Consider the following 144,179-nt stretch of genomic DNA (forward strand, 5'->3'; position numbering starts at 1 on the left):
TATTTCCTCAGTGTCATAGCGCCACCTACTGATTCGCCATGAAACAGGAAGTACTTTGTAAATCCACTCTGCATTATCCAACCGGCTCCGAACCGCTGACCTATGATCACAATCTTGACCTGAACACATCCATATATTAATATTAGTTCAGGGTCATAGCGCCACCTACTGATCAGTGTGAAAATTAAGTTGTTGTAACATTGTCCGATTGACACAAAATTGCTCACGCTACATCAGAGCCCCTACTTGAAGAGATATATCAGTCTGTAGGTAATAATAGTGATGGCGCCACCTACTGGCAACAGGAAGTAAGCTTTGTTTTACAACTATCATTCGATTTACATAAAATGTTCACAGTGTGTTGTGCAATTGACGGCGTGGATCGTAATGAGCAATTAGCAGGCAAGGATCGACGTCGCTCGACGGACGCAGGAAGCGAAGCGTTTGTCCTCGCCGCAGTGCGCAAAACGCGTGCAACGAGGCGTCGCGGCACTTGGTCGATCGCTCTCTCCACCGACCGCAACAGGCTTCAACGTGCGGGTGCTCGGGCCCGTCAGTGCTACAACGTAGCCCTAGTTGGCTTTTGTATTTGTTTTTGTTTGCTGTCAGATTCTCCTTATTTGTCGTTGTGCTTTGGGAGTTGTTGTGTTTTCTTATTTGTTGGTTTGTTTTCTTATTAGCTGGTTTGTTTTCTTATTTGTTGTCTTTTTAGTAGCTGTTGTGTTTTCTTATTCGATATTAGGTCTTGTGATTCGTTGCTGTGCTTTGTGACATTTGGCTGTGCACCTCAGGGCCACCGTACATCTGGTGTGTACCATAGCTCCTCTGTGGCTCTGTGGGTATCGATCAGTGTGGTTCAGTGTTTGCTGCTGACCAGGAGACGCGGGTAATCCAGAGGACATGAACACACGGGGACCAGTGGGACGTCTGCAGTCAAACAGTCCTCAGTGTTGATGATCACGGTGAGGGAAACACATCAGCACCTGCGCGTGCACCGCGAGTCCACGGCTCGCGCTCGAGCTCTCGGCCAATAGGAGAGCGTGTGGCCCCGCTGCTCCTTCACTTCACCGCGATTCCTTCAGTTCACGTTACTGTCAGTAAGGAAGAGGAGGAGGAGGAGGAGCACCGAGGAGCAGCCATCACTCTCCGGGTTATTGCCCTCATTCAGCGTCGTCTCCGCACCGAGTCCGGTCCACACGCCAGCGGAGACATGGAGGGAGTGAGCAGCAACAGGAGCATGTCTTACAGCAGATGGAGTTACGACAGGTAGGAGCTGCTCCCCTCACTGTGTGTGTGTGTGTGTGTGAGAGGCTACTTTACCTGTGTGTGTGTCTGTCTGTCTGTCTGTCTGTCTGTCTGTCTGTCTGTCTGTCTGTGTGTGTGTGTGTGTGTGTGTGTGTGTGTTAGGCCGATATATTTCAGGTGGAGTCCCCCAAACACCCAAACCCCCTGCGTTATTAAATGACAGGTGACGATTTGGACAGGAGAGATGTGATGTGAGTTCATCAAGTAGCCTGAGCATCATCCTGTGTCTGATGTGTTCGATTCCCTCTGTGTGTGGGTCCGTCATAAATCATCATGAATCTGTACATGCTGCCCACCATCACAAAAACATTCAGCATACATGACCCATAGTGTTTGATACTGTTGTTTGTCTCCTGCGGCATAAGACAACCAATCAATCAATCAATCAATCAATCAATCAACCAACCAACCAACCAACCAATCAACCAATCAACCAACCAATCAATCAACCATCTATCTATTGATCTATCTATCCATCCATCCATACATACATAAAAACATTTTTTGTGGTGGAGAAGTGACAATACTCTGCAGAGAAAAATCATCATTGTCATCATGTTCTTCATCTTGTTCCTCATCGTCACCTCTACTACCATCTTCATCAGAATCATCATCATCATCATCATCATGGACATTCTCATCATGTTCATTCTCATCATGTTCATTCTCATCTTCATCATGTTCATTGTTATCATCATCATCTTCTTTATCATCATCATCTTCTGCATCATCATAATCATTATCTTACTCTTCTTGTTCTTCTTCATCCTCATCCTTATCATCATCCTCGTCCTCGTCCTCACCATCATCTTCAGCCCTGAGGTTGGCAGGCTACATCTCTGTAAGTCTGATCAAGACCTTTATGATCAAACCTTAGTACAAATTCGAGCAGACACGAGGAGCATGAACACGGAGCATACATATTAAAACCATCCTTGGAGCCGTGGTGGTCCTCAGCCTGACGGGAGCGGAGAGTCTGACGAATTTCTAAGAAGAAATCACACTCATGAGCAAGTGGAGGTTGCTCTGTTTTACTAATGTCCATTTTGTGCGTTTGATGCCACCAAAACATAAACAGCAAGTGTGAATCAGTCACTGAACGCTCATGATTACTAAACAGGGCTCTGACATTGAGGAAGTACACTGTAGGTACATTCTCAGGAACAATAGCATTACATCAATAATATTCACAGTATATATGCGGTACACTTGCTACCACTGATCAAAGCAATCATGAATATCTCGATGAATACCTTTTATCTAGCACACCATTCACATTCCTCTTTAGTCATACTCCTCATTCTGGCGTACAATGGAGGGTTGGAGATGTATCTCCTGTAGCTGTTTGACCAGCGGCACAGAAGTTTTACCATGACAACACTGCATGTATTGGCTCAGACAGTATAATTGGTATTCTAGATCTGTTCATGGACATCCCAAGAGCCTGCTGTCAGAGCCAATGGTTCTGTAGCCCTCTGAAGATTTCTCCCAGTGTTGTGAAGTAATGTTCACTGTGTGCTGCCAGTTACAGACAGTAAGAGGCACAGTGGTCTGTGCATTTAAGTAGGGCTGTTGTGTCCTTTTATACCGATATCATATCATATTTTCCCTCAGTGGTTCTATCTCATGCACAGGTGAGCAGATGTGCGCATGAGCAGCCTCTCTGCTAATGAGCTGCTTCACCAGTCAAACAGGAGCAGATTGAGTTAGAACTGACAGTTCAGATAGATTGTTCGTGCTTTCCTTCAAATAAAACAAAAGACTAAACAGTGACGTTAATGTGGCGCTCTCTGTCAGGCATCAGGGGTCAAACTCAGGTCACACTAGTATGTACTGTATGTCTTCTCCTTATTGGAATGATATTAAGTCCTTACTAAAACCTATACAAAACAGTAACATGGGAAAAAAGTATCAATATCAGCTAGAATGGAACTTAGAGCTCATACCTCCACTCAGGCGCAACAGTCCCCTTAAATTTAGTCAAGCTGCACCAAATTGCACACACTCATAGATGTCAGTCCCCTTTATGCCTGAGTTTTATTCATCAAGATCCATAAATAATATTTGGGAAATTGGTGAAAATGTAAAAAAACAACAAATTAAATAACCCTATCTCGCAGGGTTCAGGAAGGGGTTAAAAAAATATCCTGGATCCGCCCCTTTTTTGGGATCAGATTCTTTCCTGGCTCATGTCCCATCCTTCAAGTTTCATAGAAATCCTTTCAGTAGTTTTTGCGTAATCCCTCTGACAAACAAACTGACACGGGTGAAAACATAACTTCTTTGAAATAATAATAATCAATTTAAAGTATCAATAAGGCTAGAAGCACAATAAACCTCTGGAAGATCTGTTGCTCGTTGTTGTCTCCAGCCTTCGGCCGACAATTTGAAATGAGGCATTCACATTTGCAGTTTCTTGTTAAAGAGAAGTTAAATCTCCAGTGGCATTGAAGCTTTCTATTGGAGGTAGGAGGGGAAATAACAAAATCTATATAGACACGCACATGTCTGTCTCACCTCTTACAGTTCTCCAAAATCAATATCCATGACAACTGTGTAGGATTGTATTTACCAGTGCTTCACAGGTGCTTCACATTTTGTTTGCTTACACCTCCCCTGAGGACTGTGGTGTGTGTGTGTGTGTGTGTGTGTGTGTGTGTGTGTGTGTGTGTGTGTGTGTGTGTGTATTATGCTTCATAGACTTCATAGTAGTTCTGTAGCACCTGTTAGTGAAAGAGAGGCCACACTTCGATCTTTTGTTTTTGTCCCTGATGTTTGTTTGAGGTTGGAAACTATTCAACTTCAATCTGAGCAGGGATTTCATTAGTCAGAATAAGTGAGAACATGTGTGGGACTGCTGGGCATAAAACAACCGCTTTATAACACCACTGGATGTCCAAAACTCCACAGTATATTCAACTTATCAATTTACATGTGAAGTTGTCGGCACTCAACTAAAAATGAGAAATATTGAAAATGTAGGCCTCCAAGAAATCTATATGAAAGTGACTCATTAAATCTAAAGTGTCAGATCATTGTGCAGACAATGAGAAAACTATTGCTTATGTATAACAACATGATCAAATGTACAAAAATAGTAATTACTAAATTGTAATCCATATAAACAGATCCTGGATTATGTTCATACTCTGTAACATGTCAAGATGATTATTTAAAGATATAATATATAACAATTCTTCATTGAAATGTCTAAAAACAACTCGACCTATGTTATATAGTTTGTTGACTTGGGTACTTGCATCATCCAAAATGTTTCCAACATTGTTCAAACCCAGAGAAATCCCCAATTTTATTCAAGGTAACGGGACATTTCCTTTTAATTGCCTTTATATTGATTACTCGTAATGGATCACAATTATTCGTGATCATTTTCATTTGCTGCGTACTTTGAATAAAACTTGAATACATTACCTCATCCATCAGGTAGATTCATTGAAGTTACATTTTGTACGTTCAATAGGATTAAGCTTATTTATGTTGACTTTGAGTACGTCCATATAATATTAATGTTACTTGCATGCATTGTTTTCCCTGGAGGAGCCTGTTTCCACTTTGACCGCCACTATCACACTGTGTCCTGGCTCCTGCTCAGTAAACACTGTCTCCTGGAGATGGAGGGGCAAGGTGGGCAGACGAGATACAATTCAAAACCTTTGGAGCTCAGGGCAGCATTCCCATGTTTTTTTAATATCCAGCACAAAGGTTAGTTTGAATTTCCTTGTGTACGTTGTATCCCTCTATTAAAAAAGCACATGATAAATGAGTTTAGAAAAAGAGGAAATGGTGGAGCTGATACACAGTAACCTTCTCCTTATTTTCCCAGCCTTTGTTATGCGACCGGATGATGTGTTGAAAAGAGCCAAGCTCCAGCAGCTGTGGTGACTGTAAAAACAGATAATTAAATAACCATTGATTAATTCATATGGACTTTTTTATTTGGCTGCCATGATATTAAAGATGGAAATTAAATGTAATCCATCTCCACGAGTCCTGCATAAAACAGAGGATCTGCTTTCCTTACCTGCAGTAAGAGAGACGTACTGTTCAGATGTTTTAGTGTCAGTGGTGATCTTTACAAAAAAAGGCCTGATAAATTATGGAGGATGAACATTGTTCACTGTGTGGATGTGATCTGGAGTTTCTTCTGTGTGGCCTTTCATTTCGGGAGCTCTATTTCTTCATTTCACATTGAGATCAATGCTTTGCCTCAAAACCCTGCCCTCTCTCCCACATGCTCTGCTCCTGCTCAAATCTGTTTGTCTGCACTTGGACATACTGTCGCTGCACCAAGCTCCTGTGCTGTGTTTAGGTTTAAGTCCTTCTCGTGCTCAGGCTGCTTGTGAATGCTCACGGAACTTCATCTCTCAGACAGGGCTGGACGATTATATCAAGATAATAATGTTCAAATCACGATCGCTATCACAATGAATGTCACATTATTATTTTTTTTTTAAGTTTAAAGACTGATTTTTTTCTCCTGAGTGAAGGTTGTGGTTTTAAACTCTACTTACACTTCATATAAAGTAGATTGATTGTGTGGTTTACCTCCTCACTGTGCACATTGCACAAACAGACCACAGCAAATCCCTTGCATGTGTAAACCTACTTGGCAATAAACCCTGATTCTGATGAACATGATTTGTGCCTGGGTCGGGTTGGGTAGATTTTCTAATATATTGAACCATTGCTATAATTATTAATATGATTTTCTTGCCCAGTCCTACTCTCTGATTTCTGCTCTCGCTCTTGGATTTTTGTGGAATTACCTCGTCAGGATTCCTTCTCGCCAATTAAATGCCAGATATTAAGTTATGCTCTCAAAATGAAAGGCCACTCACTTGAATCAAGACGAAAATTGGTTACATTATCAAGCCTGTATTATTCCTTGAATTTCATCTGTGCCCCTTCAGAGTCTGTGGAGCCGATGGAGTAGACTGAAATTACCTCTGGACAATGATGCATAGAGCTGATTAGAAAGCAGCAAGAAGATTTAATTTATCATGGTTGTGAGAAGCTTTCATGTGATATGCATTGTCGGAGGCCTCTAAATAACATCTCTACACGGATTTGGTTTCAGGTCAGATCAGATGGGTTTATCTGAGTTGTGCTCGTGTCTGTTCAGCTTGTGATGCAGGTGTGAATTGGCCCCAACAGGAGCTGTGGACAGTCAGTACTAACACTGTCTCTGTGTGTGTGTGTGCTCTCTTTTGCCTGGCAGAAGCTGCAACCGGCTCTAATGCAGGTTGTCATTTATTTGTTGTATATTAAGAATGATGCGTATTGCTTTCTAAAAATTAGACCTTTAATCCAATGTACCAGATTTCCAAGAAACTGTTTTCTATGATTATATTTCAAACACTTGTCAGCTACATACCAAGTGATACACCGAGTGCTGTGAGTTCATGAAATGGGAAATCTCTCAATGGGCCATTGCGGGTGGCTTAAAAAATGATTCACAAAAAAATCATGTGCGTCACTTAGAAATTGCAGACAACCACACAAATGGTGCGAGATTGATTCGTCAGTCGTTGTCATAACAGTCTTATCAGAATTAGTTTCGATATTTTACCATGAACCAAAGTATTAGAAACGACTCTGTATGACACAGGGCAGGAGAGCAGCTGGAGTGACAGCTGTGTCCAGTGCGTGTCCAGAACGTCCTCTCCACCTGCTCTGAGTATTATTGTTGAAACTTCTTACCAGGGCGAATACTGCAGTTTCCTTTACATTATCTCCGTTGTTGTGGTGATGCAGCCTTGTCATGTGTTATGCATCAAACCTCCTGACTCTTCAGCTCAAAAGCCTGATACTGCACTGCTGTCATTATGCAGTTCATAGCTTAGTCACTGTCCACCGGTTTCTGTAGTAACCACACATAGAAAGATGAAGGTAGACAAAGCGTTGCTGCTTTGGTCTATTCTGCTTCACTTATTCCTGTGGCTGTAACCACTGGGATACAACATATTGTGATGTTAAACCTGACAACACCTTACACGTGTCCCTCATTAGGATAAAGTGTAAGGTACTGATGCTGTAATTCCTGGTTAAGAAATGTGTCTTTGTAAGAATCTTTGTACTTTTCACATGCACACAAGCACAGGTGGATTTAATCAAAGCAAATAAAATCAGGAGAGCACATGCTTTTCGCCAAGGCCCATTTATCACCATATTGCATATTTGTATAGAGATCAGATACATATACCATCCATAGAAATGTTCTTCAAACTGTTTACATTAAACACAGGCCAAATATTGTCTGATAGAATTGTATATATGTTATTATATAGTACCTGAATTAAGATTACACCCTCTAAATATATTTGTCTTGATTCATAAAATCTGGATCCAGATCTGCACCAAATCCCCCATAAATATTATCACTCTACATATGCCTGATTTTTTTCATCAAAAAGGTCTGCATTATTTTTCACAAAAAAATATACATAATCCTACTAACAGACAAACGTGTATGAAAACACAACCTCCTCGCCGTGGTAATAAAGATGATGGCCAGACCTGCCACTGAATGCAGACTGTGTATTAGTACAGCAACTCAGTTGATTAGACTGATTTAGGATAACAACCTAAATGCCTCACAGGCACAGAAACACAGGCTGAGAAAACTTCACACATCATGTGTCTGATTATTTACATCCAATGCCTGATACCTAATATAATTTTCATTGTTGTTTTTTTTTTGTTTTGGCATAAATTACATGCAAATATATTTAACAAACTCATAAAGCTGCTGACAAGTTGGGACTGACATCAGGTGCAGAAGGTGGCGGAGCTTCCCCTCTGACTTCTCCCTCTGTCTGCCGCAGTGGAGATGCTTGGCAGGCCGGGAGCTATGATTAGTAATGGCCCCTTATGTGAAACAGAGGTAAGCTGGCAATTTTGGGCTTAGTGTGATTTGGAGAACAGGTGCTGATTCCAGGCAACCTGCTGGTGAATGAGCCGGAGGACACGGTTCTTTTCTTTTTTCTTTCTGCCAGAGCTGTGCTGTTGTTGTGCAATGAACCAGAACAAAACAAATGAGAATAAAAATAATAAATATTCCTTAAGTGATTTATCCTTTTGACCAGTAGCTGCCAAGGCCCCGCAAGAGGTTCTAAAATATAGATCTGAATACAACAACCCTCAAAGAGGCTATTTAATCTTCAATGACATTCAAGAAATCCTTAAAAACTGATTGAGTTTAGCAAATGATGTAACATAATACTCTTTATATGGCTGTATGGATGGATGGATAGATAGATAGATAGATAAGTCCCCTTATGAAACCACATTTAAATACATTCAAATTGCATCCACTCGTATTTATCCATGAAAGTTCAGGTGATTCAGTTGAGTAGTTTTTGCATTTTTCCTGCTTAAAAACTAACATAAGCCAACAAACAAGGGGTTTAAAACATGACCTTCTTGGTGGAGTAAATTATGCCAAATGTCTGTGTAGAAAAACAGTGGAATAGAAATGCTGTTGGAGCACCACACATACCCACAGAACACAGACTATTACTTTCCCTGTGACACAACAACTACCACAAATTAAATGCATAATGTGAAATGAAATATGTCTGGCTTTTCTTCAGCTATTTAAATGTGAGGGAAATGGTTCTCCCAGGAGGTACCAGTGGTATAAAGAGGTACTTCTCTGCAGTATCTTACATCACTTGTTTTTTTGGAGTACCCGTCTGTATAGGACCCAAGGGCACAGCTGGGATGTCGTGTGGTTTCAGGCTTCTGCTCTAAAGGCACACCTGCTGCCAAAAGCGTAATTCTACACAAATCCGCTTTGATCAGGGGACACCCAACAACCTCTGCTGTGTTAACAAGACAGCAAAGGCATCAAAGTGAGGGGGCTGCAAACGCTGTCCTGTCTCGTACAGTGTCAATGATTTATGAATGGAGGAGACGCTATTCCTTTGATGAGACTGCCTTAGTCTAAATATAGAATACCTGTTTTTGGTTAGAAATGCCAAGCTGACTAAGAGATTTCCTTTAGTGATGGCATTTGGTGACACTTCAAAAACAAATACTGATGGAGACCATGAAACGCTACAAACATCAATTCAAATGGATTCTAATGTTGCTCCATTATATTATATTCGTTCTGGAGCAAGATTTTACAGAGTCGCCTCGCAGTTCTCTGTTCTCTCTCTATTCTCTTCTCCGACAATGATTCATTGACGGAAAAAAACAGTCAATGATCTGAATATCTTTAATTTATTATCTAGGGCAGCAGGGCTCCATCTGATTGGCCAATTATATTGAAATGCAGAGCGTGAATGCACGGCACGTGGAACACCTTTTATCGCAGCTCAAGCTGTCTTTTGCGATACGTATATCGCGCGTGTTGATATTGTGATGCCGTGCAGCCCTAGTATATACAGTATATATATTCTATGTATTACAAATACATGTTCACTATAACTGCTTGTATTTATTGCTTTTAGGACCCTAAATGTCATTAAACCACTTAAACTAACAATATGTAACTTCTCAATCAGAACAGTACAAATTACCTAATGTGATGATGTCGTGAAGCAGCGTGGGATCATGGGAACTGTTGTCTTCACCACCAGGGCCAATGGAAATCTACCCAGCTCGACTCAGGCACAAATCATGTTCATCAGAATCAGTTTTTTTTTTTGCCAAGTAGGTTTGTTTGTCTGTTTGTGCAAGTATAAATCTAAAATCTAAAAAAATAAACTAATATTAAAATAGAAAACAAAATGTAATGCAAAAACATTAGAGGGCACCAGGGAAGGGATTGTGCAATATTCATGGATGGCATAATGTTTTAAAGTTATACTGTTACGTTAAGCAGCAAAAAACAATCAAGAATCATGATTGCAAATTTCCCTCATTTCCCAAATCTTATCTTATCTTATCTTATCTTATCTTATGATCCATTACAATTGACCAATACAAACAACAGAGGACAAAACAGCCGACTGGCCAACTGGCTAGTCTTGTTAAATATTACATCTGTAACTACACTCAAAAGCTTTCCTGTCTTAATAGCATAGGGCCTCCCTTCATTTTAGAGAAGAATATTGTAAAGTGAATGAGCAGACTCTGACATTTGATCTAAATGTGGGTGGATATGAGGAGAAATCACAGCGGAGGTGAAAGCCAGATAGAGGTCTGACACACTCCCTGTGGACAGCTGGTACCAAGAAAGGCGATAAAATTGATTATGATAACACCCCCTCCTCCTTCTCTTATTCCATGTGCTCTTGATTAACCCAGCTCCCTCTCTCATTAACCATCCTTTCTCCTCCATATCCAGTGTCTCCATAACTCAATTTATCTTCTAAACCCGCTGCATTAAGCATGGACCATACATTACACTGTGAGATCTTTAGGCCTTAAAGAGCAAACGCAAAGCCTCAGTTTGTGAAATGGAGGTAAAATTTAGGAAAATGTTAAAATCTGAATCTAACATCTTGAATGGAAAGTAAAAGGGCTCTCAGGGCCTGCAGGAGATTTTCACTCTGGTCTTCTAACACGTAATTCTCTAAGTTTAGCTTAGATAAAATGCCTTTAATCTTGTGGATTTAACTTTTTATTGAACTCATGTTTTATATTTTATTGGATTTTCTTTGGTGGATTTGGTTTTAAAATGAAAATTCTGCTCCTTTTTACTTTTCTTTTATTCAACTCCATCCTCTCCTCCATCGCTCTCCACCACTGGATGTGTATGTGTGTGAGATTTGCTTCTGGACCTGGTTGCTATAGTGATTAATCACAGCATAAAACTGAGAAGTGGTATTAAGTTATCGAGAAAAAAGGTGTGTGTGTGTGTGTGTGTGTGTGTGTGTGTGTGTGTGTGTGTGTGTGTGTGTGTGTGTGTGTGTGTGTGTGTGTGTGTGTGTGTGTGTGTGTGTGTGTGTGTGTGTGTGTGTGTGTGTGTGTGTGTGTGTGTGTGTGTGTGTGTGTGTGTGTGTGTGTAATCATCCATCCATTACAGATGCAAGGATGAACATGTGCAGTCTTGTGTGGCTCTCTCCCTTCAGCACACGGAACAGAATGAACGTCAGACATATTGAGCTGTTCTATACAACATATTGTTTCAAGATGAGAATATATTCATATTCTTATCCCCTCGATAATTGTAGGAAGAAAGAACAAAAAACACTGACCGAGATTTGATATTTGTTACCTTCACCAAATAGGTTATGATTTCTGTGGAATTTATTTGTCAGTTGTTGGTTGGCGGATTCAGGATATTTTTTTTATTTTCGTTAACATTGAGGTTTTTTGACTTGTTTGTGAATTATAAAGAAATATTTAATTTCTAAAGAAATAATTCATGTATCATTGAGGGAACTGATGAGTGTATAATTTGGTGCAGCTTGATTAAATGTAAAGTGACTGTTTGGCCTTGGCGGAGGTTTGCGCTTTACTGTACACTTGTTTGTCATTGAAACACATTTGATGACTGGAGGAGACCAAGGTTTAATGTTAAATTTGAAATAATGGATAATACATTATGCAAAAATCATATCAATTAAGACAAACCATGAATGTAAAATCTTCCAATGTAATTTTAAAATCTTCTTAGTATTATGAAATGTTGTTTTTTTTCAATTTTTATTTTATTACATCCTTATAACATGTCGGTCCTTATTTTGTCTTATTCCAGCAGGTTTTCATTTCAAAATGTCCTTTTTAAATTTCAACCACAGTCACAGTTTTCATAAAAAGTGTTTCTCTCTCAAGCAAGGCAAATCGTTACAGACCTTGAGAAACCTTTATTTGACTTGAGTCTGATTCATATTGTTTCATTGTACACTGGCCTCAAAAGCTTTTTGTTAGTAAACACAATATCAATCAATCAGTTAGTCTTTATTAAAGTAATAATACTAAATTGTCATTTCTACTACCTTTCAATAACCCTGATTTAGAGATCTATGAAAGGGGACTTCATTCCCAGCAGTCTGCTGATGGACTGGAGAGCAGGGACCATGTTGATTTGTGATGATGAATAGATAGTGGAGGATTACTTCGAGCAGCTGGGCCTCTTAAATACTCAAACAGGTGCTGAGCAGCTCCACAGTTTGGAATTCATCCAAATAACTTTTTGCTCTTTTATTATACGATCATGAATTGTATTCATTCGTATGCACCCACTGTCCCCACTGTGTTCATTATGTTTTATCCAGACTCTCTCTGAAGACGGAGGTGAGAGTGAAATTTCATTTGTCGTTCTTAGGGGACAAAATGTTTCTCCTCTCTCTCGTCTGTAAAAGTCAAATAAACTTAGAACTGAAAAAGGTCCATCCATCATCTATCCTGCTCATCCTTGTGAGGGTTGTGGTGGGGAGCTGGAGCCAATCCCAGCAGACATTGGGTTAGAGGCGGGGTACACCCTGGACAGGTCAAACCCATACAGACCATGGACTGCTTAAAATGATGGACGATGCGTCTCCACTTCCTCCCACCATCCAGAGATGAAGCTAGAATAACAGAATACGAAGGATGCCTTTAGCACATTTGGAGCTGGAGTCCGTTCTGTAGCGATTAGGAAGGAGTCACGGTAACGAGATCCCATCGATACACACGCTCAGCCAATCACAAGTTAGTCTCAGCTGTTAATCATTACGTTTCACCAAGTTTTTATAGCATCAAATAACTAATTACCTTGAAAACTTAGACATACATGATGAGAATTAAAATTACAGAAACCCTCTTTGCGAAAAATATATTTGAGTATGGATCCATGTCCCATCCATTAATATGGAGGAGATGGGATTTATGACCTATGCAGCCAGCCATCAGGTGGAGATTTTTGGGGAACTGTCATGTCGTTCATTTTTACATACAGTCTATGTTGCAGACACAGGGAGAAAATGCAAACTTCACACAGAAATTCTGAACTGGGATTCAAACCAACAACCTTCATTCTGAGTCAACAGTCCAAACCACTGCATCTCCTCTGTGCCTGAAGAGGGTGTCTTAACTAACAGCAGAGGAAAACAAACACAGTAAGATGTGCAGAGCCAGGGGTGTTGTTTGCGTCAGCGTTTCTTTTTCCTTCCAACAGTTTGTTGACTGTGTTGCCTGAGCATTTGATGAGTTTCTCGCTGTGTAAATTAAAAACCAAAGTGACAGAACAGCCTGTTCTGTTATAACGCAGTGATTCAAAGATTTGTCACTGCCATGAGAAGGTAGGAAAAGTTAAAAACATGTGGACACAGCAATACTCCAATACGTAGTATTCCATCTATCAGAACAGTTTTTATGACGATCGGTGTCAGTATTTAAAATTTTGCATGTTCGTGCTGCAAAGTGTGAGGAACCAGTAATTGTTGAGGATTGTTGTAAAGCCTGTTTACTTGTCTTGTCTTTTATTGTTTTCCATTTTTCCTGTGCCAGATGACGTTAGCATCACATAAAGTTTTCAAGTAATCAATCAATCAATCAATCAAATTTTATTTGTATAGCCCATATTGACAAGTCACAATTTGTCTTATAGGGCTTAACAAGGTGCGACATTCTCTATCCTTAACCCTCAACAAGAAAAAGGAAAAACTACCCCCCAAAAAACATTAACAGGGTAGAGAGAAAAAAGCAGCAACTGCAAATGACTGAGGAGTTATTGTAAGTAAAGGTAGAGTATGTGAGTAGGTGCCGCACTTTATTTAAATGTGGGTAAATGATTATTTAAAGTAGTCGCCATAATTAGCATGGGAAACACATTATTACACCTTGATTTCCATTCAGTGAAGCAGCTCCTGTCAGCCCGAGTGGAGCCTGAGTGCTGCTGACTGTGAGCCCCCCTCCCCTCGCTTAGAGTGAGAAGCGGAAAATGCAAAGCTTGACAGCACCTCCTTGTGTTCATGCCTTATCCCTACACAGCTCTGTCCGCGCTCTGTGAGTCCCCCTTCTGGTGAGGACACACAAACGCAGCCACTCCCTGCAGCAACACAGTGATGGTACATAGATCACCGGCGCTGCCAGATGTCACTTAATCACAGCTAGCAGAGGTGGTCGTCCATTTGCGTAAGACGCGCCTACGAGTCTCTTTCTTGGAGCAGATATTGCTAAGTGCCCCCCCCCCCCAGCCAGCTTGTAAATGATAATTAGTTTCCACTGTTGCCATGGCGATGGCACTGAACCAGCAGAGAGAGCGTGTGTGTCAGAGGAGGCGGCTTGACACGCAGCGAGGGACATCAGCCGCTGGCTCCTCGCAAAGCTGCTGAGTTAGGATTCAAGTGTTGCTCGTATTCATGCCGCAGAGCTCCCTCCACACCGGCCTGCTCCTGTCCGTTGAATTAAAAAACCTTCATTAGCCCGGCTCCCTCGTCCACAAGATCACCCGAGAGTCACAACGACACGGTCAGCTTCGTTTTACATGGAAAGGTTCATCCACGTGCTCATGACTTTATGGTGAACGTGCTGTTTGGGAGGAACCACGAGGCCCCAAAGAGGGAAAAAAAACCCCAGTGTCACTTTCCACTTGATGTTCACTGTCCTCATGCACGGTTTCATTTGCTCCTTGTCATTACTGGGAGGTTTTTCCAAACTGGAGGTGATGGCCGTGAGTGTTCGGCTCTGCAACAACTAACCGGAGAGCAAAAAAGATGAGACAGAAAAGAAGAGAGATAAAGTATAAGCACGAGCATAAAGCTCTTAGAAACAGTGAGTCACATGCACATAATCCTCTAAAGATAGATACAGGGCTCACACACTGTGCAGCCACTGACAAGACGACACTCTTGTTCAACATCTCTGTCTCTCTCCGGCCATTCTGTCAGCAGGGTGTGAGATACGTGTGTGTGTGTCAGTGTGTGCGGGGCATGAACTTCTAACGAGACACATTAGGCTTTTGATGCTTTATTTATTCATGGTCTGTTAATGCCTACGTGACTTCATGAAAATTCATTGTGAAGGGAAAGACACATGTTGCATTCCTTGTCTCTTAAGAATAAACTATAGACTTATAAATTATAAAAGAGCATGAAAGCCCACTGCCTTAAACAGACTGTCTGGGGAATTAGAAACTGAGATCTATAATGTTCAAACATCTTTGTTTGCTGTAGAAAAAAATATCAATTCTACCGCTTGTGAGCTGCCAGTGTTGTAGAGGGAGGAAAACCTCAACTTCTTTTGATGAATAATACAGATAAAAATATACAACTTCAAATGTTAGATAAAACGTGATTGCAAAGACTAACTACATGATTTCGGTGCAGTTCACAGCCAAGGAAACTTTGATTCAAAGGCACTATAACACTCTAACAAAACCATGGATGGCTCTCAAGTGCATATACTGCTGCCAAGGCCCTAAAGTACCCTTCAAGTCAATTAAGCTGCACCAAATGTCACACACTTATAGAAAGTAGTATCCCATATGTGCCAGAATTTTTTTCATGATGACCCATGAATTATTCCCTGGGAAAATGCTGAACAAGTGAAAAAGATTCCTGGATCTGCCTCCTGATCCGGATTCTGCACCACATCAGATCCTTCCATCAAGTTTCATGGTAAACAAATGGACAGGGTGAAATCATACAATGTTTTAACAACTAAACTAAAACATCAACTACGACTTCAACAGCTGGAAGTTACAGTGCGAGCTGGAGGCCTGATTTTTATCTTTAGAAATCTAAACATCGGCACATATACTGTGATGACCCGTACGGACTGAACGTCCAGGTTTTTTTTGTTTTTCACTCACTGTCCATAGACTCCAGGTTCACTTCCTCCCATTGTTCAGCATTTACACATTCACGTTGTCACCCACTATATAAATATATTTACCTGCTCACACACTACATCCCTGCCTGTTGTGGTTTCCGAGACTGCCTAGGCCCTGTTCGTTTTGCTTCCTTTTTTGTCCATGTTTTTGGATTTTGTGATTTTTGCTTGTGGATTCCCTGTGACCTTTTCATCGCTGGCTGCTTTCCTGTGTTTGACCTCCTCCTTGATTTTGGAGTTTTGCCTGATTCCTGCATGTGAGTATGTGTTCTTGGTTCAGTCATCACACACACAGAGGGACAATCTGTCAGATGACTCATCATCGTGTTGGGTTCTGTGTCTCTCATTATACTGGGCTGTGCATCTTTGTCCGTTGCCCTTGGATACAAGTGGTTTCTAGTTTAGCTCAAGACATAATCTTTGGGTTGCTGTAACCCTGAGGGGTTCATTCAGATCTGAGTGTAATTGGGGCAGGCATTGTTTATGTAATGGTTGGCAAATGTCATATTTAATGTGTGTCTGTTTCTGTTGGTGAGCTTCAGCTGGCAAACATGTTATGATCCACGATTCACTGGATTCACGATTGTGTTTTAAACCAGGCATACATTTGATTTCTATAATTTAGGGTTAGGGTGGGTTTTATTTATATTCTTATTCAATAGAAATACAGATCATTGTGTATTTTGCACCTCCTGTACCTTTAGTCAGTATATAAGCCACAGACTGCATCTAAAGATGGAGGACATGACAGCCCCCCTCCAAAAGTGAAGCCAAAGCATCTTGGTTGCCACCTGGTGGCTGGCTGCTGTATAGGTAATAAATCTTGCCTTCTTCATTTTAACAGTTGGGACATGGACCAAAGTTAAGTTGAAGTGCACAAAGATGTTTTCAGTTATTTTAAGTAATTTATATCACACTGATGGCTCCACCCCTGATTTCTCCAGCGCAGACTCTTGCAAATCACATCATTGGTGCAAGATGGCAGTGTTGGTACCTGGAATATTTTTTGGCCTCGATCTGGATGGTGGGAGGAAGTGAAACCAATGAGTGTATCTTTGAAGCCGTTTAGGAGAAGGTGGATCGAATCTGAATTGCATTTGATTGTTAACTTTAGACTTCAGAGTAGATAAAGCCACTGTATATGATTCTAAGTGTTTTTTTTTCATCAGAATGAAACAGAATTGTGCAGAAATGTATCCAGAATGTGCAGATGTGTGTTATCAGCTCATCTAATGATCACGCTGTGTAAGCACAGGTGGCAGCAGCAGACTGTTCATACATAAACAGATCCAGCTTCGCTATGAGAGGGAGGATGCAGAGGAACTTTGGTGTACAGAAGCAGTCTATCTGCCGGCCTCACTGGGACACTGGGACACTGTTTCATTCCAATGTGACATTTTCTAATCAAACCATGTTTTATGCATGCCCTCTGTTGGCCTCTGAGAGATGAGGGATTTATGTTGATACAGGGACTGTGTGTGTGTGTGTGTGTGTGTGTGTGTGTTGCCCGTCCACCTGCTGATTTTTTAGCATAGCTTCATGCTGTGATGAAGCCTTGAAGACAGAAAAGAACACAAACACTCTTAGGTTCACGTGGCCCCTTGGGGGTAAAAAAAAGCCTAACAGAATTATACATTTAAATTCTCCACAATTTGTTGTGACCAGCAGAGATCACGTTGGCCACATTGGGGCGAATCAATAGAAGGCACACATTAGATTCAATCAATACTGGACACGAGCCAATGTGCTCTTTCACTTTTCATTCTTTCCATGCATAGGCTCACACACACTCTTTCACTCGGCCTCTGAAGCTGTGATTTACTTTACACACACACACACACACACACACACACACACACACACACACACACACACACACACACACACACACACACACACACACACACACACACACACACACACACACACACACAGTCCCTGTGTTTCTCTCCCTCTCTTTTCCTCTAAGATTTACAACTCGCCCTAAAATAAAGATGCCACTGTTCAAACAAAATCCCTCAAAGCAACCTTTGCATACTGGCTTTTTGCTTCTTTTTTTTGCCACCTACTACTGCTCTCAAATAGGTTTATCTGAATTGTTTCTATAATTGTTTGAAACCTTTTCAAGACCTTCATCTATAAATGACTGTGTCGTAGGCTGGATTGTATTTGGAACGTCGGCTGATTCACTGGAGGCCTCAGTGGGATGTTTCTGGCTGAAAAATTAGGATTTTAATTCACCATAGTCCAAATGTGTAATCAATTCTGCCTACTATACATTTTATAGGACAATTCAGTCTGGTTTCATCGTAAAATCATTCAGTGGCGTGCTAGCCTGGCACTATGGTGCGAATTGAACAATCAAATGTTATCTGATTATGACTGAGATTTCTCAAGTAGACTCTCAGCAGAAGTTTGAATATTGATTGTAATCACAGTTTTGAAAAAAGGCTCAAAAGCATCTGCAGCTCCCGGCTTCTGTTAAATTTGCATTTTTGGCCACATGCAGAGTAGACAATAGCTTGCTTCTCTTTTCAGGTGCACACTATTGTTGTAGAATATTTCCCTGTATGTGCACTTCTTAAAAATCAGTCTGTGTACTGCGGTGTTCCCATGTTGGTTAGGCCCTTATACTGTATGTGCAACCGCAGCAGTTGCCTGTTACACTCAAAGCGTTTGCAAAACAGAGGCTTTTAACCCGCAGAGCTTCCCTCTTCCCTATTAAACACTATATATTAATATAATTCTTCACTGTCATTGACTTATTTTTTTAACCAACACCAATTCTGATCATATATACCAAATATTCAGGAATTTTCAGTATTTTAATCCCTTATATTGCTTCCAACATCAAGTGTTGTGCCACCTGATATCAGTTGTGCTCATTCCTTCAACTGTTTTGCATATTCATGATTAAACAAGTGTTATTGAACACCATCCATCCTCTTAATCCTGATGCTGACACGGCTCTTTTAGCTTCCACCCACTAATTGCCCTCAGGATCCCCTGGCTCACCTCCAGGCTCTCTGTGAAGTGCAGCGTGCTCCCGTGTGTGAAGTGACGTAACGTTGATCAAGTCAGTGACTCACTCCTTAGCCGTGTGCTAATTGCCTCTTTGGAAGCATTTTTTAGAAGCGTCTATAAAAACAGCAGGAAAATCATCTTTTCAACGGTTCATCCGTCACAACTTGCTTCACAATGTCACCACACAGTGGTTATTGTTCATGGTGCATTCAGGTAGTTCTAATAAAGTTTGTAATTTCATGTGATGACACTGTATTTGTTCATCCAAAATCAGTAATTGCATCACACTAACTGGACAATGAAATTGCTACGACAAGATGTACTGTCAATCATAAAATCCAGACCCTAAACTCCACTTTCTGTTCCTGTTGGTATCGTCAGCATGTTGTGGCCATTACCACTTGAAGTAGAACAGGAATCCACAAAGTGAAACTTCTATACTGGTAGTTGCCACCTTGTTTGCTCTTACATGCCAAATTCTCAAAGATAAGTTTAAGTTTGCATAATTAAATAATAATTTTTTGATGTCTGTCAGACTGGCTGCAAATTATAAAAACACCTTATTTGAGCAGGACGACCAGCTTTTATTCTCAGAATGCTACAACTTTACAGACTGACTGAGAAAAGATAAAGTTTCTGTGAGTGCAGTGAATCAAAGCTGTCACGGAGTGTTAGTCAGTCCCCTCAGACGCTGGCTTCGATCCCTTTTCGACCATGTTTGGTTTCCCCGGACCTGCCGTTCTTCATCATTATATGTTCCAGCTTAGTTGCTGTTCATGTTTCAGACTTTTTTTCTCAGTGTTTCTGTCTGCCTACTTCAATCCGTCCGTCTGTTCGCCTATTTCTACTTCAATTACAGCATCTCCATGGCACCTACCTGTCTTCATGTGTCTGCATTTGGGTCCAGAAATGATTGAATTGTGACAGTACGCACTAACCACTGTGGAACCAGCAGATACTTCCTGCAAGGATGAGTTTATTGATTTGTTGCATACACCCGTCAGCGTGTAGGTGGAGGAACAAACGTGCTTTTACAGAGCAGCAAGGAGCTGATCTGAGTGTGGCATGTTGAGAGGCATCCTCAAAGCTGTGGCTGGAAAATGCTTTACCCGAGTGGCTTATGGACTTAATAAAAACACCCTTTTCTTTGACTCGCCAGCCTCCAGCACACTAATTTCCAGTCTTCACCTCAGTCAGAACTTCAACCGATACAACTCGAGTTTGTGAACCTGCCGTCCTGTCCTGAGCCGAATAGTTTCAAGGGAAGAACTTGAATTGTCTTGTGGACTCATCTGTCTATCATCCTGAGATACCTGTATCTAGGATTTGGAGCCCGTAAAAAGAAGCATGACTCTCAGAGACGTCGATACCAAGCTGCCCGGGACCAAAGAGACTCAGCTGCCTAGCAACCCTGAGCCTCTGCTGCCCAGTGCCACAACCTACGCCCGGTTGGGTCCCCAGCCGAACCCTGATTTGGCCGTCCACGCTGACTTCCTGTCTGTTCCTGCATCACGGGTCCCAGCAGGCATCATGTCTGTTCCTGCTTTATGGGTCCCTGCTGACGTTCTGTCTGTTCCTGTGTCAGAGGTCCCACCCCAAGTTTCGTCTGCTCCTGCTTTACAAATCCCAGCTGACACCTCCCCACCGCGCGCCTCCACCTGTCTGTCTAGACCCCGGGTCGTCCACTTGAGAGCTCCTGCTCCACTCTGTTCCTGAGTTTTATCCCTCCGAGCGTTCCTGCCTGCTTCTTCCCATCTGCCTGTTTTTCTTCAATTAAAGTGCCTTCACCTCACCCGTCTGTCTGCATGTGTCTCCATTTGGATCCAGAAATCACTGAACTGTGGCAAGAGGTGGAAGAATCCAAGCAGACACAATGGAAGCAGGAAACGATCATCCAAATGTACATGTAGTGCCAAAACCAAAATCGAATCGTTAGTGTTGAGCAGAAAGATTTGTACAGGGACTTTACTTTCTTCTGAAAAAGTCCAGGCTTGTGAAATTGTGAAATCTGTGCCATGATATTAGCTTTGGATGATTTTTTTTTTTTACCAAAACAACCCAAAATATTCTACGAACAGACTCCAACAAAGGTAAATGTCAGTCATCAGTAGCTTCTTCCCTCGTGACTGATCGAGCTGCTGTATTATTAAGGCTTTGTGCTCTGCAGCTGTGTTTCAGTCAGAAAGACTAAGGCAGGCAGACACAAGCCAGAGATCCATTTTCACATCACTGTTTGCCCCCTGTGCCAGAACCATTATTATAATTACTGATACTGCTGGCCTCCTGTTACCAGCGATGAAATGCCTCTGGGAAAATTCGGTACAAACTCTGGACTGGAAAAAAAATTCAATTTGTCAGGAGGATGTTATCGTTTGCTGTTTAATGCCGTAATGGCCACAAGGCCTGAGGGGGGGAAACAAAGAAGAAAGAAAACAGTCTGTTAACTCCAGTAGGAGGGAGAGTACTCTTCACTCTTAACGAAATTATATGAAAGTCGGCCTCCCTCTCACTTTCCAACTCTCGCATGACCAGAACTTCAAAGTCCTCCCTTCAGCATCAAATATTAAGCAGGAAGCTGCGCCTACACCTGTTCCTCAGCGGAGTGGCTTGTTCCATTTGCATCCACTTTCATCACAACAGCTGATATGTAGGCCACCGATCTCAGGGATTCAACAGTTACTGTTATTGACACGACCGGTGCTTTATAACTTCCCTCTGTGCCGGATCAGTGCCTTTAAGGGCACAGGCAGAGGTGATGCTTGTTGACATTTGGGATTTGGTTTGAGGAGATGTCTCCTTTTAGTGCTGTGCCATCCTGCTTCCAAAATACTGCGAAGATCGCAGCGAGGATGACTGATGCAGATTGTTATTCTTCAGCAAACAATCTTGCTTTTGTTACTCATCCCAGTGATTGTACGATAAATTACAGAACTGAAAAAGAGCCAGGGTCTCTCAGGTTGTGTTACAAATACGACTCTGTCTCTTTCTTTAGCTTGATGGGGGAAGACCGTGGGTTTTCTCAGAGGATGGATTACGGTTCTGTAATTTGCAGGATCAGTAGCCGAGGTGTGTAGGAGAGAGATCTGACTTTACTGCCTTCAGTAGAGCACAAACTATTAACATGCTCCCCAGTACAGTCAGATCTAACTCCTCTTTCTATACAGAGCAGAATACATTTTAAATTATCTATTAAACAAGGCATCGATACAAGAATTATATTTGCAGCCTTCTTGAAAAAAGCGGTCCACTTGATGGCCCAGGCCTTCATTTTGTGTAACTGGTTGTATATGTGACATGGTGGGTGACACTGTTTGTGTTTGTGTTGTTTTGTTAAAGCTGATTTATTTCACTCTCGTTCATTTTTTCAACACTTTCTCTGTGTTTCAGAGAAATTCAAACACCTTTGTGACCTGACATTTTTGAAAGGCCATTTCCACCTGAGAAGGAAATCAATGTTTTTCCTATGTTTTCAGTAAAGCTGTGAGGAATAGGTGCCGATGCTGGCCTTGATATAACGGAGAATAAAATCAAGGTCTTGATATTTGACTTTATAAAAACCTAAAGAAAAGATTTGCTATTGTCAACATCCCTCAACAGGAAATGTTGTCAATATTTGTAGAGCGCAATTTAAAAGTGACTTATTGTAAAACCCCTTCAAATATTTTTATAATCAATTATATTATAAAACAGGTTAATAGATATGAAATACAAAGGGAAAACATTTTTTAATTCGTGATTTGATTAGTGTTGCTGTTAGAGTTAATTACAAGCCCAGCACTGTGGATATTAAATGCCAATTATTAATTATCATTGATCATACAGGTAGATTCAGACAGCTTTTTATTTTTGTTTTAATATATAAAGAAATATCTTTATTTCTCTGTTGGCTTTTAGTGGTGTTTTATTTTCTTCCCGGTGTCATTTGGCAGTCTGTTTGTTTCAGGTGTTCAATAAATAATGAGGGACGATGTTTGAATGTCCTTATCGGACTGTTTCTTTACTTAACTGACATCCTGCACATTGCTGGATGCTGTATAACAGCTTCACTCTGGGACTCATCTGATCAGCACATTAGGAGGTCTGACCTTTGGAGGATGAACTTGACGCTATAGGCTTCAACATGTGTTTGTGTTTGGTTTGGTGCATTAAATGTCCTAAATCTCAGCAGTTGGTACAACACATGGTGGATAAAATCAAGCAAATACAAGCTTTTGCCTGAGGCTGAACCCGTTTTTTCCCCCAGAATGATTTCAGATGATGTGACTTTCTTGAAATCAGTGCATGCATGGATCACACACCTGAAACTGAAATATTTGCATGCTGAAATGACATGTTACGAGTATTGACATGAAATTGGCGTCTCGTAAAGCGGCGGTTTAACAAGGAAGGGCCTCTCGGTTGAACTGTCTAAAGATGGACTCCTGAATAACCCTGGGAACACAGTGAGTGATGTGTGTGTTAGTGCGGGGACAGTGCGGGGCGGCCGAGCGAGGGCGGAAGCAGATGTGCGTGAGAGAGGTTCAGAGCTGTGGCACGATCACAGGGTGCCTTTGTCTGGCCGTGGAGAGAGTGTTGAATTAAAGGCTGTTAACACTAGTCTGCGCAGTCATATGCTAATGCCTCGTACTCTTAGAATAAATAAATTATGGTCCAGAAAACACATCTGAGTCCCTGCTTGAAATTCCTCATGCAACACAGACAGTGCACAAGAAAGACGCAGAAAGTGTCGGAGAGAGAGAGAGAGAGAGAGAGAGAGAGAGAGGTTGCAGTAGAGAAAGGGGGGGTGGCAATGAACAGAAATAGCATAGAAGGAATATCAAAGAGGCAAGACAAAGGGGATTCTCTATAACCTTTTTCCTTTTTTTTTTGCTTGAAGCTTCGCTCTCACTGCCGCTGTATAGGTGATGCTGCAAGAGAGATAATGAGAGATAGATTGGACTAAGAGGTAGAGAGCGAGATTTGGACGGAGGAGACGGAGGGGAGGGGGGATTTAAAGGGCAAGAAACGGAGGGAGATTTAGATAGAGCCCCTACAGAGCCAGCGCAGAGCAGGAGCAGAGGCGGTGGATGGGAGAAGAGGAGAGGAGAGAGGAGCGTACACATGGAAGAGAGGAGAACGGCTGTTTCATGTGCTCGGCGTGCATGACGGAGGAGTGCGGCGGTCTGTCTGGATTGTTGGGCATCTCCGGCCCCACAGCTACAGAGGACATACACGAAGAAACACAGGCAGGCTGGGGGGGATTTAGGGCTGTGTGCAGAGGATGAGCAGGCGATGTGGGCTCTCTGGCTGTGATCGCTGTCCTCAGACCCCCGTATAGCTTCTCACACTGGTGCTGTTGCAGGCCATTAGCCTCGCAGTTAAGGCAACAGTGAGTGATTGATACAGAATGAGCTCCAAGCACTCCTCCGACTGGATTCCCTACAGGTACTGTACCACATTCCTGGGAACACACTAGGAAAGGGCACGGTGTTCATCTTTTGAAGCTGTGTGTGTGTGTGTGTGTGTGTGTGTGTGTGTGTGTGTGTGTGTGTGTGTGTGTGTGTGTGTGTGTGTGTGTGTGTGTGTGTGTGTGTGTGTGTGTGTGTGTGTGTGTGTGTGTGTGTGTGTGTGTGTCTGAGCGGGTGTTCAGTTGAGTGTGTGTCTGACGAGGAGATCAGACTGATAATTGGCACAATAAAAGCAAAAATGTGGAATTGTGGAATTTGGCATAGTGTTCTTGTTTCTTACTATGAAAAATGATTCTCGTGCATATATATTATATTAAAAATATCAAAAATGTATATGATGCAAACTGAATCACAGAATTTCAGCTGCAAATTGCAATCTGGTTTAAAATTTTATTTTCCCGACATAATTATTACACTGTTCAAATGTAAAAATGTCTACAATGTCATTTAGTGCTGTGTAATCAGATTCAAAAGTTGAATTGTCGTATAAGTGCATGTTTTCATTTGCTTCTCGGTAAGGTCTCGGAGGAAGTTCCTGCCTTCGAGGGCGAAGCTGTGTTTGATATGTGCATGTCTGCATCCATGTGACGTTTATTGGATCATGCTGAGAAAGTCCTCTTGCCATTATCGTCAACTGAGAGAAACATCCTTTTGTAAAGGACAGAAATCGCACGTTTAAAGCCTCTTGCTTTCAGACCTATATCTGCTCTCATCCATTCACTAACCCTGCTGCTCTTACCTCTAATTGAATACGGCATCGCCATGGTTTCCCCGCTTACTTTGATGCCATTGGCTCGTGGTTGCTACAAGTTACAGTTGCAATTCCAACATATTTCTGAATTAGTCTTCATCGAGACAGCGGCGTTTCAGTGACCTGTGCAGGAATTTATTTGAAACTTCTTGGAAACCACTGATCTTCAGGAGTCACCTTTAAAAGTGAACAGCACAATGATTCCTAACCGGTGCAGTCGAGGGGTGAACAAATAACGCTGGACAACACAAACGGGACATTTATCACTGTTAGTATCCGACATTATCCCTCGATGCCATGTTGGTGTGAAGGCTGTGGCAGAGAGAGTGGTGCTTTCTCAACGAGCAGTTTTTCTCATCCTGAGAAGCTGCCATGAAAAATGCATGGGCCTCTGTGCGGAGTTGGGAGAGTCAGCTGCACTGTGTAGCTCTCCTCTCTCATTAAGGATAAACAGAGCGTGCATTCACAGAGACGATCAAAATGAAGAAAACATTTCTCACAAGCACAGAGATCCACAAGGAAATAGCAGCTGTTGTGCAGCGGTTCTTCTCTGTGGGGAGCACATTTGCCGGATTATTATTTCAGTAGCTGAAGATCTCGAGTTCTGTATTTTTCCAGGACAGAACAGAAGTCGTAATTGACAAAAAGAAATTGTGAAAATAATACTTTTGCCAAAAATGCACCGACAATTAATTAACTTTTTCAGAAAAACGGATGAGGTCGACTAGCAGGACATTTATTTTCCATAATCTCTGAAAAGGTTCTTATAACCTAGGTGCCAATAACAGCTTTAATTAATATTACTTTACACACAAAGTCAGTGTCTGTCTGTGCTCATCAGTATAATTTTTCTCAAATTGCAGCACGCTCGTGAGAATTCATCATGTTTTTGGGTGTGTGTTGTTTGTTGCCTGCTATTTTCCAGCATTGCCAGAAACTGCTGCAAAATCCTCAGATCCTCAAATGATTGTCACACGTATAAAACCCTGTGATGCATATGAAACTATTTTAAACGTGTGAAGAGCAGTGTCAGTGGCTGATGACAGGCTCCACCCAGCTCTGCCAAATCCACTTGTGACTCGCTGAGTTGATGGACATTATTTTCTGTAGCCAATTTAACATTTTAATTCCTTTTAATTATTTTAGTTCCATTCATTCTTATAATACAATCTAAATCACTCCTGAATGTCACAGCATCATTGTGGGTAAAGTAGGAAATAGTATAGTTGCAATGAGGCAGCACAACTCAATTTATTCTTAAAATGTAATCAATACAAATGATTTCAAAATGTTAGGAATAGAAATTAAAAAAATATATCGTAAAATTGTAAATTCTTGCACCCCTGTCCGGGACAGGACACGATTTGACATAGACACATAATGTGGGCATGCAGATGAATCAGATTACAGATGCACCAATTCCAATTTTCTTTCTAAGAACCATAATTGACAGCATACACAAAAAAAAATTCTAACTTTTATTTAATGAATAAATAAATAATAAAAATGTAGTTCTTTAACTTGATACTGATTTTGTGTACTTTTTAAAAGAAACATAAACTTAAAGAGCTTTTGTTTGGGCACACAGCCATAGAGATCTGCTGCTTAAAGCTGCTCACTGTTCGTTGTACCGCCATTTCCACATGTTGTTGGGTCTGGATACGTCTAAATCTATGGTTGTGAAAATCGCATGTGCATGCGTACATCTAAGACTGTGGCTTGGTGCATGCGTACGTCTAAAACTGTGGCTTTGTGCCTGCGAATGTCTAAAACTGTGGGGGGGCAGGGGCTCTCCGTCTCGGCAGATTGATGATGTCATCAAGTGTAATTTGACTTGCACACAATCAGTTTACTGAAACAAATTGGCTGGTTACCGATCCTGACTTATCAGGCTGAAAAATGTCCAATTCCGGTCACCTTGATTGTTACTCAAACAAACGACCCAATAGGTCGTACGTGCAGTAAGCAATTACGAACCATTGTTATAATTTGTTGTAAGGTGACGTCTTGTGCCGTCAAAATCATGACGGGAGCAAAGGACGACATCAGGTGACGCAGTATGAAGAGCGGTAGAGTTCATGGTAGGAGGAGGTTGAGGTGGATGGGAGACAAGAGTTGGCACTTTCACAGAGAAGACCACTGCATAGAATGAAAAATGTATCTGCCAAACCCCGTGTCAAGCATTGTAACCATGACAACGAAGGTCCTCTAACATAAAGAATGACTTAATTTAGCCCCAAACACGCTCTTTTCCTAAACTTAACAAAGCAGCTTTTATGCATGAATCCAGGATTATTATCGTTACCAGGGCACTGAAGGTTGTGTCCACCTGCCACTGGCTCGCTCTTTGGTGCGGTGATCTTTGTGGTTGTTCAGGTCTGGAGATGAAGATCTAATGACCAGAATCATGGCTTTATGATTGACCCAGCAGAGCCTTTCTCTTTAATATTTAAGTACTTTGGCACTGTTGTTGTTTCATGACAGATGGGATCTTTTCCACCTCACATTTTCAATGGCACTCAGTAGAGCTCGTAACTCCAAGGTCCACCAATCCTCTTAAATTCAACAAAATTTCCCACACTCACAGATACCAGTCTCCTAAACATGCCTGATTATTTATCTTTTTCATCAAGATCCATGAATTATTCCCCCATCTGTCCCAAAATGTAGTATCTTCTCTCCTTCCCATTCTTCCCTCTGGTTTTGTGGAAATTCACATACAGGGGTGAAAAAGATCCATCTTGGCGAAGGTTATTTACGTTGAAGAGAGCTTCCTATAAACCTGATCATCAGTGTGTTGCAGGGCAAGTGTGACCAGAGACTCTCCTCAATAATGAGCTGTTTGACCTCCACTGAATCGGTCTCTGTTTGTGTCATTATCTTCCTGTGTGATGCCTATTCACGCACTCAGTTACTCTGATTGCAGACACTGAGTGCTTTGTTTGTCTGTGTGTCTGACAGAGAGGGGGAGGTAAATATGTTTTATTGCGTTGTGTGGGCCCAGGTCATCAAACGACAGTCAGGTTAATATCCATTGACTGCTTTTTACAGAACTGACTGTCCACTGTCACTGTTGACAAACAACCCGCTTAATTTATAACGCACTGTGTTAAATGAGCTGCTAGATTTTAAAAAATGACAAGCAACGCGATAATTCAAAAAATGCATTTTGCTTAGATTATATTTTAACTATCAGCCCTATTATCTTTAGACAAATGGTGCAATCAACCTGCATTTATTATTCATGAAAGGTTTAAATTGTTAATTGTTTATAAACTGTGACTCCAAATTCACAAGATGGCTGAGTTCGCATCCGGGATATTTTGGCTTCATGTCTGAAAGTGGGAGGAAGTGGAGACGCGTCGTCCGTCTTTATACTCGCACACATTTCTCAGAGGGAAACCTATGTAAAATACGACACCTGTACATTAAGAACACAGAAAATCCATCAAGCAGAACATTATTGTCCTTACAAAACAAATCAATTGCAGTCATAGTAAAGAGTGCGGGACAAAACAACAACCTCATTTTCTCGCTCGTCATCCAACAGCACAAACCTCTCATCTGGAGGAAAGCTCTCATTGGCCTCTAATTAGAAAACCGCTGCGGTCTCTGAGGGGTCTCTGAGAAGCCCGGCCACACGAGCTGAAAGAACAATCAGCGAGTGTATCCACAATGGTTTTCAGCTCCGGTGGATGCAGGAAACATCCAGACAAATGCTGGTGCTGTTGTTAATGAGTCGTGTATCTATCCACCTCTAGTAAAAGCTGTTTATGTAGAGAAAATGCTTGATCATCACAGGGACCTATGAGGTTCAATACCTGATGCTTAGAGTGAATCAAATCTGTGCGGTGTTGTAAACAGACTGAAAAACCTGACTCTGTTCTACAACCATGAAAATATCAGAATTGTACAGAAGCACAAGGAAAATGTGGAAAGTGCTGTTTCCGGCACGGAGACGTCATTTAACAATGTTACTGAGGAAAACCGGCATCTGTCAGAATTTAACTGTGTTTGTGGAATTCACGTCACAAATATATTCCTAATCTGATTGTTTTTATGACGTCTTGCTCGTCCTATATTCTCAATTGGTTGTTTTTTTGTAGCAAGATTACACAAAAACTACTTGATGGTTTACCACGAAACTTGATGAACAGGATCTTTCTGTTTTAGGGAAAAAAAAACATCAAAGTTTGGTGTGAATCCGGATCTGGGTGCAGACATTTCTTCAGAGGGTGATTTGGACATTTTCTCAGATTCTGCAGGGAATAATTCATGGATCTTGAAATGAGTGTGGGAAATTTGATGCAGCTTGAAATGAAGAATTTAAGGGGACTGTTGGGCCTTGGCAGAGGTGAGCTCTCTGAGTGCCATTCTAGTTTCATATTAGAAATAATTATCCCTGTATGGCATAATATGTTCTAATATTACTACATGCTCATACTCATAGCTTGAGTTTATCCAGTCCTGTGTAATTACTATAATGTTTGTCCCTTTTAAGTTAATGTTTGCTTATTTAGATGTTATAAATGCTGGACTGGACATATTTCTTGTATTTATTTCTGTAAATTTCTGCTTTACCGGTCACTTGAGGTATTTTCGTGTTGGAGAGGGAATCGGAGGTCAAGCTGAAACCCATTCCGACATTCATTGTGTGTGCTACACTGAACATTAGGCATCTGCTCGGGCCACGGACATCATGTCTGTGTGCAGGACGTGCACCACCAAATCAAATGATGTTCGAGTCAATACTTGTGTTCTTGTCAGGAAAGATATTAGCCAGTTACGTTTTCTCAGCGAAGCAACGTCAGAGAATCCTCTTTGAAGCCTGACATCCCCTGTGCATGATGTTGTGTAGTAAATTGTGTACGATGCTGCCGGGACACAGAGTTGTCTGCAATGTTTCCTTCCACTGTTTCCTTTTGTGACATATTAGATTTGCAGCAGAGGACACAGGGATGTATACATATGGATAGGAGCATGTGTCAACACTAACAGGATAACTGGTGGAAAACACACTTGTAGAGCTCACAGGATAAACACTGCAGCTCACAATGAAGTCGCATGATCTAGTTTGTGGTGATACGCAGCACACATCGAATCCCGTCTCTTAACACCAACAGTGGCACAGGCTCCAGTAGAGTTTTAACAATGAGCTACAGAACATAACTGGAACGATACTGAGCATACGGACTGCAGAGAGATGCGTGTGTGAGTTTGAGACGTTTCTGTGGATCTGTATGATCCTTTTTAAAAATCCAGGTGCTGTTCTCAGCGTAGGAAGAAAAGAGGTATAAAAAGAAACAGCTGCTTTTCTGGCAACAATGGCTGAGCACTTAATACTCTGAATGTCAAGTCAAGTTGTGAATTTTTGTTGATACAGCCCCAAATCCTAAATGTGTCTGCACAGTCTGTGCAGCATATGACACCCAGCGTCCTCACAGCCTCTGTCTCTGTGCTTTTGTTGTGCCAGACGCTGCTGCCCATATGTTCACTCATACACTTACTGGAGACTTCTCAAGAGTGTGAGCCATGAATTCAAATAAAAACTGTGACAGTGTTGTTCTCTGCGGTTTAACTTTATCCCTGCACACGCACCTCCAGTCACTCTTGGCTTATATGATGTCGACTTTTCACAGTCTGAGCTGCGACACTTTTTTTTAAAGCGAATGCAAATGAACTTCCAATGGACTGTCAAACATTTCATAACCCATAATCTACTGCTGGGAAAACCAAGATGAATCCTGGGGTATCGAGGACACACAGAGGCGTCTCAGTGTGAGGAGGAGTTTGTCTGTGTGCAGAGAGGGAGACAGAACTTTTTTAACTCACCAATGGAAACCAAGATTCCCTCAAACTGCTCCTCCTCTGTCTCTAATGTTTTTTTCCCCATGGACATGATTACATCAGTTGTACATTATGCTCAAGTAAGGTCTCTGATTAGTTAAGTGGCAGCTTTGTAAAAGTCCACCTGGTTCTTATTATAGAAGGAAAGTTATATCTATCAAAGTACATATGTTCTCATTAGACTGTTTCCCTGCCTGATGAGCTACCAGGAGAAATAAGAAGAACAAGAAGCTACGACGCTGTTATCTCAGTGTGTCTGTTCCCTTTTTTTAAATGGAGGGATGCATTTTTATTGTTGAGTCTGTCGCCTTGCTGTAAAGTGCGTATGTTCTTTTGTGTGTATTTAATTGATTTATATATGATTCTGTGTATTTGAATCAATATTTAATTAAAATTAATTTAATCAGAGTTGGAGCATGTGGACACGAGGTGAATGAGGGAACTGGATTAGTGACTGGCCGTCATATAATTACATCCGTACACAACTATAAGTGTCAAAATATGCAGCAGATAAACGCACGTGTCACATAAAACCTCTTTGGAATTTACCTCAAAATAACAAACAAGAGTATCTTTGCCAATACATTTCATCATTCTGTAGTTATAGTTAAAAATGATAAATAAGATAAAATAAGAATGCATGAAGCCCCAGAACACTTTGTAATATAGTTAAAATACTTGAATATATTATTTGGAAAAATGTATAGTAATTGTTTTCGTTGTATTATCCGATATTGATTTGAGTCAAAATATAAATATTTAAGACATTTAACGATTTATTGCTATTTGTATTTCTCATATATTTTCTCTAAATATTTATTCTTTTGTTTTCATATTTGAAGCCTGTTCCGCACTTTGGTGAACTGTGATTGTTTTAAACGTCCTTTATAAATAAACCTTGACTTGTTTTTGTTTGAAGTCAAAACGTGAAGTCTTGCAGCAGAAACAAATGTGTTGTTTCCTGCAGTGCACAACAATCTTCAGCACCATATATTTAATGGTAATTACTTTAAAATAGTGCTTAATTTTATGTTACAGTGTCAGAGTATAGGAGCTGAATTAACTAAAGCAGTTTGGAAAATCGTATTATTATAATATAATCATCATCAACATCTGAGGAGAACTTTCTTTGCTCTTTTCTTTGCAGCACTTTAGACGATGAGGGCACCAACCTCCGGCAGCAGAAACTGGACAGACAGGTACGTCTTTCTTTTTCTGTTCGTCTCGCATCAAGGATAACAGACAAAATCAATTATTATAAATTGTCCGTTTTGTCATGACGTCAACTTTCGCTTGCCTCATCGTGGGCCCACAAATGTAGAGTCATGAGCTGTTATCTTTCTGCGTAAAGACTCAAGTTCAGTAAATCAGTGCATAACATTCACAACAATGTACAGCAAATCAGTATGAACACACATTTTTAAGATGATATTTTAGATAATGAACAGTGCTTTACAGTGCTTTCCCTCCTTTGCATCCTGCAGTCATGTTTTTTTTTCTCACTGTATCTGCTTTATCAGCAGGATCAGCAGGAACTTATCAGCAGGAACTGGTACCTGGAAATTGTTGGTTGTATTATAAAAATGTTACACCTCATAGCAAATAAATAATGATGAATAAAGTAAATTAAAAAAATGTGAAATGACCTAAATAAATATGGGTGAACACAGTCTGCAGGTTGAACATTTCCAGTTGTTCTCTTAGCGCAGTGAAAACGGCTGTTTCTGGTGTAGCTGAATAATGTGAATGGAGTATTGTAGTCAACATACTTGATCAAATGCTCCTGCAGTCTTTTCCTAATTTGTCAATAATGCGACTTTCCAAGTCATCCGTCACATACAACTAAACTGTCATCCACACTTTAATGGATGAGGAATACTTTTTATAACCTAGTTACTCACTTGACCTATGGCTGCTATGGAAAGCAATATCTTTAGGCATGTAAACTCTATAAAACAAGCTATAATTGATGGATTGCCTTATTAATTACAATCAAGTCGATGAACGTTTGGATTAATGACTCGAGGCATGCTAATGTTATTACCCCTTAATTCTACTCTTCTGTCTTGATTGAAGACTCACACAGAGTTTAAATTACACTGTGATGCAAACAAAGAACATCTTTTATTGGTTGTTACTCATTTGTAAGTAATTAGAAAAAGAGAAAGAAAAGCTCGGCTGCAGCACAGAGATGTAGAATAAATCCATGCACTGTGTAAATGCACCTACACTGTGTTTTGTTAGCAGCCACTGGCCATCACCGTCCTGGCAAAGATGTGCGCTCTGGAGAACATACTCTGCAGCCTGACTTCTCCACTAATAGAAACCTTCAATATTTGATGAGCTCTGGTTTGAAGACATGCACAGTTAGACAGTTACTCCAAATGAATAGCTATATCCGGCCTCGGGACAAAGTGGTTTGGACAGCACGTCCGCCAACGTCTTCAGATTGGCTTAACGGCGTTGTCTGGGACTGTGTTATTGCCGCTGCTTTTAAAACCCAAACTCGGCGAGCGACTGCACCGTGAAGAAAATATGTAAAGCCTCATAAGAGATTATCACAAGACGAGTGTTTTGTATTACGCATCATGTTCGACGAGTTACATCTTTCACAAGGGGCCTCTCACAGCTGTTACATATTTTATTAAACATAATTGAGGTGATCTTAAACAATTAGCATCTACATTATTACATCACCATGAAGTGAGGTAATCATGTTTTCATTCCTTATGGCACTTTGTGGAGCACATTCCACCACCAAGGCCCAATTAAATCAAGCTGCACCAAATTGCGCACCCTCATAGATATGTCTGTTCTTTCAAATAAGATCCATTTCTATATTCCCTGTGAATATGTCTCAAAACGACTTAAATAAATCCTGGATCTGCGCGTTTGTCCTGATCTGAACCAAAATGGGTTCGTACAATAACAAGAGGATGTAACCTCTTTGGCACTGTGTCTTCATTATCTGTCTGTTCGTCTCTGACAGCGGGCGCTCCTGGAACAGAAGCAGAAGAAGAAGAGGCAGGAGCCTCTGATGGTCCAGTCCAACGTGGACGGGAGGTCTCGCGCTCGCCGCACCAAACAGAGCGAGGAGCAGGCTCCGCTGGTGGAGTCCTACCTCAGCAGCAACAGCAGCACCATCTACCATGGTAAGAAACCCCTGTGCTGCTCTGTGGAATCACAGAAAGATCAGACTGAGGGTTTATGGCTTGAACAAATAGCTGCTTGTTTGATCAGCCTGTTTGGAGGAGATGTTTGTTCTGTGCCCAAAGAGATAAGAGATTTTAATCTGATGCAGTTTTTCTTTTCCCACTTCACTCTAAACTACAAGAGCAACAGTTACCAAACAATGTGTAATAAAAAAAAGAACAACAACAATATTACTCTTTTAATTAAGCCCATGCAGAACCATAACAATATTCTGTACCAGCGGCAGATCATGGATTTTTCTAAATCTGGGTCATTCCTTGTTTACTGCTAGTTCTGCAGCTTTGATTCAAAGCCACACATCATTGAATATATTTAGAAAATTGTTCCTGCACATTTTTTCTGTTTTAAAAAAAAAAAGACAGTACAGGAGCACTTCAGGGGCCAATCAGAATTCAGCCGTCCCAGGGTTCCGCCCCTGTTGTACAGTCTATTGCAGTTAGGGTTATGTTGTTATGACTGGGATTGATGAGGTCGTCTTATCTTATTTTTTTAGTGAGCCAACATTTATGTTGCCATGTTGCTGCCATATGTTACACTCATGCACAATGTAATTCAAAATTTTCTCCGTTAGTGTAAATTTATTTGATCTCAACCTTGTTTTCCATATTTCTTTCCCTTTTTGTGTCCGTCCTCTGTGATGACCCTGCGTGTGCGCTGCTGGTCGTCTCCTTCCCTGTGTTCAGTGCAAGAGGCTGAACAGGAGGAGGTGAAGGTGATGGCAGACGCGCAGCCGCCTCGCTCGGCCAAAAAAGGCAAGGCATCGGCCAGCTCCACTCCGCAGACAGGCAGCGACAAGAAGGAGAGAAAGGGAAAGCACAAAGGTCAGTCCGTGGGTATTAAGACAAGTGGGCTGTCAGACAAAGTGAGAGAATAGATGGAGCTGACATGAACGGACAGGCGCGCTGCTAGAAGAGGAGACTGACAGGTTGAATTAGAGAGGAAGAGGTCAGAAAAGGTAAAAGATAATAAAAACTCAAAGGGCAGAAGATGTTTGAACTGTAAATCTATCGGTTCAATATTTATAGTAGAAACACACCAAAAGCATTTTGTATGCATTGCCGGCAATATTAGGATATTGAGAAGTTTTCAAACATATTGTTCTTGGTTTTTAATGCATTCATGTTAAACCACAGAATAAGCCGACTAAGTCATTGGAGGCGTCCACAGTGTGAAAGACAAGAGGCCAAATCTCTCTATAATCCAGCTGCTGCAACCGTCTGTTCAAGCCTTCTTTGCAGTCTGTAGATAACACATCTATTCAAGTCACATCTGGCAAACAAACCCAGCTGCTGAGACTGGCCTCTTAGCCACCGCTGGGGTGTCCCGCCTGTCAGAGCTCAACTGTCTGTAATGATGTACGACAGTCTGAGTGCTGTCGGCCTGCTGACACACCACAAGTGCACATATAAATCAGTCTGTAGATGGAAGAGGAAAAAACTTTCAACTAGATTTACAAAGATATGATTTGTTACCTTTCTACATTTTTGGTTTTACACTTTCAAAATTTTTATATGGAGTAATTCATGGATCTAGATGAAAACTAGCCTCAATAGAGTACAAACCTCCACCTAAGACCAACATTCCCCCAATGAAACCACATTTATATTCACAAGATCCAGATTTTTATTTGGATCAGCACCAAAATGCACACCTTCATTAATATCAGACCCCTAAATATTCCATTTTTCATCAAGATCCATGAATATTTCTCTTACAAAATCTACGAAAATGTTGAAAAATCTCCCCATCGAAATTGAAAGGGTTCTTTACCGACTGTCATTTGATCACATTAGAGTGCACGCTCCTCTTTGTAATTCATTTGTCCCAGACTAAAAGAATAAAAAAAGTAAATGGGATTCCTCTGGCGTAAAAGATTAATCAGGCCAATAGCATCAAACTCACTACTGATGGGCCCGTCTGCCTGCCTGACTCTTTCACTCTCTGATTCTCTTAAGCAAGAAAACACTGTTTCAGGAGATTGATTTTACTAAGCTACAGTCACACAACAAAACCCTCTAACTGCATTACAACTACAGAATAGATGAGTTTTACTCAAGGAATAATTCAAGCTGCTCCGTCTGAAATTAAATATCCAACACCAGACTGATTCAACTCTATTAATTCGAGATTAGAAAATAACAACCCAAATCTAAATGAAAAAGACAGACTGGCCTCTTCCCCCTTCCAACGGCTGTAGAATGTCATTCTGCAGTATTTCACTCCTCCATCTTTATTTTGTTTTTGCACAAATATAATTTATGTCTGGAGCAGCAGGGACATAATGTTCTATCCTCTTTATACATTAGAGGGTAATTAAATGGAAAAAGACAGAAAAAACAAGAACTTGAAACACAAAATCAGAGCACAGAACATGCACACTATTTATTTGATTTGTTGTTCTATCTTGATTTGGTTTGACCTAGCTGGGAATTATTTTGAGCATTAAGTGCACGTTAAAGTGAAGATACTGATCGTTGGACAATTGTGCAGATTCTATTGTGACGGAGTGTGTTCTTGTGGCTCTGCAGCAATCGATGGCCTGGCGTCCCAGATGGACGACGCTCAGGTCCAGATCCTGACAGTGGGTCACTCCGCTGCAGAGGACACTGACGGAGAGCCCGTCATGAGCTGCACTCAGTCGCAGAGTAAACAGGACCTGCGCGTCACGATGCTCAAGAAAGGTACCGTCGCTGTCTGTCCGTACGTCGCCAGCGAGGCAGGGCCATGATTCTGTATTCAAACCCACGGCACTCTGGTCCACTGTGGATGTTGTGTTGGCAGGATGGTGACTCGTGTTAGAACTTGAAACTACAAATAGAAATACCATTTTAAAACCCAGTGTTTGAATGATGCCGAAATATTTGTCTGGCGACATAATTTTTATCACTTAAGGAGTATTAGCGGCGCTGTAAACACAATATTACTACTACATTCATTTTTATGCCTCCACCTCCTCAGCCAGTGGACAGAGGCGATATGTTTATGGGTTGTTGGTTCGTCCCATCGTTCTGAATACGATATCTCACAAACAGCCTGAGAGAATCTTCCTAAAGGTAGTACAAACCTTTACTTAAACTCAAGGATCGTGTTATCTTATCTTATTGTCTAACGCAAGAGAATAATTAAAAATAGGGTAACATTTTTCAGTTAGACTCATGTATCAACTGATTGGCTTTGGCCAGTCAGAGGCCTTTTGAACATGATATCTCAAATTTGCCTCAAGGGAATTTCTTCAATGTTGACCAGGCATAGAACTACAGGGCAGTAATTCAAGAGTAAACACAACATAATAGACACTAAAGTTTACTCTAGACAATAGTAGTAAATTAAGATTTAGATGGACACTTATAAATCATAATTTTAGTGGATTCACTGACTGGTGTTGTGTGACTGTTATTTTATACAACCAGTATGCATCAAGTATTATATTTAGATTATTAGTGCACATGCTATTGACACCGCTTCTTTTGTCTCATTGTGAAAACCTTTGAGGACATCCTGTACCTTCAGTGCTTCACACAATCTATTCAAAGCCAGGACTCACTCACACTGGGAAACAGTCACTTTTACTGATTTACTAAAACTACTGCCACTTATACATTTACCCAGATGTCACGATACATGGGAAGTCAGATACGTAATGTCTTCATGCAAATGCTAACAAGTAAGAAATAGTACAAGTTTTCTGTGACACCAAAATTTACTAAGAAAGAAAGAATCTCCGGGGGTCTCAGTGAGTTCAGAAACCTGGTTTTACTTATTGTTTAATGGAAACATGGGAACCAGTAGCACACACAAACATGAGACATAAGTTATTTGATTCAAACCTCAAAGTGTAAAGATTTTTTTGTTCTAAAAAAATCAATGGTGCTGAAGTGGGAATGAGTTCCTGTAAACGCTGCATTTATTTATTGCAACATGTGATGTAACCAGTTGCAGCAATAAAAAATCCTTTCTTCCTGTCCTTCTTTTGTTCTTTCTCTCTTTCTCTGTCTCTCTCTTGCTCTGTCAAGGTATATCCAGCAGTATGAATTTCGATGAAGAGGAGGACGATGAAGATGAAATCAGCTCCAGTTCCTCGCAGCTCAACAGCAACACCAGACCAGGCTCTGCCACCAGCAGGAAGTCGTGCAAGGTGAAACTTCACCTCTATTCTTTGTGTGACGTGTTTTTGTTCTGTTCCTTTTATATCTGAATAACAAGAGAGAAAATGGAGGTTCCACTTTGTCACTCAGCTGGACAGTAAATTACCATTGTGATGCAAATAACTTGCAGTTCAGTCAGACAACTCACGTTCCAACGTTTATTGCAGCAGTAGAACAGGTTTAGTGTTTGGCGTCTAGGCTCCAACTTAATCACTCCCCCATACGATCACAGGAATGATGGGAGTGATGATAAAATACTTGTAACCCCCCCGTCGGAGCCTACAGGTGGATGCTGGGGTGGTGGAGGGGCTGAAGCAACTGGTAGCAATACTGCAGCAGCAGTGCGAGCAAAGGGGATGATGGGAAACTTCTCTCTGCTTAAATAGACCACCTGATGAGGTTGGTGTGTATTATAGATGGTTGTGGACAGTGAGGTATGTCACATGATTGGAGCAGCGCAGCTCCAGTTGGCTGCCTGAACTAGCTCGCAGGCGTCGCTCCATTTGTTTATCTACAGACAATTCTGGAAGTATTTTTGGGCTTTTGCTGTTCCTGGCCTGTCATTTATTAACCACGCAGATGACTAAAAGTAGTTTTGCTTGGTTTGTTATAGTGTGGGTGGTACAGTGTGCAGGTGGTGGAACAATAATCTCATACAGACACTGATTTTACCTCTAACAGTTTGAAAAAGAAAAATAGGTCATTTGGTTTGAGGATTCAAACATGAAGCAAAGAATTTTGCTAGAAACACTCCTGGTTCGGTTCGACCTGGGTCTTTCTGTGTGGACTTTGCATGTTCTCAGGGAATTAGGCTGATTGGGCAATAGGAATTACATTGGAAAATTGTATTCAGTTAGGTATTGTATGGTGTATTTTGACACTGTCAGTACTGATACATTTTGACGTCTGCCAAGGAGTTTTTATCGTCTGTCTGTTAATCAGCTGGATTATGCAAAGACACTGGGAGGGATAACCCCAAAACTTGTTGTAAGGATACGGTTTGATTCAGGAAAGAAGCGAATAAAATTTGGATCCAGGATTTGTTTTAAACTTTCTTAAACATTGCGAGATAGGGTGTTAGGTACTGATGCATTTTTATTGATCTAGCAAATCTATAATATAAATATAAATATTTAATCTCTGGTAGCAAGACTCGGTTCGGCCTGGGTCTTTCTGTGAGGAGTTTGCATGTTCTGTACGTGTCTGTGGGGGTTTTCTGCGACTTCCTCCCACAGTCTAAACACATGCAGATTGGAGACTCTAAATTGACTGGAGCTGTGAATGTGAATGGTTGATTGTCTGTGTATGTTGGCCTTGTGATTCACTGGCGACCTGTCCAGGGTGTAACTGACCTCTCAGCCCCCCAGATGACCCTCAGAGGATAAGCAGTGTAGATGGATGGATGTTTTCAGGTTTTCTTCCACACTGTCAGTGATCTGTTTTTTTGCTTTGTCTAATGTTTGAAGTTACAGACAGGATGTGTAGGTCTAGAGGTGTGATTATTTTGACCACTCGATAACCGTGTAGATTTCTTTAAAAACCCATCCTCTCTGCAGCTCGCCCCAGTACAAAATGTCGGCTGAAACACTACAGATAACAATCATTTTTCTTTGCTCCTCATTGCACTCCCATCAACTCCATCTCTGGTCCTTATTTTAGACAATGTGCGCTAATTCTCTCACTCCCGGTGGACGATTTGATCCTCAGACTCATTACTCTGCTCTAATGAAAGTCAACTCTGATGCATCACTCGCCACGAGGGGTCTTGAGCTGTGTCTGTGTATGTTCTCCTGCAGGAGGTGGCCTCAGCACCCACTCCTCCCGTCAACGAGCCCCCCATCGATGTCGACGACCTTGAGGAGTTTTCTCTGCGACCTGCACCCCAGGGAGTCCGAGTGAAGTGCAGAATCACCAGAGACAAGAAGGGCATGGACAGAGGCATGTATCCCACCTACTACCTGCATCTGGAGAGGGAGGACGGCAAGAAGGTGAGATGGGTCACTGAGCAGAAATATTGCTACTTTAAAGAACCTAATTTACCTAAACACATGTATGGTATGAGGTATTAAACTCAGATATTTAAATATTATCTCACATATATATTTTAATTAAAAAGAGACCTAAAATTCAGACGTGCAGTATCTGTTTTTTCATCTGTAGAACATTATTTTAAAGAGATTTTCTAGTTTAAAGCCGAGTGCATCAAAATGCACTGATGTGTGTAACGCAGAAGCTTGTTTGTTTCACCTGCAGCTCTTTTTGAAGTTTCTCTTGCTAAAAGGTTGTTTCTGGTTGTTTTTCCTCCCTTTTCCAGGGTTAAGAACAGAGGTTTTTACACCTTGTTAAGCCCTATGAGGCAAATTAGGATTTGTGAATATGTTCTATACAAATTAAATTTGATTGATTGATTGATTGATTGATTGATTGATTGATTCCTGGCTCGGCTCGTCACAGGTGTTCCTTTTAGCTGGCCGGAAGAGAAAAAAGAGTAAGACGTCTAATTACCTCATCTCCATCGACCCCACTGATCTGTCCAGAGGTGGAGAGAGCTTCATCGGTAAACTGAGGTACGTCCTCTGAGGCCTTGGCACATCACACTAGGAATTATGTGCACTGAGAAACTGTATATAAATCGGAAGTGCTGAACAGGAGTTCTTATCTGCGTCACCAGATCTACAATAATTATTGTATTTGTATGATAATTTCTCCCTCTGTAGGATCAGTAATGACACAATATCCGTACATACATATATTTTTTAACGTGACGTCTATCCAGCCAATCATAATTGGCACACTGGGCAGCGATTCAGAGGTGGACCTTGAACCATGTTTTTTTTTTCATGTGGCAGAATACATGTTCGTCTAAATGTTTTCTACGAATGTATTGTTTGTTTACAAACAATCTATTTGTTGTTTATAAATTGTCATTGTTTTCTTGGCTAGGATACGTTTTTCCCTAAAATACAATAAATACGATTTAAGTTACTGGTACGATGCTTCAATGTTTCCAATCTGGCAACGCTGTTTCTTATTTAACTATAGCAATGTCTTGTATTGATTATTAAAATCTAATGGATATTTAATCTGATTTCAATACATTTCCATTTGTAAATAACTAGAATACATTGTAAATCTAGACCAATTCCTTCATTTATAAACTCTTATGAGCCAGTAACGTTCACAAAAAGACTGTAGCTGCAGAGGAATGAGTCGAGAAACAAATCAGCATATAAGTGCTAATTTATAAACAGTCAACAAGCAGAACTTGCACAGCATTATATTAAAATTCACGTATGTAAGACACGATTTAGTAGAGGAGCGCAATGTCTAGCCCTCCTTTATCTTCAGGAATGAAAATGTTCTATTTTCATGATTGTATGAACCTTGTACTTTTATATCTCCCTCATAAATATATATTAGCTGTACATTTAATGTTTCAGATTGGGAGGAAGTGAGTGGCCACATAATCCTTGGAAACAGCCTCAGGGCTGTGTTAGTGGCTCCATGGAAACTCCTCAGAGTTTAATCAAATATGGCTCTGTGCAGCCTTTAATCTTCAGAGCCGGCCTGACAGTCGGTCGATGCGCTGCTCGAACCTTTGCAATCAAAATCCCACCTGAATGATGGAGATCTAAATTTAAATCAGCACTGACCTTTCATCCAGTGATTCTCAACTTCTTGAGGGTCCTGGTCTAATACAGGTACGGCCTAAAAAGAGCTATTCAGTCAACTGTTGGGATTTTCAAATTTCTGAAAACATATAGACCTATTTTGTATGTTTTGTTGACGCTCATACTTATTTTATCAAAAATGTTTCCGACAATGTTCAAACCCAGAGAAATCCTGAATTTTATTCAAGGTAACAAGACGTTTTAATTGCATCGATTTTACCCGTAGTTTCCTCTGATGCATGATGAAGCCAGTTCGCCAGTTGGCTGTTTTTTCCCTCTATTGTTTGTATTGATCTCTTAATGGATCACGCTTATTCTGTGTAACGTGAATACAACTTTCATACATGACCTCATCTGTGAACATGATGTGAGCCTGAATCGTGTCAGGGAGATTTTCTTCGGTAATGGTGGTGAAGACTACAATTCCCATGATCCTACGCTGCTTCATGTCATCAAACTAGGTCTTTTGTTATTGTTTTGACTGAGAGACCCCTTGTGGCCAAAGTTACATATTGTACGTTTAAAGCTGCATCTTTGAAAAACGACTCTGTGATATTACTATTTATTTGTAGTTGTTACGTAGCAGTTAATACTTCTACCTGGAACATGATAATGCTCTTTGTGTTCATGTGTCTGTCACCTATTACACACACACACACACACACACACACACACACACACACACACACACACACACACACACACACACACACACACACACACACACACTCTGCAGGTCTAACCTCATGGGAACCAAGTTCACCGTATATGACAGCGGTCTGAACCCGATGAAGAGCACCACCAGTCTGGAAGCGAGTAATCTGCGTCAAGAACTCGCAGCCATTTGCTATGTGAGTTGGTCAAAGCACTTCTCAACCCATGAGAACCTCATCAAGTTGGACAGATTGTTATATTGCTGAAGACACACGTTATCTAAGACAAATATAATACTGTATATCATATATATGTGATATTGCATTAATCCATTTCTTATAAATAATAAGAAAAAACTATTCAAACAAATCTATAACATTTTGCTGTATCATTCACTGGATAAACCCAATTATTTATTTTCTTTAATAAAACTGAACTCAGCCCAAAACTACCTTTACGAAACAGGATTTGACCCTAACTCACACATTTAATACATGTAGTCTTAACTATACAGATTATATGAGTCTGGATATGGATGCCAACTGCTTCTTAACAACAAGGCAATAATTTTAGTTTCTTCTTCTCCCTACTCTTTAAATTCTTAAATATGAAGATATAGATCTACAGCTATAAAGAGAAAGACAAAGTTGTCCCACTACAGTGTTTAATGTATGTATGTATTTTTGTCAAGTGAACTGTTGAATAAGGCCTCACCAATAATCAATGGAAATGTGTGTCATTTATTTCATGTGATGCATTTTCAGATGTGACACAAATGATATTTAATATAATAATAATACATCGAGTACGTTTTTACATTTGTTGAACACTCTCACAGTTTATGATTTCTTCGATCTAGGAAACCAATGTCTTAGGATTCAAAGGACCTCGCAAAATGAGCGTCATCATTCCTGGAATGAACATGGACCATGAGAGAGTTTCTATTCGCCCACGAAATGTACGTGTTTCCCAATTCCCACCAACTCAACCTCTTCTAATACATTAATAATTGATCGGATATGTATGACGTCCGTGTCCCAAGTTGTTCTCTCTGTCGTCGTCACAGGACCACGAGTCCCTGCTGGCCAGGTGGCAGAACAAGAACACGGAGAGCGTGATTGAACTCCACAACAAGACGCCCGTGTGGAACGACGACACACAATCCTACGTGCTCAACTTCCATGGCAGAGTCACTCAGGCCTCGGTCAAGAATTTCCAAATCATTCACGACAATGACCGTGAGTTCCAGACCGACAGTATATTCATTGATTTAATGTGCAATCCAGTACACAGGTTCATACATTCATTACTACTCTAGATCGGAGGGGGAAGTAGAAACTAAAAAGTATAAATATTATGAGAGAAAAGAAGACAAATGATGAGATGTGATACTGTTACATGAATGAAAAAGATGAATGCGTAATCCTATAATAAATACAATCAAAATGTAATATATGAAATTTATAAAAAAGCCAATACATTGAATATTTTTAGAAAATAAGCTAATTATAAACTTTTCTTTGACTTCTTCATATCTTCCCTGTTTTAATTCCTATGATTGTTTCATGATTACTCCTGTCCTCGTTTAATATTGAATACTTTTGTTCTTCATGATGAAAGGGGGCAACATTGTTTTAAAGAGGCATAAGGACATTTGTGTCCTTGTTCTCCTCTGCAGCCGACTATATTGTGATGCAGTTTGGCCGCGTGGCAGAAGACGTCTTCACCATGGACTATAACTACCCCATGTGTGCCCTGCAAGCCTTTGCCATCGCCCTCTCCAGCTTCGACAGCAAGTTAGCCTGTGAATAGATCCCCGCCTGACGTTCGGAGGAGAACTGCTCCATCTGTGCTCTAAACAAGGGCTGTTAATGTTTCCCTGGGCTGGGAGCGGATCCCTGAGATCTTCAGACCACCCCAGTCCGTTGGAAGTCCTGCATTTCCCAAAATGCTCCACGGGACTCAAGTTGTGTGTGTGTGTGTGTGTGTGTGTGTGTGTGTGTGTGTGTGTGTGTGTGTGTGTGTGTGTGTGTGTGTGTGTGTGTGTGTGTGTGTGTGTGTGTGTGTGTGTGTGTGTGTGTGTGTGTGTGTGGGGGTTGGTAGGGGGCTTCAGAATGGTCTCGGCCAGTGGAAGAAGACAAGCACAAAGAGAATTCCACTTGCAAAATCCAATCCAGTTGTTTTGATAACTATAGTCATTTTGTACTGTAACGGCATTATAAAAAAACAAACACTGTTCTTCATGTAGTAGTGAGAGAAACTTAACATCGTCATCTGTAAATTATCACTAACAGCTACACATCTGTACGTTTTAAAAGTTGACTGGGTTTTATGTTGTTTGCCACACGGGAAAAAAAAAAAACTTCCTCAAGCATGAATACTGATCACATAGTTACTCAATTAAAAAAGAACATGCATGTCACGATATTTATTTTGTTATTTATGTATTTATTACATGTTCATTTTAAGTTGTGTCGTCATTTGCATCTGCAGTATTGGCTCCGCGGAGCTGCAAGCACATAAATTAGCATCACACAAAGTAATATCTCTTGTATCCACACATAACAATTAGCGACTTTGGACATGAACAGGGCAAAGGTCACACTGTGCTGTGCATGTGATTGTATAGGACGACGGTGCACTTTACTTTGAGGTCTGTTGTGGATGAGATATAACTGTACATACATTATTGTGCCTTTGAAGACTAATTCCAGTGTTACGCTGCAGCCGTGAACTCAGCTGAGCTCGATGTGGTCTCTGCGATTCTTGCTTCTCCGAAACATGCATCGGAAAACATTTCTCTGTAGCTACTTTAAATCAACACTCCTCTTGCGAAAATCCATTCAGACTGATTAAATATCGTGGGGTTGAAAAACCTACAGAAGATGATAATCCTAAGTGCACGTCACATTTGTGATTGACCTTGAATCTTTAAATTATATTTTCCGCCCTCAGCACAGATTTAAGAAGTGATAAATCATTTTCATTGTGCACACACACATCTCAGCTGTTGCACTCTACATCTGTTATTTGTTTTATTTGCTCCCCTATAGTGGAGCGTGGTACATTCCTGGCAGTAATTTCCTATCACACGTTTATCGCTGTTCACATTTTTACTTCAGATATTATTCCTGTTTGCTCCTCACGGGGGCAGTATACTTTCTCAAATATATGATGGTATTTTGTATTCTATGACCGTTGGGGGGGTGAAAAAAAGAAGATGATGAATGAAGGCAAAGAACAATCTCTGATACCGCTCTTGTTACTGTGGTTTATGAGGAAATCTTTATCAAATGTGCTATTCTTGTACTCAGCTGTGTTCTAACTATTTTAAATTTCTATTTTAAAATCGTTAATACTCTTGCTGTAAAGTCTGCTTTTCATACATGTGTCCAGGAGCCAAAAGTTCGCTCATTTTTCTGTTTTTAGTGCTTTCGTTGTAATGTACAGTAAACGGTGTACAATCTACTGTGGTGGTATAGACACAGTAATTTGATCATGGCAAAAAAATTAAACTTGAGTAAGTCAAAACATGTGTTCTGTTCTTTCCGAGACAAACTAAAAGAAAGGAGGTAGTGATCAGGGGGGTTCATAACCTATACTGCAGCCAGCCACCAGGGGGCGATCGAGAAACTTAAGCCTCAATTTTATTTTCTTCTCTGTTTTCTGCTGTTCATTCTTGTCCAATCAGAGAGGCCTCTGACCATAGGGTTAATCAAGTCACAAGCAGAAGAGGTGACATTTAATTTGAAACATATTAATCAGCATTTAAAAAAACATAGCTCATGTTGAATAAAAGCTCTCCAGACACACTTCTATCATCCATATAACTATATATAAGCCATATATGGTTTACCTTCGAGGGCTGCAGGGGGGTCAGAGCCAATCCCAGCTGATCCTGGTTCCCAGGGTGTCTCACATGATGAGACAAACAACTACTCATGCCCACATTCAATTTAGAGTCGCCGGTCAACCTGACCTGCGTCTCATTGGCCTCCAGTTTCCTGCCAGCTGTCACGCTAACTTAAAATTATAAATGGCCATATTGTCTTGCAATATGATCTGGTTGTTTTGCACAAACTACCATTGGCTGGAGAAGAGGTCTCATCGGTCAAATAAGAAAAAAACACCTCTGTAGCAGTTGCAGGGTTTTAAAATAGGAACAGCATCTGTCCTTGACTTGTTCAAAATCAATTTTGGAAGGAAAGGGACGTATAAGGAGCCGTCTGCAACTTGTATTGTTGTATTCTCTATTCATTTTGTGCTTTTTCTGGTGAAACTGATACACAGCCTTCCATACTCCCTCCTCATTTCACATTTCTGCTGTCATGTTAACAAAATAAATAAATAAATAAAACATCTTTAAAATAAAAAATAAAAAACATCTTTAAATGAAACAAGTCAAACTGCTGCTTTGCCCTGAGTTGTGGATACTTTATTGAAACCATACTGGAATCAGAACAGAATGTAAATTATAATAAATGACACGTTAAAATCTTAAGAGCCTTTTATATGAATGCTGGGAGATGAGATTGTTATTGAGGTTGTGTTTTATGTTTTACACACAAAGGATAAGAAACACGGAACAATATGAGGAAGACTGATGTTTAAAATCCAGCTTTAGGTCGTGTCCTTTACGTCTCTCTCCTGTTCCTCATCCTCAGCCCGCTCACTCCTACTTCTTTGGGCACGTCTGCATGTGTTTGACCTTCATCATCCTCGGACGTTAACAAATACTCCTCTTTATCCTCCTCTGCTTCTTCCTCCGGGTTCGGGCAACCTTCACAACTGAACAGCAGACTCTCTGCCTCCATCACTGGATCATCTTCATCGGCCTCCTCCTCTTCTACCTCTGTCCCCTCGTCCTCCTTCTCGTCCTCTTCCTCCTCTTCCTCCTCTTCCTCCTCTTCCTCCTCTCCCTCTTTAGGGTAGTGGAACACATCCTCTTGGTTGCTGAAGCTTATTTGCTTCTTCCCTCCATTCTTACACTGCAGCTCTTTGCTCACCTCCAAACCGAGTCTCTCCTGCTTCCTCTCTGCAGCGGGCCTCGATAAACGAGAACTGAGCAGCTGCCTTTTCTCCTCCTCCTCCTCCTCCTCCTCCTCCTCCTCCTCTTCATCCTCCACTTCTTCCACCACCTCTACATCCTCCACTGCTTCCTCCACTTCTTCATCTTCATTCTCCTCTTCCTCCTCCTCCTCCTCTTCCTCTTCCTCTTCCTCTTCCTCTCCCTCCACCTCCTCTTGCTCTTCATCCTCCTCGTGCACTATGGACAGCTTCCTTGCCATCAACTCTTCCTCCTCCTGCTCCATCCTCTCAGCCAGGGCCTCGGCAGTGGGCTGGCAGCGGGGTACCTCCACTGTCACGGTGTCAAATCCCCGTCTGACACTGGGATTGTCATCGTATTCTGGGTAGGTCTCGTCTGGGTAGCCTGCATCGGTGCACAAATACAGACATCAATTTAAATGCAGTATGAATTCTTAACTAAAATGTGTTTGATTGCTTTGAGGCCAGGATCTGATCTAGATTGGAAACATTATGTAAGGAGCTTGAGGACTCAGATTTAGGCGTGCACCTTCCCAGTCTGCACTGTAGGGGACCTCCTCCGCCTCCATCTCTGGGGAGGCTCCCTCCAGGTCTTGCATCCGGTGGGAGATCTGTCGAAGTTGCCTGAGTAATTTCTCCTCCTTCTTTGATGTTGTAGTTTTACTCTTCCTCCTTCTGCCACTAGAAGGCAGCAGAGGTATGGAAGTCAGGTTATGAAGTTGGTCTTATATAAGATAAAATTCACACTTTGTCCATTTACTCATAGCCTACATCAATTCACTTCATTTAAAAATAATGCTAATGACCAAAGGATTTAAAAAAATCAAATAAAAGCAGCAGCATCTGTTCAGTGAAAATAAGTTCAGTGGGCATTTCTTTCATTTGTAGCTCTTTCATTTCCAAGCCAGGTCTGCACTCATTAAGCCCCATATGAAGCAGTTTCTCTGCTTCTCTTGACCTGTGGGCAAAGAGAAGTATTGTCTATAGAGGAGGAGAAAAATAAATCCTTTACCTCCCAGAAGCAGAGCTCTTTCGTGAGACAATCCTCTCCATCATCCTCTCGGTGTGCAGCAGTCTCTCCTGAAGACTGGCCAGCTCGGAATTTGTTGCTACAAGATCTACATGCGAAAATAATGTTTTAATTTCAAAATATAATGTGCAGATTAGTATATTTGAAAATGATATGGAGGTGTGGAAATTAATATGTACACATGGGTTAAGGGGTGTTGGCAAAAGTGTCCCATACTGATTTTGTTTTACTCTTCCTTTGGCCTCTGAGGGTCGTGGAGGGAGCTGGAGCTAATCCCAGCTAAATTTTGGCAAGAGGCCAAACCCAGCGTATCACAGGGTCAACACATTCAACCTAACCCCAATCTGCAACTAGACAAAACCCCCGCAGACACAGGGGGAACATTCAAACTCCACAGGAAGCTCCTGACCAAGCTGGGAGTCGAGCTGGGAACCTTCTCTCTGTAAGAGTGACACTGCTAAACACTGGAACTGAATGTTACTGGAATTATTTGTTGAGGAAAATAATCATAACGATGACATATTTCCCATTAACGGGTTAAATGATTTTGTTGAGACCCTACTGGGCTGTTCATATGTACAGATAAATTGGTGGCTATGGCACAGGAAGTCGAAACCAGAAGGTCTATGGTTCGATCCCTGTCAATTCTGTATGTCAAAGTGTCTTTGAGCAAGATACAGAACCCTAAATTTCCCCTGATGTAGAGACTGTGTGAGTGACTTGTGATAGAGAAAGAACTGCACATAAGCACTGCGACCATTCACGTAAAATTGCTCATGGTACTTACTCGTTGGGTTCTCCACGTGTGTCTCGGTAACTGTTGTGTCGTTTCCTGATTCCTTCGTCTTATTCTTACAAGTCAGCTGCAAACATGAAAATGATTAAGATTAGAATAACAATCATTGGTAATTTTAAAAAATCCATCCTGTACACAAAACTGCTCCAAATCACAGAAACAAGTTACAGCTGTCACAGAGATAACGATGGCATTTCTCTCTACATGACAACACAGAGTACAGGATGATGCATCTTTTAGTCAGTGTAAAGGTGTATGATAAAACTTCATATCAACGTACTGTCCTCTAAACAAAGTTTCACTCTATTGTTTTATATTCACACTCCCACCGAGCAGTTCCCTCATAGTCATCACCTTATAGATTATATAGATGATGTAGAGAAGGATCCCAAAGCCGTATATTGGAATCACCTGAGCTATCAGGTTGTATTTTTTGCCTTGACCGATGCCCTTTGCTTTGGCCATGGCCTCTGCACTGTGTTTTATGGAGTAGGAGGGGTCCACCCCCCACAGCTCCGGGTCGCTTGGCAGAGACAGCCGATGCATCACACGAGGGTAAAATCCAGGCCCAACTGGAAGAGACAAAAATCAACCAGTCAATCAATCATGATCAATAGGTCGAGCAAAAAAAAAGTCCAATAATGTTTCACATTGACTTCTTAATCAATCAGTGGTTTCTCTTTTTAGAAATCCAAAATGTAAATAGTGGGAGTATATACAGTAAGAATGTATATCCTTGATTGTTAAGGAATTGAATAGTTTGTCGTGCCAGCACAGCACGTTTCCCAAAATTTATGTGGGAAATTTGTTTGTTTTGTTTTTATCACAGACAAAAATGGCAAAAGAAAAGTGAGATCTGATAAAATTCTGTATTTTTGTACAATAACAATAACTGTTTCTGTAAGTCTACATATATATTAATTTTCTGCATTGCACTTTTTAAAACATGGTAGTCAGTGGTGGAAAGTAACAACTTGGATTTACACACATACATTCACTTGTACTTTATAATAATATGTCAGTCAAGGGTCCTTTTACAGCAAAACTAGTACTTTTACTTTGGATACTTTCGGTACATTTTGCTGATGATACTTTGTACTTTAATATAAGTATGATTTTTAATGCAGGGTTTATAATGCTTAAATCATCATGATGAATCGTGCATGCTGCAGTTCTTCATGTTAAATATTAAAATTTTCACTTTAGTGGGTTATTGCCTAATTTCACTTACTTTCCTGCATAGATTTAAATTAATGTCGGTGGTTGTGATGTTGTCTAAAAGCTTTTGAAGAGTTCACAATTTAATTCAGACTCAACTTGGTCCTTTAAAGTGAAAATTGAAGGAAATCCTAAAACGGAAACAGACAGTTCTCCTTCAAAATAAAAGTTTGGTTGTGAGGCACGTTAGGCTGCGGCTGTTTAATTTAAGATAAACTAGATAAATCCAACAAATAGACGTTAACAGCGTTTAGACAACATCGAACAATCGAACAATAACATCAACATTCATGAAACCAGTCAATACTCGGCTAAAAAAATCATTTTTTAATTGAATCCTACAACGTGAATTAACTCGATGCACGGACCTGCCTGCGCTGTTTAACTCACTGAATGGAGAAAACAATGTCATTCAGAAAACTTTTATCCAACAATGACAGTGGACAAGGAAACAGAGACTGCTCACCTGTGGAGAGAGAGGTGAGTTCAAAGCTTCTTACTGAACACAACAAACATGGCTGACCACATCTGTTTGGGCTCTGTAGAAATATACTGGTGGCTAATGTTTGCTCAGCTGTTTGTTTTATTTGTTTGTTTTCTTTATCGCAGACAAAAACAACAAGAGGAAACTGAGCTGATTAATGTCTCAATTTCTGTACAAGAAATTGTTGCACTTTTTTGTACTTTATGATAATCTGATAAATTAATTTGCTGCATGCAAATAATTTGTTGATTATTTGCATGCAGCCTTTTTCGATCTATACTTTCTCTATATGATTAGTACAAACTAATGAATTTTCAATGTCTACTATCTTCACTTCAGACTTATCAATAAACAAAGCAGCTTTGTCAGTGTCAGTCCATTGTGGACTTGATCAAACATAACAATGACACACAACTCTAAAGTAATATTCATTTAATTAAGTGTTTAATTCATAGAGAACCATAAATGTAGTGTGGATATCTATTAAAAATAGAAATAAATAGGCCCCAAGATATTTGAACATGTGCATGTATAAATGTCGTGGTAAAAATACACAACTTTATTTCTGTATTCTTCTTATCCATTGTGTAACATCATGATGAACATGTGTGCACTACTCACTGGGCCTAACGCACGGCACAGAGAGTAACAGCTGGAAACAACAACATCACGTACAAAAAAAGGAGATGGAGCAGGATGGAGATGGCTGAGATGGATGATGATCTGATAAGCCGCCTTACCCTCCGGCTGCTCCATCTCCTTCCTCCCTCTGGGTAAAAGCATTCTGGGCAGGAAAAGAGAAACACAGAGAACGGAGCATGATATGAGAGTAACCTTCTGGCAAGTTGTTATAGACATGTTGTCTCAGAGAGTGATTTCACTTGAACAGTAAAGCTAGTGTCCACAGATGTCATCTCTCATCTGGTGACGTTCCTGCCCAGATTAGAGCAGATTACAGCTGCTGCGTTCAAGTGCTGTTTGAAATATTAACTACAAATCCCCAGCGAGGCGACCAGCGTGCACATTTAGCATCATTATTCCCTAAAAGTGAGTGGATTGGGGTTTATTTTTACACAACAATCAGACTCCCTGATGCATCTTCTTTACAAATGCCATTACAAAAACAGTTGTACATCATCCTTCAATTTAGTTCGAGACACAAATTAAAACCACAGGCTTTAATTTTTGAGTAACTGCACAAGGTACAAATTTTGTTCACAAAGACAGATCTAGCAAAAATAATTGGTGTTAACACCCAGGAGGGATCAGTATATCAAAATGTTTAGCCCTCAAATAGGATTGACCTGTTTTTAATGTTTTGTTTTTCGTGATCTCCATGATTTAAGGTCGATGCAGCGAGAATCTGAAGCTGGAGAATGAGTCAGCCGTGGATGCTCTGGCTCAGACTGTGGTGTAAGGTAAGGCAGCTCCCTGTGTTACTCTGTGTTATGTCACGATGATTGAATGAGACGTGATTGTCAGGATAATCGGTGCTTTGCTGATTGACATGTGAGGCACTGTGGAACCTCAGTGTGCATCTTCGTGACAGCTCCCAGTCAGTTAATTATAATAGGATTGATAGAAATGGCAGATAGATGACTTGACTGCATCACGTTGGGATTGGTTCAAGGAGAAAAAAATGACAAAAGCAGCAAATGTGGTAGTGATTCTCAGATATACCTGCTCATGTGATATGAATCTGTCAAACTTTTAAAAATGTGGACAATATATTCAATTTTCCGTGTTCCCTACGAGAGAGAAATTATTTCTTCAACAGACCAAACCCAGGAACCATTAAATATTCTGCATCAAAGCCTTTGAATACACAACCTGCATTTCTAGGTTTAGTATTTACGATGAGCACTTGAATACAACACGCGACCTATTGACTCACAAAGTCTGTGGGATCTCTGGTGTGTGTTTCACACCAACCAGCAGCAGGTGGCAGTACAGGCTCAGTCACAGAGGAGTGGCACTCGGAAGACAGGAAATGATCTGTTCAGTCCAATGGTCAAGTAACTTGTGGTGTGAAGTAGATGTGTCTCATAATTTCAGAATCTAGTAATGAAAGATAGTTTCTTGATTGTTTATATTCTTATTTAATCACTAGAGAGAGATTATCACTTCGTGCTGCCTGTGTTGGCCTTAATATTAGGGACTTCATACTTTTATTATGAGTTAGTTGGTGACATTATAAATAAACTAGTTTCTAATGTTATGTTCTCCATTGAGGAAAATAGAAAAGTGTAAATGATTTATACAAATTAACAACAAATCACTGAGCACAAACATTGAATCAGAACATTAATGCATCACGTGACAAACATGAAGAAAAATAAGTATTTATGATGGAGAGGTTGTTATTTTCTAATTATGTATTGTGATATATCTCTTACTTCCTCTTGTGATATTATTGTCCGATATTGTTTACGTTGATGGTTGTGTGTGAGTCTCATGCTGAGATCAGTCTTTGATGTAAGAACGGATGGAAACTCAATGAGCTGCAGTGAGTTATAAGATGTTTATTTCCAACATTCATTTGAAGGTAGGTTAACTCTCCAGTTTAGCTCATTAGCTCAAACCAAAACCCACAAAGGTCACGTATAGGTGGGACATTGGGGACTTATTAGCAAAGACCATACGAGGGACGGCAACTAGCACATGTATCTTTCACAGAATTGTCAGGAGACTTGAGTTTTTTTTTTTTAAAAGGGGATCAATGTGTTAAAGCCTACAGGGGTCAGATGAGTAATTGATGCTATACTTGTGATCAAAGGTTGTTTAGGTGTCATGGTTGTTGTCGTTAAAAGAGAAGCTTATTCAGCTCCAATGTCCATCTGTGGGCATTTGCATAGATAGTCACTCCCTGTGATATCTGCCATTGTGCATTCACATGTGAATTACTTTAAAAATAGTTTACGGTTAGGCAAGGCATGCAAATGTTGTGAAGAGGTCTGTACAGTTTCCCAGGACTCATATTTACATCCAATTCTGTTCTTTCTGTATATTTCATCTTTAGCCCGGCCTTTTATTGCGTAGACAAACCATCAGTGTTCTGTATCGTGGTAATAGTATGCTGCTTCACCCATTATGCACTTCTGAAAAGCCACAGGGATTTTTCTGTCATCATAACCATCTCTGAAACACCCAAAAGTGGTCGATTAAATATTTTCTGCAGCTAGTTTGTAAATTCCTCACATCTTTACATCTCGACTAACTCGCACATGTAATCAAATCCTGCACAAACCTTCTTTTTTTTTTTTTTTACAGTAGCCCCCATATAGACAAACATCCTCACACCTTTGCTTGAACGCAGAACCTTTTATCATATTTCGTACCATAAAGCTTTGCACTCTAAAATTGGCACCCAAAAAAAAAAAGAAAATCCATTATTGCCACTTGCGTGTTCAGATGCATCAGCTTAACATTTATTTGGTACGAAGGGAACACTCATATTCTCGCATCCCTTCACGAGCTACCTTTGGAATTGATTTTAAGCTCTTAGTGCATTAGAGAGTCCATATAGCCAGCACACCTCTCGAGGAAGTGCTTTAGAAAGGGTGAGTTGCCCTATGTTAGATGTATTTGTGGCAGCATTTGCAGCCGACCACAAAGCCCATGAACACACAGTGAGGAGCCATGTGCTAATTAAATGGTTATTAAGTGCTGCTTCGGCGGCTGAGGCCTGCTGTCTAGTGCTCGGTGTCCCTGTGGAATTGTTACCTCTGAACCTCTGGAGTGAGCTGCCCTGGATAACCTGTGTGAATAGGACTTTTTGTGAAGTCATATCTAACGACTTTTGTTTTCCCAGTAGTTGGCCTGTAGCTTCAGTTTTGTACTGCGAGGTCAGAGAGGGGCTAACTCGGCCACCTCTGACGATTTTTATTTTAAGATGTTGTGGGTTGTAAAATCCTGTTGGCCGGTCCTCTACTGCTAAATATAATTTTCACTCGTGAACTTGGGCTGGGATTTGTGGTTGCATTGTGAGGCTCCGTTTTACAGTATACTTTCCTAACAGCCTTTGGTCTGCACCCATATAAAACAGTGTTACTCTGAGCTGCAGCCCTCTAATGTACCCAACTGCTCTGTTCTCCTCAACTCTACAAGTCAAGTGCAGCTCTTATGTGGGTCAACCCACTATAACTGAGTGGGTGGTGGGCACAACAAGTTAATTCATTACAGATCAAATCCACCGGTGTGTTTACTACCACTCCAGTGTTTGTACTATTCTAGTGTGCAGCTCACACAACAACACTTCACACAATCGCTGTGATTGACTGTACAAAGCAACAATCCAACAGGGTCTAATCATCTTTAAAGAGTATTGTTTTTCTCATAGAGGAAAACAAACTGCTTATAAAAACCTTTTAATGTGGGATGTGTTGGTGTGATGAGGCGGTCACTTCAGGATTACTGGGTTTCTTGAATGTAAGGAACGACAGAAGAAAATGGGTTTCTCACAATATGTAAGGACCAGTCCACTGAAAGAAGTACTAGATATTATAAAGTACATAATACTACTTCTACTAATAATAACAAACTTTATTTATACGGTGCAAAGTTACAAATTGCTTTAAAACAAGATAAAATATGACAGGCAACTGAAATCAGTCAATAAAATATCAAAAAAGACCAGCAACAATAATTTATGATCGACAGAAAAGGGAAATAGATGGGACATATTAAAAGAACAACGGTGAACAGGAATTGATAAAAAGCTTTCCTAAAAACCTGAATCCTGTATCACTGACTCTGCAAGCTTCAAATCCTCAGGCACCACCGAGGCCTTCCCAGCAGTGACCTGTAGGACAGCACATGGACAAGTCCCATTATATCCCTCTTAATATGGAAAATCTCATTCTTGTGGACACCATGGTGATGGAGGCTAAGTGAAGAATCTCAAGGCAAACAAGTCGTCATTCCAATGATTCTTTGAATGAAATACTTTTTTTTTTTTTTTTACCTCCCCAAAGGTTGGTATGTTTTCACCCCTGTTCATTTGTTTGTTGATTTGTAAGAAAGATTACTCTAAAAGTACTGAACAGGTTTCAGTGAAACTAGGTGGGTGGGTGTAATCTGGGTCAGGGAAGAATCCACACCATTTTTGGGCAGATCTGGATCTTTCACTTTCTATAACATTGTGAGATTTCATTTCGATTTTTCCAATCAAAAACTATCCGAATATTTAAGTCTTTGCTCGGGACACTGCCTCGTGACTTAAATAAAAAAAAACCTGCATCCACAATGCAGCTGAATATTCTGTCATAGCTGGCATGGATGAACATTATTGGCCATGCCATACTCCCGCTATAAGCTTTTAATCCTGGGAAACAAATATGCATTTGTGTACCTTCTCTGGATGAATGGATTATAGATTATCACTGCCAGGCAGCATATGATGCCAACACAGATTATGGCTGCTGTATGTCGAATAAAGCTGATACCACTATTTGGGAAATTCTGGCACCATGAACTGTTTCAAAGTAATATGGATGTGCTGCAGCGTTTGACACATAGAGGGTATTAGACATTTAGTTGTAAGGATTCTTTTCACAATAGGCTGCTATTTTAAAGACAGTTGAGTTTTGAAACGGCCACTTTCCGCCGTTTTTCTCCCTGTTTCTGTTTTCTATTCCTATTATTCCAGTCAACTCAACTGTGAACTGGCTCAAAATGTATTTCCATATTCCCCCATAATTGCAGCATTGTTGAAATAAGACTTTCATCGTTCTCATGGAAACCCCTGAGTACACATCAAGCTGTGCAATTACTCAAAAAATAAAACCCGCTAATGTCAGAGTGTTGAAAATATCAGAGTGCACTCCCCATTCCCAAAATCCAGCTGGGAAGTATTACATTTTAAATCTGACCACGTGCATATTCACAGCCACAAGCTCTTTTAAGAAATGACATTCAGACTGATGGCCCATTTTGACTGGTGCTTTTGATGCTTTGTCTTCTTTCTAGTGAAGCCGTAGTGCAGGTATATGTCCCGTTCCCTCTGCACCATACTGTTAATACCAGCTCTTGTCTTTTATCTGTTTACTGTGCCTCGCTCTTATCAAGCCTTTAATTACTTAATTATTCTTCAATTAAAACACAATGGACTCTGCTGCTGCAAAAGTCAACTCTTTCTGCTCCTGCACAGCCGTATACAAGGCAGGGGAGAGATAGGCTGTCGCAGTTGGCCTTCTATTATGTACTTGGAATAAATGAGATTCTGTTATTCTTTGGATGAAAGTCTGGCCTCTCTGATTATTATGCTAACAGCAAAATATAACATTGACTTTCATAAAAATGTTCATGCTCCTCGAGTCGAGTGAGGAATAGATTCACATACATGGCAATCAAAGCACCTTCCCCAAACAAAATTACTTTTTAGAAATAGAAATCGTTTTCTTTCTCTATTCATGCAAGTGATTTGTTGCGCAATGTCACCTTACTCAATAGTAGCGGACCAGGTTTACGTCAGGTTCCTTTTTTTTTTCTTCACTCCTCCCCATGCCTCTAAATCAGTCAATTTATTTCCAAATTGCATGTCGAGTGTAGGAGCAAGGGCTTATGGCAGTATATTAAATCAATGCACCGCTACAGTATATGTTTTGAGAAGGTTTAATTTTTTTCCTCTTTTTGCTGATATTGATGGGGGATGCAGCTGGCTTCGAGTGTCATGAAGGACACACTGTCACAAATTGCAATCCTATATTCATGGAAGACAGACAGTTGTGAAAAGTGAATGAGGTGGATTAATGGAGTTGAAACAGGCTTTATAATATAGGCTAGACCTTGACAGTGTTTTAGTTGTATGGCTGCCAGTCTGCACACTTTAGTTTATTAGTGTCAGAAGGACAGACACTATCACCAGGGATGCTATTTAAATCTGTGTTGCCTATCACAAACAAAAAGCCGCACACTTTACGCTGTGGAGAGCTAGAATACGATCTCTTCCTCACGTATGAACAGTTTTTTGTGTGTGTACAGACGGAGCTACGATATTATTTTCAAAAGTATGCAGTGTGCTGAAGGCCACTCGAGATCCTATACATTTAGAAAGTAGCAGGTATCCACATTTCGGCTGTGGCAAACTTCTCCAGTAGATGGCACTAGATCCTACACTCTGGTCCTTTAACTTCAGCAGTATACATGTTTGACAGCAAATGCATAAAAGGTAATGTTTTATTTTATTTTTTATTAAAAAAGGAAGTATGAATTCTTTCTGAATTTGCTAATCAATTGGCCAAATTATTTGTTATCCCTGTTTGAATAATTTATAATAATGGCTAGTTTCTGGTGTGATCATTTGGGCGACATATCGTACAAATTAGCTCGTTCCAAGCATGAATGTTATATAAGCTGTACTAAAACCTCTTTTTCCAGTTTTCTGGTTGTATTTTACTAAGTGGGTGCATGCATATATTTATTTACATAATTTTTTTTGCAATTTGGCATTTTTTGCACATCAGCATCTCTGCTCTGTTGGTAGGTTGCAACATGTCCAGGAAGTTTAGTGTTGGGAGTTTTCTGCTGAAGCAAACAAAGTTCATTGTGCTGCATGATGTGTGTGCTTCATTTTAAGTATTAAACAGAGGCATGTGTCCCCTGTGTGTCTGAGGCACCTTGAATGCCCTTAACCAGCACTAATAGGAGATAATGATTGGTGCTCAACAAAAAGAGAGATTCATTTTGAATTATTAACAAGTTAACTTTGTAGTGGAGGCACTTTATCCCCGGCGACAAACAGCCCAAATGTTTGCAAAATATAATTAAGCCGAGGCATCTTTAAATGTCATTGCTGCCTGTGCCATGTTTCAAATTGTTCTGCATCAACAGAATTTAACGAGATGGCTAAGGAATCCATTTCCTGCAAGCATGTGATAAGCCACACATACAGTGGAGCACTTTCATTGATTGCCAAAATAAAGCATTTTGTATGCAAATGTGGGAATGGAGTGGCTAAGCTGATTCAGCCTCATGGACACCAAATAATGGTCTTTACAATTAATACTTTTACATGCTATCCATTGAAAATTTCATCTTCCATTTAATGGCTCTAAAACATTTACACATGCCCGAAAAAGAGGGGGGGGGCACTGTTTTCCAATGGATTAATATGAAAGCCAACAAACAAATAAAGCCATGCATCCCTCCCTCCCCCCAGAGTATTGGTCCCTTTCCTGTCGTCTCATGCTCCTGCACATTTTGGATTAACAGATAATCTTTGAACATGAAGGAAGGTCTGCTAACCCCAAGGGGGTGGGATGTAGTGAGTGAAAGGGAGCACGGGATTGGAGGCAGTGCAGCATTGTCTGAAGGTAATGTGCTTGTCCTGTTCTTGTAAACACGCAGCTCTTTTTGTAGTGGTGATATGGCCTTAAATACCCCTCGTTCACTCCTGCAGGTTGTGCTACAGGAGACCCACAGGTCTGCATCGATAAAAAGGGGCAACATGGGTGCAAGCTAAAAAAAAACTAAAAAAAAGCAAGTCCAATGTACACCTTTAAAGTGTAGATTGAAATCACTTGTCGTCACTTAGTGTTTACATCCACAGAGCCTGCTGTTGACCCGCCTGGTCTCATCTTTTTAACAGGTTTGTTACAAACATGTGTACATGTGGATAGACTCTTACCGCAGCTCGGTCTGGAGGTTTTTAGACCAATTTGTGTCCTGTCCTGTTCTTTGTCCTGGGCATTTCAGTGTCTTATCCCGTATAAAGGAGGTTTAGTATTGAATGCCTGCTGTGTCCTTTCCTGCCCTCTGTTCTTTGTGTCTTGTCCTGTTCAATATCATGTTCCGTGAGCGGCCCCATCTGTTATTTATTTTTCCTTTAGAGTCTTTAAATTCATCCATTCTTTTACGCTGTCATTGTTTACACATTGAGAAAACGGAATAAATCTCCTCAGATTTGTAACAACTGACAAAGCTATAGACTTTATTTGTAATACATTGATGCTGTATTGGTACATTGATGTGAGGAGACGGAACATCTGGTCAATCTTGGTTTAATATTGATTTAGGATTATACATTAAATGGAGTTAATTTGAATCTCATGATTACTTCTGCAGAGGTTAGTTTTCATTGGCGTTTGTTTGTTTGTCTGTTAGTTGGCAGCATTACACAAAACCTACCGGACGGAAGGATGTGATGGTCAGAGAAAAACTCATTACATTTTTGATTATATTAAATTATTAAACCATAAAATCACTTTCTTGAACACTGAGGCAGGATGTTTTTCATCATTTTCACCATTTTCCCAGGGAAGAATTCATGGATCTTGATAAAAGGACGTCAGACACATTTAGAGAAATGATACTTATGACTGTGTACACTTTGGTGCACTCTCCACTCTTCTTGTTTCTTTTTCCTGTGCTGCCTTTGTTATGTTTGCTGTCATCTTTGTCCTGCAAAAAGCTACATCTCCATGCTGCAAACTACTATGCAAACGTAAACATGTAAATTATTGTGTCAGTGAAATTGATTTTCTGTGTTGGGTGTTAATGCAGACAAAGGTTTTGCATGAGAATGGCACAAAGCACACACATCGCACAGGGATGATGGCTTGTATCTGATGATGAAAAACACAAAAACAAACAAGATAATTCCTATAAGGGGGTTTCTCAGTGTTGCATGTATGTTTTACCAGAACATACATCTAGAATGTATAGCAGTATTTAGTTTTATCATATTTGAGGTATTCTAATGGGAATATCCTACTATAGCCTCTATTAATTAATGCTTTGTGTTATGGTAAAAGATCAAAGTGATTTCAAAACATGTAGCCTACTTCCCTTCAGCATGGCATAGCATAGCATAGCATAGCATAATATCCTGAACAATGATAAGAACAATTGCTGGGAGAAGTTTACAATAAATGATCTACAATCATAGATTTTCATTGTCGTAATTAACAGCAGTTAATATACAGTAGAAATAATTTCCTTGTTCAGTATCTGTGATATTGTTGAGCATATATTTGAGTGCAAGCATATTACCTTTACAGTCAAAGAGTGGTGGTTTAAGGACGTGTTTTACTTTTCTGTCATTTCAGTGCTTTATGGTTTTTGAATTGTTTTATTCTTTGTATACATTTTTTTGTGTCTTGCCCATCAAAATGTATTCCTTGTTCAACTGTACGACCTCATCCGCTGCCCTCCTTCGTCCCGTTTGCACTTTTGCCCTTCACCCCCTGCAGTGTGCCGTTCTCAAAAAGGTGAACCCTGTGTGGTTTTAGAGCAAAGGACAGCAACAGAAACTGTTGACAGCACTGTTTGAAGAATATGAGAAAGCTGAGCTCTTCCAGATCTTCTGAAAAAGCGGTGAGAGTGCAAGACGGGCAAGAAGGACGCTGATGATGGGACTGACCTTCTGATCAGGGGAGCGCGAGGAGGCCTGAGGACAGAATCCCCTCTCTGCTGCCCAGGCTGGAATTTTGTGCTTGAGAAGTGTTTAACTTTCTCAAATCCCGATTGCACTCAGTGGGGAGTGTCCTCTCTCTCTCTCCCTTTGCCCACAGGTTTAGTGACGGCCCCCTTAGCGCCTGGGCCTGGGGAGCGGGGGTGGGATCAATAGGATGGCAGCTCGCCTGTATGACAGAGGTGAAGTTAAGCTAGGAGAGAGAGAATGGGGTGAGATAGTGAGGGCTATAGATATCTGAGTAGGAATTATCCATGACACCTGGGCTCTCAAGCTGCAACCTTTAAGCACATGATTTAGGATCACCTCTATTTGTGGGATAGCCTGAGCACATTCAGCACATTCAGCCGCAGCCATTGTGCTCTGTTTGCTCTCACTGCTCCAAATCATTGTCAGTTATTTGTTTAGAAATGCTTTCATTGTTGAGTCCTCCTACCCACGCCGATGCAGCCAGGCAAATTCAATCTTTATTTTGCACCTTCTTTAGTCTCACTTAGTTGTCACGAAGATGTGGGGAAATCGTCTCTAAGTCATTCAGTCCATTCCTGTATTTTTCTGCACCACTGAATTGATCCGAAAATGTTCTTCTTTCAAGTGATAATATATCATTTCTAATAATCTCCCTTTGCTTGGAGAACGGAGTCAATACACTGACATGTTAAGAACAAATGGAACAGCCTTTATCTCTGGGAAAAATCCACAGCATCTGCTTTAGATGGAGACGAAAACAAACTCTGTTTTTTACTTTTTAAACTGGGATAAACGTGGATGTGACTAAAAACGTTGGCTTTCAGGAGGTTGACATTTAGCTATTGTAGATGTAACGATGGATACAAGAGATGGAGCATGTTAATGGAAAACGACGATGTCACGGTTCATCTTCCGAATTGAGGCGCATTAATCCACAGTGTAATGGAAAACGCTGATAAAAAAAAATGAATGCGCCGAATATTTGTAACAAGTGGCATCAATTTCCCCTTTGACTGTCAGTGAGTGAAGATTTCTGAGAAGATTACATTATTTACTCTGCTCAGAAAATCACAGAACTGTAAAATCCTTTGCTAGTGTTTATATTTCTTGGTCTTCTTGATTTTCGGGAGAGATTCCAAACAAAAGCAATGTAAATGTCACAGGTTTAAAATTCCCCAATAGTGACAAATTAGCTTTTTTTTTAATCATGCCTGCAATAATTAAATTTGGCTTGAACACAGACTTTGACACAGTAATTTCCCGGCCAATGGGGCTGATGGCGAACGCCGGTGAAAAATAGCTTGAAGTAATCTGAACGTTTGGAGAGAAGCGCCCAGGAGCAAGTTACAGATCGTCTGTGGCACCGCACATGGTGTGATGATGAAGGAGCATCCGATTGAATGGATTTAAGATGCACTGATACAACTGACTGATGAATGCATAAGGAACAATCATACAGACAATTTATTAGGATTTATATACTCATAGCACTTTTTTTTTTTGTGGTTGATACCAGTATTAGTAATTTAAAATAACAATATAATGTGTTGACTTTTTAAACTAAATACATGTTTTCGGTAATTATCCCTTTAATTTGTTGACATTGTACAGTTGGGAAATTCTTATTTATTTCTATGTTCAACGCTGAGACACGACCTACCCTAACATTGAGGCTTTGCTCGGACATCTCTCCATCCCATGTACTTGTTGAATAAAACATACGTGTCGTGCACAAGGTAACGATGACGAGAGGGCTTGTGTTTGCAGAGATGAAATCCCCCCCCTCCCTCCCCTCTATCCTCCACTGTGTTTGGGAGAGTTTAGCCTTGATGCATTTTACACCAGCCCAAAAAACCTGCGTTGACAAGTTATCTGTGACCTGCGTTGAGAGCGGGAATGGCTGCGGTGAAAATCAATCTTCGCCTCTCCTCTCGCCTTAAATACCAGCAGAGCAAACAAACAGGCCTAAACAATACGATATATACCACATATCAATTACACTAAATGCCTCAGTATCTATACTTCACTGTCCCAGGCACACACCAGTTACAAGGCACACATGCTGCTGTAAGACGATAATGGTGCTGCATTGTTCCTCACCATCTGGAGGACTGATAAGGCCTGCCTGTGCATAGTTGATAATGAGAACAGGCAGAGGAAAAACTGAGTGTTAAACATTTCCTTGGCCCATGAAAAAGGTTCCATTAAGTCCACTGACCCCAATTGAATATTAATGAGCTAATTAACGGATTTATTGTTATGCGCAATTTCTGGAGGGGCGATTTTTTTTCAAGTGCTATTATTTTTTCTAATTATTTTCTGTACTTTTTATAATTGAATCTTTGTAGCTGCCAGCATCCTGTTTGTGCCTTGGCAACAAGAAAAAAAAAGGAGAAAAAACCCGTCTGGCATCTGATTTTCCTTCTTTTAGCTCGCTGCGACTACAACAAAAACAAAACAATGTTTCCTCTACGATCCCGGTGTATTTGTCATCAGGACTGTTCCCTTCTCCCACGTCAACGCTACTCCAGCCCTAAAATGTTACTCTTTAAATGCAGCATCCTGCTTATCTGTTTCAGAAATGTACAGGGCAAGTGATGTTCAGGTGTTGGATTACAAAAGTGCAATTACTTGGTTTACTGCAGGCTGCATGGCATGGAGGACTTGACAAAGGTTTAAATGGGCAGTGGCAGCTGGGCTTGATAGATAGCATAATCAGCTGATTTAGAGGATGCACTGAAGCAGTCCTCAGTGGACAGCTGGAGAGTACAGCCAGCTGAAATGGTAACCTTGGGAGGAATGACTATACTTTGTTTAATGGATAAATAACATATGGACATCAGCAGCGTCGGAATCCACTCAAAAGTAGATTGTGCTCTTAATTGTGTGATTTTTGTTTACAAATTGTCCCCATGGTGTATTATATAGAATTGTATTAATATTTTCTGAAAAATTAACTTCAAAGCTTTGAATATGAAATAATCCCAGTTTGTAAGATCCTCCCAGTGGATGTGACCAGGAAACGATCAGGCAGGATAATGTCCCCAGAGAATAAGAGACCCTGGATGCCCTGGAGGGACTGTGCCTCCAAGCTTTCCCTGCACAGGGTTCATCTCGTTGGGGTAGGAACAAGCTGTGGGGGGGGAAATAGACGTGAGGTGCTCTGGTTCCAGACATGCACTGAACTCCGGGTAATCTCCTGATATTATGTGGAAGGGCTGTATGTGAGAACACAAATACCCAAGTGAGAGGCTCTGGACATTCCCCTAAGTTGTTCCTGCCATCTCCTCAAAAACCACAGATAATATGTGAGTAAGCCCATGTGAGAACACGGCAGATGATTCTCAAGAGGATTCATCGCTCACGAGTGTGCATGTCAATGACATTTCTGACACGTGATAGATGCAAAACTGAAAAAACAAAAAGAACAGAAATATCTCTGTGCCGTACAAGACACAAACGAAAATGCCAAGAGAGCTTTTGGTGATACAGGCCGACACTGGTGTGGATGTGCTGCAAGCAAAAAAAAATGTGAATCTCTGCATTGGAATTATTACGTTGCCTGAATCCTCCAGAGATTGTTGTGTTGTTGTGAACATGTCGAGAGTGAAAGGCAAAATCAGGAGAAAGTCCGGACCCCATTCTGTGAACATTCTATACTGATGGGCCACACCTCTCTTGTTAAAGCTTAAAACAAAAGACTGAAATTCAACCAGCTCTGAGTGTGAGATTCACCTGGGTTTTTATAGCAGTGTTAAGGCAACCGCACAATTTTTCAGTCCAGACATTAGAGCTATCCCAGGGCTGAAAACAGTACCTCTGTTTGAAAGCGATGAATAAGAAGCAGCAGGGGCCACTGTGATAACCTTTAAGATAACACCGACGCAATTATTATTACATTTCGCTGTCTGCATGTTTGCCTAATTCTGTTTATGACTGAAATTCAATTCCAGCTTAATAAAACCATCAATTTCTTTTGGTTACTTCACCAATATAACTTAGAGTAATGAACTCATTTTGCTGTTGTATGGAAATTTTGTCTCATTACAATAATTTTTGCCTGATCCACTCGGCGGCTGATATTAAGAGAAAGGCCCTACAGACATGGTCCGGATTATTATGCTATACATCACAAAGTGCATTAGGCTCATAAAACCTGTCAACAATAGGGTTGGAAAGTTTGTGCACGTGGCCCAGCAGGTTAATATATTTCCTCCAAACACTGACTTGAAGCGTCCAAGCTTATATTGCATCTGTACAGAGATTCAACCCCCCATGTCTTTGTGAAGTCGAAAAAATCTGCATTCAGATTCCCTCTGCAATTCGAGGTGATACAGCCCCCTGTAACTGGAGGCTTGTTTTCATAAACATACAGAGAAATTAAATCGGCTTGAGACGCAGCAATGTTTTGTTGTCGTAAGATGAAGCCTTCGTTTCGCTCAGACTCCCAAACTCGTTGTATCTTGCAGCCGGATGCTACATATGCAGCGACAACTTTCCGACCTTCATTATTGTTTTAACTATATAATTTTAGTTTCGATAGAAGCTTTAATTGAAACCATGATTGTCCATGTGGTTGGCAAGTGAGTTGCACTCGCACCAAAGAAGCAAGAGCGGGGACAAAGATCAAACGGCGGTGCGCAGTAATTGTTTTGCGAAGCGCCTGTCAGCGTGGATGCGTGGGGCCGAAGGAGCCCTCTTTGCACGGCCCTTTAAGGCGTCAAATGCGGTTCTGAAAGAGCCTGATGCTTTTTGAGAGGGTAATCTTTTGTAACAATCAATTACAATACATTTCCTCCCTCTGTCTAGGCAGTAATAGCTTCTGTCTGCGCACATGGTGATGCATGTCTAGTAAATATACACTGTTTTCCTTTTAAATGTCTTATAATATGCATGGGGAACACAGAAACACACTATGATAGAAGGGTTGAGCATCAAAGCTGGAGAAGCAATTCAGCTGAGTTTCTCAGTCAAAGAAATGAGAATGGAGCCGTTTGTGGCTTTCCTCCCATTAGCCAGATTGAATTACTGTGTTTTACTTTTAAGGGCCATCTGTTCTGGTTTAAGTCATATTTCTAAATCTGTCATGTTGTGTGTGTGTATATGTGTGTTGAGGCCGCTTCTTTGAAGGGTGGGAACACTTTTAAAATTTTTTGCTGAAAATAAAATGACATGTAAAGCCTGTTGTGACATCTGTGACTTGCATGGAAATGCTGTCACGGTTTGCAAACTTTTCAGGACAGAGGTGACTTGCATTAGCTGCTTTGTAATATGTCTGTATTGACAACCACGTGTAGTCAACATATGAATCTTCTGAAGGGAGTTGACTACAGAACACATTAAATGAATTTACCCATGTAAGATTCAGAAGGATAAAGACGCATACAGACTGCATAAAGACAGACAGAAAGAGACTGCTGCGTGATAAAAAGAGATGTGGTGCTGACTGATGTGGTTCACTTAAAGGCCGTCCTGTTAGAAGCCTCATATTGAATTGCAATATGAAAAGATTATTCAAATGCCAGGCAGTGTCAGAACGAGCTGAGAGATCTGCATCGTAGTCAATGACTAATTTTCTCAATTCATAAGGATTGCTTTGTATGTTTAAATAAGCCTCTCAGGGTTTTCACTGTCAACATGCTAGGGCACTACTGACTGTTAGATCGACCAATCACAGCGAAGCAGCTCGACATGTTGAAGAGGTAGATTCTGGTTAGGAAGATACTGTGGATTCTGGACCAGGGTCATTGTCATTGTTACATTGTTAACATTTGATCCACATTGTAATTCAGGGAGCAGACTTTTCTATGACATATATACGACCTTGCTTTTGTTGACATATCTTTGGAATCAAGGTTCCACTGTTTCAAAAATTGCCAAGAAATTGCAGTGGTAAACATGCCACCACTCACCGTCACTGGAAACTGCATCTGTGTGGCTATGGAAAGATTGACAGGTGTAGCAATAGCAAAGGGTAGTTTTTGTAGTGAATGGTCAAGTGCTTTTACAAGCAAATCCAAATGCCACAGAGCTCTGGTTGAAATAGTTTTTGTTCCCTCAAATATTTCCAGATACAAACACATTCATCAAAGCTCCTACAAGGAACTTTTCATTTTTGTTGATTTTGCCGCCTCTGTGGACAAAAGCGGTAGTGTTGCCACTGTCACCTGCCATAAAAACCTCGGTCCAGACAGAATGTGCACTTATTTTGGAGGTAGTGAAAAAAAGACACATAGTAGTGAGTTCAGGACACACACCAAGAAAACACTGCGACACCGCATCTCTCTTTAGATTGTTTTTACTGTCATGATATAACATGATACAAGGACTGCATCAGTTTACATCCATCCTGAGAGCGTAGGACACATAGCGATTGAGGTAATGTATCGTAATTCTTATTCCGATCTCATCCATCATGTTTGTAAGAGATGTGGAGTCGGCGAGGAACAGACTAGGAAGTGCTGGTCTGTAAGGGTTAGCCTTTAGCCTATCCTTTAGCCTAGCCTTTAGCCTAGCGCGTACCCTATCTCGCTTCCCCCGTTTCTGTTTCCTCTCCCTCTGCCTAAACATCGCCTTTTTTCAAGCCTGACTGTTGTAAATCGTTGCTCTGACCTTGTGGGTATCCGCCCCAACCACAGACATTGAGAATAGTTTATAGAAAAAGCAATTTTTTTCCCTGATAAAAAAACTCCTTGTAGGGGCTTTAATGCTGCTCTTTACGTCAGATGCATTTTACTATATGGAGTGGATAGGCGCTAAATTTAGGCTACCAAAAAAGCCTTTAATTTAATTTGTGCTCTGGGGCATACATTTCTGTCTTGTCATGTTCTTTCTTCTTTCGGGGATGAAACGCTGACAGGATCTTATACAATTTAGGCCTGGAAGAGCCTCTGAAATGTCAGTGATCCACTGTGCCGTTGCAAATGTGGAGGTGCATGGCTTTAGGGGACAAACCATTTCCCTGCCAGGAGAAAGACTCTCCAGAACAACCTCTTCTCAGCCCAGCAGGCCTTGCACTGTCACTGAGTCCCACGATTGAATTGAATGGTCCACAGATTACTCAATTATTTCTATATACCAGCCGTCCATGGCAGACTAAAGGCCTATTATTGGAGGGACTGAGACCATAGGAACTTATTACATGTGTGACCTTTTAAAGCCTTTCACCGTGATGGATCTCAGGTGAGAATTTACTGGAATCAATTTTTATCTGGAAGCTCTACGCTTGCTCACCGGCCCTGCCCTGTGTGAAACATTCACTTTATAAAAAAACAAAAGAGAGGGAGAGAGAAAGAGAGAGAGACCCTTGACTACTGGAAATGGGCAACATTTTAAAGCACCTCAAATGCCTTTGTGTCCTTTCCTCCCAAATTAAAGAGACTTTGAAATTGAGGGCTGGAGGAAGTGCCGGAGTATTGTGCTTAATCAAGGTAGAAATACAAAGACAGAGCCGGTTCCCCAAAGGTTCACATCAAAAGGTGCATCCCACTTTGTGAGCTATTTAATCAGTTAAAACACAGATGGCAGGCTGCCGCAATTAATTAATCATATATGAGGCATCCTGTACCTGCCTGCAGAAAGTATGTCAGTGCTACAGAGATCTCATTTGGATTTCATTGTAACTACGTGTCACCAGAATAATTGCTGAATATGAATAGGTTTAGCTTTGGAAGTAATGCTGGACATAATGTACTGAATTTTAACGACTGTCCTCCCTTTTCATATTTCACCATTGCTTCTTTGTAGGACAGTAAAGGTCAGTAATTCATGTCAGAGATTTTAGGAGCACTTCCTGTTTCCTGTGATGCTGCTTTATCTTATTTGACATTAATATAACACTCGACTGATATTATTGAGATAGGCTTTATTTCAAGTTACCGAAACTATTGAGCAATCAGATCTTTGTGGGCAGAAGTTATTGAGCTACATAGCTAACGAGCTACCTTGATAAATTCATGAAATTTTTTTTAAACAAGCCTGGAAGAGATTAATGAAATTGCAAAACACTACAAAATAGTCCCAAACAGGAAACCCGCGGCCATGAACTGAACCTGATATCATGAAGCCAGATGGTTTGTTACACAGAACCATCTGGGAGGGCTTTGTTTCAAAAGGGCTGGCCTTTTGTAAAAATACTTGGCAGATGATTGGATGAACCATCTGTCTATCACTGTCTATCACAGTTGCGCAATCAGGCGAAGAGTGGAAATATCTTTCCCATTGTTGCCTTTCTTTGCTTTTCTTTTGGTCAAAAATACTCTTCAGTCCTGATGTAACTGATGCTATAGCAGCATCTACGCTAACCTCCTCAGGCCGCCATTGTTGTTAACGAGCAGTAGCTTCTCACCAGTCGTCACACCTAAGATTCAAGATTCAAGACACTCACTGTTGCTGCCAGTAGTTCTTTCCACGTAGGGCGATGATTGGTGCATCCACTGTGGTTCGGCCACAAGCAAGTAACTTAGAACCTGGCAAGATGGATTCTCACTCACAAAGAAATCCAGCTGCCTCCCAATGATTACACAATGTCAGGCCAAATGAATGGAGTGGAACAAAATGTCTCTCGGTCGGCTATTCTCATTCATTCTTCATTCTTTCCAGTGTCTTCTTTCAGATTGCACTACATTAGAGTGAAAATATGTTGTAACCAATCAATTGTGGTTGAAATTGGCTAAAACACTTGATGCCAATCTGAAGGTATGAGTAATGTTAAACCATAATTGATAATAAATAATAAAATAACAATGCATCAACTAATCAATTATAGGCCCAGAATGTAGCATTGAGGTAGATAGCTTATAACAAGACATTATGGTCAACTGTATAAAATACAAGAGCCAAGATAATTAAATGTTAACAATGAAAGCCTTAATTTGACTGGAAATAAAAAATATTTTATAATCTTAGATGATGTCAATTTACATTTATTTAAAAAATGTAAACACACATATCTTGAAGGTCATGGTTGAGATGATTGTGTGTGGGGAAGAAAAATTGAAAACGTTCTTTTAAAATGTTATCTTTTGTGCGAATACTGTGAGGATTGGGAAGATTTGCAAGCTCTCGTGAAATATGCAATGGATGGTTGAATTTGAAATTGCTGTGATTTCTATCATTGCATAGTTGGATCTTCACAAATCTATGATAAGTGTGTGAAGTGAAAACTTCAACAAGGGGCTGAGTGTTTAAGGACATGAAAGAACCAGTGGTGAGGACAGATGTCTACCATTCTCCAAACCTAGCATGCAGTTTGTGAATTATGAAGTAAAGCTGAAGATAAATGAATAAATGATTTATATTTCTTCTGAGTAGTGAGTGAGTAGTTACTTTGTTCACTTGCAAACACCATTCAAAAAAATACAAACTACTCCCCACTTGGATTTTCCTCTGCCACTCATTCACGCTCTCGTACATCCAGATATATACACCAGAGTAGCTGGTGGACTTTTTGATTTCTCATCTTCTTTTTAAATTTTATACATGAAATGTTTCCACCCAACGCCATGGTGTGTATACTTAGAAGCATAAGGAGACTGCATCAAAACAAAGAGATCGTCAAAAATAATATACAGTATACATCCTCGCTGGATCATCCATACTCAACAAGGTGATGCGCTTTTGCTTTTCGCTCTCGCTCGCTGTCTCCCCATTCTTTACGAGAGAAGAAAATTGCACATGTAATAAAATCCAATTTTATATTTCATTCTGAGAACTACAATAAACACAAAACAAGCAGTAAATAAGCTTTTCAAAAAGCTGATTACCAAAGCAATTTATTGCCAACTCCAGGACTGTGTTAAGGCAGTGCTGGAAAGTGAAGGGGCCCACATTCCAAATCTTCTCTCCCTCAAGCTCTGTGCTCGCCATGTTATTAGCTGAGCTGCTTGGTGAGGAGCCAATCTGATCAACTTATTTTACTATATAACCGTCCAGCTCCCACTGAAAGCAGTTAAAAAGGATTGTGATTGAGGTCATCCTTGCATCCATCATGGTGGTAAACGCTGCAGCGTATGTTACCGAGGAGGGACTTATCTCATTGGTCAGATCTGGGGTCATGTGGTCTTTGGTCAAACTGTGGTTCGTCAGCTAGGTTTAGATGTTTAGATGTCACTGAACAGGGCTCGACAGAGTATTTCACTCATATTTGCCACTGAAAGTATTTGTTTGCAAACTGGATTTTTAGGAGCACATGTGCAAATAACATGATTACAACAGTCTAAATCAATTTAAGGTTGAGACTCTGCTCTACCACTGATGGATGTTTCTGAATCAGGGTCCACAATTTGCCCAGAGGGGCCAATTATATGTCCAACATCTATGTGCAATTGTTCCTTGTCTAAATAAATTGTGTAAAAAATGTAATAAAAATTGTTAACAAATTGTCTTTTCTTGTTAGTAAGTGACTAGTTTTTTTCAGATTACAGGGGAACTTCAGGGGCCAATCAGATTTCAGATGGGGCCACTGCCCCCTTGGCCCCTTCCCTGAATCCGCCCCTGCACCGTACCACTGTAGTCACTGTACCAAAAAAGTCCCATGATTTCACATGGACCACGGAGCTCGAAGCAGACGACCTGCTTACAAACGCTGCAGGAGCAGAAAACATTGTTTGTGCCTAAACAGACTGAGCAGACTATTTTGTCATTTAGAACTAAGACAAACTGCTGCATCATAGAGGTGTTTTAGAGAGGTCATCTTGTTTATTCTCTTCTGTGCAGCTTCCAGCTGCTTGAGCCAGTGGAAATTACAACGTGTGAATGTGAAATATTATTTTGCCACTGCGGTTCAGACATAGAGATAAACAGATTCACTAAGTTCCAAGGTTAAATGTGCTTTCTCAACACCACTGTCGGTATGATATTATAGTTAGAGTAGTTTGTCAGAAGAACCACCGCCTCTCTTTAACACCATTGTTCAACCACTTCCTACAAATCCACCAGAGTAAGACATCTGTTTTCTAGTGGATTGCGTCTCCTCTCTGTCAGAGGTGGATTTTTCCAAACTGAACTTTCTTTCATATCATATCGGCAGTTTATCAAGTTTATATTTTTGAACCATGACCTTTTGCAGTTGGATCAAGGAGCTCACCAAAAAACGAGGTGTTTGAGATTAAGTCGTCTACCTCTGTGATATTTCAGTGTGTCAGGTACACAGGCTATTTAATTAACCTCTAAATAATGTTAACATAAGTAATGGATATCAGCATAGGGCAAAAGCAGAAATAATTATTAACATAGTGTTTTTTCTGTTCAAATAAAATACCCTTATGCTTTAAATGCCTCCTTGTATCAACTTGGGTGATCAAGCCATGCTGAGGTGGATCTCTATGTATAAGTGAAGGTCTGCACTTTGTCTTCACCTGCAGAGAAATGGGCTAATGATAAATTATCCCTGTCATCAGGAATCAAGATACGTTACACTATTAAATAAAAGTACTTTGGTTACAGTTACTATGTTGTTTTTGTTTGCAAACTAATAAAACACAGCAATAATGAGAAAAATACAAGTTTTTGTTTGCAGCATTGTGTCGTAGGTATCTTAAATTAGCTCCGAAATTAGGTGGGGATTGAGGCAAAAAGTTAAAAGTCTGCATGATGTTTTTGAATATAAATTGAGGCAGTGATGGCACAGGAAAAAATGTTATGATGTGGGGGGGGGATTATTCACAGTTATATAATGTTAGGAAGAAAACCAGGCGCTTCTCATTTTGGTCACTTATCCCTCATTGTAAAGGTCTGTATATTTCATTGCTGGTGCAGCAGCTTAGGGGATACATTTCAAAGCAGCAAATAAAAACTGGCTAAACTTCCAAAATTAGCACTTCAAAGTCAAACATGATTTGCAGCGAGGGAAGGGGTGGAAGCAGTGTGACTGTGAAAGTGCGTTTGTGAAAGCCATTGCGTGTGTGTGTGTGTGTGTGTGTGTGTGTGTGTGTGTGTGTGTGTGTGTGTGTGTGTGTGTGTGTGTGTGTGTGTGTGTGTGTGTGTGTGTGTGTGTGTGTGTGTGTGTGTGTGTGTGTGCGATTGCTTGCCTGCCTATGTGTGTGTGTCTGTGTGGTGGAGCTGATGTTCAGAGTTCAGCATTAGGCCTTAGAACCAATTTCTAGGCAAATTGGTTTCATTTAAGAATGAGATCACAGAGTAAGCAAACCTCTTTCAGGGCAAGTTCATGCATCTGTAGCCATTTATTTCAGTTTTATATGCATTGCTCGGCACAGGCTGTTTGTAGGTAGAATATGCATAATCTTAGCCATGGGCACCATGCTATAGTTAACGCGTTCACATTTACCTGTTATTACCATGAAGTTAAATAGTTTCTTCCATTTTTATTGCATTCTGTCAAAAAAGAGCCTCAACGGTAACTTAGTGTCGTATTCTCTATACAGTTTCTCCTTCCAGCGCTGTTGTGGCTTCGGTGCTAATCAAAGCCACATGCGGCTAATTGCCCTCACCAGTCTCCTGCACACAGCACAAGCAGGCCTATTAGGCATCAATGGAACATATGTTGGAGCTTTTGATTGAGTGTGAAAATCTGTTTATTTTTAAGGCGGAATAATAGTCGCTTCGCCACAGCTAGCGTCCCTGCTCTTATTCTCCTTTGTTCAAGGTATTCACCACGTTTTCACACATGAGCTTTAGCTTTATCTCCGAGGCTGTGAGGTCGCAGGTTGCTGTCTGTTTGAAGGCCATGGTTAATAAGTGGAGGATGTAGATAATCCAGTCAAATTGTCTTATAATAAACATTACACATGCAGACACAAAAATATCTCATTGGCATCAATGTCACTTAATTGGGAACATATGAATTGGACCTTTACCACTTCAATGTTCATAAAGGCACCACACAGCTATGACTTGACATCCTTCGCCTTTTTTCTGTGGCAAGTTGATTCCTCTCTCACTCTCATGCCTCTCGCATAATTATTTTCTCTGACAGTTAACATTTTTCACACTTGAGTCTTTTTGAGCTCATCATCTGTGACAGATGTAATTCTTGGCCCTTTGACAGATTTTCTCCCTGGTTTATTTCTGCAGTAAAGACGTCGCGAGACGCTGAGGACTTGTTTTCGCCCGTCGTGAGTTTATTTCCTCTGTGGCAGCAGAACATGTCGCAGCAGCCGTCAGAGACTCAGGTTAAAGCAGACTCACCAAAGGCTGAATAACTGAGATGACTCACTGTCGACGGACTCAAACGCTTGTTAGCCTAGCACTACAATAACATTATATGGAACCCACAATGCAACTCTCTTGACACTGATTTGCTCAAAAAGATCAATTAAAATGTCTAGTCCTGAAAGATCTATTTTTTTTAAACTGACAATTGAAGAAATTGTGTATTACATGAGGTCTAATTAGGTTTCCTTTCTAGAAATAGCTCACTGCTCACTGAGAACTCTCAGTGTCGATTTTTTGGACATTTTCTTTTTTTCATTTAAATACTTGACTGTCTGATGATAGGTTTGTGTCATGGCAGTAAAAACGTACATCTCTAAATAAAGGTCCCAAAGAGACCAGGGGTGCCTTCATTATTGCAATACTGCAGTGTGATTGCTTTCCTGTCTCGACAGAATATGAACCTTCGGGATGAAGAGGCGTCTCCATTCTAGTCCTGTCAAGGAAGTAGCGTATTGAGGGATGGAGGTGATTGTCCAGAACTGTTATGCAGATAACATTTACAATTTCCCACATGGCAATAATGAGGTTGATTCCTCGCCAAGAGTTGGACACCACACTGATTCAGAAAATACACTGGCAGGAGGTTACTTTACCTGTAGCAATCAAAATGCCGGAACCTACTCTCAGCCCCTTCTCCCAAAAAAACTCTCATCCATAAAATTAAATTATAATTAGAGCTGTTGCAGTGTGGATGGATGCAGAGAGAAACACAGAATCACCAGTTTCACCTAGGAACTTGGCAGCCTTTCCTTAAATCTGCCCTCCTTGTGGTTTTTTATTCCACGTGCGCCCTTTATGACCACGCTCTGCTGACAGCTGTCCCTATGTCAATATGAATGTCTGTCAAGAGAGATTATACATCACATGAATCGAGGCAGATAATGAGCAATAGGGAAGGGCACTTTTTAACACCCCCTCGTGTGCAACATATGACACAAGCCAAGCTAATTACGCAGATGCCATAATGCAGTAATCAGGAACACAGAGGAGGTTGGAGAATTCACAAACTTGAGTCATAACGGCGCAACATTTGGTGCTTAAGAACTTCCCCACCAACACAAGCAGATGGGAGTGCCAAGCTGCAGTGAATGTATGTGTGTGTGTGTGAGTGTGTGAGTATGCCTGTGTGTGTCATGTGCTATAATTCATGGTGAGCATGTATCTGTGAGCGAGCCTTGTCTGTTTCATGTGCACATGTTTTATTATATGATCAGTATTAAGATGTGCTTTGTGGGCATGTGCTCTTGTATATGTATACATATAAAAGCCGGGATGTATCTCTGCACACAAGTCTGAATATGTGTGTGTGTGTGTGTGTGTGTGTGTGTGTGTGTGTGTGTATGTGTATGTACATTTACAGCTGGGGACAGTGTTACCTGGAGAGGTGTTTTCCTCATTATTTTTCCGGAAAATGAGCAATCAGCCATATTGCACGGCGCCTGATTGTTTCCCTCTGTAAATCAATCCAGGAATTGCAATTAAAATGTTCTCTTATGTGGTATAATTGATGTCTACCTAATCCTTTATTTGCACACCTGCCGGTGAGTCTGAATTTTTAATGAATTTCTAATTAATGCTCTTTGCACACTTGATTTATGTGTTAGCAAATTATATTGCTGTTCCGTGTCCTGCTGGTAGGAAAGTGCCTACGGAATGTCACACCTGGGTTGAAATCTGAAGTTCGCCTGCTGCCTCCAAAAATGAAGGAGGGCAATGTGTGAAATAATAATGTTGTAATGCAGCAGTGGAGCTTAGACAAACAAAATGCTAATAAGGATTCTGCAATTCTTGTTGGCCCTTTTGGTTTCCCTGAAACCAAAAGGGCCCTGTGTGTGTGTATAAAATGACTGGAACATTTTAAGCAGTGCTTTTGTCTTTGCATTACATGCCGCACTGTGCACCATGAGGGTGAGAGGGCATCATGCTCTTTTCCAGGGACATTAAAACATCCCACTAAATCAAAGCCTGTGACGTAATATGACGGACTGCATGTCTTTTTGGTTTTCAGGTTCCAACATGTCACGTATGAGGTCTGGCAACATGTGATGTCATTGTACTAGAGTGGAATTAGATATAGTGATATATGGGATATTACCCTGAACTTCAACTTGAATTAAATGGATGATATGATCTAAGTGCACTTACATTTTACGAGCTGTGGCCATTTGTATTCCGCTGATGTTCTTGTAGGAAAACACATTTTGTGATGATGATGTTTGTACTCTCTAATTAGCTGCCATTGTTTCACCATGTAAAAAGCGGCTGGTGAAAGTTGTGCTGATATAAATGGCAGCAGTGTCGAGGTTTTAATATTTTTGAATTAATTTAAATCGACCCAAAGTGGCCTGAAAATGCTAATTTAGAGCTTAAATGATAAATTGATTAGTCTGCCCTTATTTTTGCATAATTGTTATGAGAATATCTTTTATTTTTGGATCGCTGGTCAGACAAGAAAATCAATATGAAAATGTCATCTTGGGTGCTGTAAAATTCGACATATTCTACAGGGTCAATCGATTAATTGAGAATATTATCAGCAGATTAATCTGTAATTAAAATTAATTTCCTGTTCTGTTTAAATCTAAACCGAGCAATAGTTTAATATTTCAGGAAGAAATCAATATGGAGCTGTTCATTCCTTCCATGTTTGCGTGCACATATGTATGTACTGTATATATCTGTACACAGACACACAAATATATGTATATTTGTATATATGTGTGTGTATTAATAGATATGTATGTGTATATAGACTCACTACTTACCAGCATATTAGCAGTATAGTTTGTGTAATAAAGTCATTAACACTCGTTATCACTTAAGGAATTTGATGAATATTTGACAGCTCCAACAGACCTAGTATATTGTTTGTTTGTGTGTGTCTGTGTGTGTGTGTGTGTGTGTATATCAAACATGACCTCATCAGAAAAACAGACTGTATCACACAGCTACATTAACAGTCAGCCTCCTCTTCAGGATGAATTTAAATGACCTCAAACTCAAAGAGCCTTTATTTTGTCTCTAACTTATTTGCTGTTGAATTTCATTTCGAGGCCAATACACTGTCTCAGTCCCTCATAATCAGATGATAATTAGTGAAGCATGAATCACCGAGGGCAGGTCGGCTCGACTCTCCTTCATGACACCTGTACGCTCACAACAACACAGTTTGGAGAAGCATTCTTTTATTCCAAATAAAATCTTATTTAGTCCATTTTAAACAGCATTTCTAATACCATCAGAACTCTGCAAAATGTCACAAAACTGGTTTTGTTGCATCATGTTTTAAAGAAGGACGTCAAATATATTTTTTTTCTCCTGCAAGGTGTCTTGTACCGCTGCAAGTTTTGGAGACATAATTACATATCAATACATGGACCAACCTCCTCCAACAACTTTGGTTTTGGTACAAGAGAAAAAACCCACTATGCACATTTAAGAATCTTTAATTCACACTAGTAATAAAATTGCATTACATTTCATAAAATAAATGTTCCAGTTTATATATACAGAGAAAACAGACTGTACATACCCTCCAATGAACCATTTCTAAAAGGAGAAGAAAACAAAAACCTGAAATAAATTTCACAAAACATACAAGCAATACAGTGCTCAGCTAAGCAGGCACAACTGTACATCAACATTTGTAACTGCTCAGTGTTGGGGTGTGGGAGGGGCAAAAAGTTGAACATTTACAATAGAGTCCTTAGGGACTGATAAAGGGGTCTTAAAAAGTATTGCAGGCAAGCAGACAGACGCTTGTCTTTTTCCAAGTGCAGCAGAACATCCATCTCGTGTGTAAAGTGTGGAGCCGGTCGTTGCTGCCACCAGGTTCCAACTATTGGACCTGTGTCTCGAAGCTGCCGTTCAGCTGGCCCTCCTCATAGTCCATTTGACACAAAATCATGTTGTTCTTTAGGAAAAACTTGTCCCCCACGCAAAACCTGTGGGCAGAGAGAAACACACACAGGCAAAGCTGTTGTTAGAAACACACAAGCGCTGTTTTGCATCATTCATCACTCATGTTGTGGGGACTAATTTTGTTTACATAGTCATTTTATGCAGAGTTGTCGTCCTCATGGGGACAAAAAGCAAGTCCCCATCAGGTAAATCATTACATTTTAAGGTGAAGACGTGTTTTAAGCTACAGTTTAGGTTTAGAGGAAGGTTAAAGTCAGGTTAAGGTTAGGGTTAAGGTTTAGGGTTAGGCAAGTAGTAGCTATGGATAATGTTAGAATAGGTCTGCACGACTGTCTGCAGGTAATGATGATTAATCATTTGCACACATTTGGCTCAGGACGTTTCAGCTAACGCACGCCGTCAATGGGCCTCGTCAGATTCAAAGCTCGTTTTAATGCTCATCATAAATGTGTCTGCTCAAAGCGAGCAGACACCAGCTCTGGCACCCAGTGAAAGACGGGTCAACTCTCCTCGTCCTGGCAAACAGGCGCTGGCACCACAAGAGTTGCCAGTGGACCCTCTTTGCCACGGGGGTCAGCTTTCACACACCAGTCAGTGCTGGGGAATATTTTCCCTCTAAAATCGCGGGGAGCCGGTTGAAGAGGGGAAATGACACACGGCAGCCTGCCCTGCTGATGTTCTTCGTCTACACGCTGCTGTTTGCTAATGTGACTGAAGGGAAGGGGAGATAAGAATAGAGTGGAGCCGAGCCCGGGCTTCATTAATGTGCCAGGGTGGTAAAACAGTCAGAGCCGTGGCAGAGCTGTGCCAGATGAGGCCTGGCTTCATGTCTGCCAGCTGAGAAGAGCGACTGCGGTCATAATTCCCTTACAGCAGGTGTTCACTATGGTAACTGAATCTGGCCCGCAGAAGGTTAATGGGCTTGTGGTGTGTGGAAGAATAGGGTCACAGCACCCCTGACAAGCATGCAAAGGACGTTCTGCTCCCGGAGTGCCGCCATTACTGACAGTATAATAATGTGGAAAAGCAATATTTGGGCACGTCACATTATATGTACATCATACCATAGGCTTTGTGCTCGCCTCAATTTCATAATAGTTTCTATCACTGCGGCAACGCCTGTCTAGGTCCGTTCTCCTCTGCGCAGCAACAGACCTCTGGAGGACTTCATACCTCATAAGAGCTGATTCTACATCCCTCCTGCTTAAAATTTACATATGTACGTTGAGATTTAAAATTTGCCCGCACAAGGACAAACTGCCGGGAGTATGTAACAATAGGATATGATTAGCAGGGCGTTAACCTTTATTTTAAATAGACAGGAAGACGTGCACAATTTTACAGATAGAAAGTATTATATAAAAAAATTATCTAATATTTAAAACTATTGGCAATTTTAAAACTCTATTCATTTTTCTTTTCTTTTTTTTGACAAAATGCAATTTTGTTGTGCAGCTATGATCCCCATCCTTACCTCTGGTTACAAAGCTGACAGGCAAAACAGTCCAAATGGTAAACATTATCTCTGGCTCTCATCACCATTTCAAAGGCTGGGATCAGTTTACTGCAGGCTGCACAGTTCCCCGTTGTACCAAAGAGCCTGAAAGACAGAGAGCACAGGCAGAGATTAACCCACCTTCCCTTTACCTTGATGCAATAAAAGAGCAAACAAAAACGTACTGACAGCAGGAACAATGAGGAGGAAAAAATGCCGCAGCGGAAGGGGGAAGCAGAAACAACGGCAAACGCAATGCACAAATCTTTCTCTGGCACCCACTTGGTATTTTTGTTAATGAGAGTTACAAACATAGATCTTAATTCTCGACTAATGATCTAATTAAAATGATCACATGGTTTTAATCTCCTTCTTCAAAGAATTCCCCCCCTGCACATTGCGAAAGCAGTGAAAACAGGTCTGAGGCGAAGCATTTCAGCTGCTGAGAGTTTTCAGAAAAAAATAACAAAAAATAAACACCTAATGAGTCGACTTTATCTCCAACCGAAGTCGGCTGGATTTTGACACAAGAGGTTGTGTTCTGTGACATCGTCACAGGTTCAAAACGATTTCTGTTACAGGGATTCAGCCTCAATCTCTCCTTCTCCATCCTCCATTCAGAGAGGAGACAATGGCGTGAGATGTAACCTTGAAGAGTTAACTAAATGTTTGACGCTGAGCAGAATCCACCGCTCAAACCTCACCGCTGCTTGTTTAGGCTTATTAGATGAGAGCCGAATGATAAAGGTCACACACAGAGCAAAGAGGCGCTGGTGTAGATCTCCTCAAAGCAAAGCAACCTCAAATTCTTTTTTTCCCGCTCAGATTTACATTTTCATTTTCCAAGCGCCTGCGCCTATGTTTAATTTGAAGATTCCGGAGCACAGATAGATTTATATATTCCACGGCAGGAGAGGGAGCGTTTCACAGCTTCGCAAGAGGGGATAAGGCAACAGCAGAAGCTCCCATTCCAACAGTGTGTTAAACATCCTTCCCCAAACTTGTAGGGCTCAGACAGGGGAGTCACCGTGTTGATATTCTGCCTCGTTTAAGCTGGTCCCATTCAGTTGCTTTCACCTTGTTAAAGAAAACGTCTATCCAGCAGCCCTGCTTCTAATTAGAGGCCACTGCCCCAGAGGAGAGGCAGAGACAGAAACAGGGGGAGAAAGGCTGTTATGTTCCATGAGAGGGATTCACAGGGTGTTAAACACAGACATTGTTATAACTGGTTACTGTTTCAGGCAAAAAAACAACTGGGTTTTCTCACACAGTCGACATCTGCCACCCACAGAGTACACTGTAACACGAGGAAGTTATTTTTTTTCCATAGAGAGACACTTAAAAAGAAAGCTTTCCTCATCAAAAAATTCTCACGCAGTCAGTATTGATCCAAAAATGGACCAAATATCAGCGCTACAGAAACTGACCTTTTTATTCAAATCCCACATTTATATCATATTAAGTATGATATGACTTCCAATCAATATCACGATTATTCCAAACTTGTACGATTAATGAATGAATATTTTATGCTTCCCCCACCTGATCGTGATATGACACACACACACACACACACACACACACACACACACACACACACTCGCATGCATGAGGCACATTACTCAGTGCCAAGTATTTCTGCCCTTCTGCTCTTTTCTAATCACTCACACATAGAACTGAACTTTATAAAAAAATTATATTTATGTATTCATTGATAAAGGGGGTGTCGCTTTTTTTGCAACAATGAAATGAAAACACTGCTTTAAGTCAATCTGTGGGAAGAACTTCTCTCCTGTCTGCAGGAGTGTGTGTGTGTGTGTGTGTGTGTGTGTGTGTGTGTGTGTGTGTGTGTGTGTGTGTGTGTGTGTGTGTGTGTGTGTATATGTGTGTGTTCGTTCCCGTCGCTTTTCACACATTTATTTAGTTATTAATCAATAATGTTGGATCATGAATCGGGATCGTTTTGGTCACTTTAACCTTGATTTCCTGGCTGTGCGCGTCATGTTAGGTCTCATGTTGTTTGTAGCAGGTGAAATACGTGTGCACAAAATGTTGGAATTTTTTTTCCAATGTGTTTAAATACGTGTTTTATAAACTCTTGAGCGAATCAAACAGGCTCAAGTAAACTTCAAGTCCTGTACGTGTCCTAATGTTGTTTATTGTTAAAGTGTAAAGTGAGTGCAGCTCGGTGGGGGAGGGAGGACACGTGGAACCCGGCAGTTGGTGAACGCACGCATTTGGGAAAGTATTACAGAATCAACCGACATGATCAATATTAGGTTGTTTGGATAAATAGTTGGTTGGTTTCAATACATTTTCTGTTTGTGCACAAAACATGTTTTTTGCAGGAAGCATGTCCTAATTTCTTGTAAATACAACATATGAAATAAAGGTTAATTTCGTTCCGGCCATTTACTGTTGCCTCCTGTTAGATATAACAGCCTCACACCTCCTGTGTCATCATGACAGTGGAGTGGCAGGGACGGCTCCGGGTTTCAACACACCTGAGCTCCAGTGTTCTAAGGGTCACAGAGAGATGACTGTTTCTCTTCCTCCGGGAGCCGAGGCTTTAAATCAGCCCGTAGAGCCCTGGTCACTCTCAGCAGAGACTGACATGCACAAACCTATAACAGCTTGTCGGAGTATTCTAACCCATCTCCATTACACCCCGCCGGGCTGCGGACATGGTGCTTGACTTGATACAGGTTGTGAAAACGCCTGGTGAGGGAGCCCAGCTTGCTACCGACACTAAGTTGCACGTTTGTTCAAGGAGGTGTGACATCTTTTTATTTCTTTTTCTCTCTCAGTTATGTCCAGGTTCTCTACAAACCATAAATCCAAATAATGTTGGTTTTAACATCCCAGTGCTTTATTATGATACAAAGATTTCTTTTTTAAAAACCTGCAAATAAAGCAATACATTTCCTACATTCAATTTCCAGATTGCTTTTTGAAACAAATAGATATGTTGAAGGAGCGTGATACAAATTTTACTATTAAGTAAAACTAGAAATTGCACTCATACAAAATGATATACCTCTGCAAAGGCAAACAGTCTGTTTATGAAACCATATTTAAAAGATCCAGATTTTTTATTTGGATCTGCACCAAATTGCACACACTGATAAATATCAGTCCCGGGAACATGCCAGAATTTTTAGCATCATTAATATCCATGAATTATTCTCTGAAAATCAAAGGAAATTGTTGAAAAACGCCCTGTGTCGCAATGTTAAAGAAAGTGAAAGAAATTCCTGGACCCGTCCCCTGACCTGGATCCACACCAGAGAAACATTTCCTGGAAAATGGTTGAGTAGTTTTTGTGTGATCCTGCCAACTAACAAACCGATACACAGATAAAAATATAACCTCCTCGTTGGAAGTAATTTAGATAAAAACAGGTTCTAACTTCATCACAACATAAAGAATGGAAATATAAGTAAGCACATTGGATGTGGCTCTGTTACAGTCACACAGTTCTGCAGCCATCCCTTGATGGGTCTGGGCTATAACGTGGCATCAACACACAGCTTAATTGAGCTCCTTGTGCTAAGAGGAGATTAGAGTTTGAGAGAACTGTTAAAACACATTAGCATCTTCTCTTCCCGCTCCTGTGAAGCTATAAAGCAACCAGAGTTGCGCCGCTGTACTGCAGCAGCCTCACGAGCAACAGCTGAGCGGGCGTCGCATTTAGTAAACAAGGACAGTTTCACATGGGAAACATGATCGAGCGTCGAAGGGAATAGACGTCGGCTGAGAGACGTGTTCGCACGGGAATAGATTCATTTATGATTGTTTAAGGTTTTGAAAGTGGAACAGGAGTCAGCACATATGATGACGATAAATAGAGCAACTACTACTGTATAATAATAATAATAATAATAATATAAAACTTTATTTATTACTATATAAATCTGAACAACTGCTGAAGAATCACAACGATTCTATAAGAAACTATACACGGTATCTACAGTAATGCGCTATGTACATTATTATACGCACAAGAGAACTAGACGTTAATGGAGTTTCTTGAGTTCGTTTTTCTTGCCTTTAAACTCGACAGGCTTCACAGCTCTGAAACAGTGCCTGTGACGAACATAAGTCGTGGATTACCTTTGAGCACATTCATTCATTTCACTTACAATGGATTTTCTTTTAGAGTGAATAGACTCGTTTCTGCAGAATTCCCACGTATTGTTCTGACACATGTCCAGCATTGTGGATGTGCGGTGGCTCATGCACTTCAATTTCCCTGGTCATTTGGATTAAATAAATCAATATTCTCAAGAGGAAAGTGGAGAAAAAAAACTCAGCACTAACAGTTTTTTTTCTCTTCAGCATTTCTCTTTAAGTGGAGTGTGAACGGCGAGTCCGTGGAAAATATGAGAGTATTCTTCAGAGCTGCAGCCCATCGGGTTTTTGTCAATCAGTCGTCAGCATTGTGGCGAGATTTGAATCACAGAAAGTCTTATTTTAGAAAAGATTAAAGTTGAATTTGGTGTTGATAGAATTACTGATGAATTGAGTTGAACCTTTTCAGCATTAAGAGTTGGCAATAGTCTCCCTCCATTAATGGGCCTGTTCTGCTTTACCCTGAGAGGGTGGGGGACATTGGGCGAGAGGTGGGGTTCACCCTCGGCTACCAATGGTCTGCTGCTTTAAATGTTTATGGATTGCATTTTTAATTTAAATTCATGAACTTGCTGACCTCCGGTGATCAATCTTTCATACCTGTGTCTCAAATTATTGGCTTAAGCAAATTAATCAATATTTGTCGTAATTGTATTTTAGTTTATCTAATTAACTGCATATTATTTTTGCTGTCAGGTCAGTTTATTTCCATTCCAAGTATACATCATGAGGTTTTTTCACTGGGTCAGTGCCAATGTGAAAATGTTCAAACCGGTCTGATATGAGGCCAAACACCGGACTGGAACTACAAGTTACAGTCGTTGTCTGGTTTGACTCAACAGACGCTCCTGAGTGGAACATAATGACAGTGAGAGCTCATGAGTGGCTGTCATTTACCTCTAAGCTGGTGTACCGACCACCAATAATCACTAAAGAAGAAGAAAAGCGATGCAGTGCCACGATCGCCAGGGCAACGCAGTGAGTTGTATCTTACAAAAACAACTTTGTCGGGTTTCAAATCCAAAATGTTGCCATAAGGTTTTTTCCCTGTGAGTCAGCCATGTCTCCTCTCTTCGTCAATTTAGAAAAAACCATAAGATTTTATTTTAAAGACTCAATGTGCATCGTGTGCATCATCCCTCCCTTCCTCTACTGAAATTTGATCCGTCATGATGTTGCCGGCCTCGGCTCGACAGTAAACTGTGCTCGGCTCGTCGATTAGGAACTAATGGCTTAGTGACTCAATTTATAAACAAACATATTATTGCATTAACCACATTGTCATGTTCTTTATTACTGATGCAGTGCAAGTTAGATTTAGCCCAGTGACGTTGTGGGTTTCCCAGAACCTCATAAAGTCAAATGTCACTTCAGCCAGTTCACATAAGAACCAGTTTGGGCTCCCACACTGGACCAAATAGGCAAAACCAAAATTCTCAAAAAATGTTAGTAGCTCATTATAAATTCTATAAATAATATTCATGCCATCATGTGTCCCCGCCTAATCCCTGCTTCATGCAGTCTGCAACACATTGCCCAGTGCTTCTTAAAAGAGCTCTTATTTAGATGCTATTTAACTTTGTAGCAACACCAGTGAACTTTGTGTGCTGATGTGGGTTTCTGAGAGAAGCTCAGCTCTCCTTCCTCCGTCTGTGAGTTATTACAATGGGTCTTTAGAGAAAAGAGGGCCTTCTTTAGTTCTTTCAACTGGCTGCTTTGCTAACTTCAAACCCTTAAATCTCCTTCAGTGCATCATCTGCCGCTCTGTGTTGCTTCCCTCAGATTGCGTCGTTGCGCTCTTGAAGTTTTCTACCTGTTCTCTGAGCTCTTTGAGACGTCCCCGCCTGCACTGGGTTTGTCAGATTTCATAAAATGGAAAACTGTTAATGCATGCATCGCGTGTTATGACCTTCTCCAACGGTTGTGTCTTTTTGAAAGTGTAAACCTCTCCGTTTAGATCTATCTTGCCCAGAGAACTGTTACGGGAGGACAGATTTGAAAAACGGTCACATCCAGATGGAGCTATCATCTTCCCCCTGTTATTCCACTCATTTGTGGATAACTTATAATCTTCATTATCTTTAAGACAGTTTCCTCTTACAGTTAATTATACCCCATTTTGATAAGTAGACGACTATTATGTCCGCTCTATGAAATAGAAGATTAAATGATTTCAGCCTTCAAGTCCTGATGATCACACCATGACGAGATTGTCAACCCTCTGGTGTCGTATGATCCTGGGCCTTTGACATAAAGGAAATGCGTAATTAATCTATTATTCTACTTTGTAATGAAAGAGTGTGGCCAAGTTACAAAAAAAAAAAAAAGGTCTCTTGATATAGTGAACTGAACGTCGGAGAAATCAGACACTGAACTCTTTGTCGGTGCAATGCTTTAAAGGGCAGGGGAGGACACTGGCTGGGGTGTGTGCGCATTTTAGTGCTTGTGTGTGTTGAAGTGTAGGATTCAGGAAAGCGTGAGTGCATTCAATAAGTTGCTAATGCCACTGAAGGACAATCACAGATGGGGCTGCTATAATAATTAATATGAGCATGGCAGGGTTCCAAACCCTGGGAAATAACCAAAGTGTGTTTGATCCGCCCGCTTTTCTTTAATGAAGTGCACGAGGCTAATTCAGTGCACAGATTTAACTTCATTACTGCAGGTGAGTGGAGCCTTCTTCTTGCTCCACAGAAAATAAAGGAAGGAATGAAAAGGGAAGTGGCACTGGACGGAGACTGCATCGCCTGTACTACCAAACACTCTCTCTCTTTCAAACTGCCTCTTCTCTATTCGCACGGCAAGCTTTTTTTAATTTGTTCCATAATAGAATTCATCTCAAGCATCTTTCGCCATTAAGTGTTCTGCATTTGTCGCAGGCTGAAGAGCAGGCGAGGGGGATGGATTTCATTAGGAGATCGACATAGGGGCACAGAAAGCTCTCTCCCCCTCTACCCTTTTTAATTCTTATTTTAGTTTTCCTAACTTTATGATTTCTTATGTCATTCTACTTTTTTCCATCCCTTCTCTGACCTCTATATCTTACTGGTCTAATAATGTGCGAGAAAGTTTTCCCTCCTCCCTTGGCTGTGCTATGACTTGGGGTTCGGGGGTTGCTGTCCTTTCAGCAAATTTATTTTACCAAGTGAAAGTCTGAGCTTCATCATTTTTGCCTTCGCTCGGTCAATTGCCCGTTTATTATTACCTCATCCGCACCATCTGCCCCTTCTGAGGGCAACATCAGGTCTGAGTGGACCTCTCACTGCATCTTAAAAGCATTAACGGTGGGTGGGAGCTGATGAATGGTAATGGCCTATCTCATGGTAACATCCCTAAGCACCTCTCAAGTGGGCTGTGGGCTTCTTCCAGGTCACAGGAAGAGCAGCTGTGAGAGTGAAATGTCATGGAGATCCACGAGCGAGGAAGAATGAAATGTAGTAGATCATGGCTACAACTGTACTTTTACAATTTCGTTCAACTGGAGTGATCTCAGTGCACAAAGAGCGTATCCGTATCAGTTTTAATCCCATATCTATTCTAACACTACTGAAAAGGCATATCGCGTGACTACTTGCATTCACTGGGCATGCACGTGTACTCAGATTGCTTGAATAACAGCTTGTCTCCTATGTATGTTAGCAGTTGTAGCTTTGCACAATGTAGAATGTAACTGCACAACAGCTGTTAGCGGAGACAACAGTGTCTACAAGGCTTGTTAATTATTATCTGTGTTGCCTTCTACACTGGCCGCCGGTGTTTATGCTGGTTGTTTCCTGAAGGGGGTCATGTGATAAGAGCCTGACCAATCAGCCAAGGCTTCATCTTGCCTGAAAATACTTTTTGGTTGTCCAGACTAAAACGCTGTCCCGGAGTTTTTAAACTTAAACAGGACCAGCAGCCTTTCAAAATGCCAGGTGTATGTATCTGTATAGTAGTTTGGAAATATAGCATGAAGTCCTCTTTCCTTTGGATTTTTATCGTGGTTTGAAAGTATGCTGCTCCTCAATTTCTTCTCTCGAATTAGAATACTTTGATCCAAACCTAGGTGGATATCAGTGAGGGAGCTGAGAGACAAGAAGACAGGAGGGGAATGGAGAAAGGGAAAGGGGGAGGACAGAGCAGGACAGGGAGTATTGGCAGGGAGGGGCTTATAGGGCACCGGCATCCCTAAGTCGACCCCTGGGGGATTCCCTCTCAGATAAATGGTAAGACCTCAATGGGAATGTGACTTAAAGCCCAGGAAATGGTCATGTTTAATTTAACAAGCAGATGGCAGGGGCATCTGACAGGGTGGGGGGCAGAGACACTGGTGAAGCAACAAGCCTGCCTGGAGGTGTCTCCCAGCAAACAGCTCTGGAACGACGGAGAGCCTGTCTCCTCTGTGACTCAAGCCCCCTGTCCTCATGTAAACACATACACAGATGAAAATATGAACAAAGACTGAAAACAAACATGTGGTTTGAACGGTCACACATGCTGCCAGTATATATATCCCTGTAATATATCCCTATAAAGTAAAACAAATGTACCGACCACGAAAAAGAAAAGATATAACAGTGTAGAAATACTCCACTGACATAGTGGTGCATGTAACATCCAGAGAGCTTTTAATAAGATGAATCAATTATGGTGTTGGGAGCAGTGAGACTGTGTTTCTAATACATTGCACAACACTTATTACATTTGAATACTATTACATTTTATGCCAATTTTTTTGTAAAATGCTGTTGAGGAGGTAAATTGATAATTACCTCCACCGAGGAAGTCGTGTTTTTATCAGTGTTGATTTGTCTGTTAGTTGGATTGTGAAAAAACTACAGAACCGATTTCCATGAAACTTAAGGAGGTTGTATGGGTCAGAGAAGAGCCACAATCATTTTGGTGCAGGTACGGATCAGGGGGCGGATACAGGATTTAGTTTTTATCACTTTCTTTAACATAGTGACATTGGGCATTTTTTACCATAAAAATAATTCTTAAATCTCATAATGGCAACATGTGTCATTTAATACAGTAAAACTTATATGGACGATTGGTAGAAAACAATCAAAAGCAACAGTTTTTTGCATCTGGACATTAAAACCCAGATCTGGATTATGTATATTATTAAAATAAAGGATTATAAAGGACAACTACATGTTTGTACTGTGGATGCAGTGATCAAAAAATGTCATGGCAGCATAACTGATGATTTGATAGCTGAACTGGATTTTAAAAAATGGAAATTATACAGTATTTGTAATTAAAAAAGAAGATGTTTTGTTTTTTTTCGTCTGTGCAAAATGAGTCAAATCCTCCTAAAACAACATTACCTTCTGCTATACGCATGCTATAGAAGAACATAAAAGCAATACACGGTAGGTTTTACATTGACAACACGGAGGATTATTTGCATAATTCGAACTGACGTAGATTTCTGTCTTTGGGAGTCACAGGAAACAAACACAGAAAAAACCCCAAAGCAAACACCACTAGGAAGATAAAACAAACACCAAATACTTTGATGTCACAGCTCTTGGATTGGCATGGCTCTTGTGTTTGTTGTGAGTGGAGAAAGGTGATTGTGTGTGTGTGTGTGTCTTTCTTGCCTCAGGTAGTCCCTGCGACAGAGGATGAGGTTGGCTTTCGTATAGAGGGTGGAGCCCACCTCCCCCAGGCGGCAGTCACAGCAGGCACATTTGAGACAGTCCTCGTGCCAGTATTTGTCCAGGGCCTTGAGCAGGTAGCGGTCTTTAATCTTGCGATTGCAGCCAGCACACCCCTTCTGTTTCCCTTTGGGCTGGACGGAGAGCATCGGCACACCTGTAGTGATAAGGAGACAAACAGCCATGCGTGATTTACGGCCCGGGAACACGAGTGACTTTTCATGTTCTCTTTTTGATAAGCCGGCTGCTTCTCGAGGCGTCTAAGCCTGGCCTTGCGCGTGGCCACAGCACACTGCCTACCTGCTTCATATGCATTAAAGAAAACATTCTTCCATGTAGATAGGCACACAGGTCACATTGGTCTACAAAGCCCTGACTTCCTTGTTCCACTTAGAACATGGTGTTATACAAAAGTTACATGATCGCTTACAGCAGGCGGCGGAGGACGGGGCATGAAAGACACAATGCGCATTTTGCTTCCTGTGGTATTTACAGTGAGCTGTGTTGTACGTTAGTTACCTACCATTTCATCAGAGCCCATTTCACTCAACTGTCCACAGCTGTAAAAGCTCCTCATGGGCTTTGTTTGGTATAGATTAACATTAACCTTTTAAAAAGCCTCTGACCACAAAAACGTTGCTACCAGACCCCAGTGAGATATGTTATGGCCTAAGTGCCTTTTAGCATACACTCGCTCGCTGTGTTTCATACACACACACACACACACAGGGACACACACAGACTCACTCACACACACACACACACATGTGCGGACACAAACCACAAACGCACACACAAAGTGTTCCCTGCTCAGAGCATTACAGCCTTTCCTCCTTTTACACTTATCTGTACTCATGTGTCTGCAACGAGCGAGCCTAAGTTACCAAACTCGCAAATTGCCCTGCTGTCACGCAGGTCCCCTTTAAGTGTGCCTTTTAGCCTCCTAAAGGACAAATAAAGTCCATTTAATAACTGCACTAAACACTAATAGTCTATGTGTGGTTGACATTTGTGTTTGGACTAAAAGCCCCCCTCAGGCCACTGCTGGTACAGAGGCAGGGGTGCGCAGCTCCCCTCTGTAGCACTAACAGGTCTGCCACAGCTGAAAGCACAAGACAACAGCTCTTAAGACACTCTCTCACACACTGAGCTATTGATCCGTCTAAAAGAACACACAGTGGACGCCACTTGCCACTCTACTTTCAAAACACATTTCTGTTTCTAAAAAAAAAAGAGACTGGACACTGCATCATAGGGGGTTAGGCCATGGTTTTGTATGTGCGGTGGAGAAATAAAGGCCCATTTGAAACATGCCTTACACTGAGTTAAACACGAAATGTCACTGTTTGACTGTTGCACTTCAGAGATGTGCACGGGAACATTTTGTCCAGAACCAGAGCGAGTTTTTATTTTCATTTCTTCGGCGGTATTTGCGACAGCGTGACGATAAGTGTGAATGGGCTCATTCTGCAGTTAGATCTGCTGTTTGACTGTAACTTCTGTGGTTTGCTCGGTGATAAACACAACCTCAGCTGATAACAAGGGACCGCTTCACTCCGTGCACTGTTTTTCTCGGCTTAGCCTGTCAAGTTTGTTCTCTTTCACAAAAAACCTTACACCACTTTTCAAAAGACTTCCTTGGAATAGAATCGCATATGTTCTGTCCCTCTCTCTCTCGCATGAGCACACACACACACACACGCAAATGGACTCACAAAGTACCTTATTGGATCCAGATTTGCTCTGCAATTTTTGGCCATCCGCACATCAATAATGCTCTGAATGTAATATAATTAGCATTTCCCCTTTAACAAAAAAAAGAGGTGAAAGAAATAGGAGAGCTTGTTAGTCAAATTTATGGCTTTGGTTTATATGTCAGTAAGTGCTCCGGTGGTGTTGAGCTGTCTTATTTCTTTATCAGAAGTGGAAAGGAGAGGCTAATTGGTCCGGTGCCGGTGATGGGAGCCATCAATTAGTGTTCTGCCTGCCCTCCAGCTCCCTCACCTCCCTCCCCCTTCAAAACAGGCCCCTTGAAGCTGGCGCATTAGGATCACAAAACCTGCTATAAATACCAATGTTCAGTGTAAATGAAGCTAAAAAGCTTCAAATTCAAGCCACACTGGATAAGGGCGGACTCCTCTACCTGCATTTCATGGCTTGTTAGGGGAGCTCTCTGCAGGTATGCCAACAGTGCTCGCCTGACAGGTTTCTACAGAACTAAAAACAGTCTTAATGAGGAGAGGGAAAATGCCTGCGTGTGTGTGTGTACACGTGTGTGTGTGTACACGTGTGTGTGCGCCGCTGTACTTGCGCAAAGAAGAAGAAAGGAGTTGCTGCAAATTCCCTTGGGGATCACAAAAATCTTTAATTTGCCTTTTATGACACCTAATTAGTTATTCTACTCAAAATCTTTGCTTTAAATAAGAGAACTAATTATACAAAAAGGTCGTTCCTCCACCTCCTGAGAACTACTCCTAATTGGTTGAGACCACCACATGCCACACACTCCTTAAACATATCACGTGTGTGTGTTTTACATCACGTTCGAGAAGGCCAAAGCCTAACCCTATATCCTGGGATTACTTTCCGCTGCCCACCCCCTCTGTTGGATGCACACTTGGGTTAAAAACCATGTTCAGCATCATCAAAGTGACTCCTGCGTATCTCAGTATATATTAGTCTTCATGCACATAGGTCCTGGTCCTTCAGGCCAGAATGTAAGAGAGATGTCTTGATGAAGGAATGCTGAATGTCTGCCTGGGAACCAGTGCACACACTCAAATGCTGCCTCTCTCTTGAAGCCATCGCAGGGAACAAACATGGTTTTGATGTCTTCTACCAAAGCAGCCTGTGGAAAACAGCTTTAATAGTAGTGTAGCAAGCAGCAGCTCAAGTCCTACTAAACAAAGAGCAGTGACAGAAAGGAATGAGTGTGTAAACTAAATGTCTTTTCAATTCCCTTAATGCCACAAGACATTTTCTTGCACCTGTCACCACTCTCCCGGCGCTCTGGGAAACCGCGGTGTAGAACAGAACCTCCCGTGCTCGCCGCCTCCCCAAAAAGAGAAGCTGCATTATGAAAGGAAGCCGCAGCCTCCACTTAATCCAATCCATTTAACAGATACAAGTGCCACTGACCTTCCAGTGTCATTTGATGTCATCAAAAGTATGCCTCTCCACATCACGAATCATTCTCCAACAAGGGATGCATTTTACCCCTCAAAGTGGAGAGACAGCACTTGCCCTGCCAAATATCCTTCCTGAGAGGGAATTTAATTTGCCATTAGTACTGTGTGTAAAGGCCTGTCATCTCTCTCTTCTCCCGTCCATCTACTTTCTTTAAGATTGTATCTTTCAAGAATATGTACAGTTAGTTTTTCTCAGCCCAAGCAGTCTGTCAGAGCATGTATTTTCCATTATAAAGATAGCATCCGAATTCCATGTTACTCCATTTAGACTTCCGTTTTACAGCTATCAAAGGAATCACACCAGTCTGCTAACCTTTTTTGATATATTTGAGGTTTTAAAAGAAAATACACTGTTGGTAGAAGTCAAGGCGATGTTTGCAAGTAGGAAAATACAATTATCACATTTGCTCAGACCAGGCATGAGCGCGTGAAAAGAAAGATTTGGCCCCAAACCCCATTTTCAATCATTATCACTAAAATCTTTGATTAACAAAAAGGTGCTTGAGTATAATACAGCATTACAGCAAAGTTTACAGGTTTCATATGAATCCTGACGCCATCATAAACCACGTTGAGTCATTTCGTGCAGACTAAAAATAAATGTGTTGTTGCAATCAACTACTGCAAGTGCAAAACCAGGGAACATTAATAATCAGATGACTTTCTCATCTCGACACTATTTACATTTCTATTTCTGCTCTCTCTCTTCTCATACATCATTTTATTTAGGGACTTATTTTCATTATCGATTAATCTGATAATTAGTTTTTTTCATCTCTCTATTATTCTTTTTTCTCTAAATGCCTCCTGTATATTCCCCACAGGGTTAGTTCATCTATTAAGATTATTTGTTTTATCCAACTAACATTGCAAAATGCAAACATATTCAGTTTGATGTTATATATAACAAAGAAAAGCTTCAAATACTGATTTATTGAGAAGCTGGAACCAGCGAATCTTTGATATTTTGGTGAAAGTGACAAAATGATCGATACAGTTTCCAATTCTTTTCTATGGATAGACAAATTAATCGTTTACTGTTTTTGAACTACTTTCTAACCCAGAGTTATTTTTAAAAGTGTAAAGTTTAATGTTGATCGATAATGTTGATTAATCGACTCATCAGTTCAGTTCAAGCTTCATGTTCCAACAACAGAGTAAATGTACATTAAAGATTTCTGTCCTTCGCCTCCTGAAGACACACATGGTCTCAATGGAGCAGCTGCTCTCACAGGCACTCAGCCTTAATTGCAGAAGTGACAGTTACATCTGATTCTGTGTTCTGTTAAATGTCTTTTGATCAATTAAAAGCACTGGTGCCATGGGGTGTGAGGCAGTCTTTGCTGGTTCATGGGGAGGTAAAGGATCTGGATGAGAGTCACTTGTGTCTTCCTGACATATGGGGGGGAGGGAGGTGGGCTTCACTAGGAGGTGGAAGCTGGCCATGGGTGGGCCTCCTCTCGGGGGCCCCTATAATTCCAGCTCCCAGCTGCTACGAATAAGAGAGTGTCAGCACACACAGAGATACTACATCACCAAATGATTGTGTTTAGCTGGAACAAGTGCATATCATCATGACCATCATCAGCACCATCATTATCTCTAGTCAAAGCACCCTTACACATGACATTAATGACCTACGAGCAATCTACAAACTGAATCCACAAACCATATATTATATTATGTTATATTATACTATATATTCCGTAAAATAAACAGGAAATGTAGTATAAAATGATATAAAATCTAAAATGACTGTGTTGGTAGTGATAAATACAAACTCTCAGTGATTCTCCAGTTTAAGCAGGAGATGATTTTGACGTCATGTTCCTTTTATGTTTCAGCCACCACTGTAAATGCTGAGGCCATGGCGATCCCCAAATAAAGTTTGTCCCAGGTCCAGGGTGTCTGCCACCACGGTTAATGGGGATCTCATGCAGATGTCTTGCCATTGTGTGCATGAATCAGTCCCTTTCATTCAGCTTCCGTCACTGCTGTAATTGAGCCCATAGACACATTTTGCTTTTGCCAAGACAAAATACAAGACATCTGGTAATAATATCAGCTGGAATACACATGCCAGTTGAAAGACGGCTGATGAGCGTGTTCTGAACGATAAGCAAAATAGAGACCGCAGTCTCATTCATGTTCCTGTCCGTAGCTGGAGCATGTACAGGGAGTAAGAGCAAGAAAAACACAGACTCGCTCGCAAATTATGTTCTAAACAAGGCCCAAGTCAATATTACATTTCATACTGGCTGTTTTTTTCCCCTTTTAATTCGCTGAAAGAGGCTTCTACTGTTACTGTATGGCATGCTACATTTCCAGATGGTTGTGTATGAATGCCGGGGTCTGTGAGGTGATTTCTGGAACTGCATGCATGCTATGATTATGACATAATTAACACCCACAGTATTTGGGAGAGAAAGCAGACAGGGGCTGGTGCGTACGAGGAGGGGACTGTTCATTAACAAGATGCACTCTCTCAAACTTTGCAGCTTGCTGCGGCTAATAAGCCCCGGTGAAACGGAGCTCAGCCGTCCCTTGCATTGACCCTGGCACTGCCCGGGATAAGGGAGGGTTTTGTCTCCTGGAATAATTGCTCTTTTCACATGTTACAAGTGTCCTGACCCCCACGGTCGGCAGCCACTTTCCCTACCATAATTACTCCTGATCCGCTCCAAATGAGTCAGCCGCATTAGGGCTGCACTAACACTGGCCCGGCTTCAAGCGCGGCATGGGGAGTCTCAGCAGAGCAGCCTGGAACAGGACTGCCTTTTCTCTCAGCCCACGGTCATTTCCATCACGTCAGAGGTGCATTTCTTACACTTGAAGTCAGCACGAAGGCCCTGGGCCCTTTTCTGAGGCTTACAGAAGGCATTGTTAACTCCTGGTGCTTGCTGCTCACTGTGGTTTGGCTGCAGACTCCATCCCAATTAACGGAAAACTTCATTAGGGTGTTTTTTCCACACTTTTCAGCCCCCTATTATTTTTAATTTATTCACATGGGGTTAATTAAAAGAAATGTATCACAGCGATATGCAACAGCTTTCTAATTAAATTCATTGCTGCTTTTTTTTTTTCAAGACATGAAACTGGCAGAGTTTTCAAATTATTACAGAAGGCGACTTGTTCCGACACTTGGTTGCTCAGTACAAGGGTGAGATTAGAGCTCTGTAAGGTAAACTGTCAACAGCAGAAACGGAGTGAGAGATGGGAGCACGAGAAGGAGTTAGAATGAGGAGGAGGAGAAAAGACTCAAACGCTCATGGTTTTATCATGCAGGGTAACCCCAAATAAACCCTGAGAGCTCTTTAAGAGCGAGGACTCGCTGCCAGAGTGTCGACAGAGCATGGAGAGGATGTGGTGTTGCAACTAGCCAATCAGTGTTGGGCTTTGTTTGCTGTTAGTCTGAGGTTTCCAGTTCCTGAAACACGTCATTATATATTTTTTTTCACTTCGCTTGCAATGACATAGAGTCAACTTCATACATCTTCATACAGTAGTTGTGAGATCGACATCTGCAATTGAGATTGAATAAAGGAAATATCCGTCTATTCTCGTGCTCTGTACTTTTAGACTTTGATAAAAGAGAAAATCTTATCTGCCACTTCAGGATTCCTGGCAGGAAGGGAAAAAAAATATCAAACCATTAGACCTGTCGCGGACACTTTCCGCCATCCGGAACATAATAATGCACAAACACTTTTTAGTCCACATTAAAAATGCATTTGGAGAGGAATAACTGTAGCCTTCTAAAGTTTGTGTCACTCACGAGGTCAGGACGTGATGTTCAAAATCCTCCCCACTCCCCAGCAATTACCGCGCACTTATTATTTCAGGATATGCCAGGAGACAGGTGTGCCATTCAGGGTCCTCAGTGTGTCGAAAATGGAGGGGAAGAAGGAACACCATACTGCGGTGCACTGTGTGAGGCTCTTTAATCTTGAATAATGCAAATTCCCCACAGGGTGCAGTTATTTGGCAGCACGGGCCTCTAATGTCATTCAAGCACCTACTCCCGCACCTGATGGGGTAAATAATGAGGGAGGCTGGTCGGGTGCACACTCAGGGAAGAGGTCTTCATGAAGATTTGGGTGTGACGCCACGTGGGATGGTAAACTACGCAGTCTCATTGAGTGCAGCGTATCTCAAAGCGCGCAGGAGAGGAACAGTGGAGATAACGCCGGCTGATGTTTGATTAGAAGGATGGCTTTCTTTTAATGAAATCCTTTTAACACTTTTTATTACCTCATAATATTAACAGCGACCCTATTTCCTCAAGGAGTAATTCTTGCTTGGCTAAAATCAAATGGCAATTCAGCCGGAAACGATGGGTCAAATGAAATGAAATGTAAAGAGATGTGATTGGATTGGGGGGGTGGTGGTCTGAGAAACAAGGTTGAGTCAATGCTGCGTTTAGTGGGAGCGTGCGCGTGGTCGGAGGCGATCGTTTGCTTCTGAAGTTGTATTGCAAACGTCGTAGTTAAGCATTGATTTAATCAATAACTTCAATATCCAAAACTCAATTTACGAGCTTTAAGAGGCAAAGAACCCCCCCCCCAAAAAAACACCACCCTCTAAATCACAGACTTTAAATAGCTATTTAAGATTTGATTTGGTGAAGGTCATCCAATAAGAGATTAGTTCTCAGCCAGTTGGATCTTATTAAAGCGAGGGCACCCCAGGCTTTTTCTATTTACCAACAAGATAGCTGTAATATCTTAGGAAAGTGTGAAGCCTCCATCCTTGCACTAGAATGCAGCCATGAAGAGGCTTTTCTTTTTGTTCACGTGACATTTCGTTTTTGCCCAAAATAGCCAGGTAAAGGTCACATTAAGTTGGATTAGAAACTGTTGTTTAGTGCAGATGTGTTATTACTGTGATGGCAGAGAAGGTAAATTGGTCAATCATGAGAAAAAAACACAACATATCTGAAAGAAGACTTTGTGTTGGATTCAACAACAATAAGTAAGTTTCACTAAAGTACTTTTTAGACTAAATCTGCAGAAAACTGAGCACAACAATGGAAACACTAGAGAAGCCTCACTAGCAGCCCCTAGAGGCTGCCCTCCCCCCTACACTTCACAAGAACTAAGTGCTTCTCACTGTCCAACCAGAAAAACAAGTGAAAATACACCAAGAAGAATCAGGAATTTGGTCAATAGGAAATGTGGCATCAACAAGAATCCCTGTTGGTACCGTGATGTGTACACTACACAGAAAACACAACAGGCCAGTTCATGAGCTCCTGAAACTATATTATTACAATAACAACAGTGTTGTATTTCTGCAGGTGTTACTCAAACCAACCACCTGCTCTATAACTTAACAGCACATGTGAAAATTGTCACCTGCTGTTCCTTATGTGTGTTTCCACTTGGAGCAGTAACATCAGTCCACATGTTTCCACCAGGAGATGATCAAATGCTATAACTGTTATCTAACACACACACACACACACACACACACACACACACACACACACACACACACACACACACACACACACACACACACACTACATCATGCAGACATACACTCTGGAGCTACACCTATAAATTATACTGCATTGAATTGTATTTTAAAACCTTAAATATCAATATTGGTTCTGGCTTTTGCAAATCTAGCTAAATCACCATGCAAACATACTGTATGTAGAGCTTTGCATTGTATTTAAACAAATATGCATCAAGAGACTAAACAAGAACTGTTTAATACTAAAACCAAAATAGTGTATGTGTTTGTTTTGATTTGAGATATTTAGCTTACATAACAGTGAACTCTAGTCATCAGATAGACATAGGAACTAATGTTTATTCTGCGTCTGAAATACTTTTAAAATCTGTTTTGCCACTTTTATATTGCGATATAGAAACACAAGGGTTTTGTGTAGCATAGTATATGACTACATTTGTGACACAATTTCCTCCTCAAGTCATTATGTGCACACCGTGATGTATTTAGATTTTGAACACCTTAAGCACGACATGAGCTGTGCCGATGTTAAGTTTTGATTTCCACTGAGAATTAAATGGCTCATGTTGTCTTTACAGTTTAACAGGTGGCATGTTGTTTTATTGCTGCAGGCTCGATACTAAGGGTTTTCAGTAAAATGGGCGTTTGTGCATCTTGGCATTTCCTCTCAGCTGCTAGTCTGACTCACTGGATGTAGACTGGGTGTTAGCCTGCCATTGGCTGCACGTCTCAAGTGGCAATATCCTCCCCTTCTGTTCTCGGCCTGTTACCATCTTTTAAATCCCCTGAACTATGGGAAACGACAACAACGGGAGCTAGCAAGCTACACGCTGAAAATGGCAGGTTTTGACAAAGACTTGGATCGTCAACATACCTTTTTTTTACTGTTGGTTTTTGAGTTTCCTTTGCAGGGGAATTACCAATTTGAATGACAGGGATCGCCGCCCCACATGTAAACGTTACAAAACAAAATATTTTAGGGCACCGTTGCTGCATTCCAGGTTTAGCCCCTCTCATTGTGATTGGTTGAAAGAAATACAAACAAGCCAGAGTCCCCCCCCCTGGCAGAATGATGATGAGTGCAGCCAGGCCATTTTCCAGCGCTGCGGAGGTCTGACTGTGCAAGACTACTCAGCTGCTAATGAACCATAATTGGTGACATTGTAGTTTGGACATCTGCTCATCTCAAGAACTTTACCACATGTCATCCCACTTTCTTTTCCCTCCTGTATTTCCTTACTCGGCCTGTGATGACAGATTACAGGAAGCAGTGAAAGAATCAACTTTAAAGAGAGTGAACAAACATGTCATGCAAGTCAGAACAGGGTTCACAGTAGGTAAACATAATAGAATAAAAGTAGAATAAAAAAAACATCTTTTCCCATGAGCGTAGTCAACAGCAGCTACCCAGAGACGGTGACTAGTTGCAGTGGCAAATGACAGTGAGAGCTGCTTCCAACAGGTTCAAACATATAACTAATAATCTATGTGTTCCGTGCTGTATATGATTGAAGTGTAATTACACTGTTGAAGAATTCAGTCTTATTTTTACACCAACACAGCTCTGGATGAGGTTACCGTGGTTTATTTTTATGCAGTTTTGTGTCTGTGTGCAACATTAACATTTGTTGTGTACATGTCTACATTTGTCTCAGCGATCGCGATAAGACGTTCGGTTTCTCCAAGGTGCTTTGAGGTAACAATTCATCTCAACTTGTGAGCGTATTTTTGTGGGTTTTGTCTAAAGGTTTTTTTATTGTGAAGTTTGATCGGGTGTTTTTTTGCCCTTGTAGCTTTGAGTTTCTTGTTTGTTTGTAGAATTCTTGTTTTGTTCGTGCGGCACCTGCAGCAACCCTCACTCCTCCTGCACGCATCTCTGCAACGTACCATAAATTCTTCTTGATGATGAAAATTATTTGGAGTGAATAAAAAGACAGTGTAGATAACAGAGGAGGGGCCGTCCGTTCGCTGTGATGCAGGTGGGAGCCAGATCTTGTTGTGAAATATTCCTATGATAACATTGCTAGCATGTGGCCTCTGGCAATAATAAAAAGGGACGCTCGCGCAGCTCAAGAGTGCATAATTGAGTTTGTGTGTCACACTGATGAGTGCAGTCATCTACATTGAAGGCAGGTGGGTGCGCTTGCTAACACGTATCTCCCAAGTCTCAGTTCAGTCCCTTTGAATTCCGCTAAGATTATGGAAAACGATACACATCTCCCGCACTCATAGATCTGAAACGATCGGGACTGATACTGATCTCCAGGTTTAGTGGTGACAGATGAAAATTGCCTCCAATGAGAATTCTGCATTTGTAAGATCAGAAAGAGATTAGATGGAATTAATCACTCAGCTGAAAATGACATAAATATGATTTTTTTTTCCTTCCTCAGCTAAGCTAAAATGAAAAATCAGCTCTGGGATAATATGGATGGACAAAACACTGTGTGGTTATGTGTCAATGGAATAGATGTGGGTATCACACCTATATCAGGCAGATGTGAGCTCCTTGTTTTGATTCCATGAAAAATCACCTGTTTATGCATTAATTGTCCTCAGGTTACGAGTGTCTTCTAATAATGGTTTGAGACAAAATTGGAAATGTGCAGCCCAGGTAATGCAGGTGCCTGAAATAAAGCTTTATTAAAAAAAAAAAAGATTAGTGACTTAACAAATATCAAACGAGGCAATGTGTTTGTAATATTGTTCAGGGCCCAGAGCACAAGAAGCAGACGTAATTTCAATATTTGAAATAGGCAAGTTTAATTTTGAAGTAAGAGCAAACCAATAAGCTGAGAAAATAGCAAATACGGGGGCGCAAATTGCATTCCTTTGTGAAAGTGAAAAGACTTAAGGAACATATAAAAGTAATCTCCAACTGGAAATTAGAAATCAACCCTCAGAAACCAAATAACAGAAAAGAAATATTACTGTCCACTTTCTAAATCAATATAACATTGCTACAAGACAGTATTACCATGGTAACACCGGTAGAGAATGAAGCAATTCTTATTATTTCAAAATAAAAATCAGAGCCTGAAGCCCAAGTTTTATTACAGCAGCCGACAGATCACCAGTCTGTTTTCATCTGAAGCCTTGCTTTTCAATCACATGCTTTATGAATGTACAAATTTCACTGGACAGGACGATAACAGGGTCATAAATTAACAAGCAAAGGTAACCAGGAATTTATCAGGAGCTGGGGGATTTCTCTTCTGCTCAGGTCTGTAAAGAATATACACTGTTAATGTTCAGCAGAAATATTCCTTCAGTGTGGACCCACTTTCTTCTCCTGCACTTGCTGCGAAGAAGCAGAGAAAAAAATGGCTGAGTTGCTCTTTCCTCTCAAATTAGACGCAAATTGGAACCTACATATCGCGGATGAAATAAAATGTTGACACGGAATATTTTGGTACATGTGTTGCTGTTCATTACTGACTATGACCTGCGTATTAGGTCATTTGGCAGAGCAGTGCCTGTATTCTTATTACAGTCCTCCTCCGTGCTCTCAGACTCGGTGCCTTAACAGCACATTACGAGTAAATACAAGTGCTGCATCATCTGGTGATTAGTTTACAACGTGTATGTGACATCTGACGGACAAGGTAGCTAAAAAAACATTAAATACTTTAGGTTTATCTTCGTATGCTAAGATGAAATGTAAACTTTCTGACTCTTGATTGACTGATGTGGTGAGAGAAGATTGGTAACAGGCAGATTTTCTCAATGGAGCCAAGATAAGAAGGCACATAGTCTCATTTCTCGTTATTGCTTATGCAGCGCAAACTGTTTCAGGCTTTTCTAAAAGGAAGTCAGAGTTCAAAAACAGTCAAACAAGCAGCAGCTTCACTTTGTTGCCAACCAGGATCGCAGCCTTTGAACACGAGACGACTCGCATTGATGATCATGGGCCACAGAGGCACAGAAATATGGACACTTAAGCAGCACGCACAGGCACACACAGGCAGAGAATTAGTCGAGAGAAACCGACAAATAGGTGCACTCGTGTGGCCCCCCAAAACACCAACTCACACCTCCCTCTCCTCATGGGCACACGCATATTTTGTGCAGGCGCTAAGTAGCCACATTAGACAAGGAGGTATAGAATGGACAAGCCTATAACTTTAGAGCCAAAAAACACGAAGAATGCACCACAGCGAGAGACACCACATTCAAAGCATCTCTGTTGACAACCCGGCCAAAACTGCTGGAGCTGCTGGTCGGGCCCAGCAAATAAAGGGTGAAGCTTTTAGGCAATGAGCAGCAGGTGATCTCAGCTTTTCTGCAAGTCCTAATGTTCCTAAAAGCCACTCTCCCTGGTTCTGTAATTGGGCATCAGTAGTTAATGTAGTATTGACTGCATTACATGCTCCTGTGCATCCTCTCCCACTAATGCCATTTGCATCACCTTGTACATTTACCATATTGCTAAGCCAATAACTGTTAAAAGCAATCTGAATCATGAATCATATGGGAGGGGAACTTTTAGCTATAGACAGACATCCAAAGGAGACAATTTACAGTTGAGTTAATTTGGGTACATTAGCAGCACAACATGGATTCAGCCAGACAGACCAATTTATGTCTCCGTCCGCAATCCTTTTATTGGTTTTTAGACGTGTAAGTGAAAGGATGCTCCGCTAAGAGATATGAAATATCCATTTTCGAGCATAAATAATGGGTTACAAATGCATCCATCACTTTTAGAGGAGGAGGAGGAGCCCTGGATGAACTCAAAGGTGCAAAAAAAATTATAAATAACAAAAAAAAAACGTGTTTAATGGTTGTCAGCAGGTGGTCTGAACAATGTAGAAGACACATCAGAGAGTGATTTGTTTTCGGATAAAGCCTTTACAGTCTCCATTTGAATATTATGATCCTGTTGTATAAATGTATTTAAATGCATTTAGTCTGAGAGCCGAGTGTGATGAATGCACGGCACATCTCCACATCAGTTTAATCCAAAATGGGACTTCATTAGAGGCGAGTTTGATTCAAATTAAAATTAATTAGACTGCCTCACCCATTAACCCAAATACATTGAAATAGATAAGTAATGCAAGTAGGCCTGTTTGGATGGAGAAGTGGGTGAGTGAGCGTTGCGCGGCTGCTGCTGCTGCTATCCATAATTTGCAATCAACTTAAAAGCACTCTGCTGTCATCTCCCATCCCGTGGTGATGTCAAAGGCTGCCTCGCTAACTTCACAGGCGCAAAAAGCACTTAAGAGCTGGAGGAACGAGGAGAGAGAGAGGAGCCACATGCACTGCAGCGTCAGTGCGTGGAGGAGACTCCTCCAACTCCGGGATGCACATCCAAAACGCTGTGAGAAAAACAAAATACACATGCAACTCCTCCAGAACACCGAGCTGCATCCCTCTTTGGATATACGCGTGAGAGCATGTCAACTTCACGGCACAGAAAGTGCAGGAAACCTGGAGTCTGTTGTGACTGAATTGGGGTTAAAAACAAAAAAAAGCCAATACAAAGCGGAGGCTGCGGGTGCGCATGCAGGGTTCCTGGAAACACTTAACGCGTAAAATGAAGTCAATACTTCCTCCTTGTTCCTCCGCAGGTTGTTATTCTAGCATCCATGTGCCGGGGGGATGTTACTCACCCTCTTCCTTGTCCAACACCATCGTCCTGAGGAACGGGGAGTCCTTCCCCGGGCGATCCGTCCTCGGCTCCGGCAGCAGGCTGCACCGCTCGGTCTGCTTCTCCTGGAGGTGGCTCTGCTCAAACGCGCGGCTGGCCGGAGACTACACTAACCCCCCCCCAAAAAAATGTAACCAAAAAAAAAAAACAACAACCCTGGAAAGATGATTTACCGTGTGCACGTTTCCCCCACTGCTCCTATCAATAGGCTAATAATTCACACGCGCGGATTCGGTGCTGTACGCGGCGAGATCCCCCCCTCTCCGGAGCGAACTGTAATGCAAACAAATAGCGTCAAACAGCGGCGATCCCATGCGTAAAAACAACAGCGGGCAAAACAATGAAAAGCCTTAATAAATCTAGTGTCGCCTGCGTGTGTGTGTGAGTGCGCACACGGACGGATGAGGCGCGCAGACTGAACGGCTCAGCTCCCCTCGCTGGTTAATATCCTCTCTGTCCTCGCTCTCATTTGCTCCCGAGCAGCAACTATATTCAAACAAATCCAAATGCAAATCTGACAACTGCTAAGAGCAAACTCACACGCCGCCTCGCTCCCAGTGTATGCGCCGCGCTCCGTCTCTGCCCCTGATGCTGCTGCTGCTGCTGCTGCTGCCGCCGCTGCTACTGAATAAATGCGCGCAGTTTCCAGAGACCCTCGGATTCCCCTGTTAATTAAATCAATTCATTATGCTCAGATCTGATTAGCAGCCCTTCCCCCCTCTTTGAATCAATTATTCAATACACAAACATAATTGCTTGTGCCAGAGGTGTCTAAGTATTAGCTTATTTAACTCCAAGGACACTAATTACCCCTAGGGCAAGGGAACTTTTCTCATTAATTCTGACAAAACACAAAAGCACAGCTAAGGGAAAGTGTGTGCGTGCGTGCGTGCGTGCCTGCGTGCGTGCGTGTGACTGGTCCGCCTGCCAGTCTGAAGGTGCGCGATAGAGAGAGAGAGAGAGAGAGAGAGAGAGAGAGAGAGAGAGAGAGAGAGAGCGCATGCACGTACGGGTTGTATTGATGCACGTGCGCACGCATGCAGGAGAGAGTATAAGAGAGAGAGAGGGAGAGAGGGAGGGAGAGATAGAGTGAGAGTGATGCAGCTCCATTTGTGCCTGGTACAGTTGGAGTAAACATAAAAACGTATTCTATTGTGTTTCTTGAATGTAGAAATAACACGCACTTGTCCCCGTGCAGCAGTTAATTAGTGTCCAGACACAGTTATCATACAGGCTGCACTTTCAAAAGAGAGACTGCACAACAGATGGGCTGCGTTTTCTGATTAGTGGGCGAGATAGAGGGTTCAGTTTTGAATTAATATAATTGTTGCCTGTTATTGCCAAGATGAAAGTGTTGCTGTTTCATGGTGGAGCCTTAAATAGCACCACTTTCACTTGCCCTGCGGAGACTGTTAACCAATTAAGGGTGAGATCCAACAAAGATTAGCCATTTAGGAGAGAGTGTTGGGGTATAGCTGCAGTGATGCTGGCCCATCTGCAGGCCGGCAGGCTGTCTGTGGTGTGAGCCGGCTCAGTCTGTCCTTGCCTTCTGTTTAACATTTTGCACCCGAGATTACAAACCTACTCTATAAGCCCTTAATCATCAGCCTATAATTAAGTAATAATAATTAATAATTGCACTGATACTCAAACTTCTTCAGATCAAGGGCCTCTGTGTGATCTGCATTGGACCATGTTTTAGTAGGGAGCTCATCTTTGAAATTGTGTGGACGCGATTAAAATATGCAAGTTCAATTAAGTAAAAAAGGACTAAATCCACACAAAAGTGCATTTATTTTTAGTTGAAGCACATTTTTTTTACAGGCTGCTGCTAATGTGATCACGCACCAGCAATGTAAGGTGTAAAACTCACTGTACATAGCCCATAGGGGTAATTTCAGTTCTCAGGGCAGCGGGCTGTGGTGAGATTGGGTTGGCCCTGAAATCAATGGGCTGATCCCTCTCTGTCCAGCTTCCTGGCTGACATGCTTGACTTTTCATCTCCACGGTCACATAGATTGATGACTTATGACCGAGAATGTATGTTTGCTGACCTCTAGCGAAGTGAGTGACACATAATTAATCCAATCACACAGAAAACTGGAACAGAAAAGGGGGACAGAATGGTTCAGTATCATCAGGGCTCGCCTTCAAACAGCCATTTGACATTTGAATGTAGAAAGAAAGGGGAAAAAAAGCAATATAAAGACCATTCAGTGAGGGAATAAAAAATGGTGTGTGTGTGGGTGTGTGTGGGTGTGTGACTGGTGGGTAATAATGGAATGAATGTACAGCAATTACCTCATGACCATTCTAGGTCTACATGTTCAAGAAGTTGCATGTATATTAAAGTTTAGGATCTAATGATGTCAGAGCAGATGAAGTCGAGACCCCGAGTCTCCTGATTTAACAGTGATCCTGATGTTAATACATGGGCCGGTTGCACAGCGCCTCTCAATCAAGGCAGTTCTCATCAATATAAATTACCCACGATACCTCTGTGTAAAGACGCAACTTCCTGCGAATACGCGGCTCCTGTGGCGTGCTCTTCAGCCCCCGGCCACGGTGTCTTGGGTGCGGACCCTTCCCCACTCCACATCAACAGCGGGGTCAGCACACACTAGAAACAAGCCCCTGAGTGGGCCTCTCTGATACACAGTTAATTAAAATTCATTTCTGAGCATGCATTACCCATGCCCATCTATTTATGGGCAGCTCTCAAATGCAGCCACTACAAAACAGTGCTCTGTAATTAACCCCACCTAATCAGATAGCTCACTAGTGTTGTGTTCCTATTCGTCCTCAGGCACACAGCCATTGGACAGGGGTTTCAGAGAGAGGATGAGCCCATTCTATAGTTCAGAATGGCTAAGCAGATTAAAACCTCATATCGAACATGATATTTACAGGCGAGGCTCAGTGGAGAGTGCTCCTTTTATGTGGGATGGGGAGAGGCTTCAGGGCTGGGCTTTTAAAGCCATGTCCCTTAATTGTATTCTGGCTAAGTGGGATGAATGGTGCTTTTTAATCAGACCACTGACAGAGCTCAGTGTTGTAAACGTATAGAGATGGTGCCTGATAGATAAAAAGCTGAATGATATGCTTTTAGTCCAAGTTTCCCCGCTTCTAGCGATATTTAGATTCATTCCAGCATCAAGCTGACAACCTGTGAACATCAGTGTGATTTCCCCTGCTGTTTGTGCCACTGTAGCAAACACTGGCTATCGGTAAGTAATTGTACAAGATAATTCATAGTACTATCACCATCTTTGCATTGAGCTTAGGCCTGTAACTCACAGGCAGACATTTCAATGAATGTGTTTAATGTTTCATTCAATGTTGTAAGAGAGAAGTGTTGTCTACAGGAGTGAAGTTTGATCACCAGTGAGACCTACTTTACTTTGTTACTCTGAGATTCAACGCTCTGCTCCTCCTAGTGGCAGGTCTCGGCCATGTTTTTTTCCATAAGGCTTGTACACAAATGGGCTTGATAGCAGTGGATTAAACACATCACAGAATAAATTGTGTCCTGTTTTTTCTTCTCATCTTCGTGGAGCTTCTGGGTCAGAGGGGGGGGAAGCTAGGAATTATTGTTATCTCTTTGTTGTGACCTGACAGACTCGTCATATAGAAAGTAATAAGACGGGTTGAGGCCCTGCTGTTCACATAGTCAATTTGAAGTTCATGACCAATCAAATGCAGACAAGGTGTCATTTGGTGGGTAGGGAAGAGGGGAGAGTGAATCCCTTTCCCAAACAGTTAATCCAACTTTAATCCTAGTCATTAGGAATTAGACATGCAGAGCTGTCCGGCCGTGCCTCTAAATTACAATCAAACGGTTACCAATTACACAAATTATTGATGGTAGATTCTCTTTTCAACTGCAAATTAAGGCTATTAAGGAAGGCTCCTTTTTAATGCAAAAGTGACTAATTAACCAGGGGATGGGAAATCTGCTGCCCAGATATCAAAAAAGTTCTCAGCACACATTGCAGAAACACAAGGGAACCAATTAGTTTAATTATCAAAACAGCTAATTAAAATTGCACAGTTCCTAATTAGTTCTTTGCTTTCGCCTCTAATTGACAGCATGGAGATAAATGGGCTGCCGATGAAAATGGGGAGAGGAGAAAAACAGGAGAAACTTCGGCGGAATATTTATGCTGACTTTATCTCCGTCTGTGTGGCAGCCCTTGAAAGTGGAAAATTAATGACCTTAATTCCCAAACTGTTTTTCCTCTAACGGTGCTCCCCTCTGCGCTCCTGGTGCACGCTCCTTTGTATGGGCCTGCCACACTGCCAACTGCTGGAATGGGGGAAAAAAAGGGTACTTGGGGGTGGGAAGGAGCCACGATTCTCCTCCTAATGTGACAGCTCCCACCTAACAATGGAGAAAGATGAAAGAATGGAGCAGATGTAACCACTGGGAGCGTTGCATCATGGGACTGTGCACTTTTTTTATAGCACTTCTGTCATCTATGGGGCCACTAATTTGTCCCATGAAAAAGAAGCAACTCTGCCGGGGCAGAGATAAAAGACATTTGATGTCCTAGAAATACTTTTAATAGGTTTCTTAATTTGCATTTTAGATTGATTAATACGATGCCTGGCGAGTCAACTGCTACGAAAACTTTGCACTAACACACAAGTGTTGATGTTTCTAAGTGGTGTAAAGACTGCAAACACAACTGAGGTCCTTTTGTTACATCCTCCAGATTTATAGTAACAGGTCTTTGTCCTTATTGGTATGATGTGTTTAAAGGTCCTTGAAAATAAAAAAGAAAGATGGATCCTCTTAGACAGAATTGCCACACAAGCAAACCTGAACGACAACCATTTACCTCACAATTGTTGGCGTGTGTGTGTGTGTGTGTGTGTGTGTGTGTGTGTGTGTGTGTGTGTGTGTGTGTGTGTGTGTGTGTGTGTGTGTGTGTGTGTGTGTTTGTGTGTGTGTGTTTGGTACCTCTCTGGTGTCTATCCTTCTGGCAGACATTGTCTCTTTGTCTGTGTTCCTGCAAGGCCAACCTTGTTATGTGTAATCCTGTCCCCCTGCCTGCATGCAAGTGACATGTGGGTCCTCTTGGCACATTAGAAGATAACTATCAACTAATCAGTTTACTTTTGGGACTGTGTTAAAATGTAAATTGCATTAATGCTCAAATTATGCATCAAACTACGCAGATAGGCCAGGCCAGAGGCCGCATAATGCTTGGATCATTCAGTTAGTGCCTTCTACATGCAGTGTTAATGCACTCTGATTTCCCCAGCTCTGGTTCGAATCAAGTGTGATACGTCAGCCAGTTGGTGTCTGGGAAACTGGAGGAGCTGTGTATGAAGTGGAGGAGAAAGCCTTTTTGTAAAGCTCCATTAAAAGGCAGTGGGGTGATAGCTGCCTGTTGGATTTCTTTTGTCTAATTCAGTGGAAAGGACTTTCTGCTCCATGTGCATTTTCACATTTCACTCATTTCGGTGGAAACTGTGCCCGATATTAATTTACTTATAATCTGTATGAGCAGAAATAGACTGCCCGAAGAGCATTCTGTAACATTCAAAATGTGATCTATCTAAACTCACCCCATCCTGTTTGAAATTGCACCCTGAAGAGCCCGGAGGAACCTGCTGCCCATGACGAAAAACACACGTCTCACGCTAATTGATTGTCTTGTGTTTTATTTACGGTGCAGCCGTAATTAGTGGACAGCATAATGTAAGCCATTCATTAGCACCTGGCTACTACTATGGATTTCACTGCTGTGTCTCAGATGCACATATCATTAGGGAGAAACAAAGACTAGAATTTATTAGCGTGGCTTCTTATAAATATGCTTAAAGTCAGTGTGCCTTTAAGGTAGAACAGAGGCCTGTAAAACTTTTGTCAGCATTTGCTCACTGATTCCATTTGCTGCAGAATATGTTAAGGAAGAGCAGTATAAATTTAATTTTAATTGTTTTGTACACACGCCAGTGAAAAGGAACTGATTGGATACAGTTCAGAGACAGTATATTAATACGTTATTTTCATATGTTAATTGGTTTGCATAATCTCTCCCTTTGCTTGGTTTGGAAGTACCTGGCATTGAGATGGGGACTGAAGAGAATAGACGACTCCAATTTACATAAAACCAGCTCCTCTGAACATTAAATAATAATGCATCTGCAAGCTGAAGGTGTGTTCAGTTAGCAGAAAGCACATTTTTATAATTTATAGTCCAGCTGTTTCAGTGCTTTCTAGTCCATTTTCCTCCCTGCCCGCTTTTAATGAAATCTTGTTACCGGAGAATTGACTGGAGTGAATTGAGATTTTAATCCCATTGACGTTCCACCATGGAAATGCACACTGGTGGGAACTTTTAATGGTGGGCCCTGTAATCAGGAGACACTTGTATTCAGCCGCCTACAATAATGAATCTCATCAAATGTTAAAGCCTGGGCCGTGTGCGAGGGGCTCAAATTTCAAGGTTTTTGACCATCCCCATTTCAGAAATTCCTCAGGGAGTGTGTGATTACTCAAGTTTAGCAGTTTATTGCCTCATCTTTCAATGGCCACTGAAGCACAAAATTCTCATCTAGGTTGCTCTTTTTTTTCTCCACTTGAAGAACAGGCCAATATAGACTGCAGAACAGCTGCTCAGATCCCGAGGAACTGCTGTTGGCACTGCAATGTTATTAGCTGCCACCATCATTGTCCACTCACTGTGTCATTTAAAGAATGGAAACTAAATTCCATGACAAAGATCACTGGTGTGGTTTTAATTGTGTTTTTATACAGTGGTGTTTGTGTTTTTCACTGCAGCAGCACTCTGGAGAATATACACCTACCTTAATATGTGCATACGTATAACATGTTATGAAGAATAGACCATATGAAACAATATATTGTGCAATGTATAGAATGCAAAGGGGGAAAAATAAATAAATAAAAAGATATTTATACCTGTGTGATTGCAAGATATCATCTCCTTACCTCACTTCACCCCCAGTGGTGGAAATAGGATTTTTATAAATCAGGGGCCATAAAGGGGCCACAATTTACCCAGAGGGGCCAATTATATATCCACACATTTCATCCAATAAACCCACTCTGATTCAGGAAGCTGCACTAAGTAATTCCTTGTTTACTATTAGCTCTCTAGCTTTGAGCAAAGTCACACATCATCAAATGTATTTAAAAAATGGGTCCTTGTTCAAAAAAAGCTTAGAAAATAAACATTATTAATAAATGGTCATATTTATTGTTACTATTGTTAGTAAGTGACTAGGTTATATATATGATTAAAACAACTACTGACAGGACAGGGGCTATTCAGGGACCAATCAGAGTTCAGCTTGGGCCAGTGACCCCCTGGCCCCGCCCCTGAATCCACCACTGTTGACCCCTGACATTGGAGCTCTGTAGAATCAGCGTTTACTCAACATTTAGTTGCCACCAAGTGTTTGCACAATTCCGGGCCATTGTTTTCTGTAATTATGACACTATGCAAGGACAAAGCCGCATACGGGTGTGTTGATGGGGGGTATTATTTGTGTGGTTTGAGGCCTCAGGTTGTGAGTGTCGATTAAAAATCAACATGATCATCACCATCTTTTCGGGCACATTTGAGGCCAATTAATATCTTTTTTTATCCTACATATACACTAAGTTTCACATTCTTTTTGTCGGTTTCCTCTGAACCTTCGCTCTGCAGACGACTCCCGCAGGTCACATGGGTGCGTGGGTGAGGGATGCTGTTTTATATTTGAATGACTAAATGTGACCTTTGAGATAAGAGGAGGAGTTGGCTTCTCAGGGGGCTGAAGAGAGTTCCCGCTGCTATGAAGCTCATGTCCCCTTTGATCCCTCTGTAATGAGACTAACACCAGGCGTTGTGGTCACTGAACACATTGACACACCGCTGGAGAGCCGACAGCTCCTCACTCTGCTACTAGAAGTGGTTGTGTGTGTGCCTTTGTGTGTCCTCAGGTACAATAGTGCCTGGGGACATGCTGGGATTTGCTATTTGGCTATAATACGCCGCTTCATACGGCATTTTGCAGTTAACCTACTGTATGAATGATATATGCTAATACCCACAATTTGTCATGCCAATTAAAATGCCTCACAGGGCAATACCACAATGATCATACACCTAGAGACATTCAATATTCTCCCACAATGACTGTATAAAATAGATGTACAACATGTCAGCTCCCCTAAAATGAAGCCAAAACATCTTGATCACCCTCTGGTGGCTGGCTGCTGTATAGGTTATTGAATCTGTCCCCTCCATGTTAGTATTTGGGCCAAACTATTTAATAAAAGAACAACAAATGCCTTTTACACAAAGATGCTTTTTTTTTGCAGAGCTAAACAAAATATATCTATAACGGCCCCCAAAGATTGGCAATAAATCGTAAGATGTAGTTATCAAAATCTTGTGACAAAGAAATTCCATTTTTATTTGTAATGAATTAAATATAAAAATAAAAGAGAAAACTGATTTATAAGTTTAAATAAATTACTAAAAAGAAAACTAAAATACTACCATATATATAGAACTTCAAATAAGAAAATTTACTTTTACATTTATTTCTCCATTGTTTATCTTGTAAAATAAAAGCTTTGGTATCTGCAAACAAAAACAAATTTTGTGATGTCTGTGAAAAACTGTTATCAGACAATATTATCGGCCAACTGATAAATCTGTTTGGCTGTAGATATTTAATAGAATAAAAACAGGATGAAACCTCATGATTGAGACTGACTGGAATTTTGTCGGTCACTTATATCGACTGGAGCTCGACAGATACCTCAGCCCCACTTCCTGATCAACTGCGCTGACTCCAAATGACAACATTAGGGCAAAATGCAAACACATGTATTTAGAATATTTTTTGGCTTTTTAATACAGTGGGAGGAAGTTTAAACACATCGTCCATCTTTATTTTCCGTCTTTGTTCTCAGTCTGAGGTGAATAAAGTTTTTTTTTAAGGTCTCAGCTTTTTTTGTGTTGAGCTAAACTAAAGTTTTCAGTCGAGGCGATACCACACATTCAAGTTTAAGGGCACTCTCTCTGACCTGAACACAGCTCTGGTAAAACCCACTTCTCTGAGACATCTTCAGAGATCCACTGAAGATCAATCATGACCGACCACGTCCCCACGAGACCCTTAGTAACAGCCACTGATTGCTTTCTGCTGTGCAGGCCGTTAAGTGGAGGCTGGCAATGGGCTCCTGGACAACACTTAACAATCAATCAGAGGGCACAACCGCTTCTCATTGCGTGCTGGTTCTTCCCCTGCATTACACACAAACAATAATTCAGGTGGACACAAGTGACACTTAAGAATCACAGCCAGAGTATGCCCCATGATTTAGCTGGAGAGGGATCCGCTGGACTGTAGACAGAAACTTGAGATGTAGGATTTACATAAAACCAGTGATTGAAGACTGGTGAGTTTTCGCCCTTTGTCATCTGGACACTACTGTAAGGATATGACAGCAGGCATATGATGCTTGACATCAAAGAAAGATTACCCATTGTGTGACTTTGACACAACGAAACAACAAATTATCGGTCACCAATATTTCCCCATTATTACTGTCTCAAATGCTCATCACAGCACCAAGGTTATGAAGGAGATTAGTAAAATCATTTTTTCACCATTCCAAGTATCTCGTGACAAATAACATTTAGTCATATTGCTATTTTCTAAATACACAAAAGGTAGAAAATACAATATAAACATCATGAAATAAGCCTAAGGCTGTTTAGTGGTTTTTGTCTTACCAGTGCAACTGGAGATGCAGTAGATATTCTGCCATAAAAGCCTGGACTTAAAGTTTGCCTATTGATTAAGGATTCCATTGACTTAATGAACCTTCAACCCTCCATCAGATGACTAGCCAATATATGCTCTAATCTCTAAAACGCATGTCTGGCTGTGGTTCCTTTTAAATGAATTGATCTACTCAGCTCTCCCCAAATGGGGAAATGGGCAAGTATTGATATGATTCTTGACTCAGTGATGGATGTGTGTGATGGTAAAACACGAGCTACATGCGCCTGTGTGCTTTAGGGTAAGCAGAAATTCAGAGAACAGCTTTACCGGTGCTCTTCAAAGACAAAGCAATATCATTTGTGTCGCTGCCAATACTCAGCCCACCTGTTTGTTGCCTTGTTTTTGAAAGGAAATTAAGCTCCAACATACAAAGTAGAAAAAAAATCCTCTCCAAGTTTTTTGAATATTTTAATGTCAGGAAAAAGTATCTACATTTGTTCATCTATCCTGAGTATGAGAAATTATTCAAGATGGCTTGCCTTTATTTTTCATTGATTTTTAAATTGATTTTCATTCCACTTTCGGCCGCATATCATGCCTGGTTGTAGATATTTTAGCAAAGGAGGGCCATTTTAAGTGAAAGTCACTTGAAGGCTAAAATCCATCTTGGCGGTGGAGTAAAGCAATCACAGCAAGCTTCGCAGGAGCACCACAATGGTCTTGTGTGATGTTCAGACTGCACGGCAAATATTTGTCTTAGTCAGATTACACCCAAGGGAGACGGAGATGTCTGCATCCCCGCGGGCCGCCGTTGTCTCACTGCTCAGAGAAATGCGCAGGACGATTGTTTTGGCAGAGGTTAGAAGTTCTAACTGTTCACTTCCTGCAACAGAAATCCATTGCTGTGTCTCTCTAGGATAATAAGCATGAATGCCATGAATAATCACCAGTGTGTCAACCAGCTGTATTGTGATCCTCAGCACTGGTAGGCCTCAGATGACATCAAATAATTTTGTCTGTCTTGCGTCTGAAAGCTTTGCATCCACGAATGTTTGATGTCCCTGCAGTTCATTTCAAAATGCGCATTTCCCCCTCTGATCTTCTTCTACTGTACATGGTTGTCAGAAACGTTCAGCTTCTTTTGACACACAATTATGACTCATCTGTCCAGGTCAAAGGCCCTGATAATTTGAGCTCTTATTTTATAAGCTAATTTCTCGTCACTAACGTCTGTGATGAAGGCAGAAATAATAAATCAGAAGCACATTTCCAAAGATCTGAAGATTGCATTGTAAATGTCAGCCGAGAAGGAAATTGTAATTAGGGAGAGGAAATTATTTCAGTGAAGCACTTGAATTTTAATACGATTCAAAATGAACCATGATATTATGTAAACATTTAATTATAGACCAATTTTCCTCATCTGTCTCCTTTGCTGACCCTTGTTCGTCTCGTCACCGGAGCTGTTGAATGGTTCAGGTAGAAAACATGCAACAATTCTTTTGGTCACGACCGGGATAATTATCTAAAGCATCTCACTCCACCGTTGACTTGATGTGCACTTGACTGATCACTGAAAAGCATTACTTCACGCTATTATGCTGTTATTTTTATGAAGCCATCCATGAATACATTTTGAAGTTAATGCACCAGCACACAGCTAATTAGCTATCACCATTCAAGGTTATGTTCTGTTGATGATTGGTTCCTTGGTCACTTTCTCTTCCACATGTCAAGAACTCACAGAGTGCAAATGTATCCACACGTTAAAGGGAAGGTTGGCAATTTGTTTTTGAAATGCTGCTTATTTGTTTAAATCCTCTTCACATCCCAAAGCCATCAATAAATAAAGAAAAAAAGAAAACTCTCACTGCGCATGACCGGTGTCTTCACAAACCACAGAGGCACAGAGACATACACGGCTGAAGCAGAGACGATAGCTAGAAGTTAGCGAATGAGTCACGGAAATGTTGGCTGCTAGCAGTGCGTGGTCGTATGATTTGGGGGCATAGCTCTGAAAAGAGGGCCGATGGGAGGGGGGTGGGATGTATTGGTTGCATTTTCAAATTGTAGCCTGCTCTTGCTAGCTTTCCCAGGATTACTAACCCTAACTTTAACTGTCGTGGACACAGTGCACAGAGACACAGAAGAGAGGACCATGCTGAACAGGACCTTTTCTTTGTGGAACCTTGCCTTTAGTATGTATGCTAAATCGTGCTAGCTAAATCGAGACAAGCATAGCTTTTTCTCAGGCAATCTGTTATTGACCCTGTATAAGGGGTGGAGGGATCCCACTTGAAATGCTTCAAATCAACGATTTGTGCTGACAAGTCAAACATCCTGCCTGTCATCATTGAACTACAGTTGCAATGAGCAGGCTCTCTGTAGGCTTAAGGGGGTAAAACATGACCTTCTTGAACTGCTGTGACACCAGCATGACATAAAATCAAGATGCTGGTTACAGAGGAGCAGGGGCCTTTGTAGGCCCATGTTGTTGGACAGGAAAGCAAAGTATTAGTAGTACTATGCTCTTAGCTTAATTGAATCTAAACGTGTCAACAGAGGGAACAAAAATTAGAACGGTACAATCACGTAGGGACAGGCTAACGCCCCTAACGCCTGACTTCCAGAGTGTAAAGCTTAGCATGTTAAAGGGACGTGTCTAATGAGGGGTCACACTGATGACATTGATCTCATGCAACTGTCTCTCAACTCCACCACTCCTCACGCTGCCCACCGACTGAAGCCATCTTAATGTCACTGAGCAGAAAGGCATACATGCTTAGCAAACATTAATTGGATGCAAATTCAGATTGGATTGGCCCTTTGTTCATGGAAACCAGACTTCACACCCCTCTCCTCGTTTTTCACTGGAACTGCTGAAATAACTTTCTTGAGCAGCAGCACCTACTGTAAATTTCAGCGACAGGAGCATTAACTTCATGAGGAACTCCCTTTTAACACTGAAATGATGTGGAACTCACTGAAACAGAAGTGATTAGCCATGACAGCTCCGTTCATCGATCATGTTAGCGTGTAGCATTCCACCACTCCTGACAAAGACAGTTGTGGAACAGAGGAGTAATCAGATGTTCATTCAAAAGAAAAACCTATGAGTTTTTAAATTTGTTATCAATTTATGCATGTAAAAAATATCCAATTCTTGGTAAGGCAAAGTCTTAGAGGTATGGTTACTATTGGTCGTTAACAATTATCAGTAATACCAGTAATTGCTGGGAAACAACAACACTTAGACCTTCACCTAAAGGTCTATTTCCTCATTTCATTGATGTTTGCTGCCCTGTGCAGTGATGTCTACAGAAAATATGCTAGAAAAACTACCCCTGTTAGAATGATGCTGATGTGCTTGATGTTTATTTTGATGCGTGAAAACAAAATTAAAGCTTCCAGTTCTCCAACTCTGCTCTCTACTAATGTTATTGACACCTTAAACCAAGAATTGGCCTATTGCCTCTGAACAGAAGTATAGAGAGCGTCTCCAATCATGGCTAATGTCTTACAATACTCCATCATATCTATTATCTATTGTGTTTTAGTGAGCGCATTTCCAGAAACCATCCTTTAATAAATCAAATAATAATTATATTTATAAATGAAAATGTGCCATTAGAAGAAAGCAGTAGTAATAAGCTATACATGCATTATGGGATGTTGCAAGCAGTGTGTGTGTGTGTGTGTGTGTGTGTGTGTGTGTGTGTGTGTGTGTGTGTGTGTGTGTGTGTGTGTGTGTGTGTGTGTGTGTGTGTGTGTGTGTGTTTTCCAGTGAGGGCATGGGGAGTTACAAACCCTGTTCACAGTGATGTCACGCAGCCTCTCCGCAGACTGGCTGAGTAAGAGGAACAACAGAATTTCTACTGGAGAGATCAATTATAGATAGAAGAAAATGAATGGGAAAAGTAATTTAATAAATTATTGACTTGATGTCTTATATCATGTACAAAAGCAAATGAAAAATTAGATTGTGCATTTGGATGAAGTTGGGTTTAAAGAGCTTCAAAATTATATTTAATTAGACAAAAAAGAAATGTGTCATGGGTATATGAAGTTTTACTGGGGAGGCTGAATTAATGATCACATTTGCAGCAATAGCAAATGATGTGCCAACCAAGAGTGAGACTGTCTGGAAAGGATTGGGTGGGGGTTGTCTTTGAAAGAGTCAACACCACAGTGGTCTTCTGTCTTTCCATTTTCCTATTAGATAGACAGATTGGAGGGAGTGTTTCTCTTCTCTGTGTGCTCGCCACTGTTAGCACCTTACTATAGCTGCTAATGCATCAATACAACCACTGTAAAGGTTGCTAGCTTAGCATAGCACAAACCCACAGATTGGTGACAAATAAAGGACAAACCAACATAATCCATTGATGGACATGAACTCCGGAAAAATGGGTTCGTACGTAGAGTCTGAAGCAGATTGTTCTGATCAGACACATTCACACAACAGGAAAATGTCAGAACATCAACACTGGTGTTGGCTCTTATTACCAAAAGCTCTCACATCTCATTGTCTTTCCAAGTTGACATCTTTGTTGGTGTCTTCCATGTGTATGCCACATAGAAGACAAGATATTTGTATGATTTTTTTTTTCAGTTTTGCGTCTGTCGCGTGTTTGAAACATCATCAAAACACCCTTGCTGTAAATTTTAGAGTTGCAAAGATCACATGCATCTACAAATAGTCATGTATTCAACTAGCTAGGAAAACAGTAGAGTTATTCCGATCCCATTTTTCCCTTCCCGATACCGATTCCAATTCGACAATTTCGGTTATCTTTCCTGCTTTAGGAGCCGTCTATATTGAATTGATTGCGTCGTTCGAATGCGGTTTCCCAAGTTTGCTGCTGCAGTACATAATTTTCTCCCTTCGCCTTGGTGAAATCCTTGTGCTGTTTCTTGTGATGGTTTTTGAAACGCGGTTTGGGATTGCTAGCGTTGTAATTGGCAACACTAGTCCCATCACTCAAAACTTAAGTCCTCTTTATGGTACATGTCACTGTTTTGTTTGCCAAATTGCAGACATTTTAACTCGCTCTGACTCCCACTAGATAGACAGACAGATAGATAGATAGATAGATAGATAGATAGATAGATAGATAGATAGATAGATAGATAGATAGACATTGTCCGCAAATGGAAATTCCTACAGATGATGGCTAAATAAAATAAAAATCACTTCTCCTCTGTGAAACTAACTTTAAAGAAGTGCTATTGGTTATATTGAAAGTGCAATGAAAAACATTTGAAGGATAATTCACATCGTGCCATGTTCACATTTGAAACTCATATTTACTCATATCAAGAGGAAAATGGAAATTAACAGGATATGTGTGCTTGTTTTAAGTATATGCCTCACCAACATGTGATGCAAGAAGTTTAATTTGTGATACGTTTTTAAAGCTATAAACCTGATACATTTCAAGTATGGGATTCACTTTTGTGGGTTTGGATTTGGCATGAACTTTGTTTTACAGTACACTTTTGTTTTATTATTCCAAAGGTCATGTTCAATGTTGAATTAAACATTGGTTTGGAGACTTGAAAAGCCGATATGCTGGCCCACACAGCAGCCACAGGAAAGTAAACACAGATTGTAATTAGATGGAGAAAGTTTAATCGTTGGATTTCACTCTCTCCTTTGCGTGAACCGTGATGTGATGAAGCCATGGGACAAATGCGAGGGAGAGAAGAGGCGCAGCGATGGGAGAAGAGAGGGAGGAGAGGTGGAGGAAAAAAGACTAATTTATGTGAGAGTTTCCAATGCCGTCCCCGGGACACTGTATCCCCTCAGACTATGTTGCCTGGTGTCTGGAGAGGCAGAATGCAAATGGAGCAGGTTTCTAGATGAGGCTGGGCACAGTCACAGGCCCATGTTGGGACCCGGCTATGCAGTTGCTAAACAAGTGTTCTTTGTCATGCTGGGCCCCTGGGGTTGAGCCAAACGAATCCTATCATCTGCAGTGTTGTGTTGCTTAAGCAAAATACTCAAGTTTGCAGCCACTATTTATAAGATAAAAGACCCTCTTCGGGGAATGTCAGAATTAGTTTTTTTCTTCAATTAATTTGTGTTGTGAGTGTAGTTTCATGGTCTCTGCATGGGCTCCCCGAGGCATCGGTTTGGTGTGCTGCGTATTTGCTCGATAGTCAATATGTCAAAACTCAAGCAATAAGGGACTGTTTACCAGCGTTTTTTTGTTGTTAGATATCAAACCCAATTCAAGCAGCAGAGATCATTCGCAAATAACAGAAACACGTCCTCAGTAGAACGCGGATCGTTCACTTACTAATGGATTTGTTTTAAAGGGAAAACATCCATGTCATCTAATGTGTTTCTCCTTCTCTTCCCCTGCCTTTGCTAATCAAATAAATTCTTACACACTGACTAATACTGGGCCCAGAGTCCTTGATGAATTAAGAAACACTGTGTTGAGAAATTGACAAAATCATTGAAAAGTAAAGATAAAATCCTCATTGTAATTGAATGTGAAGCACCATTTATCTATAGATTTGTACCAGACTACTTTATTGGATTGCTTTCCAGCGCCTGAAATATGCTTTAGCAAACTGACCTAAATTCTAATGGGGGGACATGAAAATCAGCTAAACTCATTTTAAATTTACTTCCTTCAAATCTGTGAAGTTTTGCAGCATGTCCTCTCTAATCATGGAAGTACAGGGCCTGAAGTTGTAGTCTTCATTGTGGCGAAGGGGGGAAGCTGTGCGTTGTCATACATTGCCACTGCCCTGGAACAGAATAAGGTGCTAATAAAAAATGTGTGACTCTACTAATGAATCCGATTCTGCAATTCTGCAACTCAAGCACTTAATTATCATAAGACGTTAATGTGCTCATTCAAATGGGGAACACTTTGCTTGGAATAAACTGTATGGCTTAATGACTTGAGAAAAGAGCCTGATGACATCCTGCTCGCTTATCAACACTTCCCAAAGACTGGCACCAGAGATTGTGGTTGGATATGATCAAACTGGCCTATAAATGAAGCCGCTAAATATTCATTGGTGTCTAATGTGGTCACGGATGCACTGAGATGCACCATTTGTCAGCCAACCCTTCATATTCTTATACGTTGATCTGGATTGAAGTGCAGACCAAGGAAACTAGGATCTAAATGGAAGTCACTCTTGAGATCTAAGGGTAAGGAAGTGATGCCATTGCTCTTTGTTCTAACATCTGCCCATGAAAAGAGATAAAACGAATGGAAGCATTACAGGATATTTTCAAGCCGCTTTCGCTCAGGGTCTAAATAGGTCTACTTTGACATCCCACATCAAAGTGTGTCATTATGGCAGTATATGATCCTTCCATTAGCTGCACACTCAGCGCTCGTGACATTAATTGCTCTTGATGTGTATATACACATGTACGCTTGTTTCTACACGTACACATGTGCACGTTTGCCACCGTGTATTCGAGTGGTGTGTGCCCACACTCACTCACACAGCCTGTAGAGGTGTAAAATTAAATCCCTCAGTGCAGTTGCATGCAGATGATGTGCTTCAATGGCCTAGCTGCTCTTTGCACCATTGTAATTGAATAACCTACAGAAAAGTCATCACATTCCCACTTTGCTATTCCCTCTCTGTGTAACATGTAAAAAGTCCTCTTGTAACTACCTGGGAGAGCAACCCATCAACAGCTGTTAGAGCTGACTTGAAGGTTAAATATTAGGAAGGAATCCAATTTCTCTTGTCTATTCAGCTCAGCGGTGTGTTAGATTGCAGCTGGACTGTGCTTACGGAGTGTGGGATATGAAGTGGGCTAATCAATCCCCTCTGCTTCATTCTCAAATTCCTCTCATATCAGGTCCCTGCCCCCCGGGCAGGCCTTCTGCTTTCCGAAAGCCAATTCCACACGAAATAAGAACTGTGACCTGCAGCTAGAGGGTGAAGTTGAGTTTTCCCTTCATGATTAATCTCTTCTTGGGTGGTTTTCAGAAAAAAGGAGAGGGGGAGGATAGAGCGAGAGGGTGAAAAAAAATAAGAAAACATGCAAGTCGCTGCCTTGTGACCTGCAAGTTTTTTTTCCTCTGAATGAGCCTGGTGCACTGGAGCCTGCTTATCTCCCGAGAGAAAGACAGAATTCATTTTTTGACAAGGTTTCATGTTGACATTGAGAAAATGAACTACCAGATTCTATGATTAAACCTGGGCTGTCGTAATTGTCATCTGAACTGTGGTGACGATGAAAATTTGAGTATCTCTTCCATAGCTTCTTGTTTGATGGAGCTGCAGTTCATGAAATGGAGTCAAGGATGGAGAAACTGCTCTCAGAGACAGGGTCATATATGTTTGGCTTTGTAGTGAGAAGATAATAACCTTTCACTGTGTATGAAAAATATCATGTAACACAGAGAAAGTCTCTTTGAGCTGGTTAACAGAGCTACGGCATAAAAATATTCCTTAAAATCTCACCTCAAAGTTGAAGTAATATTAAAAAAATGAAAACTTTATGTTAATAAACACTAGTGTTCCTCATGCACCTCTTCCACGTCTCTCTCCCTTTCTCTTTCTCTCTCCTCTCAACCGGCCGAGGCAGATGGTCACCCACCCACAACCTGGTTCTGCTTGAGGTGTCTTCCTGATAAAAGGGAGTTTTTTTCAACAGTAGGCTGCAGTTTGGACCTGCTCTATGTGAAAAGGCTTAATATAACTGGTGTTACGAGTTGGCGACACATTAATAAAGCTGACTTGACATGGTGAAGTAACGGATGTCGAACACATTGCCTATGTGACCTAAAACAAAAAAGAGTGCCCTTACAATTGAGCAGATGGGTTGCCAGAGTTGAAGGGTAAAATGACACAACCTTTAAGTGCCAGTATCACATTTTACAGGTTATAATGGCATCTGTCACTGAGAGCGGACCTGTCAGACATGACTTTCATGCAGCTGAATTGCTCTTAATGGCTGTTTCTCCTGGTTCAGACCCACTTTAAGACGCGAGGTGCTGTCTGTCTAAGGAACATTGACGTTAAAAGCACTGAGCAACAGTGACACGGACTTACGGACCATTTCTGCTCTGCCTTTGTCCTTTGTTCAATGTTTTTGAAGTAGGTTATCCTCTTTGTTAAAGAAAAACTCCCTGGAGGACAGTTATGACTTCACCGTTAAATGGTCAACTTGAAAGCACCAGCGTAGAAGGATTGCGCTCACACCGGGACTCTGAAAGGCCTGGAGAAATGTTTACATTTTTAATGTCATAATGATGATCCCACGTTCAATGTACATGTTTTACTCGCCCTTCTCTTAAATTTTTTATGAGCATGGAAAAACAACCCATTTGCCCGCTACCACCTACCAAACAAATTGGTTGAGAACAACAAAGTTCAATCTGTGTCTGAATATTTCTTTGTTTGTGTGTTTTCCCTCGCCAGCAGGGCACTTATGAAAGTGTTCTCTTGCATCAGGGATAAGGGGTATGATGGCCAACTGGGAGGCAAGTGAGAGTGAGTTTTAGAATATGTGGGAGACCAAATTCCTACAGCTAGAAGTGCCTCTGCGCCAGGCTAAACAGTAGGCACAGGCCTCAACACACACACTAATGGAAGAGTGAAGTAACATACGGTGTTGGAGTGCAGGTTTGGGCTGAGGTAAACAAGGCTGTACTCACTGCTGGTCCACGGGCCTGTAAGTTATTCATTAAAGATATATCAGCACAGGCCTCTGCCTATTCCCACAGTAACAGTCCCATTGTGTTTTCTTTAATTTAAGTTGGTCTGCGTTCCAATCAGACAAATTAAGCTCTGGTTATTATAGATTAGGTTTTTCAAAAGCCACAATCAAGCTTCATCTAATCAGCCTAATCTGCAATTCATCTGCACTTTGCAAATGCTTTGTGGAATGATAAGTGAAAAACAACATTCATAAAAAAAATGTTTTTGTAAAAATGTTGTTCTGTACAGTATGTTTATGCATTTTGGCAAAAGTTGTAGAATGCATGTTGATTCAATGAGAGGTATTGACAGATGATAATCAAGCCTAATATTTCTATCAGATTTTTTCTATTCTTAGATTCATTTAATTCGATGTCCTATGTTGGATGGTGATGTAAGTCCGACATAATCACCAAAATATTAGCAAAAGGCAGGTATTTCTGTATTAAAGAGCCTGTAAGGGTCAATAGTTAATGCAAAATTGAACTGCGAAATAGTTGCATCAAAAGTTAAACATCAATATGATGTTTGAATTGGTTTAAAGTAATTTTTTTAGATATCCCAGTCTTCCAGGCCCATTTAAGTCGAACAGCATGGACAGTCTCTTGAGCTCTGCACTGGAGGAAAGAAATCAAATTTACTTTAAGGGACCACAGGTATTTAAGTGAGGCAAGTTTGTGGTTTTGTAATGTTGTTATTTTAAATTGGATCAGAACCTTTAGGCAAACTCATGCATTGAGAATTTATTCAGAAAAAGATGAATATGATGAATAATTACTTATTTCTCTTCAAATTTCAGTGTTTACTCATTATTCATTTATGAATCATATTTTTTAATAACTATTCATCTCCATTGGTTCAATATGTCAGATGCCCAAAAATCGTAGTCAAGGTTTTGATTCAGTGCCGTATAATATAATTCTATTAACATTAAATAATTAAAAAAAATTCCAGACCTGTACCCAGTAATTACAGAATATCATAACTTATTGCATTGCTCTATGTTATGAACTTTAAAGGATCCCTAACAGCAACTGCTCCCAGTATAGACGAGAGACTCTCAAACATATAAATACACAAAGGAAAGAATGTACGAAATATTGGAAGGTGCATTTTAAAAGAAATCCTCTTCTTCTTAAACACAAAGGGTATATAACAGGAGCTATGGGAAAACGGTAAATACTCACACCTTGTAGCCTTGTTAGCTAAGTATTCTGAATTAGTTTGGCTTGATAATGTTAGCTAAGTATTCTTAATTGGTTTGTTAATGTTGTGATTCCCGTGTGTTTAGGATCCCCTTTTTTGGAAACCTTGTTGACAAAACGAAGAGAGTCTGAAGGTTTGGTTAACAAATTATTTACAATAAAATAACCTTTAAAGGTTGTCATCTCCAATGCTGATGCTAAAACTGCTTTAAATTTAAATAAGGAAATGTGCCCACTTAGTGGAGATGTAGAGCTTTGCACAGATTTATGACCTTTTTGCACATGCAGCATAAAAGTTTAGCTGCAGTCCATAATGATGCGGATGATGATGTGGAAGACTGACAATTTGTCAGATGCTTTTAACCAGGAGGGTGAGGGTGCAGGGCGAGAAATGCTGCCAGGGTCCTCCTCACCTCATTGTCCTCTTGCAGGATGGAGGATGGAGTGCTGATGCCCTCTCTTTGCACCAGCTAAGACTGTCATCTCGGCCTCATTCAGAGCTCCGCAGCACTTAAGCCCCATTTGCTCTTAAGGATGTCTGACAGGACAGCAGCCACGTATGATCAAACTTTACTTTCACTGTGCACTTGTGACAGTTCATTGAGAGAGGCTCTAATGTGCTGACAGCAGCGCTCTCCACTGAGCTGCCTTGATTTACCTTCCCCATCTGTCTCAGTCAAACAGCACTAAGATGAGGATGAAAGGACGAAAGGCGTCCTGTTGATTCCACATCCTGGTATTTAACAATAAACTCACCTCATATGAGCCAAAACCACATTTCTTTTATGGACGCTTGTTGCAGTTACTCCCATTTCCTGTAAAACAGTCCAGTGTAAGGTCCAGCTTAGACCTGCTACTGTTTAATATGTAGGAAACTATGACGACGTCACATAATTTCAGAACACTCCAATGCAGTAGCTTTGATTATACAGAGGTTTTGTAGCTTCAATTGACAAATGTTCATATTCAGCAACAGGCCGGTGAGCATAGTGAAGCAACATTTCCCTTAGGTGTTGGTGGAGACCAAATATAGAGCTAAAAGGAGGTTAAATATTAAACTTGCATTCAGCAGATGACCAGACACACAGTTAAGTGTATTTTTTTTTACATTTTTAAATATACACATGCTCTAAACGCACCTGCATATACACAGGCTGTGGAGAACTTGTTTACAAGGGTCTTATTGCTGAGGCATTCATTTTCTTCATTTGTAATTTATGATGTTAAGACGGTCAGGGAACTCTGCTTACTTCAATTATACTCAAAACTTTCACTCAAAAAAGTTATAACTGTAAATGCATGTAGAGTACGGTTTGATTAAATGTATTTCAGCTCAACAACTGGTAAGTATTTTAGTCCGTATTACAGGATGTGAATAGAGCAAATTGTCGCCCCTTCTGCCATTGTGCTGATTTTAAAAGCCATCCAGTGTAAAACAGGCTAACATTAAATATAACCTCTTTAAAATGTTTCTCACATAATGATTCACTGCCCTTGATGAACTGAACTAAAAGGAAGGGAGCCAGAGATCAGTCAGTGTTTGGAGGCTTCAAGATCCCTCTGTCACATTAGCTCGCTGGAGTGCTCATCAAAAGATGTTAATGTGTCTGTTCATTTCTATCTAAGGTCTCCATTTTGCTTTTTTATGATTTCAGCTGCATTTTCCTTGGAAGTGGCTGCATTTACAAGCTGTAATACACGTTTCTTGAAGGCCTGATAAATATGAAACTGAATGAGATGCCTTTTCTCTCTCAGTTTCTCTTTCTGCTTTGATCATACCATCCCATGACATATCCATCGTCAGCTTTTCAACTCCTCCAGGAGTGGGCCAGGCCTAATTGGTGCTACGAGGAATAAATCAAAGCAGGAAACAGGACTTGTTCCAAAGAGAGCTCATGATGCACTAAAAACGTCTCATGTTTCCAGTGTCTGTCCAGTGAGCGTACGTGTCATCTCATGTAACGTTTTTCCAATTGTGCTTCAGCTGATTTAGGGCTGTTAAAGAGTAACTGTGGTTCGACATTACACAGCCATCCTGTGAGGTACCTGTGCTGCTCTCTTGGTCCTTATTCTAATCTTATTTAACAGTCTCTGCCTGACATGCAATTCAATGCAGGCTCCCAGATTGGAGAGTTTCCAAACAATCCTGAGCTCACCCAAGCTTGGAATTGGTTTTCCGTGGAACATCTCCCTCCTCCCTTTGGGCACTTTACCAATTTGACCAAATTTGTTCCATCACTGGTTCTAAGTACCAGAAGTGTTTTCTGCCCACACTTGGACTTGTTTCTGCAATTTGCACATTCTTTGCAAAACATTAACAGCTTTGTCAGGGGCTGAGCTACTGGCTGCTGTGGTGTGGAGGGGACCATGTTTCAGGGGAAACTTGATGTAAAATAGTCCCAAACATAAACAACATTTCAGATAATTTCCCATCCTGTAAATCCTAATTATACCAGGCAATGCTATATGTTTTACCCTTGTTATTTAGTGTTTATGAGAAGTACTTAATACATCTTTTTAAACACACTATTATGCCGATTTACGCAGATATTTTAATTGTACTTGTAATGTAGCTGACACAATTACTGCTCTTCATGCAGAGAAACGGTTAATACCTATGTGTAAGCTTGAATGATTATGATTGATACTTTGTTTGTTAACACTTTATATGGTAGCAGTAATAACAAATCATTTCTTGCTAAATAAATGATACTCTCAGTGTGAAATCAAGTATTTTAAGTTATTGGCAGATTCAAAGGACACCGTGTCATTAAATATGATTACGACATAGAGTTTTCTTTCTATCTGGTTACAGCCACTTTATAGTGTCTTGTAAACCATGTATTGCATTGTAAGTGTTTGTATACTGATTATATATATATTGAATAATGCAGGGGACAAAGAAAGTGATAACATTATACACTCTGCTGACGCCTTGTAATCTTATATTTTCTCCAATTTTCTATAACCATGCTCATATCATTAGTATCATTTATCTGCTGTTCTTGATGTTGGAATGAAAACATTTTGACATGCTGCTCGGTGTCACTGCAATTGATTTAAAATAAAGAGATTGTGCCACAATAACAATATCTGTGCTATTCCATCTAAAAAGCTTTGTGCCATGTTCGCAAGTGTGGAGGCATAAAGCTCTGCATCCAGCTACAGTTTTGCCTCCATGCCCTCTAATTTGAGATAAATATTATTTGGCAGAGAGGCATCTGTCCGGCTGATGCATATTGGGGAATACAATGAACCACTAAAAGTTGATATACTGTAATGGGCTTAGATAATTAGAGTTATAAAACCCTCCATAAATGCCCCATTGAGATCAAGAGTATTAGATTATTCCCACAGAAATTCACGCCCACTGATTTTTTTAATTTAAGGGATGAGTGTTAGCAGAAATATCATTTAGCAATGTGATCACATTGGAGGTGTACATACAGATAAAGACCGGGATGCTTCATAAAGCACTGTAGAGTTGGATGATAAGTGCTTGCAGTCAGCTAATGTGACCGAGTGACTGTAAACTTTGCAGCAGTTCTGAGGCTCGAGCTGCCGCAGTGAACAGCTTCAGGCTCAGAAAGTAATTAACAAAAACTTAAAATAATTTGAGCTAATTCTTCTTTTGCTATCTGGCAGAAAAAAAAACGACGCATTACTGTACTGTATATGTTGATTATGAGTGGGAAAAGAACGCCTTTATCTGCAAAGTGAATACCTTATGCTGAGCCTGCTTCTCTACAGAGGCAGCTTCAGGGGATATTTGCAATGTGACCACCCCCACACTCATTTTCATTTGTGACTTAACAGCCACACTTCACATGAAAACACTTTACATTACACGCCAGTCTTTACCTGCAGGAAACAGCCGTCTGCACTTATGTTTGCTGGTTGTAACCTATGGGTTTGAATGACAAAAGCCCCTTCACGTGAGGTGAGATGCATGAAAATATAAATGTCAGGTTTTGTTCACGTGTCAACTGTTTTTGTTTTATTTCCAGAAAGTTATTAATCCCTGCTCAGACTTGGTTTATGTTTGATTGAGCACAGTTATATTATACACACAGAAGCATATTTGGATAATTCTGGAGGCCTCGCGTGATCCCGGCCCTGCGTCTACTGTAGCAACCCCACCTCCTGTGCTCTGCTGGCTCCCTGTGAAAGCAGAGAGGACAGAGTGAGAGCTGGCCCCATTTAATGTCCTCTGATGGGCTCGGCCTGTTCTTTATCTCTCTCCGCATCATACCTCTCTGAGTGGCTGTAATAGGATAATAGGCTCATCTGTATTTGTTTTTAGTCCATCGACTTGAAACCTTGTTGATACATTTACTGTATTCCAGCAAATGCAGGTGAAGGGTGTTTCATGCTGACCTTTTATTTCTGACATGGAATACCCGAGATCACATTTTATTCAGAAAGATAAACATATTTTATTTAATACCAAATAATTGTGGGTGTTATAATTGTGAGTACTCACACATGCGTGTTCCAATACAAACACATATAAGAAGCAATTTCAACACATGTTAAACAAATGTTCAAATGCAAACGCCACAATCTGAGTAAATATTAATATTAATACAACCAGTCAAGCACAAAAACCATGTGTTCGAAGTCTGTTCCTCCATCTCTCTGTGGTTTGGATTAGTTTCAGATGGCATCCAGTTTTTCCCTGGACAAGAAGACCAAGTCTACCACCTAACAGTTCTTTATTTAAACCATATACAGGCTCATGTACAGATGTGATGATTGGTGGGGGTGACAAGCTTTTCTGTCTATTTGGAAAAATGTTTTTCTTTGAAACTGCATGCGAATTTACCCAAAGCCCTCATGTCCCAGTTCTCCAGCAGCACTGAAACACAGCATGGACTTTTTGTGTGAAAATAGTGAAAAGAGTTTAATATTTGTGATATTCACAGGAACAAATACAAATATATGGATACCCAAACTTTCCGAAAGCAAAAATTCTCTCTCTCTCTCTCTCTCTCTCTCTCTCTCTCTCTCTCTCTCTCTCTCTGGCTGTCTGTCCATCTGTTGTTTTCAATAAAAGCAAGGGGAAAAGAGACGGGGCCTAAAATACAGCAGCTGCATTCGTCTCATCCTGTGCGTTTGGTTCAATTATTTAGAAATAATGAATTGAGTAATGATGGCATAATTTGCAGCTTTCATTAATCTGGTGACTGGCTGTGTTAATCAGTTAAGCTCCACAGTTGGGACGGTGCATGTCCAATGAGCGAGCGCTGCTACCTGCTGTATCGTGCAGGAGAGCAGAGGTTAGACAGCAGGAAGTGGCAGCAGGAAGTGGCAGCGACTTGCAACTTCCTGCAGAAAGTTACTGCAGTGAATCCAGTCACAGGGTGAATCTACTGTTCAACATTCATGTCCGTGTTGTTTGTAAAGTCTGTGCTTGCCCATCGTGATAGAATAGTAATACATTTGGGAAATGCCGAGGGTTAAATGAGAAGATCGATACCACTCACGTCCCTGTGAGCCAGCTACCACTTATCTGTTCTGCCCACCAACACCTCTAAAACCCCCTAATTTACACTAAGTATTTCATTTGTTACTTCTGCCAAGGCGGTCATGTTTTCATCTGCATTTGTTTGGTTGGTGGCAGTATCACGCGAAAACTACCGGACGGATTACCATGGAACTTGCTGGAAGGATGTGGTATGGGTCAGGAAAGAACCTGTTAAATTTCTGTGCCGATCCGGATCAGGGGGCGGATCAAGGATTTACTTTTCAGTTTCTTTGACATCGCAAGATAGGGCTAATTCTTTGCAGTTTTTGTGAATTTTTAAAGAAATAATACAGAGATCTTGATGAAAAAACGGCCAATATAGTGAACTGATATTTATGAATGTGTGTAATTTGGCTTGATTGTTTTTAAGGGGACATTTCCTTCTTGAGTGCCATTATTTTCTTTTGATGCGAGAGGAGAGGATTGTCAGGTAAACTGTGTCCCATTGTTTACAGTCCTTCTGCTAAGTTAGGCTAACTCTCTGCTAACTTCATATTTACAAGAGCCAATTAAAGTGACACAAGCAATGGCGCCAACTGCTTCTCTATGGTAAGATCTGATGTCAGATGGTAGTGATGATGATGATCACCTTTGCTAACACCATGCCTGGCTTGCATAGACAGCAATTCTTCTCTCTTATCAAACTCAACACTAATCGCTCGCACAAAAATGGCTAGTTTAGTGGTATTTGCTATATTTGTAGGCCAGAGGGAGAAAATGGAAATTTCTCGCAGTGATTTTTCCATTTCCTGTGGCATATTTGTAATCTGCTCTGTTTTCCAAAACAAACCGACAATTTGGAAACATTGTACTTACTCTGGTTGCAGCAGCTCTGCGGCGGCAACAAAGCGCACTTTCAATAATCCCCTTGTGAAGGAGGTTTCAGCTTCTTAGCTATGAGCTCGCCACCACAAAACTTGCCTGCGTAACATCATCTCTGTCAGAATGTGTTCTTGTGAAAGCTCGGCACCAAAACTCTGCTTATCCGAGATCATTTGAAATTCATCCAGTGTTACTGCCTATTTGCAGCTGCAATGTTGCTCAACTTTGTCTTCATTCCCAGGACCGCGTCCACGAACTACACACACTGGCTTGTCTTGTCTAATTGTTTGTCCCTTTCTCTGGGAAAATCTGCATGTACTTTTCTTGCCTTGAGTTGCCATGACGCTTGTCAGAGATGAAATATGAGAGTTGTGTTCAACCTAGTTTTTTTTGTATTTTCAATTTTCTTGTGGGCCAGATGGAATTCTCTTGCATGCCAGAGGTTGCTCACCCCCTACACTATTGCAAGTATAGTTTTTGATTATCGCTTGTTAAAAAGCACATTTTGTAATGTTATTAATTGGTCAAGCTGCAGGTTGACATTGGCTGAATTACTCTCAGGTAAGCAATATCCAAGCTATTTAGCTCAGAAAAAGACACAGTGTTCTTCCATCTAATGCGTAGAGGTGCTGTGTAAACGCAATACATGTGCAGGTAGCAGCTGCAATGCCCGGCCCCGGGTCCCTGCAGCCTTTTAGTGGGGATGTCATGTTTGCTTCCTGGGGATATAGACGCCCAACTCAACACAGCAAACCCTACTTAAAATCTGAGCATATTCAGGCCAGTGAAAGATAACAGGATTGCACATGAGACCTGTGCTAATGTCTTCTGAAGGGCATTGGATAAACAGGCACTTGGCTGTGCAGTGGAGGGAGGGGGATGTTGGATGGAGGAAAAATGGGGACTGGGGATCAGAGATAGCCAGGCTCTTCCAGCCAGACGTCCTCCCCAACTGCAACACAGCTGAATCCTCCCTCCCCCCCTCCCTTCTCTCCAACCAACTTAGGGGCCTCATTCCCTCTCATATTGTTTTGTATGAAGGCCAATGTCCTTATTTATGTTTTTTCTTCTTTTCAGTGTGCGCGCTTAGAGACTCCAGTGGTGGTGAAGTTGCCATGACTTTCATTAAAGCCGAGGCCGAATGAAATATGGATGTGCAGGGAGTGAATTAGAGTGATGGAATGGGCCAAATATTGCCTTCGTGGTGTCTCGGAAATACAGTCTTGAGGGGATAGATACTCAGGCCAGAGCAAAGTAAAACCCCTCTCCAAGTTCAGCGCATTCATCAGCAGGCCAGAGAAGTTTGCCTCCATGCAATGTTGATGACTGTTGTGCTACTGAGTATTTTGGAATATGACGAAAAACCGGAATAGATGGGAATATCTGTGACCTTTAGTTGTGATGAGGGTTTGACCTCAACAATAGGATTCTAACAAGTTTAGTGTTACCTCAACAAACTCCCTGACACTCAACTGCCAGCGATTCTTACGGTTGAATGTGCTCGATGCTGATGCTGAATGACTCAGTGAAATGAGTCAGAACAAGAAAAAGGTTGAGGAAGAGGAAGATGTCAATCTCAAACTACTAAACTACTAAAACTACTGTGCAGCACTATTGAATATATGAAACATTAAATACAAATGGTGTCTTCTTCGGTTCCATTTAAAGATTCAATTGCATCAAAAGTTTAAGCTGCACACTTTAACATCCATATTAAACACAATGCATCCAACCTGAAATAAGAACATGTTGTCTTGCAAATAATATACACAAAGTTTAACCTATCAGACAAACCGTTGACACTACGTTTGACCCACTTGGTCTCAGCCTCTTGTCATACTGCGTAAATGAAATGCAGCAGAATCAGCAATATAATTTCATTCAGCTCAGAAAATTCCCAAACAGGCCTCCGTGTGGAAATCTTCTCAATGTGAAGGGAGTTCACCTCATGAGTTTATTCAACAGCACCGGCACACGGCTGCTTCTTGGAGCGTTGTTACAGTCAAATGGAAACTGTGAACTAATCTCCCTGGGTTGTTTGAGGATAACAAATCATTCTTCTCTTTTTAAGCACTCTACACATACAGATTTGTTAGGGAGGTAAATCAAATTTTGTTGTTACATATAAAAAAGGCCACAGGCACATTCACGTTAGTGTCTACATGAGAAATTTGTTAAAAGCAGAGCAACTTTCCAGTGCCAAAAAGTGTGTTCTTGTTGCGGTGGTGATGTGCGGAGGGAAGTGGGAAAAGAAAGCTTAATTGAACAAACTAATGAGTAGTTCTTATTTCCATTGGGGATGTGCCAGGGAGATTGTTTGACAGTTTATCTGTGATAAATAAATGCTTTAGGAGCTAATTAGCTTCTAGGCCCTCAGGGGAGGGGGGTGTTGAGTGTCCGAGTGTGTGTGTGTGTTCCTGTATATTGCCGTATCTTTAAGTCGACATCAGTCCACTTCCTGTTCTTTCACACTCCACCCTCTCACTCACACACATGCACACACCACAAATCATTCCCATGTTTACCCACACTAAACTAACACCAATGGAGCGACTAAACAAGCTCAAATCAAACCAGCAAAATGCAAATAAAGTATAATTTATGTATTTTCCAAATGTAATTCACTTTTGAACATATGCACAAAGTAATTCTTCACTCACCATAATGAATGTTAATAGACTTAAATCTATAAGAAAGTCAAAGTTCTATTCCAGTGTCAAGGAATCGCAGGTGACAAACTTAACACAACTCTCTTGCTTGTAAAATTAATATTGAGTACGGTGGCCCTGCAGAGAGCTCAACGCAATTTAGGACAACACATGTAGATAGCTACTACACATGTAAATGGAAAAAAAACATGGTCATCAATTTGACAACAGATGCGAGGCAAATAGAAAACACGCAACCAAATACTCACAACACAACAAAATCCCCACAACACATCCAAATATAACACAACCAAATACCCACAACACAAGAAAATACCCACAACTCAACAAAATACCCACAACTCAACCAAATACAACACAACCAAATACTCAAAACCCACTCAACCAACACAATTGCAGTCTTTAGTGTGTTGAGCTCTCGTTGCCACCGTACTTGAGCAATGTTTATCATTGGCCAGTTCAACAACCGGTGATTGCTGACACATCTGTGCAGGTTTGTGTGCGTTTTGAATAAATTTGCCTTCACCTTCTCCTCAGTCATCCACAGTCTATAATGTAAAAATCAAACGATACTTAAAACACTATAGGCTATAGGCAACTCTTCTTCGATTAAACAGAATAAACCACCTCAAGCTCTTTAACAAGCGATGAGCTGTAAAGACAGTCACAGCAGCTGGCCGACACTCTTTGAGAACGAGTCTGATGGCGTCGGATGAAGGACGCCTCCGCCCGCGGCTTCCAAATGAACAAACAGGTGGCACTAACATATGCTATTAAATGATGAGGGTGCACAACCACAAGCACAGTTTTTGGTCGTGTTCTCAAACGTGATTTATGAATAAACGCTGCGTTTCGACACCAACCAATCGGACTGCAAATCTCAAACTACTGCTAAAATGCTACTTCATTCGAATTTGTACATGATCATGGATAATGAGTCAGAAATTCAAGAAGTGATTTGGATCATGTAGCTGTTGTCAATCATTTAATCCTACTAGTTAATATGAAGTGATATGATACAATATGTATAATTATTTTTTCGTAAACGTTGACAATTATTCTTAAGATGTCGTCATCAAACTCTTCTGACAGATAAATGTAACTGAGGTTTTACAGTTTGACCATATACTTTATTATGAACAACTGTAAATAAAAAGAAAACACTAATACAACTTAAAGATCAATTTTGAATCAAGAAAATAAAGATATCTTTCACATAAAATGTAAACAAAAATCTTTTCTGAATTGTTCATTCTGTAAATTACAAGTTTTCATATCTGCACATAACATAAACACTGATCTGTAAGTGATAGACTCATATTGGCCGATTTTTATTTGGCCAACCAATAAATCACATTGTCTTCAACTGTTTGTCTGACTGTACCTCATAGTGGCTCATATACGACAATCGCTTAGGCTAAGAATTTCACCTATCACACACTGTTTTATATCTGTGTTATGTGGCAGTGGGAAGACGTATGCTACAGCCTGTCCTGATAAGAGCATATCTGCCAGTGGGAGCACATTGAAGAGTCAGAGGTTGACGGTATCTCAGTCTCTGGGCAGGCGTCAGGGTCTTGTGTCCCAACAGCAATGCACACTCTGCAAGGCAAGGTCAGGACATTCCTCCAGCTCTTTGTGCTTTCACCAATTTGTTTGACGTGTGTCCTATAGATGCTGTGGAGCAGGTTATTTTGCCATCACTTGCTCAGGTACTTGTAGTAGGCTGCTCAGTTGAGTGTAAAATGTAATGTACAGTAGTCGTGTTGGTAATGCATGATAAAAACTTCTCATAATGAGTGTTAAGCTGGACATATTCCTGGAGTTTGCCTTCTATGTATGAAGAAGGCAGCAGGAGATTCTCTGGGTGAGACATGGTGACAACAACAGGAACATATGAACGATATCCTGCTGTATTCTTACATGGGTTCACTCGGACATTTGATTTTACTTGGGGGCGCTGGCAGGTAAAACTCCGAGCAACTGACTCCGACATTTGCATTCCCATACACAGCCCCTCCAGATAATTTCAGGGGAGCAGCTTTATATTATACAAGCTCTATTTTTCATAATTTCTTCCTTTTGAATGCTCTGTTTAAAAAATAAACTTCCTGAAACACAAGTTGCAGTGTCAAGATGGTGGAGGCATACAGATTTGTCAAATTGGTAACCTTTGTGGATTTTAAGGACTTCATCGTGCTTCAGAAGCATTTTAATTCAATTACAACCTTCGCACGATTAATGTTAACAGTCCTCCACTTAAAACTTGTCTTAAATATTCTGATATGATAAGTCTCAACCAGAGAAAATAGCTTAAGGAAGCGGAAGTCAATAACAGTTAAATGGTAATTTTAGCAGGCTCGTGTACCTTTTAAGCATATACACTGACGAATCCTTAAGAAATGTCAAAAGGGTCTGAATAGCAAAGGTATAAAGTAACTGAGAAAGTTTGTTGAAGACCTCACTAAAGATAAACGACATGAGAACTTTTTTAGTATTGTTGAGGAATCCGATTTTGTCGACCCATTAAGCAAACTACTCTCTCCATGTGCCATGGTCAAACATTCAAGTGGGTGACTGTGAATTTTTATACCACGAGAGCGAGTGGAAGTGAGAGTTTGAAGAATGGAAGGTGGAATACAATATGCATTGGAAGAATAGAATGAACATGATAATTATGCTAAATTATAAAGTGTTGCTGACATCTGTCACCCCAGAATTTCTTTCAACAAATGAAGAGAAATAAACACAGAACATTCCTCAGTTGTGAAGGAGTGTAATCCTCTTGCCTCCCTGTGCTCTTTTCTTCTGACAATGATAATTACAGTTTTTGTTGGACGGCTTTCAAGGATTTATCTCCGTTTTGTATTAATGGGTTTCTGAGGCTTTTAAATCCGAAAAGTTTAATTCATTGGTTCTGTATGGCCATTGTGAGTTTTCAATTTTCCATACTTTTGTTTGAAATACTTTTAAGTTGCGATGTGACATTCTTCTTGAGGTTCTGTCATAAAATATTTCCACAGTCCTCTAAATATGCAGTGTTCAGTTTTATTTTTGATCCCAAACAGAGAGTGCACTTAAAGTTTGCCCTGGGGTCAGTCTGTTTGTGCAAACTAAATGGGTCCAATTTCAAACCCACTCACACTCAACACGTCCTTCAAAATATATAGTTGGCAGTTGCCCTGCCGAACAAAGCACAGATGAATGTTTTCTGAACTGCGGGACAGTTTAATTTGCCAGAGTCTTCACAAACTGTTGTCATATTTCATGTTGTTATGGTTTGAAGTTATTGGGTTAGGCACAAAATAAAACTTTGGGGTGAACAGTTATGGTGAAAGTTATAGGAACTCGGTTGTTGGTAAGAAACCCAAAGCAAACAGTGATGTTTTGCATCACAGTTCAAGGATATTGTCGCAATATTAAGAGAATACAGATGACATTTTTCACAAGAAAGTCATAATTGAGTAAAGTAATATTATGAGAGCAAAGTCGTAATTTAATGAGAAAACTTTCACAATATTACGACACAGGTAGGTGGGAGTCATAATTCAACAAGAGAAAGTCATAATATAATGAGAATAAGGACAGAACTTAATATAAAGTGATAATATTATGAGAATAAATAGAAAAATATTTTGTTTCTTGTGGGACTATGACACTTTCCCCCAAGTCTGTGTGGTTGATTCTACACAATCTTAGTCTAGATATTTATGATAATGGGATGCTGATGTAATAAATGTATTTTGACATTTGTGAAATGCCATATTCCTAATTTTAACACTGTCAACAGGCAGATCTTCTGATATTCTCCTCTAAGATTATTCGTAGCATTAAAATTACGACTTCTTTCTCATAATATTATGACTTTATTCTCTTAAATTTACGGCTTCTTTCTCATTAATTGCAGACTTTATTCACAAATTCCCAGATTTTTTTGTTTCCTTTAAGTGGCCCAATATTCCATTGTACAGCCCATCATCATTTCTGAGAAGTATAAAGTCCGATGCTGTGGTTTATTCTTTGACGGACAGTCTTGTCAAGATCAGTTACCAACTCTATCCTAAAGAAACAGGCCGGGCCTCCTGCTCTAAAATAAAATGTGCTCCACACTTTTGTGTCTTTATTGGCTAACACACACCCCAAATTCCAAAGCCACCACTAAACTGCAGGATAAAATATCACTCATAAACCAAAAAGGGCATTAAAATACAACAGGCCATCTGGGTTTGAATCAAAGAAAACGCCCTGCCCCACATACACCCTTGTTGGGCCAGCTTTTCAAAAGTGTTCTTCCTGTTGCAGTTTCAGGACAATGAGTGACAGACCACAGAGTGTATCCCCTCATTCAAAGCCTCATCCTCACAACCAAGCTGGGTTTTAATCTGACTGAGCCACCTGTGAGGCTCGTCAGAACTTGAGCCCACAGGGGCAGAGCTGGGCTTCATTACTGCACCGCTGGTTCTGGCCCAGTTCTCCCCTCGCTCTATCTCTCTGCCTCTCTATTCTTCAGCACCTCGCAGGCACGCTACAGAAATGAGAGCCGACCGCTTGGTCCTCCACATCGCTCCACGGCCGCAATTTGTCATTTTTCACACAAGATGAAGCGTTTTATGAAACGAAATGAGTTTCCCTAAAATGAAGCGCCACAAAAGCTCCGTGATTAATTTGCTTGTTAGGCTATTGCAGCTGTCACCTGTGGAAGACATCTGGACAGCAGATTGACTAATGCCAGCAGTGGGGCTGAAACACAGCTTTCTCTTTCATAACTTACCCTACAGTCAGCCTTTCAGAGGGCTTTTAAAGACACTACTCGCTGTCTGAAATAGCCCCTTTCTGAGGGGCAATTAATAAGCATTACTTGTGATTGACATGGTAATTAGTTGCATTAATGTGGTCATAAGAGGCTTTGTATGGGGGGGGGGTGCAGTGAACTGATGAGGGGTGGGCAGTCGACGCTCGTAAATGAGGACTGAGCAGTGCAACCTCACTTAAAAGCTAATTGTCCATTACATTCCCTCCACTTTTTGGACAGTAATTTTGTCAAAAATGGCATCGACACGGTAACAAAGTGTAATTTCAGCTTTCAGATTACGCACCACTCATTCATGTGAGTCAGTTAGTATAAAAGCATAGCATGAAAGAATGTTTTCCAGTAGAGCTTTTATGAGGTGTTTTGAGAATTGAATCGTTATAACACTGCTAATGCACAGTGCATTGTGCGGTAGACGTACAAGGCAACAACGTAGAGAACTAAACGTCTGTAAGTGTGGTTCCATCCCACTATAGTTGCTGGTGGCTGTGCTTGGGTTAGGGAAAACGGCTTATTACTGTTTTTAGAGCGGTGAAGAAGTGATATGTGGTTGTGTAGCATTAGCCAGAGCGAGCTACACTATCACCAATTTTTGTAATATTTCACGCTGGAGAGTCCCACAAGTAAAACGGCATCATGTACTGTATGCAGTACTTCAGTTTTGAGCTATTTAAAGGATAGAAGAAGTTCTATGGCATTCATTGTATGCATAAATTTATAACGATTATCGAGACACGACATAATTTCATTTTTCAGATTACACACGACTTCTTCATGTGAATCGGTTATAATAAATATGGAGCATGAAAGAATGTTTTTCAGTAGAGTTTTTGGATGTGTTTGAAGAACACTGCATTAGCCGTGGACATGTGCTCGAGCACAAATCCAAAGTAAAGTTTATTAGAAGAACTTACTTTTAAATGGAGACTCAACCAAAAAAATGGTATAAACCCAATGAAAACTGAAGTCACCACATACAGTATGGTAAATGGTAAATGGTCTGTATTTATATATGATTTTCTCGTCTTGATGACCACTCAAAGCACTTCACAGTACAGTTTTACATCCACCCATTCACGCACACGTTCATACAGTGCATCTATGGGCAGGACTATGTGACACGTGGCAGATAAAGACATTATGGAAAGCCCTTGTTTCTCCTAAAAGTGTAAACAGATACTTGTATACTAACGCCTCACTTGATAAGCTACTATAGGCTAATTTGCTTTGGAGTCTTTATGCAGCCTTGCATACACGGGACCACAAGGAGTTGCACAAGTGATCAAATTACTACATACTGGCTAATGGCTTTAAAGCAATTTAACCATATTATCTAGATCACTTACTGTATTTGTAAATGAAAGCAAATGTAAATTAAGTGGTTGCATTTAATAATTGCTGTTTTGCAGGCAACACTCAAGTCTTGAACCAGTAGCTCAACAGTGCATTACCATGGAATGATAGCTATAACGAGTAAAAGTATCTTCAAGCTATTTTCATACCATATTAGTACTGAAAGGCCTCGGAAATGTAGAAACTTTGAGTTGGAAAACGGACGTAAGTAATATAAAGAGTCTGTGATTGTATTATTCTCTCAGACACTCAATGATGGAGGGATTTACACTGCAAACTCTACAAGGTTTCATTTTCTTCCTCTAGTGGAGCTTTTTGAGGTCTTGGAGCCCATCACAGTACATCGAGTCATGTAATGGTGAGCACGGGCTTATTTTTTAATTACTGAGGAATTAGAGGCCGGTTTATTTGTGTATCCAGTGTAATAAGGAAATGTTTCTTAGAAAACCAAGGCTTTGTTGGCATAACTGGTGTTCAGTAAATTCAAAAACACAACACAATACTCTGAGATTTGCAGAGCAGAGATTTCATCAGGCTATTTTGAATGGCATCGGATGAGTCCTATCTTTTTACTGTGGCCGATTCAGCTCATCGTATAACATTGAAATTCCTGAGAGAGGGAGAGGGAGAGCGTTTTAAGGACCCTGCTACTGTCACAATAAACTGCTTTGTTAGGACAACATCGCTGAAAGACAAAGAAACAATGAGATTAACGCACACAGAATTACACTCATATCATAGAAGTACTATGTGCTCATTGGCCAATAACATTCTGATGCTGACCTTTAGATAGAGATGTTAAAAAAGATTCAGTTTCAGTTAAAGATAAAGTATGTAATTCTTCATTAGTTATATATATATATATATATATGTGTGTGCTTGCGTGTTAACTTGTGAACTTTCATCATCCAAAATGTTTCCAACAATGTTCAAAGACAGATTTCATTCCAAATTGTAGTCAAGCTAATGGGACTTTTCCTTTTTTGTCGCCTTTTGATTGCATCAAAGCCGCTTTACCTGTGACTGCCCGTGTCTGCCATAACGTTCGGGCGAACAATGTATGACGATGGAAAAAACAAACTGCTAGCCAGTTAGCCAGTCAGCTATTTTTCCCTTTCACTGTTTGTACTGGTCACTCGTAATGGATCACGATCATTATTATCATATTATTACATTACCATTAGCTACATAACATTATTAAAACTTGAATACATAACCTCATTCTTGAAGATGATTGGGCCTTAGTTGTGTCAGGTAGATTTTCATCAGAAATGGTGGTAAAGACAACAACTCCCATGATCCCACGCTGCTTCTCGACCTCGTCAATCTACGTCTTTTGTTATTGTTTTGGTTGAGAGCCCCCTACAGGCAGACGTTGCATATTGTATGTTTAAATGACTGAATCATCTCTGAGACTCTTGCTTTGATATTTTATGATGGTTAAATGCAGGCACTTTTGTGGCAGCATTTAATGTATATCTATGTTTTTCTTGTGGCATTTAAAGTGGTCAAATATGCTGAACAAGTCATATAAATCACCTTCGCATGGCAGTCCTCACAAACACCACACCGCAAATGGAAAGAAGGGCATTGTTCAGCGTAAATGCACTTCACGCCATGACTAAACTTCTGCTGCATCCCTGTAGCTACAGCCTCAAAGTCATTTTAGACAGAAGTGACAGACTAATCTTGCCCCTCCCAGCTACTCAGTGCAATGACGCCTCCTCCTCAGACTTCAGCATCGCTGACTCCCCGTCCTAATATCTCCCCTCTCATAACGGCACAACCAGGAGTACAAACACACTGTGGCATTTTGCCGTGACACCAGTGTTTTCAAGATCAAATGCCCCGGCACATAAAACCAGCATTTCCAGCCAAACACACACCCAGAAACACGTACACGCAGGCACTTGGACAGCTGCACGCACACGCTCGCACACACACTCTGCACAACAATGGCTGTCACAGGGCTATTTCACTAATCCCCAGCATGTATGTTTAATGGCGAGGGCCCAACAGGAAATGATCGGCAAATGAAACGAAGCAGCGGGTTATTACGTACCACTCTGGTGTCAGCTCAGGCCTCACCACCATTAATTTTATTGTAACTCATTTCTGCGGCCAGAGTGGAGCAGGATTTAATGTTTCCATTCCCCACTCCTGTTCTGCATGACAAATTGTTTTAATAAACATATACTGGGTCATAATAAAGTAATAATAATCCTACCAGTCACCTTATATCACTGCAGTTAAATTTCCCCCGTAAGCCAACACTGGTTACAATGACAATTACATGGTAGCCAATCCTCAGCAAGGCAAACACAACGGGCAGATTTAATATAGTTTGTAAATATGATTAGTGTGCTGTCGTGTTATTGCAGTCTAGTATTTACATTTCTCTTTAGGCCTTTTTACAGTACAGGATCTGCATTAAATAAAGGCTCTGCTCTTTTTTCCCCTCCTGCTCTCTTTCTTCTAGCAGAATGCCTCCCCCTGCTCCCCTTCACAACTTAATGAAAAACATTGTTGACCGTTAATATTCCACGGATCAATCACCATTTTTAATTTTGTGGATAAATGTGCTATTGTGAAACCTTCAAAGGTCTCTCCCACCTTGCATGTGTGTGTGTGTGTGTGTGTGTGTGTGTGTGTGTGTGTGTGTAGTCATGCATGCACACTGTTTTTGTGTGCCTGAGCTTTGGTTTCTTAGTTGCTGGTGAAAGGGGAGAGAATGTGCTCAACGTAATGGCTCGTGGTTATTTGCAGGGGCAATTTTATGCTACATTTCAATTATTGCCTGAATTTGTTTTTATCACCTGAAGTCATTGCTTCTACCTGCAATTTGCCCAAGACACAAACAGTGACATTAGGCACACAACGTCAGCATGGTTCTGTGTGTGTGTTTTTAAATACAGGAGCATTGTAGCTATAAGCTTTGTTCTTGTACAAATAACAGTAGTAAATACAGGCCAGTACAGTATGTGCTGCTGATACAGGCAATTTTGATTTGAATGCCTCCTGATAGCGTAAAGACGTCACTGTAGACTAATTAAAACATTGTAAAAACATCAGTGTGCACTGTGTGGCCGAAATGATGGAGACAGCATACACCGGTTTGAGTGCTTTTTGTCTATAAGCCTCCTTTACTTAAGGGAAATCTTAATGCTACAGCATACAATAACATTTTAGATAAACAACAGTTTGGGGGAGGCCTTTGTTTCGACGTGTCAATGTCCCCATGCACAAATAAATAATTGCTTTTTCGTGGAATACCTTGAGTATCCTGCACAGACCCCTTCATCTGTAGTTACCCCTGCCAAGAAGGTTACGTTTTCATCTACGTTTGTTTGTTAGTTAGCAGGATGATGCAAAAACGACTACCAATGAAATTTTGTGGAGGGGTGGGGTATGAACCGAGGGAAGAACCCATCACGTGTTGGTGTGGATCCGGATCAGAGGGCGATTGCAGAATTACTTTCTTTGTGAGATAGGATGTTTTTCAATATTTTTGTGGATTTCTCAGAGAATCATTTATTTATGTAACAGATCATGTTAGTTAACAAATTACATATTACACATCAGAATAGAATGGCAGTAGAGTGCATACCTCTGCCAAGGCCCAACAGTTCCCTGATGAAACCCCATTTAAATTCACTAGATCCAGACTTTTCTTTGGATCTGCGCCAAATTGCACACAGTCACAGAAATCCCTCCCCTAAACATGTCTGATTTTGTTTTTAATCAAGATTCATAAATGATTCCCTGGGGAAAAGGTGAATAAGTGAACAAACAATGCCCTATCTCGTAGTGTAAAAACCTGAAAATTGTGAAATTATACATAATTTTGGTTTAGTTTACTTGTTCATAACATTTTAAAGACATTGACAAACAATGTCCTTTTGTCTGTCACATTTAGTT

The 144,179-nt window shown here is 40.9% G+C and overlaps 3 protein-coding genes across 6 annotated transcripts; 1 reads left to right on the forward strand and 2 right to left on the reverse strand.

Annotated features, from left to right (window-relative positions):
• The first annotated feature begins 918 nt into the window (after positions 1 to 918).
• Positions 919 to 44,841, forward strand: tub (TUB bipartite transcription factor). 2 transcript variants are annotated; one of them, XM_035153275.2, is made up of 12 exons: positions 919 to 1,266; positions 32,252 to 32,303; positions 34,094 to 34,256; positions 35,001 to 35,138; positions 36,846 to 36,998; positions 38,331 to 38,452; positions 40,259 to 40,450; positions 40,917 to 41,029; positions 42,870 to 42,984; positions 43,647 to 43,745; positions 43,854 to 44,025; positions 44,466 to 44,841. In XM_035153275.2, exons 1-12 carry the CDS (start codon positions 1,211 to 1,213, stop codon positions 44,597 to 44,599), a joined length of 1,509 nt encoding a protein of 502 aa, XP_035009166.1. In that variant the 5' UTR covers positions 919 to 1,210; the 3' UTR covers positions 44,600 to 44,841. The 2 variants fall into 2 exon arrangements, with proteins under 2 accessions (XP_035009166.1, XP_035009251.1); XM_035153360.1 differs by lacking the exon at positions 919 to 1,266 and adding an exon at positions 23,828 to 24,483.
• A 2,356-nt stretch (positions 44,842 to 47,197) lies between these two features.
• ric3a (RIC3 acetylcholine receptor chaperone a) lies at positions 47,198 to 52,290 on the reverse strand. Of its 2 annotated transcripts, none has more exons than XM_035162293.2 (6): positions 52,102 to 52,290; positions 50,071 to 50,231; positions 49,651 to 49,726; positions 48,846 to 48,951; positions 48,363 to 48,514; positions 47,198 to 48,218 (listed from the first exon to the last, which is right to left on the reverse strand). In XM_035162293.2, exons 1-6 carry the CDS (start codon positions 52,217 to 52,219, stop codon positions 47,422 to 47,424), a joined length of 1,410 nt encoding a protein of 469 aa, XP_035018184.2. In that variant the 5' UTR covers positions 52,220 to 52,290; the 3' UTR covers positions 47,198 to 47,421. The 2 variants fall into 2 exon arrangements, with proteins under 2 accessions (XP_035018184.2, XP_035018103.2); XM_035162212.2 differs by having other exon boundaries at positions 50,014 to 50,231.
• Positions 52,291 to 78,080: 25,790 nt separating this feature from the next.
• Positions 78,081 to 105,341, reverse strand: lmo1 (LIM domain only 1). 2 transcript variants are annotated; one of them, XM_035164930.2, is made up of 4 exons: positions 104,967 to 105,341; positions 90,051 to 90,264; positions 80,311 to 80,436; positions 78,081 to 78,859 (listed from the first exon to the last, which is right to left on the reverse strand). In XM_035164930.2, the coding sequence occupies exons 2-4, from the start codon at positions 90,254 to 90,256 to the stop codon at positions 78,754 to 78,756; spliced, it is 438 nt and encodes a 145-aa protein (XP_035020821.1). In that variant the 5' UTR covers positions 90,257 to 90,264; positions 104,967 to 105,341; the 3' UTR covers positions 78,081 to 78,753. The 2 variants fall into 2 exon arrangements, with proteins under 2 accessions (XP_035020821.1, XP_035020812.1); XM_035164921.2 differs by having other exon boundaries at positions 104,389 to 105,335.
• Positions 105,342 to 144,179: the final 38,838 nt, after the last annotated feature.

The sequence above is a fragment of the Hippoglossus stenolepis genome, chromosome 1, assembly GCF_022539355.2.
Source record: "Hippoglossus stenolepis isolate QCI-W04-F060 chromosome 1, HSTE1.2, whole genome shotgun sequence".
NCBI classification, from domain to species: Eukaryota; Metazoa; Chordata; class Actinopteri; order Pleuronectiformes; family Pleuronectidae; genus Hippoglossus; species Hippoglossus stenolepis.

What these genes read in the sequence shown, in the direction of transcription:
- tub (XM_035153275.2), top strand. Translation starts at nt 1,211, where the DNA reads ATGGAGGGAGTGAGCAGCAACAGGAGCATGTCTTACAGCAGATGGAGT. An exon ending in AGCTTCATCGGTAAACTGAG is followed by an intron (nt 41,030 to 42,869) that starts GTACGTCCTCTG and finishes CACACTCTGCAG; the next exon opens with GTCTAACCTCATGGGAACCA. An exon ending in AACTCGCAGCCATTTGCTAT is followed by an intron (nt 42,985 to 43,646) that starts GTGAGTTGGTCA and finishes TCTTCGATCTAG; the next exon opens with GAAACCAATGTCTTAGGATT.
- lmo1 (XM_035164921.2), bottom strand. Translation starts at nt 104,410, where the DNA reads ATGGTGTTGGACAAGGAAGAGG. An exon ending in GGTGTTGGACAAGGAAGAGG is followed by an intron (nt 90,265 to 104,388) that starts GTGAGTAACATC and finishes TTATCACTACAG; the next exon opens with GTGTGCCGATGCTCTCCGTC. An exon ending in TGTCGCAGGGACTACCTGAG is followed by an intron (nt 80,437 to 90,050) that starts GCAAGAAAGACA and finishes TCTGTCTTTCAG; the next exon opens with GCTCTTTGGTACAACGGGGA.
- ric3a (XM_035162212.2), bottom strand. Translation starts at nt 52,219, where the DNA reads ATGTCTATAACAACTTGCCAGAAGGTTACTCTCATATCATGCTCCGTT. An exon ending in ACACGTGGAGAACCCAACGA is followed by an intron (nt 48,952 to 49,650) that starts GTAAGTACCATG and finishes TTTCGCATGTAG; the next exon opens with ATCTTGTAGCAACAAATTCC. An exon ending in CTACAGTGCAGACTGGGAAG is followed by an intron (nt 48,219 to 48,362) that starts GTGCACGCCTAA and finishes GCACCGATGCAG; the next exon opens with GCTACCCAGACGAGACCTAC.